The 144,179-nt window shown below is 35.3% G+C and overlaps 2 protein-coding genes, 1 long non-coding RNA gene, 3 other non-coding genes and 1 pseudogene across 6 annotated transcripts; 6 read left to right on the top strand and 1 right to left on the bottom strand.

Moving 5' to 3' along the window:
• The first annotated feature begins 2,277 nt into the window (after positions 1-2,277).
• LOC127120519 (uncharacterized) lies at positions 2,278-3,743 on the top strand. Its single transcript, XR_007803220.1, has 2 exons — positions 2,278-2,778; positions 3,249-3,743. It is a non-coding gene; the product is annotated as an uncharacterized LOC127120519 (long non-coding RNA).
• Positions 3,744-54,318: 50,575 nt separating this feature from the next.
• Positions 54,319-126,507, bottom strand: LOC127123810 (uncharacterized; the record flags this gene model as incomplete). The annotated part of the gene is made up of 5 exons (XM_051053990.1): positions 126,475-126,507; positions 125,862-126,267; positions 124,974-125,726; positions 118,430-119,137; positions 54,319-55,196 (listed from the first exon to the last, which is right to left on the bottom strand). Coding segments are annotated over exons 1-5 (2,778 nt in total), but the record flags the coding sequence as incomplete, so codon positions are not given.
• On the top strand, positions 57,545-57,651 carry LOC127124991 (small nucleolar RNA R71). Its single transcript, XR_007804460.1, has one exon. It is a non-coding gene; the product is annotated as a small nucleolar RNA R71 (small nucleolar RNA).
• LOC127124836 (small nucleolar RNA R71) lies at positions 73,124-73,233 on the top strand. Its single transcript, XR_007804313.1, has one exon. It is a non-coding gene; the product is annotated as a small nucleolar RNA R71 (small nucleolar RNA).
• LOC127124387 (uncharacterized) lies at positions 121,474-121,573 on the top strand (annotated as a pseudogene).
• A 2,977-nt stretch (positions 126,508-129,484) lies between the features above and the next one.
• Positions 129,485-129,591, top strand: LOC127125039 (small nucleolar RNA R71). The gene has a single exon (XR_007804505.1). It is a non-coding gene; the product is annotated as a small nucleolar RNA R71 (small nucleolar RNA).
• A 7,054-nt stretch (positions 129,592-136,645) lies between these two features.
• Positions 136,646-138,826, top strand: LOC127121551 (transcription factor bHLH25). Its single transcript, XM_051052022.1, has 5 exons — positions 136,646-136,723; positions 136,830-136,929; positions 137,045-137,557; positions 137,767-138,141; positions 138,221-138,826. Exons 2-5 carry the CDS (start codon positions 136,891-136,893, stop codon positions 138,296-138,298), a joined length of 1,005 nt encoding a protein of 334 aa, XP_050907979.1. The 5' UTR covers positions 136,646-136,723; positions 136,830-136,890; the 3' UTR covers positions 138,299-138,826.
• The last annotated feature ends 5,353 nt before the right edge of the window (positions 138,827-144,179 follow it).

Raw genomic sequence — 144,179 nt, 5'->3', positions numbered from 1 at the left:
AATAGATAGATAGATTGAGAGAGGGAGGAAGAGAGTGGGAGAGTAAGGGGGGGAGAGAAAGTTATGAAAATGAAATGTTGAATATTATCTCTTCTTTCAATGAATTGGTCTAACGCATAAGGAGTCAGGTTGAGGAAGAACCACAAATCAATATGTGTTCTTCTCTGTATCTCTTTCTTTGCTCGTATTTCAAGATAATTGTCGTCACTGCTTACAAATCTTTTGCTTTGGATTTTTTTTAATCGTTTGTGTATTTTTTTATGCATGAAAGTATGATTTTAATTTTATACTCTATATTGATTAATTATTAAATTAATTCTAACAACTTTTATCTTCTTCCAATGCTATTAAATTAATTCTAACAACTTTGATTTTCTATGCCAATGTTATTATTTGGCATTGAAAAGAGCAATGATTTTGAGTGCAAGTAATTCATTAGACGAGTAAAAAGCAAGGAAGAAGAGAGCCGAGGCATTAAAATGGAGGGAAAATAAGGCAATTGAATTCGTTAGGCCAGGTAGGAGTGAGAAAAGAGAGATCAAATGATTTTATAAGAGTTGATTCATAGAGGGAACTAAGGCGGCTTTATTGACATATAAGGATGAAAGTAACCTCAATTGTCTAGGCGAGATACACATTTGCCTAGCAAATTTTTACCTTCTGCAAACATATAAGTAAAAACTCAAAATACATTTGATATCATCTTGACATATTTTCACAAAGGAAAACATCGAGGAACGAATATTAGAGCAACAGAAAGAAATTCGATTAACATAAAGACTTGAAATCAAGATTTTGATGGAATCTCTCTTTCTCTCTTTCACAAAGGAAAACATGGAGGAACGAATATCAGAACTCTGAAAAGTAATTGGAACAACATGAAGGCTTGAAATTAAGATTTTGACGGAATCTCTATTTATCTCTTTCACAAAGGAAAATATGGAGGAACGAATATCAGAGCACTGGAAAAAATATTGGATCAACATGAAGGCTTGAAATCAATATTTTGATTGAAATCAACATGATGTTAAACTCTGATACTAAAATTCTGATTTAGGAAGTGTCACGAATATTTGAAGACACGGTAATTTATATACTTTTATAAAGACTTTATCAAATGATGATGTTGTCGGGACCTGTGTCAATATTTTAACATCACAATGACTTATGTTATTCTAAGTTATTTGTATTTATTTTTAGTTTTTGAACATATTTTCTTCATATTCACATTTCTACTTATGAGATATAAGACTCCAAGTGATCAAAATTCTGGTAAATTATGAATTTGAAAGAACAACCAACTGAAACAATCACAAACTAAATATGAAAAATTAACTTGGTAGAATTTAACTAGAAAGCAATAAAGCTAAACTATTACATGACTAAGGGGAGGGGGAAGATTTGACCCACAATGGGGGGATGGATCCGCACGATATAATGGAGAGGGAATGAAAGGAAAATACAAGTTATAAACTACTAAACTATGTACCATGCCTAAGGCATACAAGTGACATGGTACTCCAAACAATACAAAGTCATTGAATGAAAATGAAATGGTTAGAAGCATGGGTAGCTAGGAGTGAACTTACATCTCAAAGTCAACATGTGGACACAAAACAACAAACGAGTTAGCATGAATGAGAATGATGCAACAATATGTAAGACTGCTCAATGGTTAAAATCAATTCAAGAGGTAATGGATCAATCAATGAAAAGTAATCAAAGATCTATCCTAGGATCATGGCAAATGGAATTATACATGCAAAGTATTCATCACCTAAATTGAAATGAGATTTTCAATTTAATCAAAGTGATCATAAACCAACGAAATCGATTAAATGGACAATTAAAGTGAATATTAATTCTACGAATTAAAATCTACCTAAACATGGGTTATGATCACAATTAATCAATATCCAACTATCTTAATTCATACAAAATCCATAAAATATGAAATCACCAAAATCTAACGACTAAAACCTAATCAAAACATGGTTAGTCAAATGAAAATTAATTTTGGAAAATTAAGAAAAACTAAATCTATTCTAGAATTTGTTTAAACCTAACTTCTAATTAACTATCTACTTGAATCTAATTAACTAATTGATCAAAACATGGATTAATTCCTAATATCTAAAGTCTAGAATTTAAACTAAATCTAACATGGATTAGCAATTTTAATCAGCATCACGATGAACGACATAATTTAAACGAAATTAAACTCTAATCATGGTTTAACAAATGAATTAAGAAATAGATGATGGCCCTGGGGTGTTGACAAGAATTGGATAGGGGTCTGTATAGAAACAAAATACTTGGGCCAAAGGCCCAAGCTTCCCAGAAATCTCAGATCGGGTTCAACGTTCCCATTTGAGTAAGAATCCCTTCGGAAGTTATGAACTGCACGTTTTTTCTTGTTTTGTTATCGTCTTCAGTGATTCTGTTATAGTTTTAAGAGGTCTTTGGTCGAAGATATTTGATGGTTGAAAGTGAGGAAGTTGTTGAGTTGGGGGTGAAGTTTGGAGGTTGAAGAAGGTTGAAAAACAGGATGTTGAAAGGTTCTCTTTGGGATTTTCTGTTATGAGTTTTTGATCCTGCATAGTTGAGGAAGAGGTTAGAGATGATGGTAGTATGAAGATGATGTCGTGAGGGTTGTGAAGAAGTGGTGAGGGTGAAGATGGTTTTCAATTGTGATGGAGGATTGTTGGAGAGTGAGGGTGAAGAAGTGCAGTGCGGTTTTTTGAAGAATGAGGAGAGGAGACATCCTGAATCAGAATGGTGAGCTATATATAGACTTCTCTCCTTCCAAATTATGTTAGGAAAATCGGTTAGGAACTGTTATGAGTTGGTTATTCGGTTATGAAATTGGTTTGTGTTGTTTTGTTGAAATTATGTTCAGTTGGTTGAGCACCTTTTGGAAGAAAGTTTTTTTCAGGTTATGTTATGGTTCAGTTGTGGCTAGTTCCGGTTTCTGTTTTCTGTTTGGAATTTAGTTAGAGATTGGTTGCCCTCTAGTTTGTTGTATCCTGTTATCGGTTAGCGAGTTAGTTGGAGTTTTGTTATGGACTTATTGTGTTGTGAACTGAATGTGATTGGGAAGTCGTGAATTGGTCCTTTTCGGTTTTGCCGGTTCTTCGAGTTTTTTATCCAGCTTCTTTTTTGTGAGACAACCTTGGTGGATTTCTGCTGAATGTTTAAGGGTTAATGTGTTACCTGAATTTCTTTTGTTTCCTCTTATGGTTTTGCAGGAAATCCGTATTCGTCCATGCGTGTTGCAGTCGCTATCGTCGTATTTGGCGTGTATTTGTGAGTTGTGTCGCCGTTTAGCTTACTCCTGCGGTTTGGAATGTCGTCATTTCGTGCGTATCAGATGCTTATCCATTGTCGCCGCTTGGTTTTGCAGCTGTTGCAGCTTCCGTTACCGTCTCACAGCTGCTATTTACTCTGCATAATTCGTTTGCTCTTGTAGTTTGTGGCGGTTTGTGGCTTCTGCATACTCATTCTCTTTTATTTTTGTATTCAAATGGATGGATTAATTGGTTTATGGGCTTAAATGAAGTTGGAAAGTTGAATGACTAATGGGCTTAAATGATATTGATTTTTCTTATGTGGTTTGTAAATTGGGTTTGAATGTAAACATGTGGTTTATGATTGTAATTGACATGTTATGTATTAGAATGAAATTTGTATGAAAGTGTGAAAATTAATGGTTGAATTATAAGGTGATTTAGAAATTGGATGAATTGGAATTTGTATGACACGATTACGAAATGGCCTAAATATGAGTATATGGTTGAATATGATTTTGAATGAAAGTTTGGTTGAACTTGATTTACACGAAATATGTATGTATTGGTTGAAATTGAATATGTGAAATTGAAATACAAAATGGTCGATATTTGGAAGTTTGATGATTTATGTATGAGAAAGGTCATGGTGCACATCGTAATGGATTGAAATGAAAATGGTTCATAATGGATATGGTTTAGATATGGTTTAAAATGAACATGATTTAAAAGGCGGAGGATGACTTTGGTTTAAGAATATGAAAATGAATCAAGTTTTAAAATGGACTTTGGTTAGATGGTTGACTTTGGTCAACTGGTTGACCAAAAAGTTAACTTAGGTAGAAATGTGTATTTTGGGTGAAATGATAGGTAATGACTTGTATGAAATGAACTTGAATAATGACTCGATAGAATGAATGAAAATGGACTTGATTGAACAACACATCGCCTTTAAATCAAATGAGGTATGCCATGATACTAGACTTGAAATCCAAACAAACACAACCAAGCCAATGAATACTCAACCAAGCAACAAATTGTAACACCTTAAATGACCACCCCTTGATCACAGTATGAAGATCATGAACAAGTAGACCTCTAATGAATTGTTTGAACAAACTAATGAAGCTCCATGAATGACCATATGGATCTCAACCTTGTAAGCCTCATATTCAATGCCACGTGTGATAAAACCCTCGAACCCATGATTTTATGTCTTTTCAAATGCAAGTGGAATGTGTTATGATACAATGAGTATGTGGATGAGATGAATGCAAATCAGGATATGCAAATATTTAGGGTTAGTGACCTAGATGAACTTGTGAAGGGTAGGGTGAATTTTAGGGTATGACACTCACTACCAAATTTGAGAATCTAAAGATGAAAGATGGTGAGAATATTCATGATTTTCACTTGAATATTCTTGAAATAGAAAATTCATCTAGTGCCTTGGGAGAAAAGACGTCAGAAGAAAAACTAGTTAGAAAAATTCTCAGGTCCCTACCTAAGAAATTTGACATGAAGGTCACAACCATTGAAGAAGCTCAAGACATCAACAACATGAGAGTAGATGAACTTGTTGGGTCACTCCAAACTTTTGAATTAGGTATTCGTGACAGATCTAAAAAGAAGAACAACAGTATAACTTTTGTATCAAACACTGAAGATGAAGAGGACCAATGTAACTTGGATACTGATGAAGGAATGACTAATGTTATTGTACTACTTGGAAGACAATTCAACAAAGTGATAAAGAGAATGGACAGGAAGTCAAGACCAAATGTCAAGAACATCCCTTCTGACATCAACAATAACAATGACTTTTAGAAAAGAGCAAGAACATAAGAGAGATCCAATCAAGGTAAAGGAATTCAATATCATGGGTCTGAAGGATTTGAACACATTAGAGAAGATTGCCTTACATATCTCAATAAACAAAGAAATGGATTGTCTGTTTCTTGGTATGATGATGATAACTCTGAAAGTGAATCTGATGAAGCTGCAAAACATGTAACTGCTTTAACTGGAAGATATGAATCTGATGAAGATTCATGTGATGAAGAAGTTTCCTATGAAGAAACGGCTTCCTCTTACAGAGAAATATGCATCAGAAGTGAAGAAGTTTGTCAGCTGAGAGAAAAACAGAAGAAAGTTATATCTCAACTATAGGAGGAAAAAGAAAAATAAAATATATATCATCTCTGATCTTCAAGATGAGGGGATGCTATTGACTTCCAAACTTGATAACATGACAAAGTTTGTAAGAATGTTGAACAAGGGCTCTGATGTGTTAGATGAAGTTCTGCAAGTTAGGAAAGTGGCTGGAGATCTAGGGGGATAGGTTTAAGTTTGGACAAACAAGGAGAAAGCCCTATGACAAAATTTGTTCTACCTAAAAGGGAGCCTGAGCCTGTAATGTCTAATCATATAACTCAACATCGTGCCATACATCAGAGTACTCAAATTGGAGGCAAGTTATTACGCTGGAGATGTCATTACTGTGGAAAATTTGTTCATATAAAGCCTTTCTACTTCAAACTATGTGGCTATTCGAGGTATCTAACACAACCCAAGGTTAATCAAGTGGTCACTAACCCTAGAATGGAGTGGATACCCAAGCCTGCCAACACTAGTCTCATAGCTCACACCTCTCTTAGAGCTTCAAATATAGAAGACTGGTATTTTGATAGTGGATGTTCTGGACACATGACTGGTGTCAATTTTTTTTTGGAGAGCATAAAGTCCTACTCGACCGGTTATGTCACCTTTGGAGATAGGGCTAAAGGTGAAATTAAATGAGTTGGAAGATTAGCCGGCACAGGACTCCCGAGTCTTGATGATGTTCTATTGGTAAAATGTCTCACTGTTAATATGATTATCATCGTTCAGTTATGTGATGAAGGTCTTAAAATTAATTTCACCAAATCTGAGTGTTTGGTCACTAATGAGAAAAATGAAGTTCTGATGAGGGGAGTCAGGTCTAAGGACAATTGTTACTTGTGGACATCTCAAGAAATTAACTGCTCTTCCACATGTTTGGTATCCAAAGAAGATCAAGTCAACCTGTGGCACCAAAAACTTGGATATTTTCATCTGAAAAGCATGAAAAAGATTGTGTTTAAAGAATCCATCAGAGTATTCCAAAGCTCAAGATTGAAGAAGGTAAAATCTACGGGGAGTCTCAAATTGGGAAGCAAACCAAGATGTCACATCCAAAGTTGGAACATCAGACCACTTCAAAGGTTCTGGGACTTATTCATATGGACTTAATGGGCCCCATGAAGGTTGAGAGTCTTGGCGGGAAAAGGCATGCATATGTTATTGTTGATGATTTTTCAAGATTCACGTGGGTGAACTTCATCAAGGAAAAATTAGATGTTTTTGAGGTCTTCAAAGATTTATGTCAAAGGCTTCAAAGAGAGAAGGAAAATAGAATTGCCAGGATTAGAAGTGACCATAACAAGGAATTTGAAAATAGCAAATTTGCTGAATTTTTCTCCTTTAAAGGTATTGGCTATGAGTTCTCTTCTCCCATCACCCCTCAGCAAAATGGAGTTGTTGAACGCAAGAATAGGACTCTACAAGAATCAGCTAGAGTCATGCTTCATGCTAAACATCTACCCTACCATTTTTGGGCTGAAGTAATGAATATCGTTTGATATATTCATAATAGGGTCACTCTAAGAACTGGTACTTTAGCTACTCTCTATGAACTATGGAAAGGAAGGAAGCCCATTGTCAAATGATTTCATGTGTTTGGAAGCAAATGTTACATTTTGGCTGATCCTGAACAAAGAAGAAAGATGGATCCCAAGAGTGATGAAGGAATATTTATGGGCTACTCTACAAACAGCAGAGCCTATAGAGTTTTTAATTTTAGTACCAAAGTCATGATGGAATCCATCAATGTTGTAGTAGATAATAATATCATAGAGAAAGGAACCGATGTTGAAGAAGATGTTGACACATCATTTCAGCAGACTGGTACTTCTGAAAATGAGGGAGTTATTGAGTCAAATAGTGAACCAGTAGTCACCGAACCATACAACCATCAAGTCAACAAAGGTCCCTCTACTAGAATTCAGAAAGATCATAAACAGAACTTATTATTGGAAATATTAATGAAAGGATCACCACTAGATCTAGAGATGTGATATCAAATGCTTGCTTTGTCTCAAAGTTTGAACCTAAAAATGTGAAGGAAGCCTTGATTGATGAATTATGGATCAATGTTATGCAAGAAGAACTAGGGAAGTTTATAAGAAATGAAATATGTGATATAGTTCCTAGGCCTAAAAGAAAGAATATTATTGGGACAAAATAAATCTACAAGAACAAATCTAACGAAAAAGGAATTGTGACCAGAAACAAGGCTAGACTTGTTGCTCAAGGATACACTCAAATTAAGGGGTTGATTTTGATTAGACTTTTGCTCCTATTGTCCGTCTTGAGTCCATAAGACTGCTTTTAGGAGTGGCTTGTTTGCTTAAATTTAAGCTATTCCAGATGGATGTGAAAAGTTCCTTCTTAAATGGGTACTTGAATGAAGAAGTGTATGTTAAACAACCTAAGGGGTTCATAAATCCTAACTTGTCAAATCATGTTTACAAACTAAGGAAATCTCTCCATGGATTAAAGCAAGCACCTAGGGCTTGGTACGAAAGACTCACTGAGTTCTTTGTCAATAATGGTTAAAGGAAATGAGGGACAAAGAAGACTGTGTTCGTTAAAGAAGAGCATGGTAAAATCATGATAGCTCAAATATATGTTGATGACATTGTGTTTGGAGTAATGTCGAACTAGATGGTCCAAAATTTTGTCAGGCAGATGCAATCTGAATTTGAAATGAGTCTTGTTGGTGAATTGACCTACTTTCTTGGTCTCCAAGTCAAACAAATGGGTGATACTATCTTTATCTCTCAGAGTAAGTATGCTAAGAGTATAGTAAAGAAGTTTGGCATGAAAAATACTAGTCATAAAAGGACACATGCACCAACCCACTTGAAGTCGACTAAAGATGAAAAAGGTGTAAACATGGATCAGAGTTTGTACATGAGTATGATTGGTAGTTTGTTGTATCTTACAGTTAGCAAACCTGACATTACATTTGTTGTATGAGTGTGAGTAATATATCAGTCTGAACCCAAAGTGAGTCATATTACTCAGGTGAAAAGGATCCTGAAATACATCAATGGAACTAGTGTCTATGGAATGTTGTATTCTCACAACGAAAATTCCTTGCTTATAGGATACTGTGGTGCAGATTGGACAGGCAGTGCTGACAATAGGAAGAGCACTTTTAGAGGATGTTTCTTCTTGGGAAATAATCTAATATATTGGTTCAGCAAGAAGAAAAATTATATGTCATTATCTACGGTTGAGGCTAAATATATTGCAATAGGAAGCAGCTGTTTTCAATTAATTTGGATGAAACAAATGTTAGAGGAATACAATGTCCAACAAGATGTCATGACATTATATTATGACAAACTAAATACTATTAACATATCTAAGAATCCTATTCAGCACAACAGAACTAAGCATATTGATATTCATCATCATTTCATCAGGGATCTTGTTGAGGAAAATATTATTACTCTGGAGCATGTAGCCACTGAGAAGCAACTGGCAGATATTTTCACTAAAGCTTTGGATGCAAATCAGTTTGAAAAGTTAAAGGGTGAATTGGGCATTTCCATGCTTGAAGAACTATAGAAATTACTGATATAGAGACAGGGAAATCAAACTTTCTCTTCCCTGCATTCAATGGTGCATAAAACTCAAGGAAAATCATTAAAAACCTTCTTTATTTTCCCAACATGCCATCCTACTAACTCCATCAATATCATTCACGTTACCCTCATTATTTTCTTTACTCTCTCTCTGAACTTTACTCTTGGTCACCCTCATCTCTCTATCTTTTCTTTGAAGTTCATACCTCAAAATTAAAACTCCAAAATGTCTCAACCTTCTGTCTCAACTTCTGGAAAGCTCACCAAAGAGCAATCGAACCCTAAGAATGTCGGTACTGATATAGATCTCTTTGAAGTTACTACTGATGTCAATCCTCTCTCTATGGTTCATGGCCATGCAACCCCTATAAAGAGGCTTAGAACATCTTCCTTGAGAAAGGGAAAACCCTTTAAAGTAAGTACCTCTTCTTCTCCATGTATGAATGCTAGTAATGAAAAAATTCTTGAACCCTTTACAACTGTAAAAAAACCTCATTCGATGACTAGCCTGGACCTGGAACCTATTAATGTCGAACCTAATGTTGATGCTTCTGCAAAATGTCCTACTGTCCAAAATGTTATGGAAAATTTTGAAACCTCTGAAAACACTAGTAAACCTAGATCTATTACTACCTTGAGTAAATCTAACATGATTGTTGCTAATAGAGATGATGTAGATAAGAATATCCGTGTGATGATCTCTCAAGTTTTGGGTATTGAACCTAATACTGATGTTGTGTCGGATGTATCCACATCCTTGGCCCAACCTGATAACACTACTAAAAAATCAGAAGACAAAGAGGATTCTGATGGCATGTCTGGAGATTTAGCTGACAAAGAAGAAAACTCTATAGAGAAGAAGGATCAATCTACAAACATAGTAAATATAGATGATATGGACTCTGATGATGAGCCCATTGGTAAAAGACTGGATCCAGGAATAGCTAAAAGGTTAAAGAACATAAAAGGTAAAGTTGTTGAATCCTCCAACACGCCCTCAAAATTTCTCAGGAGAAGAACTAGTGTTGGCCCTACAAAAGGTTGGAGCAAGGTAGTTACTCTTGTTTCCAAGAAGAAATCTCTTAAGAGGAAGGAAGTCTCGTCTGAGTCTAGTGAATTTGATAATGATGTCGAACACAATGTTCAAGACATCGTCTCTTCTACAAGAAATCAAGCTTCTAGGAAGAAGATTCCAATAAATATTCCTGAAGTGCCAATCGACAACATCTCCTTCCACTCTGTGGAGAATGTAGAAAAATGGAATTTTGTTTACCAAAGAAGACTGGCGCTGGAAAGAGAACTTGGAAAAGATGCTTTTGAATGCAAAGAAGTGATGGGTCTGATTCAAGAAGTTGGATTAATGAAAATTGTGATTGGCTTTGGAAAATGTTATGAAATGCTTATTAAAGAATTCAATATGAATATCTCTAAGGATTGTGATAACAAAAGGAGCAAGGAGTTTAGAAAAATGTATGTAAGAAGAAGGTGTGTGGATTTCTCTCCTGAAATGATAAATAAGTTTTTGAACAGAAATGAAGAATAACAAGCTGAAGTGGAAATTTTGACAATGTCATTTGCATAGAGATTACTGCTAAACAAGTGAAAGAATGACTAAGGAAATGGAAGATGTCAATAGTTACTTGAGTGTGAAGTATGCAATACTTCACAGAATTAGAGCTGCTAATTTGGTGCCAACTAACCACACTTTCAACATTGTTATTTGATTGGGTAAGTTTATTTATATTGTAGGGGCTAAGACATAATTTGACATTGGATCTTATGTCTTTGATCAAACAATGAAGCATGTTGTCTTCTTTGTTGTCAAGATGCTAATAGCCTTTCCCTCATTAATTTGTGGTGTTATACCGAGTTAACACCCAAGTATTTTTCTCAGTTATGATAATGTCTGCAAAAGAAATCCCCATTTGCCATTAGATTATAGGCTTTTTACTGGGAAACATGTTCCAGATATTGTCATGACATCTGGGCAGAAACCTTCCAGGTCTACTACTAGAGCAGGTATCTTTGCTGACCTAAAATATACCTCCAAGACCTTGGATGAAACAATCAAAATATGTACTGAGAGGAAGAGAAGCCTTGAGGTCCCGATGAAGGCCTTGTCTGAAGAAGAAGGAAATTTGAAAGGTGATGAAGCAGGCGAAGAAGATGTTAATGAAGAAGAGACCGATGCAAGTGTGATGAAGAGACAACCAATAGTGATGAGGACTTAAGTTTTCTAGTTCATCTGTGTTTTATTTGTGCTTCTAATTTTTTGTGTGGGCTATGCTCTTAATATTTCTGCACTTTAAAGTGTTCATGGTCTGTAACTTAACTTTTGATTACTCTGCTACATCTAAAGCTTGTTTGTGTTTGTAAACTTTTTGGCTAAAAAGGGGGAGTAATTATGTGATAGATAGCTTGTTAGCCCCGCCATGACTCTTACCCCTTGAAAGGGAGTACCTATGGAGGGGAGTAGTTGTTGCCCTTGTTCTGCTACTCAGAGGAAGCATTTTCTTTTCAAGACTATGGTGATAGGCTTGTTTCATGTGTGTTGCCTATTTTTTTTTTCATGTCAGATCAAATTTCTTGACATCCTGACTAAGAATTTACTTTTATCTGAAGTAGGTTCTTCGTGTGAGAGTCTACTTATCTCGGATGTGAGGTTATGTTCTTTTCTGCTGCGCCTGCCTCTGTTGTTTTTGGTTTGTAAAAGATCATTTTTTGTATGTTGGTTTTATTGCTATGTTCTTTACCCTCTTTCTAGTTGGTCTGTGCAAATGTTGTTTTAGCCAAAAATTGGCAAAGGCGAAGATTGTTAATTGTGGTGTAGAGTTATTGGCTGCATTTTGGAAAAACAAATATTCAAGCAAGATGTTGGACAACATGTCCTGACATGTTAGTTCAACATTAGAGTGAGCCCTGTTTCAGTTTCTAGAAAGATGTGTGCTTATTTGTGAGATATCTGAAGATCCTCTGAAGATTTATTTCACAAGATATTCGAAGTAAAGATGTAAAAAAATTTTAGGAAACATTTGATATGATTGAAATCAAATATGTAGGAGATTGAACAGAGTCCATGGATCTACTATCAATCAAGCCTGAAGCCCATATCTTTCTATTGTTATTTATAGATTATTTCTAAATCTAAGAAGGCATTGAAGCAACGTTGAATATTTTCTGTGTTAGGGTTTAGTTATCTTTATTTTTTTAGCCATCCGAGTATCTCTTCGGTACTAGGATTGAACTTCTTTTATTGAGTTGTAATTGTCAATCCCCCATGAACTTTTAAGCAAGAAAGGATTGTGTTTTTCTGATATTAGTTATTGTCACGGTTGCGTAATCGAAGGGAAGTGAGAATGGTCTCATATCTAGGAGAGTCTTAGATAAAAAATTCCACGGGTAGAGATTAAGTGAGAAGTTTGTAAAACCTGAGGTTGTTTAGAACTTCAAACTAATTTTATGATAGTGGATTTCCTTCATGGCTTGGTAGCCCCAAGATGTAGGTGACATTGCACTGAACTGGGTTAACAACTATTTGTGTTATCTATTTAAGTGTTTCTTACTTAAATCCTGATATTGTTTGTGGTATGACAATATGTTGACCATGGTGTCGTGACATCGTGTATGATATCTGGGATCTGCCTACCAGAATTTCATAAAATAAATGTAACAATAACTTAAGCTAAGGAAACACACAAAAATAGTAGAAATAATAAAATACACTCTACAAATGTTGCAACATAATAGAGAAAGAATGTGCATGAAAATGCACTGATCAAATTCTCTCACACTTGAACTTTTTCATTCCGAGCAAAACTCTAAAGGGTGTAAGTAAAAATTCAAAACAAAGCATGCAAATTCAAAGACCTTAAAAATCACAAGGGTGTAAGTAAAATCTCCATTCTAAGCTTAAAGAAATATAGTGTTAGTGAGCAACTTTTTGTTAAAGTCAAAGCATATAAGAGGACAGTTCACCAAAGAGTACATCAAAAGCAATAAGATCCTCACATGATAAAATTCACTAAACTCTCAAGTGTTTAGGTTATTGTATACACTCAAAGCACGTCATAAAAATTAGTACAACCATAAACTTGACAAGACTCTAACATTCACAATTGAAATACATGCACATAAAGATCAAAATGACTTTTATTAGGGTTGTAACTTGGCCAAGGTAAGGGTCAGATAAATCCTAAGGGGTAATAGGGTAAAATTCAAAGGGTCAAAAGAAAATTGAAAGAAACTGCGGGAGTTTAACTATAAAAAACTTCATTTATTTTCAAACAACAACCTTGCAACTATTTATCTTTTCTTTTCTCATTTTATTCTTTTTTTTTCAAAAGGAATATGTATTGTCATCCTTCTTTTCTTTTTTTATATATTTTTATTTTTTCTATTCTTTTCTTTTTCTTTTTTCTGCCAACATCACAACTATAATAATTCAATCCCACACAACTCTAAACAAGACTCCTTCAATCATTTGAATATGGTGATAACATTGTTTTTCACTTTTCGACTTGTAATGAGTTTTAAACAAAGAATGAGATGATATGCTTAATGGGTTTTCAAATAAGGGATGATATATTCAAGCTTGACTTTTTAGCTAACTAGCTAAAAAATAAATAAAACAAAAACAAGTTGCATTTATCATATAAGTGTGCACAAGTAAACAAAAAGCTTCAACAAGAGTCAATTCAAGTTCTAGAGACTAACAAATATGAGTGAAACTCACAATAAATAAAAAGATGAATTTTTAAATGTTATCCATTATTAGGCTCAAAATCTCACAAGATAAATGATCTACCATAAATGATGCATAATTCAGAGTTTAGTCCTACCTATCATACTAAAAATACACAGCAAATCAATCATATCACACCACAAGTCTTTAATAAAAAGAATAGAGAAATTACTCATATAACACTTGCAACCCAAAAGCTAATAAAAAGGCATGCAACTTTTGTAATTTAAGAAAACAAACAAAAACAATGAAAACTGAATGAAAGAAAACAAAGTAAGTGATTTCCTCCCCCACACTTAAGACACACATTGTCCTAAATGAAAGAAACAAACATAAAATAAGAGAGATGAGATAGACGAAAGAACATACCCAAATAGTCAAGACAAATAAATGACTGCATAAGTAGCGTTTCCAATGAGTTCTTCTACAGTTTCATCTTCAAATGTGGGACTCTCATGGAATAACTTAAGGTGGTGTTCATTGACTTAATTTTTTTTATCAGTATCTTCACTTTTTATTCCTGGTCAAAGAACATTCTTTTATAGGTAAAAGTGTCAAATGGGCAAGTGAAGGCGATCTTCTCTTTATCATCTAGTGCAATATAAATATAATTTTTCATAACATATAAAATCAAGGGGTCAAGCCATCTTTGGGGATGCCTCACTGATTTTGCTCCATCTTCAAGTAAAATTCTATGCATACCCATGGACTGACTAATACTAGGAATGTCAGCCAAGGTCCAACAAATTGCCTTTTTATGTTTCTTTAATACATGCAACACTTTTTAATCATGTTCATATTCAAGTTTAGATAAAAATATTACAGGAAAATTTTCTCAATTTCTAAAAATGCATATTTTAAGTTTGAAGGGAGTGACTTAAGCTCTAAAATAGATGGTTGCTCAATGGATGACCAAATTTTGGTAGCAAGAACTACATTTACATTTGCAACATAAATTTTGTTAGTAGAAATATCCTAAGAAATATCAGAAGAAATACCAACCTGTAAGGCAACTTCAATTTCAACACAAACTGAACATAAGTGAGTATCAGTACAAACATGACAAATATAAGTGTCATCAAAATCAGACAAATAAGGGAAATCAACAAAAAGTGAATCAGGTGCATCAAGTTCTCTTTAGATTCTATTTTGACCAGCCATGATTTGATTATTAAATTCAAAATCAGAATCAAATCAATATGGAATCACATAAAATGACTATAAATATGATTCATAAAATCACTAATAAAATCGAAATCAGATTCAAATCAACACATAATTAAATCACTATCAAATGAGACTAATAAAATCACTAATAAAACCTAATGAAAAAATGATTGAAATAAAGTATAAAAATTATGAAAATATGACTAAAAATCAAATAAATAATCTACAAAAAAAAATGGATTTTTTTAGAATACGAAAATAGAAAATAAATCAAATAAAAAGGAAAATAAGGAATTTACGATTTTGAGGGTCAAAATCAATTAAAAGTCTCTTTTAAGAGAGTACTGTTTGCTAAATTAGTTCTGAATTTATGGAATTTTTTTGGAGTATGAAACAATAGCTTGCAGACTCACCTAATAGGCCGAGATACTTACCATTATACTGCAATCCTGAAAATAATAAAACAACAACCAAAATAAAAATTGCTAACAAAATTATAAACTAGGATTCTAAAATTAGTTAAAATTATTAAAGAGTCCCCGACAACGGCGCCAATTTGATCAGCTGTCGCATGCGAGTTAAAAACGAGTTTAAAAGTGTAGTAAAACGGAAACGACACTCAAATATCGTATCATAAGGACCCTTGTATGTTGTAACCAAACGAATGAAAAGAAAAGGGTTTTTAAGATTCAGAACTTAAATCGAAGATGATTAAAGGTAAGAGCATAATTGATAAATAAGTTAATCTACTGTATCAATTTCCTACTTATCATTGATTCTTATAATTCCAGTTCCCTAAGAGGATTCAATCCTATTCGATTACAATACCCATTGATAAGCTCAACTAGTATTATATGATGTATGTTCCTAATTTCCAGATTAAACAAACAGATTTAAGTTGTTGCAAATTAAGCAAACGCGACTTGATCAAACACAATAATGAAAAAACTACGCTAACGTAATTATAATTAAGGCTCATACAACAATCGAATTTAATCCTATAAGAAGAAATCAAATTAAGAAAACAAGAGAAATCTAATTAAGCAAATGATTTTATAGGAAGAATTGAAAAGAAATCGAAATTAAACTGAAATTTATAAAAACCTCAAAGTGGAATCTGAAACAGCAGGCCGGTCCTTTGGGAATTAGCTCTCCATAAGATTCATATGCCCTATTTTCTATTTTTTGAATTATTAATAATTAATCCTAAAACTACTAATTTGTTTAAATAGAGCAAGGGAATTCGGGTCTAATAGCAAACGACCCGAAAAAAAAATACAAAACCGGCCCAAAAACTAAGGATTTTCGTAAGTCTGAATTGAAAACGATTTATTTAGGTCTTCTACACTCTGAATCGGCTTCTCACTTCAACATGAAACTTTTATCTTATCCTCTTAGATTTCCAAATCTTATTAGAACACGTCAATTCGATTCTCGTAGCCCAAGTTATGACCTGTGAACCAAAAATGTGTAAATAGCTGTTTATTCAAAAAATAGCATACAAAATTAAAATAAATGTAACAATAAATTAAGCTAAGGAAACACACTAAAATAGTATAAATAATAAAAGACACTCTAGAATTGTTGCAATATAATAGTGAAAGAATGTGCATGAAAATGCACTGATCAGAAGACTAAGTTCAAATTCATCAATAGTGTGACTAAGATGGAAGACTATAAGGCTGAAGTTTTTAGAAGCTGGAAAGATCCAATGAATGGGAGACCCATGTTTGTCTGGGTTACCCTATTTTGTTTCTCTAACCTGTCTTTGTGTTGCCATGGCATTGTTTTCCCTGGATTTCACCTTGTTTGTCTAACCTTTCTGTTGAGTTTTCGTGAGGGCTCACATACTCTTGCAGGGATACCATCCGGAGGTTTATCCTGATTAATCGTATTGACTGATTTTCTTTGATGGTCTAGCTGGAGAGATCTCAGGGTTGCTAATCCTTTAATTGTTGTAACTTCGGATCTTTATCCGTGTGGTAATTTTTTCCTTTTCTCGTACTTTATCGCTTTCTTAGCTGGAAGACCTCGATAGGAGGTAATGTTTGGGCCCCTTGGTGGCATTTTACTTTGAGATACATGTTTTGTGTTTTGTATTCATATCCTCACATGTAGCGCGGTTCCTTCGTCAAGGACTGCCTGTTTGCCCTCGAGCATCCCAAACCCTAAAACCCAAAGCAACATGTTTACTCCTTCTACTACAGGCGAGTAAGTCTCCAAAGGTCGAGCATCCGGTAGATTGCGTAGTGACGTCGTTCGTCCAAAACCCAATCCATAACCCCGTAGTTAGCCGAACTACGGCTTGCTCTGATTCTCATTCCAGATGAGATACGTAGGCATAAGACGCGATGTCTTAGCGAGCACACATCCCCCCAACCCATAGGTCAGCCGAGCTACGAAGACTCTGATTCTCATATTCAGATGAGATACGTATGCAGTGGATGCAACATCCGCGCGAGTCATTTTCATTTAACCCTTTTTTTTTTTGCAAACAGCACAAGATAAACCCACACCCTTTAGACAAGAACTACAAAAGTGGATCCCGTAGAGTACTACGGATGCGTAGGGGTGCTAATACCTTCCCTTCGCATAACCGACTCCCGAACCCAAGATTTGGTTGCGAGACCCCGTCTTGTCCTTTCCTTTATCAGGTTTACTTCGAGCGTTTCCTTTCCCTCCCTTGGGATAAATAACGCACGGTGGCGACTCTTCTGTCATTTTCTTTCGCCGGTTGTTTTTTCGCACACTGTATTTTTCAGGTTGCGACACTGTCGTCAACCAGGACACAACAAAAACAACTGTCCCAATCAAGGAGCATCATCTAGATCTTAAGCTTTGTAACATTGTATCTAGATCTTAAGCTTTTTGTAACATTGTATTTTTGTAACAATCAATCATTGTATATCATTAAGTTCTTGTTACAACGAGTTTCATAACCAACATCAGTACAAAACATCTGAAAACATAAATAGTTCTAACTGATTACAACAATCAAATTAATGTCGTCTCGACCGAACATCATTTCCCTAGCATCCTTATCAGACTTCATTCGCACCCAACCAAAGATAATGTCAAGTCTCTCAATACTTCTGATTTTTTCCCCTTCTGGTATTTTCCCGTCTAACCATCGAACCAGCTCCCTCTTCAGTTGATCTAACGTGGTGATGTTCCAAAACAGCATCAGCAATTGAGGTTTGTCTCTCGCATAAATCACCTTACCGTATCGGCGACGAACACCAAACATGATAGCCAAATGATTATATGAGTTGTGGAACAATTGGTCACACAACGCATCTATTTATAAGACAAAAAAGGCATTTTATGAGGGAGTCACCAATTGAGTTGGCGCCTCTATTCAAGTTTTAACAACAGTCGCCATATGAACAAGTTTCATGTTCATCAAAAATCCATTTGAAACTTGAAAGCTCATCATTCATTTCAAAACATTATAGGTCATTTTGACAGAAACCCTAATTTTGGGTCAAGTTCGCAGGGACCTAACTCACTCATTTTTAATTATTTTGAGGTGGGACCAAGTGCATTGCAAAATTTAAGATGTCTACTTCAAATGTTATGTTGGAAAAAATTTCATATTTCTAAAAGAAACACATGCGATAATGCAAGACATTATAGGTCAGATAACAGTTGAAAAACTCAAAAGTCCAACTTCAACTGCCCATAACTTTCTCATAAAAAATCCAAATGATGCAAAATTTATGTCCAAATTCATTGTCTTGAAAAGATCTACAACTTTCATGTTGAAGGTTTTTTCATTTGAGGCTCTTTTAATGGAGTCGTCAATTGAATTGGCGTCTCCTCCTAAAAATTACACATAGGCGCCAATTGGATTGGCTAGGGCACCTGCCCTAGCCAATCCAATTGGCGCCTCCTTTCAATTTTTAAGAGGAGTCGCCAATTCAATTGGCGCCTCCTCCTAAAAGTAGGGTAGATTGAGAATTTTGCTGAAAACTGAGGTATTTTGGGAATTTTTTCGAAAAACCGGGTTATCTCGGTAAAAAAACCTAAGATATTACTCCTATATTTTTCTATAAATTTAAATATAATTTATGTTGGTTTCAAAAAATAAATAAATGAAAAGATGCGGATAAACCCAAATGCTTCTTATAAAATACCATAATCATTCTTTATCAAAAAAAAATCCTCACCAAATTATTATAAGCACGTATGTTTATCTTACTGTTTTCTATAACTAAAATATATGTAAATAGATATTCTATACATCTTATCTGATCTGATGACTTAAAATAATTTCCTGAGATCTTGAAAGAAGAGATCCGAAAAGAATCTTCAGGTATATATATTATTTTTCAATTATCAAGTGTTATATTATAGCTTGAAATGTTAAACAGCAGCCCTAGTTGCATTTGTGCGGGTTCATATTTCTTAATATTTTGTAGTTTAGACAAGATCTGATTAAGATTAGACGTTAAGTACAAACAAAATCAAACTAATTAAATATAAAATAATTTATTTTCTCAACACCGTTTGGATGACGAAAGAAAAGCTCACCAACATAAACTTGACAAGGTCAATAATTATAAATCTAATGTTGCCACTATTTTTTATGAAAATAATCATGCATTTATGCCACTATGTGAAAACCATATCAGCAGAAGGATTACGTTTTAAATAAAATATTATTAACTAATGTCTTTTTTTAATAGTGTGCATTTTGTTGTTTTAAAAAAAAGGAGTAGAGAAGAATGGAGACATTTTAAAGATTATTTTTTTAACAATAAATTTTACTTTTTTCTCTATAATATATATTTTTGAATTGTATATTTATAATATGATATATTTTTATTTTTTTCCTTTTGGATCTAATATTATGCAAACTCATATTTACTCTTTTATTTGTGGCGAGATCTATTTTTGTCATCTGCCACATCATTTAATCTGTATTGTAAATATGCAAAATTATATTGCAAAATAAATTTTAAAGTCAAAAGTCAAAAGTCATCCAAATGATAGGAAGATTATAAAATGTTTCGCCGTAAATTTTTAAAATACATATATTTGAAAAACCTTTAGGGGATCTAAGGGGGTTGAGAAACATTTCTTACCATCTTGAATTTGTGTGATTCATATATTAAATGGAAGATATATTTGAAAATATTTGAGACAAAAGAATAAATTATTATAATTTATTGTTATAAGAATTGGAAGACTTTTGGAAGTATCTAAGAGAATTGAGGAATACTTCTTACCACCTTGAGTTTGTGTGATTCATATATTTAGTGAAAAATATATTTGAAAATACTTGGATAAAAAATATAAGATGTTATTATGAACTTGAAAACATATTTTCTTATAAGTCATCTTGTAATATTTTGTAATAACTTTTGAAGTATAATAGATAAGATAACTACTTTCTCTTTGTTGAACCAATTACTTGTTGATCAAGGAAACAAAGTTATAAACTATAAGTTTGAACTAAACATGTATTCTTGTCTTGACTTGTTATTCTAGATAGCAAATATTGTTAGAAGTTAGCTAGAGACATGAGCTACTATATATAGAACTTTTGCAACTAATTCAAGAATTAATCAGAATTTTGTTGGATCAAACTTTTTTTTTTTACATTTCATTTTGTTTTCTTTCATATCTATATCATCATGAAGAACTTCATGATGATACCAAAGTTATTTTGAGCTATGTTGTGCATCGATCATCTATGTTCATCATAGTTTGTGGTGGTGTTGCATATGTTGTTAACCCTTTGTTGGAGATCTTTCACAAATTCTTGTAAATGTCTATTATGTTCATGCATCTGACGGACCTTCTTCTTTGCAGTTAATCCAATCCTTAAACATTCGAATTATCATGTTTGGGCACAACGAATACGGCAAGCGCTTTGAGATAAGAACAAGTTTAATTTTATTGATGGATTTAACATCATTCATACTAAATTTTATCCAAATTTTAAAGCCTATAATTACTAGAACTTGTGGGTTATATGGTGATATGAACTTGTCGGTTATAACCAAACAGAACTCAAGAATGTTGGGTTCAAGAAATGAATTTTGAACTTCAAACCTTACAATAAAACAAAACCTAAGTTTTTTTATACTCCTTCACACATGAAACCTATAGGAAAAACGTTGGTTTATAAGGTGAAACACAAAGCAGATGGTACCATTGAGAGTTATAAGGCAAAATTAGTTGTAAAAGAGTATAATAAAATAGAAGAAATTGATATATATATATATATATATATATATATATATATATATATATATATATATATATATATATATATATATATATATATATATATATATATATATATGACCAAAATCACTATTGTGAGAGTTCTTCTTGCTTTAACCGCCATCAAGTCTTGGCATTTCCATCAATTAGATGAACGCAATGCCTTCTTACAATGTGATTTGCATAAGATTATTTAAATGACTATTCCACAAGGAATTACAAGTCTTAAGCCTAACCAAGACTTCAAGTGACTTAAGTCACTATATGGCTTGAAAAAAGCAAACATAAAATGGTATTAAAAATTAATTGGTGTTTTACTTGATCAAGTTATATGTAGTCCATATCAAATCATTCTCTATTTATCCTCAATAAGAGTTCATTATTCATAGTCCTTCTTCTATACGTAGATGATGTGATCGTAGCAAGGACTAGATGAATTTCACAAGATCAATAAAATTTTAGATTGTTAATTCAAGATCAAAGATATTAGAAAATTGAGTTATTTTCAAGAAATTAAGGTGGCTCATTCATAAGTTAGCATAACTTTGTGTTAACGAAAATACCTAGATTTATTACATGATTAAGGATTACTTGGATACAAACCAACCAAGACACCCCTTAATCCTTTAGTGAAATTACACCAAGACACGTCAACCCCTTTGGGAGACATTGCAAACTATAGAAAATTTGTAGGAAATTTTTTCTATTTGACTACTACAAGATTTAACATTGCTTTTTCCAAATAATAATTAACCCGATTCCTTACCTCACCCACCATTACACATTATGAAATTGTTTTTAGAGTCATTTAATACTCAAAAGGATCACCTAGAAGAGACCTATTATTCATAAGAGATACACAATTGCAATTGCTTAGATTTACTAATGTAGATTGGCAAGTAGTATTGATACTAAAAGATCATTTTATAGTTATTATTTTTTTCTTGGTTCATCCCTCATTTCATGCAGAGGTATAAAGAGCAACATAGTGTATACAAATATTCCTCCAAAGAAGAATATAAATCCCTCTCTTTTTCCTCTTGTGAAATGCAATGCTTATTTCCTTACTTGATGAATTGGAGATCAAATGCAACAAACCACCTATTTTATATTGTTATAACCAAAGTATCATTAATATTATTGCTAATCATGTGTTCCATGAAAGAGTCAAACACATTTATATTTATTAACACTTTGTTCGTGAAATAATTTAAAAAGGGTTTGTTCAAATTACTTCCAATCCAAACCAAGGCACAATTAGATATCTTTTTCATTAAACCTCTACTGCCTAAAATCTATAACTATTTCATATCCAAGCTCAACATGTTAGACATCTATAACATTTTACTTGAGGGAGGTTGTTGAAGCAGTTACTTATTGATCAAACAACTGGAGTTATGCACTCTTAGTTTGAACTAAACTTGTAACTTGTTACACAAGTTACTAACACCCTCTCAATTCGTTCCTTGACTTTCTATTCTAGGTAGAAAATATTGTTAGAAGTGTTAGAAATCCCCCAAAACCTATGGAGAATTTCAATCAATTTTGATAAACAAGATTATTATTACCCACACAATAAAAACGAAAAGAGAAGAATAATGGAGAAAGAAAGAGTGTAAAGAACGATGAAGGAGAAGAGTAATAAAATTCTGCAGAGTTTTTCTCTGCCCACAAACTGTGGAAAACTTCTTATTCACTTTGCAACTACAAAATACTGTGAATTACAAGTGTTGTGAATACTCTATTCACCCCATTACAAAAATAAGGGTTACTCCCTCTATTTATAGATTTAGGTTTACTTGGACCTCAAGCCAAAGCCCAAAACTATAAAAGCCCAAAATAACTAACACTACTAAAATAGGCATAAATGGTTCGACATTTCCTTACTCTGTCGAGCAACTTACTTCGACACAAGGAATTATAAATTAACACACCACCTAATTCATTGTGTCTAAGCTATCTACATTCATCATAGCTCTTAGTCTTCTGAACACTTTGACCCGCACTCCCTTCGTCATGATGTCTGCAATCTGATTCTCAATTCTGCAGTGTTCCACATTCATCTTCCCATCTGCTACCTACTCTCGAAGATAATGGAACCTCATTTCAATATGCTTGCTTCGACCGTGTGCTATCAGATTCTTCGCTAGATTGATAACTGACATACTGTCAATCTTCATTGTAATTGCTCCATGACTCTTCGATGTTATCTCTTCGACCAGATTCACCATCCACATTACTTGGCATGCACAAAGATAAGCAACTATGTATTCTGTTTCGCACGACGATAATGCCACTACTGGATCTTTTCTCGAACTCCAAGCAACTGGTGCACCACCTAGCATAAACACATAGCCAACTGTGGATTTTCGATCCTCAGCATCACTATACTAACTTGAGTCGGTGTATCCCACTAATTTGCATTCTTTTCCTTCATCAGTTGTAGGAAATAAAATGCCATAGTCGAGAGTTCCTTTCAGACACCTTAGTATCCTCTTCACCGTTGCTAGATGTGATACCTTTGGCTTATGTATGAACCTACTCATCATACCTACATTGTATGCTAAGTCAGGCCTTGTGTGACAAAGGTATCGAAGTGACCCAATAAGTCTTCTATATTGGGCTGGGTCGACATCATCTTCATCTGAATCTTTCGACAGTTGTAATCTGGGCTGAGCTGGAGTCGAAGTTGGGTTGCAATCTTGCATCTCAAATCTCTTGAGAATTTCGCATGCATACCTTCTTTGGTGCATCATAAAACCTCTACCACTCTTGTAGAATTCGATGCCAGGGAAATATGAAATGTCACCCAAATCTGACATTTCGAATTCCTTGTTGAGATCACCTTTGAAATCTTCGATCTCCTTCTTGCAACGACCTGTTATCAACAGGTCATCGACATAGAGACATAGTATGAGCAATTCACTCTTGCTTCTTCTTACATATACTCCATGTTCAGATTTTCACTTCACAAATTCCTTCTCCCTTAGAAATCCATCTATCTTCTTGTTCTAAGCTCTTGGAGCTTGTTTAAGTCCGCACAAGGCTTTATGCAACATGTACACCTTTCTTTCTTCACCATGTTTCACAAACCCAGTTGGTTGTGCAACATAAACTTCTTCTTCTAAGGGGCCATTAAGGAATGCACATTTCACATCCATCTGGCACATCTGTCAGTTGTTCATGTTTGTTAGACCAACAACCAACCTGATTGTTTCGATCCTAGCAACAGGTGCAAAAACTTCATCGAAGTCGATTCCTTCTTTCTGAAGAAATCCTTTCGCCACAAGTCTCGCCTTGTGACGAGTCACTTCTCCTCTGGGATTCAACTTCACCTTGTACACCCACTTCACATAGATTGTCTTCTTGTCTTGGGGCAATTCGACAAGTGGCCAAGTGTTGTTGACTTCGATTGAATTTAGCTCTTCGTCCATTGCTTTCATCTATTTCGAATCTTTCAATGCCTCAGTTGCATTGACAGATTTGACATCTGCATAAAAAGCATAATGTACCAACTCACATTCTTCATCGACCATATAATCTGATGTAATCACACATTCTTACAACCTTGCAGGCATGTGTCTTGTTCTTTGAGGTCTGCTTGTGCTTGCTTCACCTCTGACTTCTTCCTGTCGAACTTCTCTTTCGACTTCACTAGCTGGTTCATCATAAAAGATTCTCACTGAATCTTTCTTGACATTCTCAGTCCAATCCTACTCCTTAAGCTCATCTATGATCACATCCCTGCTGAGCACCACTTGCTTATTCACTGGGTCGAACAACTTGTATCCTCCAGTCAAATGATATCCTATCAAGATCATTTGACTTGACTTATCATCAAGTTTTCTTCTCAACTGATCTGGCACATGTCTATGTGCTATAGATCCAAACACCCTCAGATGACTCAATCTAGGCTTGACACCAGAACAACATTCTTCTGGCGTGATTCCTTCTAGCTGATTCGTCGGACATCTGTTCAGGATATATGTCGCAGTCGACACAACTTCTCCCCATACTTCTTTGGGTAGATGCTTACCTTTCAACATACTTCTAACCATATTCATAATGGTTCTATTCTTCCTTTCTGCGACTCCATTCTATTGTGGACTATAGGATGGCACCACCTCATGCACAATCCCTTCTTTCACACATAATGCATCAAAATCTTTTGACACATATTCTCCACCACCATCAGTTCTCAAAATCTTGATCTTTCGACCACTCTGTCTTTCAACCATAGATTTAAACTTGGCAAATACCTCGATCACTTCACTTTTCTTCTGGATCAGGTAAGACCACAATTTTCGACTGAAATCATCTATTAATGTAACAAAGTATTTGTTACCTCCAATCGAATCCACCTGGAGAGGACCACATACATCAGAGTATATGACTTCAAGAATTGCCTTCGACCTCCTTCCTGCATCTTTACTGAAGTTGTTCTTATGTTGCTTCGCTTGCACACATTCTTCACAAGCTTCGTTTGGAATGTCGATTTCTGGTAATCCTAAAACAATATTTCTTCTCTTCAAATCTCTGATGTCTTTGAAATTGAGATGGCCAAGTCTATAATGCCATATCCATTCATCTCTGCTGGATGTTGTTACAAGACACTTATGCTCCATCACATTAAGCTCAATCTTGAAGGTTCTATTCTGAGATATTAGAGCCTTCAAGATAAACCTTCCATTTGAGTCGAGAACGCTCATCATCTTGTCTTTGATCAACACCTTGTAGTTCTTTTCGACTAACTGCCCTATGCTGAGCAAATTACTCTTCATGCCTGGTATGTACAACACTTTTGAAATTACTGACCTCTTGCCATCTTTCCTCATAATCAGAACATCATCAACACCTTCAACTGCTAGAGTGTTGTCATTTGCAAATTTCACCATATTCTTCATTGAGGGCTTTATGTTGACAAACCAATCTTTTCTTCCAGACATGTGTGATGAGCATCCTGAGTCCAAGTACCATTGGTCCTTGAATCTCTCTTCTTATCTTCTTGTAACCATCACCAACATCTCTTCTTCTTCATGTTTCGCCAATTTTGCATAAGTTTCTTGATTCTTCTGCTTTTCTAGACAATCACTAGAATAATGACCATACCTTTGACAATTATAACACTGAATGTGACTCTTGTATGGATTTTGACCACCACCTCTTCCTCTACCTGCAACACCACCTTTTTGGTTGCCTTGGTTCCAGGGTTTTCCCTGATTCGACTAGTTTCCTTCTTGCTGATTTCGACCAGTCGAATTATTGTGACCTCCTCTGCCTTTGTTGACATTCCAACTACCTTTGCCTTTTCTTTCTTTTGATGATTGAGTCTGTAAAGCCATATCACTCTTCGACTTTCCTGCAGCTCTTTCAGCCATTCTTTGTTCATGAGATTCAAGCGTCCCTTGAAGCTATTTCTTTATCAGTTTTGACAAATCTTTCGACTCTTCTATGGCTACTACCACGTGGTCGAACTTTGGATCCAACGACCTCAAGATCTTTCCAACAATAGATCTTGATGTCAACACTTCTCCATATACCTTCATTTGATTCACCAGTTTCATAACCTTGGTGAAAAAATCAGTTATGCTTTCATTGTCTTCCATCTGAAGCAGTTCATACGTTCTTTTGTGAGTTTGTAACCTCACCTCTTTCACCTTCTCCATGCCTCCAAACGATTTCGCCAGAATTTCCCATGCTTATTTCGCCGACTCTGCATCACTAACCTTTTCAAAGTTATCTACATCAACATATTGATCGATTATAAAGAGAGCTTTATAATCTTTCTTCTTCAATTCTTTATGTGCGGCCTTTTCTTGATCCGTCGCGGCTTCTACAAGCGTTGCTACTCCTTCCTTCACAAGATCCCAAAAATCTTGACAACAGAACACAACCTTTATCTGCTTGCACCAATTCGTATAATTGTTGTTCTTGAGAATCAGAAGATTTGCTGGAAAATGCCCGTTCGGATGATTCGTTGCCATGGTGATTTTCTTCCCACGAATCGTTTAATCGGAGCTCTTGATACCAGATGTTGGAAATCCCCTAAAACCTATGGAGAATTTCAATCAATCTTGAAGAACAAGATTGTTATTATCCACACAATAACAACGAAAAGAGAAGAACAATGGAGAAAGAAAGAGTGTAAAGAACGATAAAAGAGAAGAGTAATAAAATTTTGCAGAGTTTCTCTCTGCCCACAAACTGTGGAAAACTTCTTATTCACTTTGCAACTGTAAAATACTGTGAATTACAAGTATTGTGAATACTCTATTCACCTCATTACAAAAATAAGACTTACTCCCTCTATTTATAGATTTAGATTTACTTGGACCTTAAGCCAAAGTCCAAAACTATAAAAGCTCAAAATAGCTAACACTACTAAAATAGGCATATGTGGTTCGTCACTTCCTTACTCTGTCGAGCAACCTGCTTCGACACAAGGAATTACAATTCAACAAGAAGTTAGTTAGAGCCATGAGGTACTATATATAAAAAAAAATTGTAACTAACTCAACAATTAATCATAATTTCGTTGAATTAAAGTTTTTTCTCCGCATTTTGCTTATATTTTCATTCATTTCTTTATTATCAGGAAGAACTTCATGACTCACCCTTAGTGATTTGATCAATCTGGGTAAATAAATTATCAATGTGTACTTGTCTTTATATTCTTCTTCTTTTTGTGATTTTACTTACACAATTTAGCATATTATATTTTTGCTTGAAACAATTTAATTGGTTGTCATTGTTCTTTGTTCCACAAATCAATATTCTTGATGTATTTGACCTTATAATTATTTCAATTTCACAAGAAGTAGCATCCACTGTGTCGTGTCGTAAAGGAAATAAGCTTACAAGTGAGTACAATAAGATTAAATAAGATATCACTAAGTTTTTTAGAGATATTGATTTTGGATTCAAGAAAGTGAAAATGCGAGCAAGTGCACGGTTTATAATGTTTCGGAGAGACTTTTTATGATTACTTATTCTTTTTATCTTTTGATTAGCTAAACAAAATGATTTATTTGATTGAATAACTTTTGGATATTTTAACTTTTACAAAACAAACGTCGGGATTAAGTTTCTTTATTGTTTATAGACAACATAAATTTCGATTATATCTTCTTTTAAAGTATATAAGTGTATCTTGAACCAATTAATCTCCTATTTTTATGGTTGATTAATTGAAAACTATCCACTAAGAATGTTTATTTAAAAAGTACAACAAATTCAAGAGTATCAAATATATTCTTATGTTTTAATTCTCTAGTCTAATCTTGTATGTCGGATATGAATCTTTTCCTTTTAGTTCATCAATTGATATATAATATTATGCCTAGTTTCATAAAAACATACATTAAAATCAACAAGAATATATGAAAATCTACACACTCATGATCATAGTAGATATACAAATTATAAAGAAATCATAAAATGAAAGAAAGTAGTATAAAAGTAAAGCAGAAAAACTAGCAAAATTATTACAAGTACTTCTCAATCTTAATTTATATGCATACAAATGTTTTTCCTGTGAATATTCTCCCTAAACTAAGGCTATGTATTTTCTATAAATTACTATTCATCACGGATGCGACTGGGCATTAAACGAAGTGAAACAGACAAATTTTTTGAAGTTAGGAGGAATATAGTCGTGGCAATAGCTACAAGTGGGTCATAGGAAGAAGTGGAAAAGTTAGCAATTGTTGCCAATTTATCTTGTCTTCCTATGGGCTCTTCCGACAACTTTATCTACCGAGTCTTCAAAACTTGAATTTAAGCAATATAGTCTTCATTCTTTTTTGTATTATTAAATCAAAGAAAAATTATAAAAATGGTAATATAATAGAAATAAAACCATACTAAAATTACTAAATTAACGTCCATAAAGTCCTATTGAATTCTCTCATGCTTGATTCATTTCTTGTCCTTAAGAAATTCCGTGAATAAGAAGTATTAGGATGAAATATTCACAGAATAGAAAGAAGAAAAAAAACATATGAAGTACATATACAAGTATTATTAGATTTAAAAAAAAATCCACTTAATTTTTTATTAAAGACTAAGTCTTACCATAAATTTGACAATAAACCTCTATTTCTTCCATTTCTTTTAAGAAGGCAATCATGAATACAAAAGACTTTTTTTTATAGAGTTATAATATCACTTGAACATTTTTCTTCTCTTTATTTCTTTTTTATTTTATTTTATGAACTAACCAAATTTTGGTAAGAATAACCATATGATGATTACCCTACTTACTTCTTTTAATTTTATTTTATTTTAAATATTAAAGATAAACCAACTTTTGACTAACCAGATAAAAATTACCTTACTTCCTTTGTTGGATTATCTTATATATATATATATATATATATATATATATATATATATATATATATATATATATATTCAAAAGACATAAACAAATCTAAAAGGGAAAAAAAGTTTTTTTAGTGTCAATTTTTTTTTTATCATTCCTTCTTACTTTAAATGTATTTTTTTTACGCATATCTGTGTAGATCATTGTTTTTTATCAAAAAAAAATTGGGTGATATCGTTGCCTTGAGTTTCATCTAAAGTTTATCAATATTTTTTTGGGTGATATTGTTGACTTGAGTTTCATCTAAAGTTCGATTGATATATTAGATGGAATAAACTCTCTTATCTTTTATTTTCTCCCAAGATATCGCACACTATAAAGTCTCTATCGTCACACATGATTTCCAAAAGAATATTATAATTTGGAGGTTTCATGATTGGAGTTGAGATTAACATTTCTTAAAACATTATAAATGACTAAAGACAAAATTCATCAAATACAAAAGATGCATCCTTAATGAGAAACCCTATTTGTGGATTAGAAACATTAGAAAAATCTTTAATGAACCAGAGGCAAAATTCTGCATGCCTTAGAAAATTTGTTATTTCCTTTATTGAGGTAAGAGGTGACAATTTTCCCATCACCTCAAATTTTGATTTGTCCACCTCGATTCCTCTTTCAGACACTACATGTCCAAGAACATTTCATTGTTTAACCATAACATGGCATTTTTTCCAATTTAATATCAAATTAACTTTCACACATCTTTCAGGAACTTTCTCAAGATTGTATAAGCAATCACCAAAACTAGACCCATACACGGAAAAATATGTAAATGCATCTTATATCAATTTTTTTTGATGAAGACAAAATCTCTCAAAGAAGAAAACCAAATTATATACTCATGTCACAAATGAATCTCTGATCAAGAATTAGGTGAAGTTTAAATCAATGGAAGCATAACTAAGGCACATGTTTCAATCCATACTATAACACATTCAATTGGTCAAAAAAATCATTTCTCACTTCATATACATCTTTCTTGCATTAATTCATATTCATGCATTGTTCCATACTTTAAAATGCAATTTTAAGTAAAATGGCATAGTGGTACTCAAATACCAATATATGGTATTCAATTATTAGTTGAAAAAATGAAGAATTTTTCACTTTTAAAAAAGTGGTATTTGATTACCACTTATTGGTATTCGAATACTAGTATTCAAAATTTGATATTTTTTAACGTTGGTGATGTGGTATTCAATTACCACATTATGGTATTTGAATGTCATACTGAAGCAATACATTTTTTTTCAAATCAAAATGTTTCCAACACATTGATATGCTTCATGGTTTATTTCAAAAACTCGTGCATCTTTTCCTAACAATGTTTCATGATCTATATAAGTTGTATTCAAGAGAAGCACAACAAACCACCGTGTTTTTTGGTTAATACTATGATTTCTGGGAAATTAATATACAAATGTTCTTAGAAGCACAATGAGTTTGAGTATGGAATGCTCTCAAGCATGGGCCTTTCATTCTTACAACTATTATAAATGGTGTAGGTCAACCAAAGGTAAAAAGTTCTCACACTAATGATACCAAAAATAATGTGTTGTATGATAAGAAGGCAAAGAATATAATTGCATATGTCATAGAAATGGATGAATTTTTCTGAGTGTCATATTGCAAAACAATCAAGGAAATCAGGATACATTAGAAGCAACACATTAAGGAGCAAAGGAAGTGAAAAAAATCAAAAATAAAGACTTTATCCCAAGAATATGAGATGTTTAGAATGCAACCCGAAGAGAATATTCTTGATTTGTAACAGAGATTTGCACACTTGACAAACCATTTGATGACACTTGGAAAAACTTTAACAAATGATGAATTAAATATATAATTTCTTATATCATTAACAAGAGCATGACAACCAAAGGTAACAACTATCTCGGAGAAGAAAAGTCTTTCTAAAATATCTTCGACGATATTATTCGGAAAAATTCAAGAACATGAGTTAGACTTTGGAGGGCTAGAAAAATATGAAGATCAAGAAAAGAATCACAAACATATTTTTTTTAAATGGATTCAAAGGAAATAATGCAATATGATGATTCAGAGGATGAGAAAAATATTACCATACTAGTAAAAAAGTTTAGAAAACTCCTCAAGAAAGAAAAGACTATAAGATTTGGACAAAGAAGAAGGTTTTCAAAGAAAAGTGAGACCTCAACATCAAACCAAAACTTCACAAGGTTTGAATACAGAAAACAAGTTCATATCAAAGCCAGTTGTTCGTCTCTTAAAAATAAAAATGGTTTCATAGGAAAGAAGGACTTCCAACCAAGGAATACCTACATTTCATGGGAGGATAACGAAGTAAATTCACCTTCCAATTCAGAAAATGAAGAAAGAGCAAAGTTCCCATTGATGGCTTCACACCATTCTGGTGATGAAGAAAAGGAGGTTAGTAGTTTTGAAACAAATAGTAAATCATCATATGATGAATTGCAAAATTTCTTTCTTGATTTGCATGAGGAATGTATGGATCTTTCTAGAACATGTTTAAAACAAAAGAAAATAATAATATCTCTAGAGAGTAAGGCTAATGATATGAAAGTGGAATTAGACATAGTAAAAAATTCCGTATGTAATAAATATGAATCGCTTGAATAAAAAATTGTTGAATTGAACCAAGTCTTAAAGAAAAATGAGAAAGGACAAACTAGTTCAGAAAGTGTGTTAATCAAACAAAGGCACTTTAATGATAAATGTGAGCTTGGATACTCTAAATCCGATAAACCAAGTATAAGAAAAACTATCTTTATTAAGGCTAACAATAGATTCAACAATGTGGAACCAAGGAAAGTGCAAGTTGAAATTCATCCTAAGAAGTCCTATGTTAACAATAATTCATATGTCTATAAAACAAGAATTTTGTTAAACCTACATATTTTTATTGCAATACAAAAGGCCATACCCCTAATGCTTGCTATATAAGAAACTTTGGTGTTCCTAATGGTGAGCATGTATGGGTCAAGTAAGGAACTAAACAACAAGGACCCAAAGCACATTGGGTACCTAACAAATTTTAACTTGTTTTATAGGTATACCTAAAGACCACAACCAAAATGTGGTATCTAGATAATGGTTGATCCAAACACATGATCAGAGACAAATCGAAGTTTTCATCCCTAACTCTAAAATCCAAAGGATTTGTCACCAATGGATACAATAACAAAGGACCGGAAGGATTCTTGGCATTGGAAAAGTAGATATTCCACCCTTTACCACCATTGAAGATGTCTTATATGTTGATGGTATAAAGCATAACATTTTGAGCATAAGTTAATTATATGGTAAAGGCCTCAAGATAAATTTTAATAAAGATACTTGTATTATACAATATGAGATATCTCAAGAAGTGGAATTCATTGGTAAGAGAATTATTAATATCTTTATGATATCTTTTGATGATTTATCTTTGAAGTTAAAATATCTTATGGTAAATAATAAGAATGATGCATGACTTTGTCAAATTAATCAAACATGATTTTGTTGTTGGTTTACCAAAGATGAAATTCATCAAAGAGAAATTGTGTGATGCTTGTCAAAAAGGTAAGAAAATTAAGATATCATTTAAACCCAAAAATATTGTTTCAACATCAAGACCCCTTAAATTAATACACATGGATCTTTTTGGTCCCTCAAGGACTAAAGGATTTTGTGGTAACTCTTATGGACTAGTAATTGTTGACGATTATTTAAGATTTACTTGGACTATATTCTTGGCTTATAAATATGAAGCTTTCAAACAATTTTAAAAAATTCTAATCTAGTCCAAAATGAGAAATCATCAAAGATAGTATCAATTGGAAGTGATCATGGAGGAGATTTTCAAAACTCATCTTTTGAAGATTTTTGCGATGAAAATGGTATCTCACACAATTTTCTGCACCAAGAACATCCCAATAAAATGATGTGGTTGAAAGAAAAAATAGATCATTGGAGGAGCTTGAAAGAATAATTCTAAGTGAATAAGGTCTACCAAAATAACTTTGGGTCGATGCGGTAAGTACATCTTGTTATGTAAGCAACCAAGTAATGATTAGATTAATCTTGAAAAAAACTCCATGTGAACTCTATAAAGGAAGAAAGTCAAATATCTCTCATCTACACATTTTTGGGTGCAGGTGCTTGGTCTCAAACAAAGGCAAGGACAATTTATGTAAGTTTGATGAAAAGAATGATAAATGTATATTTCTTGGTTATTCCTGAAATTCTGGTATCAGATATGAGATGTCAAAGGTAATATCACGACACTAATATCTGAACAATATGAACAGGATAAAAGATAAAGAACAATAGTACAAGTGACACAAGAAATTGTTAACCCAATTCGGTGCAAACTCACCCACGTCTGGGGGCTACCAAGCCAGGAAGGAAATCCACTAAATATAATTAGTTCAAAGACTCTCGGTAAACAACTTCAAGTTACATTCTTTTCACCTAATCTCTACCCGTGTGATTTATATCTAAGAACTCTTAGATAAGAGACCCTACTCACTCCCCCTCAATCACAGCAGTGATGTAAAAACAAATATTAAATGAAAGAAGACACTCTTCAAGAACACATACTTGGTCTTGCTTAAAAGCTTCAACCAAGTAAACACACACTCATGCTTTAAAGCTTAGAGTGGACAAATTACAACACAAAAGTCAATCCAATTCAATCATCAATAGGATGAATGAATGGCTCACAATATACAAGCACACACAAGACTAAAACCCTTATTCTCTCTCACTATTTCGTTCGTTTTTCTTGTGTGCTAAAACCAGGTTTTCCATGCCCTTTAAATAGAAGCTTTTGAATGGGCTTGAACATCACAAAACCCTAAATCTATTTTCCTTTCGTATCTTCTTAACGGCTGATCATATCTTATTGGAAAATAAATCAATCTGGTTTTAATTACTGCTTGAATGACGTGTTCAATCTCCACGTCAATCACACACAAATTAGCATGAAAAGCGCAATCACAAAATACATAACATTCATACTGAATGTTCTGTATACGCATGTCTTGACATCGGGTCTGACATCTGATCGCTCGACTTTATGAGTCGAATTGGGGTACAAACTGCAAGTGCACAGTTCTATCGCGTAGTTTTAAAAGATATCGATCCCACAGGGACTTATGAATCGATATACCGTTATCTAAGGTTACTTCGTAAAGCTAAGGTGGATAATGTTTGATTGTTTGGGGAAAAGCTAAAAACTAAACTAAGATCTAGATTAAATATTAATAAAGCGGATATCGGTATGCAGTTCGTCGTAATTAAGGAATCAATTCTTTGTCGGTCCCTTGGTTTTAAAACAAATCTTTTCAGTTGACTTTATTGATTAAAAGTTTTATCTCAAACTCTCGCTCTGTTGAATAAACCATGATTTTATGTTAACGTAGTTGTCACTTATAATTAAGTCAAAAACCATTTTTTGAAAGCAATAAAGTCCGTAGAAACTCTTTTTAAGAAAACACTAACCGTTTAAACACCCTTGTCTCAAACTCTCGCTTTGTTGATTTAGGTTATATAATTAAATTCGAATGCTTAACTCTCGTCCTCACATTCAATCTTTAAAAATACTTTTTGGAAAAGATTAGAATTTAATTAACTCTAAAAATTGCTCTCGCCCTGATCTAGAATTAATGTCCAATTTACACTGTCCAGTTAAAACCTCAAACTCTCGCTCTATTGATTTTAACTTCTGTATGTCTTTTACTTTCGTACAAAAACCTTGTTATTAAACCTGTAAATTGAGACCGTAAAAAGAGTGATTTTAATTTTAAACTTTAGATAAACCAACTTAATTTTGATTCCTTCATTCCGCTTACTTTACATACCGATACCTAGATAAATTAGCCAAACATGCTAAACAGACTTAAATAAATATCATGCATAAACAGACTCATCTCAAGCAAATAATATAAATAAATAATAAAACAAAGCATTAAACAATAATTAAAGAACCTGAATAATTTAAACAGTAGTCTTGAACACTCCACCACAAGCCGGTAGGATTTGTTCTTGAATTCTTCAATTAACCAACAAATTAAAACGAAGGAATAAAAAAAAACTAGATTCTAACGTAAGGTTAGATCCGGTGAAAAGGTACACAATAGTTTCCGGTGTAGAAACTATTATGTGAAAAACTAATTTAGTGCTAGAGAAGAAAATAGAATTGCCAAAAGAAAATAATAAAAGTTGCAAAAGTAGTATGTAAAAGGTATGCCTAAGCTGCTGAGAAAAAGAAAATTGGAAACTGCCGAAATCTGGAAAAAAGCGTCCCTTCTGCAGGTTTTGAAAGTAGCTATTTATATTGGTGCCTTCCGTAACGGTTTTCAAAACATCTTCCGTAAATATAGCCATTACTTTGAAAAAGAGTCAAGCGTGCAGATAGGTTCAACGCGTTCCTGGTGCCAAAAATGTAGGAATGGTGTGACGTTCGTTACAGGAGTGTGCAAGGCGTGACGCTCGTCACAGCCTCTGTGACGCTCGTCACAGGCACAACGCCTGTGTCTTCTTTGGGCTGGGCTTGGCTTTTGCTATTTGTTTCTTTTCATTCCTTTTTGCACCTCCTTTTCTTCCTTTTTTTACTTTTGCTTCAAATAGATCACCTGAGACAAATAGAAAGGAAATACCGCGTAATATCTAATAAAATGAAGTAAATTGAAATAAATAATAATATAATTTAATTGAATTAAGTCCTAAAATATGATATAATTTCACGTTATCAAACTCCCCCATACTTAGATCTTTGCTTGTCCTCAAGCAAAATACAGTATAGAACTCGTTAAAGGTTTTAGCCAGATGAAATTTCAAAACACACGTCAATTCGTATTAGGTTGCATGTAAACTTTGTTTAGAGGTAACTTAAGTTAAATCTTGACATCAACAACCACCGTCACAACCTAGATAACCCTGCCTTATGCAAATCAGTTCAAGTACACTATGATAGCTATCCTAGTTCCTTTACTCTTATTTCACCCGTTTTCATTCTAGCGAAATCACATTAAGCCCTTTATCTTTTCGCGCACATAGTGGAGTAACCGGTTAGTGATTCTGATTCCCGTTTTAGCTTGAAGCTCTGGTACATAAGTCGGATAACTTCGTTATTCAATCCATTGCAAATTGCGGGGGATCGGACCGTAGTCTGCCCTACCAAGTTCAGTACCAGATACCTGCTGAACCAACTCATAATGGATCTTTCATCTTATGCTTTTGTATGATCTGCAACCTTTAGATTAACTGATCTGGTAAGGATCACCTAACTTAATTAGTGCATTTCTTGATATATTTTTTTTATGTTACTTTAGGAATCATTCACTTATTTTCATCGGCCCTCCACGTAGTTTGCTATTAAGATGGTGCTGACTTCTTGTATAAACTACTCGGGGTTACTATAAAACTAAAAGTTCAAGGGATTGGTATAATAGGTACTTATCCTGATCTAACGTGTTGAGGTTTGTTTAGAGTGTTTGGCGGTAGTAGTTTTTGTCTTAATTCGTCTCAAGTTCGATAAAATGAGCAACCTTTATACTTATTGGGTGTTGAATTTTTGTTGTGGCTCATGAAAATTTGAGGGGATAGATAATAGAAATTGTTCACACTCGGGACTTAACTTAAAATAAATCTAAATATATATATATATATATATATATATATATATATATATATATATATATATATTTATAATTAAAAGGGAAATAACAATGAAAGGAAAGGTACATACTTGAAAAAAAATGGAAATAGAAAGAACAAGTTTTCCCCCCATACTTAAATTAAACATTGTCCCCAATGTTTTAAGGAAATGAAATACAATAGGGAAAGGGAAAAGAAACTACAACTAAGGTTGCCTTCCGCCTCTGGTTCTTGGACCTGGTGATCGTTGATGTACCTCTAAGTTGTCAAACCTGCTAAGCAAATCAGCGAACCGCTGATCAGTAATTGTATTCCTCGCTTCCTGTTGTTCTTGCATTTGGCGCATCATTTGCATCATTTCGAGATTCTGTGCTTGCATACCATCAATTGCATCCATGATGTCGTCGTTGGTTGCAGGCCTTCGTCGTCGACGACGTGAGGATGGGCCAGCTGCAGCATCGGAGTGGTTGAGCGGGACAGATTGTTGTGCAGGAGCTCACTGTAACACCCCGATAAAATATGATAATTATTTAATTTAAGTTAATAGTATATTATGATGATAATATGAATGAGAGGGTATTATTTTTCAAAATAAAAGATAAACCATTCATATATATTATTATTAGTATATTTATTAATTTAATTAAATAATTGGAATATTATTGGATTATTATTATTGGAATAAAAAGTTGGAATCAGTAAAGAGTCCCATTTGGTAAAAAGGTTTTACACGTGAAAACAGAGAAGAAACTGAGAAAGGGAGAAGAAGAGGCTAGGGCTCAAGAGGAGAATTCACGATTGTTGAAGGTCAAAGAAGGATTTGCCGGATTAACTCAGGTAAGGGGGGTTTATCGTCGTTTAATGGGTATTATAGGTTAACATGTAATGGGTAGTAATAAGCCATTGAATCTACTCTAATTAGGATGATGAATGTTGCAAATTGTGAACTTATGGATGGATGAGATATGGGTTTATAATTGAAGAAAATTCGTAGGAATGAGATGTAATAAGGTTAGAAATTGTGAAATTGAATGGGTATGATCTGTGTTAGATAATATGAACGAATGTTGTGTAAAAATTGGACTGTGGGAGGTTGGATCTGAGAAATCTCGTAGCAGAGAAAACCCATAGCAGATCTGGAATTTGGTTTCTGGTCATACGCGTATGACACTAGGCCATACGCGTATGAGATGGCCTGGAGGGGAGGAGACTAGCGCTGATACGCGCCATACGCGTGTACTTACGCGTAGCCTGTGAGTGGTACGCGTATGGGGTGAGGCCATACGCGTATGAATGAAGAAGATGATGTTCTAACGTAGTTTTGTCTCTGTTGGTACGCGTATGGGAGAAGTGGTACGCATAGCATACGCGTATGAGACAGGCCATACGCGTATGGGCTTGGCTAGGAAATGTGTCATACGCGTATGGGCATGAGGCATACGTGTATGGGCAGAAGTTTGATTTTTCTGAGCTGTTGTTGTGCAGTTTTGGTCGTTTCAGTTGAGTGATGTAATTTAGTTGATGTATGATATAGTAGGGATCATTTCCCGTTGTTTTGAGCAGTATAGGTATTAGTAGAGTGTGCTAATACTGTGATTTATTATTTGGCATGACATGATATGATTCTGTGATAAATATGCTGATGATGTATGATGGTATGCATAATGTTGTGAATATATCTATTATGTATGCAATTGTGGATGGACTGTTTATGGCTTAGAGTGTGAGCATATGTCCATTGTGGATTGTTGTTGATGTTGCATGCTAGGTGATTTAGCGTGCATAGCATGGCCTTTATGGTGGTAGCTAATTCCCATGATGAGGAATTAGTGAGTGAGTCACTAGGTCTCAAATGAGTGGGACTAGTGAGCTTGGTAGCCGTATCTGGGTTTGATCGGTGAGGTTGAACTATGTGTTCACGAATAGTCGGTACCGCATGCATGGAGTCTCATTACATAATGTATGTATGGCGTATAATATGAATGGATGTATTCCAATATTATACGTGTGTTTTGTGTTTGTGTTGAGTATGATTATGAGTTGATGTTGCCGTTGCTGAATGTGTGATATGATTAGGGTGATGAATGTGTTAATTTACTTAACATTACATGATATTTTATAATGCTTATTATATCGATTGAGGAACTCACCCTTACAACTATGTTTCAGGTAACGAGCAGTGATTGAGTAGAAGCTAGTGCTTGGAGTCTAGTGTAGTTCCTTAGTGAGTCATGCTCTGGTATATGTAACATCGGGACGGGATGTTTTACTTTGTTTTCATCTTTGGTTGTTGAACAATTTTACATGTAATGTGTTACATGGTTTGCATGTTGTTAGATTTCTATCCGCTGCGAATTGTGCAATGTTTCATTTTGATTAATAAATGAGCATGACAGGTTATTATGGTGAATGGTGTGAAGTGTCGAATGTGACACCCTGAAATTGCATATCTACTCTGATTCATATATTGTTGTTTTAATTAATTATTGGGGTATTTTAGATGGGTGTTACATTAGTGGTATCAGAGCATAGTCGGTCGAGTCGAGTCGTAATTATTCTGTTTCCCTGTATGTGATAGGTGTTGTGTAACCCTATCAGTACTTATTGTTTTAGCTTGTTGGATTAACTTAGAGATGGCTGGAAGAGGTAGAGACGATGCTGTGATTGCTGAGGCTCTGGGTATGCTAGCTGGAGTACTTGGAGGGAATCCGAATGTTGTGGGATTGGGAGCTGCTCGTCAACTGAGTGAGTTCCAGAAGAACAATCCTCCAATGTTCAAGGGAGCATACGATCCAGATGGTGCTCAGAAGTGGTTGAAGGAGATCGAGAGGATCTTCCGAGTGACTGAGTGTGCCGATAACCAGAAGGTCAGGTTCGGTACGCATATGCTGTCAGAGGAAGCAGATGATTGGTGGGTTGCTGCCCGCACTGAGTTGGAAGCTGCTGGGAGTGCTGAGATCACTTGGGCGGTGTTCAGAGAGAGATTCCTGAGGAAGTACTTTCCAGAGGATGTCATAGGAAAGAAAGAGATAGAGTTCTTAGAATTGAAGCAGGGCAACCGGTCTGTTACTGAGTATGCTGCTAAGTTCACAGAGCTGTCGAAGTATTACACTCCCTATGATGAGGCTACTGGGGAATTTTCAAAATGTGTGAAGTTTGAGAACGGGTTACGTCCCGAGATCAAGCAGGCTATTGGGTATCAGCGGATTAGAGTGTTTTCTGACTTGGTTGACTGTTGCAGGATTTTTGAACAGGATACCAAGGCCAGAGCGGAGAGCTATCAGCAGAGGGTTGATAGGAAAGGCAAGAATCAGAATGATCGTGGGAAACCATATGCAGCTGGCAAAGGTTTCCAGAGACAGAGTGGGATGAAAAGACCTAGTGGGGGAGACTCTAGTGCCCCTGCTAAGTGTTACCGATGTGGTCAGGCTGGACATCGTATCCATGAGTGTACCAGTACTGAGAAGAAGTGTTTCAAGTGTGGGAAAGGTGGTCACCTGGCTGCAGAGTGCCGGTTGAAGACTATGACTTGTTTCAACTGTGGAGAGGTGGGTCATATCAGTCCACAGTGTCCTAAGCCGAAGAAAGAGAACCAGTCGGGAGGCAAGGTCTTTGCTTTATCGGGTTCTGAGACTTCTGCCGATGATCGTTTGATCTGAGGTACGTGTTATATTAATGGCTTTCCTCTTGTAGCTATTATTGACACAGGTGCGACTCATTCCTTTATATCTTTGGATTGTGCGGTGAAACTTAAATTAGAGATATCTGAGATGCATGGGAGTATGGTGATTGATACTCCTGCGAAGGGTTCAGTGACTACTACTTCAGTTTGTTTAAATTGCCGTTTGAGTATTTTTGGTAGAGACTTTGGGATGGACCTCGTGTGTCTTCCACTAGTGCAGATTGATGTTATCCTGGGTATGAACTGGTTGGTGTTTAACCGAGTTTATATCAACTGTTTTGATAAGACTGTGATCTTTCCTGAGATTGAAGAAGGAAAGAGTTTGTTTCTATCAGCAAGGCAGGTGAATGAGGCAGTAGCAGATGGGGCAGAGTTGTTTATGCTGTTAGCGACTTTGGAGGCTAAAGATAAACTGGTGATTTGCGATCTAGCCGTGGTGTGTGATTTTCCTGATGTGTTTCCTGAAGAAGTGAATGAATTACCGCCAGAGCGTGAAGTTGAGTTCTCAATTGATTTGGTACCTGGTACTAGGCCGATATCGATGGCTCCGTACCGTATGTCTGCTGTTGAGTTAACTGAATTGAAGAGTCAGCTGGAAGATCTGTTGGATAAGAAATTTATTCGTCCGAGTGTGTCACCGTGGGGCGCACCAGTGTTATTAGTTAAGAAGAAAGAAGGTACTATGAGGTTGTGTGTGGACTACAGGCAACTGAATAAAGTGACGATCAAGAATCGGTATCCTTTGCCGAGGATTGATGATTTGATGGATCAGTTGGTTGGTGCGAGTGTGTTCAGCAAAATAGATTTGAGATCGGGGTATCATCAGATACGTGTGAAAACTGAGGATATTCAAAAGACTGCTTTCAGAATAAGGTATGGACATTATGAGTATTCTGTAATGCCTTTTGGTGTGACTAATGCGCCTGGGGTATTTATGGAGTATATGAATAGGATTTTCCATCCGTACCTAGACAAGTTTGTTGTGGTGTTTATTGACGATATTTTGGTGTATTCGAAATCTGAAGAAGAGCATGCTGAACATTTGAGAGTGGTTTTAGGAGTTCTACGAGAAAAGAAGTTATTTGCTAAACTGTCCAAGTGTGAATTTTGGTTAGAAGAGGTTAGTTTTCTTGGTCATGTGGTTTCAAGAGGTGGTGTTGCTGTTGATCCTTCTAAGATAGAAGCGGTATCTAAGTGGGAAGCTCCGAAGTCAGTTTCTGAGATAAGGAGTTTTCTTGGACTTGCTGGTTATTATAGGAAATTCATTGAGGGATTTTCTAAGTTGGCGTTACCGTTGACGATGTTGACTAGAAAGGGGCAAGCGTTTGTTTGGGACTCAACATGTGAAGAAGGTTTCCAAGAGTTAAAGAGAAGGTTAACTACTGCTCCTATTCTGATATTACCAAGTCCGTCGGAACCATTTGAGGTTTACTGTGATGCTTCATTGTTGGGTTTGGGTGGTGTTTTGATGCAGAATAAGCAGGTTGTAGCTTATGCTTCGAGACAACTGAAGGTTCATGAGAGGAACTATCCGACACACGATTTAGAGTTGACAACTGTGGTATTTGTTCTGAAGTTATGGAGGCATTACTTGTACGGGTCAAGATTTGAGGTTTTTAGTGACCATAAAAGTTTAAAGTATTTGTTTGATCAGAAAGAGCTGAATATGAGACAGAGGAGATGGTTAGAGTTTCTGAAGGATTATGACTTTGGTTTGAATTACCATTCGGGTAAAGCAAACGTAGTGGCTGATGCATTTAGTCGGAAATCATTGCATATGTCTATGTTAATGGTTAAGGAATTGGATTTAATTGAGCAGTTTAGAGACTTGAGTTTGGTGTGTGAGAGTACTCACAATAGTGTTAAATTGGGAATGTTGAAGTTAACCAGTGGTATTCTGGATGAGATTAGAGAGGGTCAGAAATCCGATGTGCTTTTGGTTGATAAGTTGACTCTAGTGAATCAAGGTCAAGGTGGTGAATTCAGAGTTGATGAGAATGGTGTTTTGAAATTTGGTAATCGGGTGTGTATTCCGGATGTTACCGAACTTAAGAAGAGTATTCTTGAGGAAGGACATCGTAGTGGCCTGAGTATTCATCCTGGGGCTACGAAGATGTATCATGATTTGAAAAAGTTATTTTGGTGGCCGGGAATGAAAAGGGAAATTGCGAGTTTTGTTTATTCTTGTTTGACTTGTCAGAAGTCAAAGATTGAGCATCAGAAGCCGTCTGGGCTAATGCAACCGTTGGCTATTCCAGAGTGGAAGTGGGATAGTATCAGTATGGATTTTGTTTCTGGTTTACCGAGGACAATTAAGAATTTTGAAGCTATTTGGGTAATTGTTGACAGATTGACAAAATCGGCTCATTTCATTCCGATCAGAATGGATTATCCGTTAGAGAGATTAGCTGAGTTGTATATTGAGAAAATTGTAAGTTTGCATGGTATTCCGTCGAGTATTGTTTCGGACAGAGATCCTAGATTTACATCGAAGTTCTGGGAAGGTTTGCAGAGGGCTCTGGGAACTAAGCTGAGATTGAGTTCTGCATATCATCCGCAGACTGATGGTCAGACTGAGAGGACGATTCAGTCACTGGAGGATCTTTTGAGGGCTTGTGTTTTGGAAAAGGGAGGTGCTTGGGATTGTTATTTACCTTTGATTGAGTTTACCTACAACAATAGTTTCCATTCGAGCATTGGTATGGCACCGTTTGAAGCTTTGTATGGTAGGAGATGTCGGACACCTTTATGTTGGTATGAGTCCGGTGAGAGTGCTGTGGTTGGACCGGAGATTGTTCAACAAACTACGGAAAAGATTAAGATGATTCAGGAGAAGATGAGGATTGCTCAGAGTCGTCAGAAGAGTTATCACGACAAGAGGAGGAAGTCACTTGAGTTTCAAGAGGGAGATCATGTGTTTCTTCGTGTTACTCCGATAACTGGGGTTGGTCGAGCTTTGAAGTCGAAGAAGTTGACACCTTGATTTATTGGTCCTTATCAGATTTTGGAGAGGATAGGGGAGGTAGCCTATCGTATCGCTTTACCGCCGTCACTTGCGAATTTGCATGAGGTTTTTCATGTGTCTCAGTTGAGGAGGTACATTCCTGATCCGTCGCATGTGGTCCAAGTAGATGATGTACAGGTGAGAGATAACCTGACTGTTGAGACATCACCTATGAGGATCGAGGATCGAGAGTTGAAGCAGTTGCGGGGTAAAGAGATTGCTTTGGTAAAGGTAGCTTGGGGAGGACCAGCGGGTGGCAATGTGACTTGGGAACTTGAGAGTCAGATGAAGGAGTCTTATCCGGAGTTATTCGCTTGAGGTATGTTTTCGAGGACGAAAACTCTTTTAGTGGGGGAGAGTTGTAACACCCCGATAAAATATGATAATTATTTAATTTAAGTTAATAGTATATTATGATGATAATATGAATGAGAGGGTATTATTTTTCAAAATAAAAGATAAACCATTCATATATATTATTATTAGTATATTTATTAATTTAATTAAATAATTGGAATATTATTGGATTATTATTATTGGAATAAAAAGTTGGAATCAGTAAAGAGTCCCATTTGGTAAAAAGGTTTTACACGTGAAAACAGAGAAGAAACTGAGAAAGGGAGAAGAAGAGGCTAGGGCTCAAGAGGAGAATTCACGATTGTTGAAGGTCAAAGAAGGATTTGCCGGATTAACTCAGGTAAGGGGGGTTTATCGTCGTTTAATGGGTATTATGGGTTAACATGTAATGGGTAGTAATAAGCCATTGAATCTACTCTAATTAGGATGATGAATGTTGCAAATTGTGAACTTATGGATGGATGAGATATGGGTTTATAATTGAAGAAAATTCGTAGGAATGAGATGTAATAAGGTTAGAAATTGTGAAATTGAATGGGTATGATCTGTGTTAGATAATATGAACGAATGTTGTGTAAAAATTGGACTGTGGGAGGTTGGATCTGAGAAATCTCGTAGCAGAGAAAACCCATAGCAGATCTGGAATTTGGTTTCTGGTCATACGCGTATGACACTAGGCCATACGCGTATGAGATGACCTGGAGGGGAGGAGACTGGCGCTGATACGCGCCATACGCGTGTACTTACGCGTAGCCTGTGAGTGGTACGCGTATGGGGTGAGGCCATACGCGTATGAATGAAGAAGATGATGTTCTAACGTAGTTTTGTCTCTGTTGGTACGCGTATGGGAGAAGTGGTACGCATAGCATACGCGTATGAGACAGGCCATACGCGTATGGGCTTGGCTAGGAAATGTGCCATACGCGTATGGGCATGAGGCATACGTGTATGGGCAGAAGTTTGATTTTTCTGAGCTGTTGTTGTGCAGTTTTGGTCGTTTCAGTTGAGTGATGTAATTTAGCTGATGTATGATATAGTAGGGATCATTTCCCGTTGTTTTGAGCAGTATAGGTATTAGTAGAGTGTGCTAATACTATGATTTATTATTTGGCATGACATGATATGATTCTGTGATAAATATGCTGATGATGTATGATGGTATGCATAATGCTGTGAATATATCTATTATGTATGCAATTGTGGATGGACTGTTTATGGCTTAGAGTGTGAGCATATGTCCATTGTGGATTGTTGTTGATGTTGCATGCTAGGTGATTTAGCGTGCATAGCATGGCCTTTATGGTGGTAGCTAATTCCCATGGTGAGGAATTAGTGAGTGAGTCACTAGGTCTCAAATGAGTGGGACTAGTGAGCTTGGTAGCCGTATCTGGGTTTGATCGGTGAGGTTGAACTATGTGTTCACGAATAGTCGGTACCGCATGCATGGAGTCTCATTACATAATGTATGTATGGCGTATAATATGAATGGATGTATTCCAATATTATACATGTGTTTTGTGTTTGTGTTGAGTATGATTATGAGTTAATGTTGCCGTTGCTGAATGTGTGATATGATTAGGGTGATGAATGTGTTAATTTACTTAACATTACATGATATTTTATAGTGCTTATTATATCGATTGAGGAACTCACCCTTACAACTATGTTTCAGGTAACGAGCAGTGATTGAGTAGAAGCTAGTGCTTAGAGTCTAGTGTAGTTCCTTAGTGAGTCATGCTCTGGTATATGTAACATCGGGACGGGATGTTTTACTTTGTTTTCATCTTTGGTTGTTGAACAATTTTACATGTAATGTGTTACATGGTTTGCATGTTGTTAGATTTCTATCCGCTGCGAATTGTGCAATGTTTCATTTTGATTAATAAATGAGCATGACAGGTTATTATGGTGAATGGTGTGAAGTGTCGAGTGTGACACCCTGAAATTGCATATCTACTCTGATTCATATATTGTTGTTTTAATTAATTATTGGGGTATTTTAGATGGGTGTTACACTCACTACGCCAAAAACTGGAATAGACAGCGCACCTTAGAGGGCGCTTTATTACAAAAGCGCTCTCTAAAGTGAAGCGAAAAATAAGGAGCAATAGACAGCGCACTTTAGAGGGCGCTTTTGTAACAAAGCGCCCTCTAAGGTGAAGCGAAAAAATAAGGAGGAGATAGAGGGACAACAATACATGGCGCTTTTTAGAAAGCGCCCTCTAAGGTTACCCTTAGAGGGCGCTTTTAATAAAGCGCTGTTATAAGTCCATGTGCATTTCCAGCTTATAAAGCGCTTCTGGAAAGCCTTAGAGAGCGCTTTCATAAGCGCCCTCTTAGGCCCCCTTTAGAGGGTGCTTTTTTTCCACAAGCGCCCTCTAAGGTGAAACGAAAAAATAAGGAGGAGATAGAGGGACAACAATACATGGCGCTTTTTAGAAAGCGCCCTCTAAGGTTACCCTTAGAGGGCGCTTTTAATAAAGCGCCCTCTAAGGTTACCCTTAGAGGGCGCCTTTAATGAAGCGCTGTTATAAGTCCATGTGCATTTTCAGCTTATAAAGCGCTTCTGGAAAGCCTTAGAGAGCGCTTTCATAAGCGCCCTCTTAGGCCCCCTTTAGAGGGCGCTTTTTTCCCACAAGCGCCCTCTAATGTCCCCTTTAGTAAACATTAAAATTATAACATACTGCGCGTTTTGTTATTTTCGTTCTTTTTCACGTTAGGGTTCTAAGGCGTTTTCCTTCCACCTCTGTTAGATCTACATTATTACTGCGCGTTTCCTCCTTCTACCAATCAAAGGTACACGCTTTTCCCAATTTCTGTTTTATGTTATTGCTTTGTTTTAGCTTTGCCCAATTTCTGTTTTACATTATTACTGCGTGTTTCCTCCTTCCACGTTTGTTTCGACCATGATAGCGCATGCAATAGGAAATTGACGGTTGGTTTTTAGTGACCATGATAGCGCATGCAATGGGATTACATTACCCAGTAGTTAGGGTTATACGACCTATGAACATATGATTTTGTGTCAATACCAGTATCATTAGAAACCTAGGTCCGAATGTGTTTGAACTCTTCTGAAATTGTTTTTTGTTTATTCTAATTAGTAATGGATAATACATGGATGTCTTCCAATCGATTGTCGAGAGAGTACGAGAATGGGGTATCAGAATTCGTTAAGTTTGCCGTTGCGCACGCCGAAGACCCCAGTAGAATGATATGTCCTTGCTTGGGTTGTTGTTATGGGAAACGGGTTGACGCAGTTCAGTTGACATCTCATCTAATGAGGCATGGAATTGATCGAAGTTATACATGTTGGAATTTGCATGGTGAGAAAAGTAACGAGAATGTTGAACCGGGGGATAGTACGACCTATGCCTCAAACTATAGTGGCGCAGATAGATACGATTGTGATCGAGTTGAAGAGATTGCAGAAGCACTTGAAGGAGATCTTAAGGATTGTCCCGAAATGTTTGAGAGGTTGGTAAGTGATGCAGAGAAACCTTTGTATGATGGTTGCACTAAATTCACAAGATTGTCTGCGGTATTAAAGTTGTACAACTTAAAGGCGGGCAATGGGTGGTCGGATAAAAGTTTCACAGAGTTATTAGCCCTTTTGAAAGATGTGCTTCCTGAGGATAATGTTCTTCCCAATCGAACATATGAGACCAAAAAGATGTTGTGCTCTATTGGCATGAGCTATGATAAGATACATGCATGTCCAAACGATTGCGTTTTGTTTCGAAATGAGTATGCATCGTTAAATGAGTGTCCTAAATGCGGTGTCTCGCGATATAAGAACAAGTTGTCTCCAGCAAAAGTCTTGTGGTATTTTCCTGTTATTCCGAGATTTAGACGCATGTTTCGTAGTGAAACCGATTCAAGACACTTGACCTGGCATGCAGATGAAAGAATTATAGATGGAAAGTATCGACATCCGGCAGATTCACCACAGTGGTTGAAAATTGATAATGATTATCCTGAATTTGGAGAAGAATCAAGAAACCTTCGCTTGGCATTATCTACTGATGGAATGAACCCACACGGTATCCAGAGTATCTCACACAGTATATGGCCTGTGATTATTATGATTTATAACCTACCTCCATGGCTATGTATGAAGCGTAAGTACATGATGTTGTCTATGTTGATTTCTGGACCTAAACAACCAGGGAATGACATAGACGTGTACTTGAAGCCCTTAATCGAAGATTTAAAGATTTTGTGGGAGACCGGTGTGGAGGTTTATGATGGATATAGGAAAGAAAGTTTCAACTTGAGGGCGATGTTGTTTGGCACAATTAATGATTTTCCAGCATACGGAAATCTATCAGGGTATAGCATAAAAGGTCAATGTTGCTCAATCGCCTTTTGACAGTTCTGTGTTATTTGCATTTGGACGTGTTCTTTTTGCAGGGGACTAGTCGACCAACGCATTATCATGTGCTGTATGATGAAAATAAATTCACTGCAGACCAGCTACAGAGTTTGACCAATAACTTGTGCTACACGTAATGATATGATTTGCTTTTTTAATCTTAATTAATGTTTTCTAAACTTGTACTGTTTTCATTTAATTTTAGAAGCCTTCTGATACTATTTTTTTCCATTCAGTTATGCGAGGTGTACTCGATCTGTCTCAATAGGTTTGTTACTCGATTCCCTTTGCTTGTTTTTGTTTTAGGCTATACAAAACTTTAGTTTAACAAAAATGTTATCTTGTATGCAGTTCCTCCTGCCTATTATGCACACTTGCTATTATTCACCATGGGTGGATGGCGTTATTTTGTTTAGTATTGGTTAGAACTACTAGACAGCTTTTGGATACAGTGGTCACTGGGTGTTGGTTGCTATGGATCTTTCGAGACTAATAGTGTATTATCTCGATTCGTTATCGGGTGATTGGAGTAAATATCCGAGTATGAAGAAGACGGTTTGACGCGTAAGTGAAATTCCCCTAAATATTCGTGTGTATTTGTATATTTAATTATGTCTGTCAGATATTTCATCTAATTTGTTACTAAATCATGAATATGTTTTATTCTCTTAATTGTAGTACTTTGAGGAATACAAATCTTACTCAAGAGCTCATTTGGATGAAATGAAGGATGAATTGTGTCAATTCATTGTTGATCAAAGAATCATATAGCTAGGTTGTATATTGTTGTACATATATGTATGGAATGTTGTTGTTGTATGCTGTTGTTGTATATATGTTGTATATTGTTGTTGTACTTTTACTAAATCATGAATATGTTGTTGTATATTGTTGATCAAAGAATCATATATTAATGTTGTATATATGGAGGATTAATGTTGTATATAAATGGAGTCATGTTGTATATATCAATGGATTAATGGTGTATAACATTGGATTAAAGGATGAAATCAATATGAATTTTACACTTTTGCAGCATTCGAACAGGTTACCAAATAAATATCCACTGTTTTTCAAACAAATTTTTTTAAAATAACTAACACTTTAGAGGGCGCTTTGTCCAGAAAGCGTCCTCTAAACACTTTACATTGACAACTTTAGAGGACGCTTTTTCCTGAAAGCGCCCTCTAAACACTTTACATTGACAACTTTAGAGGGCGCTTTTTCCTGAAAGCACCCTCTAAACACTTTACATTGACAACTTTAGAGGGCGTTTTTTCCTGAAAGCGCCCTCTAAACACTTTACATTGACAATTTTAGAGGGCGCTTTTTCCAGAAAGCGCCCTCTAAGGTGTCCCTTTATGGACCACTCCAGAGGGTGCTTTTTTCTGAAAGCGCACTATAATGTGGCCACTTTAGACAGCACTTTCTCCAGGAAAACAAAGCGCTGTCTTTACCTATGCCAGCGCCACTTTAGAGGGCGCTTAAAAGCGCTGTTATAGGCCAAAATAAGCGCCCTCTTTTCCCTTATTTGGCGTAGTGGAGCATGATCACCTTGCTCCATGTCTTCAAACTCGTCTGCGGGCGGGTTTGCTTGTGAAGGCTCGGTGGCTTCGGGAGCATTTAGATCATAGAGGTGGCGGTTGGGGTTTGTGACATCGGTCAGGGCGATGTTGGGTAGGATAACGCTTGGGATTGCCTGGTTGTTCACCATAAGATAATATCCTCCGCCTACTCTGTTCTTAATCAGGCGGCTGGATCGACAGTAGCTGATATCCATAAAGAGGGGAGGTAGAGATTCTAAGGTTTGGAGTCGGCTTGACGGAGCATCCATTCGATACCTTGGAGTAATCCTAATTGTTGTAAACAAGTAAAATCAGGATACCTGGTGGAGACGACGCCTCTCTGTTGGAAACACTCGTATTGCTCCCTTTGATAATTTTCATCTTCGGTTCGGAAGATGATATTTCCGAAATTCTAGTTACCCGCCATACTGATGAATAAACTGAAAGAGGTAAATTGGAAAGAAAAGAAATGTATTTGATAGAAGAAAATGGTTTGTGGTGAATGAAGGAAGATTTGGTGGGTATTTATAGGAAAACATTTTGGAAGTTGGAAAAATAGGTGGTTGAAAAGTGAATAATTGTGGGTAAATGTGAATAAATGGGGAAGGTAAAAAGTTGAAAGGGTGTAACGTTCGTCTCCAACGGCTCCTTAACGTTCACCTAGTCTGAAGGGCGTTACGCCCGTTACAGCTGCATGACGGGTGTCACAGGTACTTAGCGTGACGTCCGTGACAGAGTGTGTGACGCTCGTCATACTGTCTGTTTGGCATGGTTCCAGCTAGCGTCCTTCAGAGTGACTGGTAAGTTATTATTTTTGTTTTGCTATGGGTTGATTTATTCTGCTATTTAATTTCTCCTGCATCCTATTCTACTTTGTATAGTAGTGCATATATAATTCAATAGGTCACAGGTAGCAACAGTAGAGAACATAATAGCTATTGCATAATAAAATTAAATAAATAGCTTCAATAAAATGATCATAATGTAATATTGGAAAGAAAAACAAAAATGCGAAAGGGAAACAAATGCGAACATGAATTTAAATAACATTAATGAATAATCTAACTTAAAACTAAATAACTAAGAAAAATAATTTCTATCCATCTGCACGATCTCTGGCCGGAGGAGCAAAAGAGTTAACATGGTTTAGCAACTCGTGAAACTGATTTGTCATACTGCTCATGTATCCTAGAACTTCGTGTCTCATGTCAGTAAACTCTTCTCTGAGGCCGTCTTGTTCTGACATCAAAGCTTCAATGGCGGTGTTATAATCAGTTCCGGGCATATGATGTCGGCAGTCGGATATTGCTGATTCTTCGGTCTGAACAGGCTGAGGAGGAGGGTCAATATCATAATAGCCAGATGGTGTCTGAGGGTCAGATTCAGCATAAGGGATCTGGTCATCACAAATCTCATAGTCCTGGATGGATTCAGTGGATCTAGCAGGAGTGGGGGTTTCGTTCAGATTGTAGAGCCAGTTACTGCGGTTGTGAACATTAGTCCTAGGATCGGGTAAGGTAAATAGGCAAAGAACCTGGTTATTAATTATAAGCTCGAACTCGTCAGATCCTAGGTTTGCTATAAACAAGGTGTTGAAGAGGAAGGGTATACTCATAATGGTAATGCCACAAAAAGGGCTTAAGTCAAGCATAGGCTGACGTAATCCAATAGCATTACCTATCATAGTTATCAAACCGCCTACTCTAATTGGTGCTCGCTCATCTTGGATAAGGTGGTCTAAATTTGCTAGCATAAAGGTGGCACCGTTTACTGGACGGTTCTGGGAAGCACAGAATATGATGAAAAGTTCATCACGTGAAACTGAAGTGCTGTTTGGCTTCTCTCCAAATAAGGTGTGGGTCAGGATCCCATGGAAGTAATGGAAAGTCGGGTTATGAATGTTTCCAGAGAGAAACTCATGTTCCTCGGGCTCATCATTTCCAGTCAAACTACCCCAAAAGTGTTCAAGTTCTCTATATTCAAAAAGTTCTTCCTGGCTTACTGTGAATGTATCAAGGGAGGTAGGGAAACCCAAAAGGTTGGTAAAGTCTCTAATATTAAATTGGTACTCCATGTTGAACATTCTGAACTGGATAAAACCTCTGCTAATTCCTTTCCCATGGCTGGGTAGATAGATTAGTGAGCTAAGGAATTCTAGTGTTAGTCTCCGGTAGGTGGCGAAATGTCTTAGGATAGGGGATGTTTCCCATCCTATCTGATTCAGCAAATACAAGACACTTTCTCTTAGTCCAAGGGTAGTCATAGCCCAGTCATCAGCATATAAACTAGGTAGCATCTCTCTAGTGGCTAGTTCCTCAAATTTTAGTTTGTGAGCCATTCCTCTGAATTTGATACCCATACGATCAATATGTCCCATCTGGTTAGTGTTAGCTAGAGAAAAGAAAACATGAGTTTTAGTCAGGATTTGGCCAAATGCCGAAAGAAGAGAAAAGTTTTTAATAAATTAAAATAAATTAAGAATGAATACTAAACAGAAAAGGATAATTAAGGAGAAAATAGAAAAATAATAATAATAGAATAAGGAAATAATAAAATAATTGTGGGTTGTCTCCCACTAAGCGCTTTGTTTAATGTCGCAAGCTCGACATAAAAACAATCAATTACAATCTATAATTTCTGGAGGCATTTCATCTAAGTGTAGGATTTGCGAATCTTCGTTGGTTTCCGCATAGTGATAGTGTTTTAGACGTTGCCCGTTTACGGTGAACGGTTCTGTGGATTTTCCTTTAATTTCTACCGCTCCACTGGGAAAGATGTTAGTGATATGAAAAGGACCTGACCATCTGGATCGTAGTTTTCCCGGAAATAACTTTAGCCTAGAGTTAAATAAAAGGACTGTATCGCCTTGCTTGAAGATTTTCCTTGATATGCGCTTGTCATGCCATTGTTTTGTTCTTTCTTTGTAGATTTTGGCATTTTCATAGGCGTCTCTTCTGAGTTCCTCTAATTCGTTTATGTCAAGGATTCTCTTTTCGCCGGCGGCCTTATAGGTTAGATTCAGATTTCTAATAGCCCAATAGGCTTTATGTTCTAATTCTACCGGGAGGTGGCAGGATTTTCCATAAATGAGCTTAAATGGGGTCGTCCCTATGGGGGTTTTATAAGCAGTTCGATAAGCCCATAAAGCTTTTGGTAATTTTAATGACCAATCTTTCCTTGAAGTGGCGACTGTTTTTTCTAATATTTGTTTAATCTCTCTGTTGGACACTTCCACTTGCCCACTGGTCTGAGGGTGGTAAGGTGTCGCTACTCTATGCCTTACGCCATACTTAAACAGTAGTTTTTCGAGTACCTTGGATATGAAATGTGATCCACCATCACTGACTACTATTCTTGGGACACCAAACCTCGGAAATATTATATTCTTAAAGAGTCTAGTTACTACTCGGGTGTCATTTGTTGGGGAAGCTATAGCTTCGATCCATTTTGAAACGTAGTCTACCGCCACGAGTATGTATTTGTTACCGAAAGAGGATGGAAAAGGTCCCATGAAGTCTATTCCCCACATGTCGAAAATCTCTACTTCCAAAATACCTTTTTGTGGCATCTCGTCACGTCTAGATATGTTTCCTGTGCGTTGACATTTGTCACATTCCTTAATAGCCGCATGTACGTCCTTCCATATATTTGGCCAATAAAAGCCGGATTGTAGGATTTTAGTGCAGGTCTTGGATGTACTTGCGTGTCCACCATAAGGAGCGGAGTGGCAGTGTTGGATTATATTTTCTACCTCTTCTTCGGGTATACATCGACGGAAAATACCATCGGGGCCTCTTTTAAAAAGTAAGGGATCGTCCCAGTAATAGTGTTTTATGTCGTAGAAGAATCGTTTCTTCTGCTGGTAGGATAAAGTAGGTGGAATTATTCCGGCAGCTAAATAGTTGACGAGATCAGCGTACCATGGTGTAACAGATATAGCTAAGGTGGTTTCTACTTGCTTGTCAGAGTTATTCTCTTCCAAAGTAGCTATAAGTTTATCGTACGAGAAATCATCATTAATTGATGTTCTTTCCGGTTCAAGGTTCTCAAGTCTAGAGAGGTGGTCTGCTACTACGTTTTCAGTCCCTTTCTTGTCTTTGATTTCCAAATCGAACTCTTGTAGTAACAGGATCCATCTTAGGAGTCTAGGTTTATCATCCTTTTTTGTTAAGAGGTATTTGATAGCAGCGTGGTCAGTGTAAACTATTATTTTGGCTCCGACCAAGTATGAACGAAATTTATCTAGCGCAAACACAACTGCTAGGAGTTCTTTCTCGGTTGTGGCGTAATTCATCTGCGCTTCATCTAGGGTTCTACTTGCGTAATATATAACTTGAAGCTTTTTATCCTTTCGTTGTCCTAAAACAGCACCTACAGCGTAATCGCTGGCATCACACATTATTTCGAATGGTTCATTCCAATCTGGTGTCTGCATTATGGGTGCGGAGATCAGTGCTTGTTTAAGCGTATGAAATGCTTCTAAACATTTATTGTCGAATATGAATTCAGCATCTTTCATCAATAATCCAGTCAACGGTTTAGTTATTTTAGAGAAGTCTATAATGAATCGTCGGTAAAAACCGGCATGTCCTAAGAAGCTTCGTACTTCTCTCACAGTTCTTGGGGGTTGAAGGTTTTCGATTACCTCTATTTTGGCTTTGTCTACTTCAATTCCTCTATTTGATATAATGTGTCCTAAAACAATTCCTTCTTGTACCATAAAGTGGCATTTCTCCCAGTTAAGTACTAAGTTTACTTTTACACATCGCTCAAGAACTCTTTCTAGGTTCTCAAGGCATTCTTCAAAACTTTGTCCGCATACGGAAAAGTCATCCATAAATACTTCCATGATGTTTTCGAGAAAATCGGCGAAAATTGCCATCATGCATCTTTGAAAGGTTGCAGGAGCATTACACAAGCCAAACGGCATTCGTCTATAAGCGAAGGTACCAAAAGGGCATGTGAACGTCGTCTTTTCTTGGTCATCAGGATGAATTGGTATTTGAAAGAAGCCTGAATAACCGTCCAGATAGCAGAAATGTGAATGTTTTGCTAATCGTTCTAACATCTGGTCAATGAATGGTAAAGGGAAATGATCTTTTCGGGTTGCTTTGTTTAGTTTCCTATAGTCAATGCACATTCTCCATCCCGATTCGATTCGTTTGGTTATAGTTTCCCCTTTTCCGTTTTCAATAACGGTTATGCCTCCTTTCTTTGGTACTACGTGTACAGGACTAACCCATTTGCTATCAGATATAGGATATATGATACCTGCCTCTAATAACTTGGTTATTTCCTTCTTTACCACCTCACTCAGGATCGGGTTTAGTCTCCTCTGGTGTTCCCTAGAGGTTTTACAGTCTTCTTCTAGTATGATGCGGTGCATACAAATAGAAGGACTTATTCCTTTAAGATCGGTGATGTTGTAACCTAGTGCGGTCGGATACTTTCTTAAGATATGTAGGAGTTTTTCTGTTTCGAGTCTTCCTAGGTCTGCATTAACTATCACTGGTCGTTCAAGTTCTAAGTCTAGGAATTCATATCTCAGATTCTTGGGAAGTGTTTTCAGGTATAAGGTTGGTTTCTTAAGGCATTGTGTAGGGTCCGGTGTTATTGCCAAACATTGGTTGAGTTTGTCTTCTACAGGACAGTCGGATGATTTGTCTTCTCCTAACTCTGTTTCTTTTATGCATTCATCGATGATATCCATGAAGTAACATGTATCTTCTATTGCAGGTGCTTTCAAAAATTGGGAAAGAATGAACTCAATTTTCTCTTCTCCTACTTCGAAGGTGAGTCGTCCTCGTTTTACGTCTATGATTGCACCGGCAGTTGCTAAAAATGGTCTTCCCAGTATAATGGGTGTAACTTCATCTTCTCTAATATCCATAATTATAAAATCAGTTGGAATGTAGAATTGACCTATGCGTACGGGAACGTTTTCAAGAATTCCTACAGGATATTTGACAGAACGATCTGCTAGTTGCACAGACATTTTAGTTGGTCTTAATTCTCCCATTTCAAGTCTCTTGCATATGGATAAAGGCATAACACTAATTCCGGCTCCTAAATCGCATAAGGCTTTGTCGATGACAAATTTTCCTATATGACAGGGTATAGAGAAACTACCCGGATCTTTGAGTTTAGGAGGCATGTTCTGGATTATAGCGCTACATTCGGCAGGGAGTGTAACGGTTTCGCTATCTTCAAGTTTTCTTTTATTAGAAATAATTTCTTTTAAAAACTTGGCATATGAGGGCATTTGCGTAATAGCTTCTGTAAACGGAATTGTGACGTTTAATTGTTTCAGGAGGTCAACAAATTTTTTAAATTGGCCCGCATCTTTGGTTTTAATAAGCCTTTGAGGGTAAGGGATAAGTGGTTTATAAGGTGGTGGAGGTACATAAGGTTCCTTCTTTTCTACGGTTTCCTTATTACTCTCTGCCTTTTCCTTAGGTTCACTTTCCTCAGTTGACTTTTGAGAGTTTTGGTTTTCCATCCTTGGATCAGACGGTCCTTCCACTTCCGTTCCACTTCTTAATATGATTGCATGAGCGTGGCTTCTCGGGTTAGGTTGGGGCTGTCCAGGAAATGTACCAGTTGGGGCAGCAGTAGGCGCTTGTTGTTGAGCTACTTGTGATATTTGTGTTTCCAGCATTTTGTTATGGGTAGCCAGGGCATCTACTTTACTTGCTAGTTGTTTAATTTGTTCACCAGTGTGTACATTCTGGTTTAAGAAATCTTTATTGGTTTGTTGTTGGGAAGCTATAAAGTTTTCCATCATGATTTCCAAGTTGGATTTCCTAGGGGCGTTATTGTTGTGTGTAGATGGGTTCGGTTTCTGATATCCCGGAGGTATAGCTGGGGCTTGATTTGGAGACTGTCCAGGTGCGTACAAAGCATTATTACTCTTATATGAAAAGTTTGGATGGTTCTTCCAATTTGAGTTATAGGTATTCGAGTAGGGGCTTCCTTGAGCATAGTTCACTTGCTCTGCTTGGATTCCTGTCAAGAGTTGACAATCCGTAGGAGTGTGACCTTGGATTCCACAGACTTCGCAATTCTGAGTTATAGCAACCACGGCGGTTGGAGGTGATACATTTAAACTTTCAATTTTCTGGACCAGAGCATCCACTTTTGCATTAACATGATCAAGGTTACTTATCTCGTACATGCCGGTTTTCGTTTGAGGTTTTTCCACCATTGTTCGTTCGGTTCCCCACTGGTAGTGGTTTTGAGCCATGCTCTCGATAAGCTGGTAAGCGTCAGCATAAGGTTTGTTCATTAGCGCACCACCTGCAGCGGCGTCTATTGTTAACCTTGTGTTGTACAAGAGACCATTATAGAATGTGTGAATTACTAACCAGTCTTCTAAACCATGGTGTGGGCAAAGTCTCATCATGTCTTTGTATCTTTCCCATGCTTCGAAAAGAGACTCGTTATCTTTCTGTTTAAATCCATTTATCTGGGCTCTTAACATAGCTGTTTTGCTTGGCGGAAAATATCGGGCAAGAAAAACTTTCTTCAACTCGTTCCATGTGGTGACAGAGTTGGAAGGGAGAGATTGAAGCCATCTTCTAGCGCTATCTCTTAATGAGAAAGGAAAAAGACGAAGTCGAATTGCCTCTGAAGTGACACCATTAGCTTTAACAGTATCAGCGTATTGGACAAATACGGATAAATGAAGGTTAGGATCCTCGGTAGGATTCCCAGAGAATTGGTTCTGTTGTACTGCCTGCAACAACGAAGGTTTGAGTTCAAAGTTATTTGCTTCGATTGCGGGTGGAGCAATACTTGAATGCGGTTCATCTTGCGATGGAGCGGCGTAATCTCTAAGAGCACGAGCTGGTTCTGCCATCTCGGGTATCGAAGGGAAAATGTTTTTGAAATCAGGAAGTTCTACAGGAGGGAGATTGTTTGCAGCACGATATTCCCGAATTCTTCGTAAGACTCGGAGATATAGTTCGATATCGTTGATTCGTAAGTAGAACGGCTCGCCTTGTGAGCGAGTATGTGGCATACAAATCGACGATAGAAAGAAAAAAAAAGAAAAGAAACCTTAGTCTCTACAGCGTAACGGAAGAGTTACGATATCGACTAAATAAAAGTCCCCGGCAACGGCGCCAAAAACTTGGCCGCTTGACTTTATGAGTCGAATTGGGGTACAAACTGCAAGTGCACAGTTCTATCGCGTAGTTTTAAAAGATATCGATCCCACAGGGACTTATGAATCGATATACCGTTATCTAAGGTTACTTCGTAAAGCTAAGGTGGATAATGTTTGATTGTTTGGGGAAAAGCTAAAAACTAAACTAAGATCTAGATTAAATATTAATAAAGCGGATATCGGTATGCAGTTCGTCGTAATTAAGGAATCAATTCTTTGTCGGTCCCTTGGTTTTAAAACAAATCTTTTCAGTTGACTTTATTGATTAAAAGTTTTATCTCAAACTCTCGCTCTGTTGAATAAACCATGATTTTATGTTAACGTAGCTGTCACTTATAATTAAGTCAAAAACCATTTTTTGAAAGCAATAAAGTCCGTAGAAACTCTTTTTAAGAAAACACTAACCGTTTAAACACCCTTGTCTCAAACTCTCGCTCTGTTGATTTAGGTTATATAATTAAATTCGAATGCTTAACTCTCGTCCTCACATTCAATCTTTAAAAATACTTTTTGGAAAAGATTAGAATTTAATTAACTCTAAAAATTGCTCTCGCCCTGATCTAGAATTAATGTCCAATTTACACTGTCCAGTTAAAACCTCAAACTCTCGCTCTATTGATTTTAACTTCTATATGTCTTTTACTTTCGTACAAAAACCTTGTTATTAAACCTGTAAATTGAGACCGTAAAAAGAGTGATTTTAATTTTTAACTTTAGATAAACCAACTTAATTTTGATTCCTTCATTCCGCTTACTTTACATACCGATACCTAGATAAATTAGCCAGACATGCTAAACAGACTTAAATAAATATCATGCATAAACAGACTCATCTCAAGCAAATAATATAAATAAATAATAAAACAAAGCATTAAACAATAATTAAAGAACCTGAATAATTTAAACAGTAGTCTTGAACACTCCACCACAAGCCGGTAGGATTTGTTCTTGAATTCTTCAATTAACCAACAAATTAAAACGAAGGAATAAAAAAAACTAGATTCTAACGTAAGGTTAGATCCGGTGAAAAGGTACACAATAGTTTCCGGTGTAGAAACTATTATCTGAAAAACTAATTTAGTGCTAGAGAAGAAAATAGAATTGCCAAAAGAAAATAATAAAAGTTGCAAAAGTAGTATGTAAATGGTATGCCTAAGCTGCTGAGAAAAAGAAAATTGGAAACTGCCGAAATCTGGAAAAAAGCGTCCCTTCTGCAGGTTTTGAAAGTAGCTATTTATATTGGTGCCTTCCGTAACGGTTTTCAAAACGTCTTCCGTAAATATAGCCATTACTTTGAAAAAGAGTCAAGCGTGCAGATAGGTTCAACGCGTTCCTGGTGCCAAAAATGTAGGAATGGTGTGACGTTCGTCACACCATGTGTGACGTTCGTTACAGGAGTGTGCAAGGCGTGACGCTCGTCACAGCCTCTATGACGCTCGTCACAGGCACAACGCCTGTGTCTTCTTTGGGCTGGGCTTGGCTTTTGCTATTTGTTTCTTTTCATTCCTTTTTGCACCTCCTTTTCTTCCTTTTTTTACTTTTGCTTCAAATAGATCACCTGAGACAAATAGAAAGGAAATACCGCGTAATATCTAATAAAATGACGTAAATTGAAATAAATAATAATATAATTTAATTGAATTAAGTCCTAAAATATGATATAATTTCACGTTATCAACATCTCAGCTAAATCCTGCACAACCATATTTAAACACCCTGTAGGAAACTGATATCTCATGTCAAGACAACACTTGTGACAACTTGTGAAAACTCTAGGTTTTACCAAAATTGATGCCAACACATAGAACCAACAAACTCCCCTTTGGAAAATTTTGGCTAAAACATACATCAGATCATTTGTTTCACAAGAGAAAATCACAGTATCAGTTCAGCAGCAGAAGTAATAAAACACACATTACTAGCTAAAATAGCAACTAGTAAACACATTTTAAACACACATGCGCTTGTGCTCCACCTCCCCTCCAGCTAGCACTAGTCTGCTCAACACAGACAAAACATTTCTCCCTCTAGCAACACCTTCAACATCACCTGTAATAAACAGATTATCTCCAACATACATTTGTAATATCATCTGTATCATACAGATTATCTCCAACATCATCTGTAACATCATCTTCAATATCATCTGCATATAGTATAGCATAGCTACTTTAGCTACTTCTCCCCCTTTTTAGCCAAAAGAGACCAAAGAGACAAAATAAATGTCTATTTAGACATATAACCAGAATGTCAAAGCAGAGTGTTAAGTGTTACAAATCCAAGAACATACACAGCTTTACACAAGCTGAGATAAAATCCATCAAACCAGAAAAATACATATTAAAGCAGCAGAACATAACTGCAAAAAAAAAACAGAACAACCATCACATCACACCATCGGAAGAGTGGGGGACAACTTCAACAAAAAGCTAGTCAGAGGAGCTTAAGCTTGCATCTTCATCAGCATCAGAACCAGAGCTGCCACTTGTTTCATCTTTAGTTTCAGACCTCTCACTAGAGTTTTGGGCTTTTGCTTCCTTAGCCTGTCCAATATTCTCTCTTTCAGCTTGCTCCAAGCTTGCAATCAGAGCCTCCAAAGCTTCTTTCCTGGCTGTTGCTACCCTTATCCTTGTATCCAGTTCTTTACAAGTTTCTTTCAGCTCAACAATAAGACCGCCTTTTGAGGTTGGCTTTTTCACAGCAGATGTCATGATAATGTCTTCGACATGACTGCCTTCAAACAATTTGTAGTGAACTGATAGAGGAGGTTTTCTTCTACTAGGAAGATCATTTGTACTCAGAATTCCAGGGTGTTGGCTCAGGATAATCCCACAAATCATTGAGGGAAAAGCTATGGGCAGTTTTACTGCATTTGTAGAAGCATGTTTGACAATTTGTTCAAACCTAAATCTACCATAATCAAATTTCAGCTTGGTTCCAACAACAAAGGTGAACCTTCCAAGGGCATTTGAAATTGTGGAAATGGGGTTGGTAGGTACCCAATTTGCAGACCCTATCTTATGCAAGCTGGCATACTTCACAGTCAACTTCCCAGCAGGGAGATGCTTCTTACTAGGCCACTCCTTCACCTGTCTTGCAGTAATTTCCCTATAGACCTCATTGTCTGTGGCTTCCAGTTCACATGCACCTTTTGTACCTCTTCCTAGAAACTTGTTAATCACAGTGGGGGAAAATGTGATACACTTCCCTCTTACAAACACTTTACAAAACTCCTTGCTTTTTTTATCAGCAATATCTTCAGGAATGTTGACAACAAATTCCTTCACCAATCCTTCATAGCACTGAGATAACCCAACCACAGTCTTCATTAATCCAACATTTTTAATTAGGTCCATGACCTCTTTGACCTCCACAACATCCTCTCCTAACTCTCTCTCTCTACAGCCACCCTTCTTTGGATCACAAACTTCCATTTTGCTGCTCCATCTTCAAGATGGAAAGAAATATTGTCCAAGTGTACAACAACAACTTTTACAGGGGACTTCCTAACAGTTGTCCTCTTGACAGGGGAGATGTCAGGGACATCTTCTTCAACATCTTCATCTGACTCAGAAATTTCTCTCACTTTCTTCTTCTTCACATCAACTTTGCTCCAAGATTTTGAGGGGCCTACACCAGTAGTCTTCTTAGCAGTTTTGGCTGACATCATTTCAGCCACAGACCTACCTTTTCTAGTCTTCATCCTCTTAGCCACACTAGGCTTCAAGTGATGAAGCAAGCTATCATCTTGATCATCCGAACTATCATCTTCTAGGTTAATCACCTTGTTTGCAGAATCATGCTTCTTAGACTGTGAAGCATTGGCAGTAGGTGATGCCACAAATTTCTTACCAGACACAGTTTTCCCTAAAGAGCACAAACCTTCAGCAGCCATATCCTTTTCAAACCTAGAGGAATCATCATTCTTCTCATTATGAGGTCCAACCTCAGGAGAGGGGTCCCTTCTTGATAGAGGAGTAGAAACTCCCTTTACAAAATGTCCTTCATTGAGGATCCTAGTGACTAGGTTTCTTATGACACGATCAGTGTGATACATGTCATCCTTAGAACTAGTGGCACGAGTAGAGCTAGAAGAGATACTAGAACTGTTACCTTGAGTAAAGCATGCAGTGGCAGATGCATCCATGGGATGGTTTGAGTTAGGAGCTTCACCTGGAATGACAGACAGGGGAATCACGTCTAAAATATCTTCATCAAGAAAGTCCATTGAAGGCGTTCTATCCTTGTGAGTAGGCTTAGGAATTTGTGAACTAGATGGTGCTTGATGTTGTGACATCTTGTTGTTTTTGTGGAAAGGTTTCAGTTTCCCTAGCAGAGAAGTTTGAGGAAGTCGTAGTGGGTTGGAAATGTTTGAGAAGAGGTTGCGTGTGAAAAGGTAATAGATGGAATTTCCAATACTAGGTGATGATTTACCATAAATGGGGCACTTTATTTTAAGTAAGAAGACAATAATTTTATTACCTTTTCCACTCCAATTTAATTGCTACAAATTCTCATAAATAAAAATCCCTAATTTCCCTCTTAGAAATTCAAATTGATTTGCATCCAAGGCCTTTGTAAAAATATTAGCTAACTGTATTTCAGTAGCAACGTGCTCTAGGGCTATAATTTTATCTTCCACTAGTTCTCTAATAAAATGATGACAGATATCAATATGTTTTATCCTGCTGTGTTGAATAGGATTCTTAGAAATATTTATAGCACTCATGTTATCACAGTACAATGTCATGACATCTTACGTGACATTATATTCAGTTAGCATCTATTTCATCCATACCAGTTGAGAACAACTACTTTCACCTGGTATGTATTCAGCTTCAGCAGTGGACAGAGACACATAATTTTGTTTCTTACTAAACCATGATATTAAGTTGTTCCCCAAGAAGAAGCATCCTCCTGATGTGCTTTTCCTATCATCAGCACTTCCAACCTAATCAGCATCACAGTATCCAGTCAGCACAGATCCAGATCCATGAGTGTACAGCATCCCATAGTCACTAGTGCCCTTGACATATTTCAGGATCCTTTTCACTTGGTTTATGTGACTGACTTTTGGTTCAACTTGATATCTAGCACAAACACCTACATCAAAAGCAATGTCAGGTCTGCTTGCTGTGAGGTATAGCAGACTCCCTATCATGCTTCTGTAGAGACTTTGATCTATACTAACACCGTTTTCATCTTTAGAGACTTTCAGATGAGTAGGAGCAGGTGTCCTTTTGTGACTTGCATTCTCCATGCCAAACTTCTTAACAATATTTTTGGCATATTTGCTTTGAGATAGAAAGATATAATTTCCATCTGCTTGACTTGTAGCCCAAGAAAATAGGTCAGCTTTCCAACAAGGCTCATTTCAAATTCAGACTGCATTTGTTTAACAAAATGTTCGACCATCTTATTTGACATCCCACCAAACACAATATCATCCACATATATCTGAGCCACCATGAGTTTTCCTCCTTCATTTTTGACAAATAAGGTCTTATCAATGCCTCTCTTTCTATATCCATTGTCAATGAGAAACACTAAGAGTCTATCATACCAAGCCCCAGGGGCTTGTTTCAGCCCATAGAGGGCTTTCCTCAACTTATACACATGCTTTGGAAGATTTGGGTCTGTAAACCCTTTAGGTTGTTCAACATACACTTCCTCATTTAAGTAACCATTCAATAAGGCACTTTTTACATCCATTTGGAACAGTTTAAACTTCAGAATACATGCTACTCCAAGCAATAGTCTAATGGACTCCAGGCGAGCTACATGGGCAAATGTTTCATCAAAGTCAACTCCTCAACTTGAGTGTATCCTTGTGCTACCAATCTTGCTTTATTTTTAGTAACCACCCCTTGTTCATCAAATTTATTCTTGTAAACCCACTTTGTTCCAATAACATTTATTCCTTCAGGTCTTGGAACCAGTTCCCATACTTCATTTCTCTTGAATTGGCCTAACTCTTCCTGCATGGCATTGATCTAGAATTCATCAGTTAAGGCTTCTTTGGCATTCCCGGGCTCAATCTTGGACACAAAACAACCATGTGAGATCACTTCCCTTGATCTAGTTGTGACTAGGGGTGGTAAACGGGCATGTCCGCCCCGTTTAGGCCCGCCCCACAAAAGCCCGCAAAAAAACGGGGTGGGGCGGTCATAGTTGAGGATGCGGGCCTAAAACTTAGACCCACCCCGCAAAAAAGTAAGGGCGGGGCGGGGAAAGCCCGCAGGCACTGCACTCTTTAAGCCTAGAAATGAAAAAATTTATGTAAATACACGTGCCCGCAAAAGCCCACGAAAAAAATGGGGCGGGGAAAGGCAAACACATTTGAGGGTGATGGCCTAAATCCTTGGCCCGCCCCGCACAAAAGTGCGGGCAAAACGGGCATGCCCAACGGGCCAAGCCCGTTTTGCCACCCCTAGTTGTGACCCTTTTATTTGGGTCTCCTATAATGAGATCTTTAGGATGATCCTACTGAATTCTGATAGAGGGTCCTTTATTAATTTTGTCAGCTTCATGTTCAGCTTGAATGGGTTCACTCTCATTACTTTTGTCTGGGAAATCAGCTGGGGCATCATTTAGAGATGTCTCAACATCGTCCGTGACATCAGTCTGTTGATCATCAACAATAACATTGATAGATTCCATCATTAATTTTGTTCTGGAATTAAAGACCCTAAATGCTCTGCTGTTTGTTGAGTAATCCAGAAATATTCCTTCATCACTCTTGGGATCCATCTTCCTTCTTTGTTCCCGATCAGTCAGGATATAACATTTACTACCAAACACATGGAAGTATTTGACAGTAGGTATTCTTCCTTTCCAGACTTCATATAAAGTAATTGGAGTCCCTTTCTTCAGGGTCACTCTGTTGTGAACATAGCAGGCTGTGTTCATAGCTTCAGCCCATAAGTGGTAGGGTAATTTCTTAACATGAGTCATAGCTCTGGCAGATTCTTGGAGAGTTTTATTTTTCCTTTCTACCACACCACTTTGCTGAGGGGTAATGGGAGATGAGAACTCATGACTAATTCCTTCAAATGAACAAAATCCAACAATTTTACTATTCTCAAATTCTTTCCCATGATCACTTCTGATTCTGATAACCTGACTTTCTTTTTCTCTTTGAAGTCTTAGGCAAAGATCTTTGAATACCTCAAATACATCAGATTTTTCCCTTATAAAATTTACCCAGGTGTATCTAGAGAAGTCATCCACCACCACATAAGCATACTTTTTCCCACCAAGACTTTCCACATGCATAGGTCCCATCAAGTCCATGTGGAGAAGTTCCAGCACTCTGGATGTGGTGTCATGTTTGATCTTCTGATGTGACATCTTTGTCTGCTTTCCAATCTGACACTCCCCACAAACTCTTCCTTCATCAGTCTTTAAGTTTGGGATTCCTCTGATAGCTTCAACAGATATAATCCTCTTCATTCCTTTAAGATGCATATGGCCCAGTTTTTGATGCCATATCTTCACTTCTTCTTCTTTGGCTAGAATACACATTGATGAATAACCAGTTTCTTGAGAACTCCACATATAGCAGTTGTCCTTAGACCTGACTCCTTTCATGATCACTTCATTTTCTTTACTAGTAATTAAACATTTAGTTTTTGTGAAGTTTACATTTAGACCTTGGTCACACAGTTGGCTGATGCTAAGTAGGTTTGCAGTCAGTCCTTTAACAAGTAGCACATTGTCAAGGTTAGGGACTCCAGGGCAGTTTAGCTTTCCAATCCCTTCGATTTCACCCTTTGCTCCACCACCAAAGGTTACATAGCTGGTGGCATGAGGATGAGGGTCAATTAGCAGGTTTTTGCTTCCAGTTATGTGTCTGGAGCATCCACTGTCAAAATACCAGTCTTCTTTGGCTGAAACTCTGAAGGAAGTGTGAGCTATCAGGTTAGTAGCACCAGTCCTAGGAACCCACTGTTTTCTATTGATAGGGATGTGGTGTTTGGGTCTAGGTTGATGATGAGAAGGACTAGGATAGCCATACAACTTAAAGCAGAATGGTTTTATGTGGCCAAATTTTCCACAGTAATGACATCTCCATCTTTGGTGTTTTCCTTTATGTTGTCTTTCCTTATGATGTTGTGACACATGATGTGACATCTTTGGTTTGCTACAAGTGTAACTACACTCGGGAGTGGATTCATTGAACTCAAGGCCAGACTTGTCTCCTGCCATTTTTCCAGTCTGGAGGATTTTGTCTAAGGTGTCAGATCCACTATTTAGCATTCTGACATACTTTGTCATCTCATCCAGTTTGGAGTTCAAGAACACTGCTTCAATCTTCAAGTTAGAGATGGTTTCCAAGTGTTTTGTCTTCTCATCCTCTAGTTGTGTTATCAATTTCTTCTGATTTTCCATTTGTTAACACACTTCTTCACTTCTGTAACACAACTTTCTGTAGGTAGTGGCTAACTCATCAAAGGTTACTTCATCATCACTTGAGTCTTCATCAGAACCCCATCTTCCAGTCAAGGCAGTCATAAGATTGGCAGACTTTTCTTTTGTTTCACTTTCATCAGACCAAGTAGCAGCAAGACTCTTCTTCTGTTTCTTGAGGTAGGTCCCACATTAAGCTCTAATGTGTCCATACCCATCACATTCATGGCACTGAACTCCTTTTCCTTGCTTGGACTATTCATCAGATTTTGTTCTTCTTCCAGCATCATTGGACCTACTAATGTCAAATGAGTTATTCTTGACATTATACTTTGACCTTACATCCATCTTTTTCAGGAGTTTGTTGAATTGTCTCCCCAGTAATGCTACATCATTTGCCAGATCTTCATCAGTATCTTAACCACTTTCTTCCTCTTTCTCTTCAGTGTTTGACATGAAGGCTATGCTTTTGACTTTCTTTTCAGATCCATCACTAATTCCCAACTCAAATGTTTGGAGGGATCCAATTAGCTCATTGTTAGATGCCCAAAAGTGCTTATTTGAGCTATCAAATGTGGGCATCTTTCACTCCATTTCCTTGCTAAAATGTTGAAACCACCTTTGTTTCAGATGAAATGCAATACAATGATAATCTATCTTGGTACCTTTGATTTGTGTGTTATTATGCAGGAAGTAGGCATGAAATAATAGAAAATGAAGACACAAGAAATGTGGCAAAGGAATCAAATAAAACAAGCATTCATCAGCTTCCTCGCTAGGCGAGGGCTGTGGCGAAGGCCTCGCTAGGCGAGCGTCCAGCGAAAAGCTCCAGTATTTAACAGAGGCAAACATGACCACACTCGCTAGGCGAGCTTCCAGCGAGGTGTGTGGCGAACACGTCCAGACTTGGTGAAAAGCGCAGCCAGCACTCACTCGCTAGGCGAGCCATTAGCGAGCTCCCAGCGAGCATTCCAGTAGCAAAACCTCTCAACCTCGCTGGAGCGAAGGTTGAAGCGTGACCTTCGCTAGGAGAAGGTTTTGTTCGCTCAGCGAACATGATAGTCTGGGAAAGGTTGTTTCTCTGGGCGCAGGTGCCTCGGGTGCCTCAATTAGGGGCTCGCTAGGCAAGCCATTCTGCTCGCCTAGCGAGCATGACAGCCCAGTAGCAGCTCTATAAGTAGCAAGTGCCACTTTTTGGAGCCATACCTTATTTTTCCATACTTTTGTACTTTTTCTAGATATTTTACAGCATTGTTCTAAGGATCTTTTGTGACCTAAAAACCATTTCTCTTCATCTCTTAACCATCTTTCACAAAAAGAAGGTGGATTCCCATCCAATCTCGATTATTCGACTCGGAAGTTGATCAACCTTCTTCTGAAACTTGTTGACCAAGCTACCATGAAAATGAGTAGCTAAGTCCTCATTTTGTCAAGGTTAGATGTAGATGATCATTAGCTTTGTGTGTAAATGTAAGGATCTTCATTTGTTAACTCTTTAATGGTGAATATATGGTGAAAACTTTGTTCTTATTGAAAACTCTTTGTGTTGGTTTATGATCGAGAGATGTTTACCAACTCTAAACCTAGGTTTTCATCCAATCTTGTTTGTTAGCTAGAGATAGTAATGAATGATTTTGTTCACCATAAGGTTGAACCAAAAAGTTGTCATTTTGATAGATTGTGTTAGAGATAAACAATGGATCAAAATGGGAAAACTCACAATGTGTGTTAGAGATAAACACATTGGGAGGACTTTGTGAAATAGTTTATCATCTAAAGGAGTTTATAAGTTTTGTTGATCGAACATATACATGCAAAGTGATCGTCGAACCCTAACTTTGGCAATATTTCTCAAATATTCAAACCAAAACTTTTACCGCTTTTTATTACACTTTTATGCAAGATACCGTGATAAATACCAAAACCCCATTGTTACCTTAAGCTAAGAATTAATACAACTGTCGAAAGGCGGTGATATCTCACAATCTCTGTGGATACGATAACAAAAACCTGACACTTAAAATTACATTCAACACTCATCCACTCTCATATTGCAGATGTCTTGAGATTCTTCTATGGTTGTCACTTTCATGGCAAATCTCTTGGGAAGTGACCTGAGAATTTTCCTCACTAGTTTTTCATCTGACATCTTCTCACCCAGGGCTCCTGAGGCATTAACAATTTCAAGGATATTCATATGAAAGTCATGAATATTTTCATCTTCTTTCATCCTCAAATTTTCAAACTTGGTAGTAAGCAACTGCAGTCTAGACATCTTTACTCTAGAGGTACCTTCATGAGTGATTTTGAGAATATTCCAAGCATCTTTAGCCACCTCACAGTTGTTCACCAGTTTGAAGATGTTCTTATCAACCCCATTGAATATAGCATTCTATGCTTTAGAGTTTCCAAGGGCTAGTTCATCCTCCTCCTTGGTCTGTTGTTCCTCGGCCTTCTTATCAGTTGTAACTTCTCCTTCCTTAGTAATAACGGGATGTTCCCAGCCTGTTAGAACAACCTTCTAAGCCTTATTATCCAAAGATTTCAGGAAGGCTACCATTTGAGGTTTCCAGTAGTCATAGTTAGATCCATCCATAATTGGTGGTCTGTGAACAAATCATCCGTCTCTATCCATAGTACCAGAAAGTAACATCCCAAGATCTCACCCAGAACCAGAGCAGGATGCCTGCTCTGATACCAATTGAAATTCTGGTATCAGATATGAGATGTCGAAGGTAATGTCACGACACTAATATCTGAATAATATAAACAGGATAAAAGATAAAGAACAATAGTACAAGTGACACAAGCAATTGTTAACCCAATTTGGTGCAAACTCAACTACGTCTGGGGGCTACCAAGCCAGGAAGGAAATCCACTAAACATAATTAGTTCAAAGACTCTCAATAAACAACTTCAAGTTACAGTCTTTTCACCTAATCTTTACCCGTGTGACTTCTATCTAAGAACTCTTAGATAAGAGACCCTAATGACTCTCTCTCAATCATAGCAGTGATGTAAACACAAATATTACAATGAAAGAAGACACTCTTCAAGAACACATGCTTGATCTTGCTTAAAAGCTTCAACTAAGTAAACACACACCATGCTTCAAATCTTACAGTGGACAAATTACAACACAAAAGTCAGTCCAATTCAATCATCAAGAGGATGAATGAATGACTCACAATACACAAGCATACACAAGACTAAAACCCTTATTCTCTCTCACTATTTCGTTCGTTTTTCTTGTGTGTCAAAACCAGGTTTTCCATGCCCTTTAAATAGAAGCTTTTGAATGGGCTTGGATATCATAAAACCCTAAATCTATTTTCCTTTCGTATCTTCTTAACAGCTGATCATATCTTATTGAAAAATAATTCAATCTGGTTTTAATTACTGCTTGAATGGCTTGTTTCATAACAATGTTTCATGATGTATATAAGTTGTATTCAACAAAAACTTGGATTTATGTCTTTTAAACTATTTTAATGTTCATATCAATTCAAACAAATCATTAAAGTGTTCTTCCATTTTCATAAATTGAAACTTTTTGCATCATTTTCATATTATCCAAAGTTTTTCATTATCATTTTAAGCACTTGATTTACTACAATTTGTAAAAAATTGAAAGAGAAGATCAAAGGATAAAGTTTGGATTTAATCCAATACAAAATTTACTCAATATTTCTCTAAGTGTTTGTTCTAACTTAATCATCAAGTGTGTGGTGTTAAGTTTATAAAAGAAAGTGGTGTGTTTTCTTAAGGTGTGAAAATTAAAAGTGTTGTGCTTCTTTATTTATGATAAGAAGGTTGTACATGATCTTGGAAAGATGCACCCTTGGTTATAAGGGGAACTAGGATAATTACTTGTGTCATTTAAATTTTTCTGCACTTTATATTTTTTGCACTCATCATTTTAAGAACTATAAAAAAACATAAATTTCTTTGTTTACAATAAAAATTTAGAATCCATCAATTAAGTAAGAAGAATCCAATAATTCTAATTCGCCCCCTCTTAAATTGAAATCTATAATTTCAAAATCCTCCATGAATACTTACATTATAACCCCCAATAAAATCATAGAGGGTATACATCATGCAACGTTGAACAGTTGCAAGCATATTACATATACCAAATGTATCTTTCTATACGCATAAGTGCCACAAGGACGAGTAAAATTAGTTTTTTCTTGGTCGATAGGGTGGATGGGAATATGGAAAAATTTAGAATAACCATACAAGTAGGAAACGTTTGAATGCTTTATCATTCTTTCTTACATTTGGTCAATAAAGAGGAAGGGAACGTGATACTTACGAGTTTCTTTGTTTAGTTTTCCGTAAACGATACACATTCTCCACCTCATGGATGTTTTAGTTGCAATTGATCATCTTATCGTTTTTAACAATTTTCATTCCACCCTTATTAGTTACTATTTAAACATGACTAACTTATTTATTATCAAAGATATGATAAATTACCTTTTCATCTATGAGTTTAAGTACCTTCTTTTTCACCATTTATTCCATGTTAAAAATCTCCTTTGATGCTCTCTAAAGGGTTTATAGTCCTCTTCAAGCAATATTATATACAAGCAAATGGATAGATTTATTCTTTTTAAATCCTCAATAGTATACCTGATTACCTTATGGTACCTATTGAGGACATCCAACAATTTTTCAGTTTCCTTTCCATTTAATTCTATATTTACAATGATAGGTGATATAATCTTTTTACTGAGAATTTTGTACTTGAGATTTAATGGTAAGGGTTTTATTTTTACCTTTGGAATTTATTTTTAGAGGGGTGCTAAATTTTATCAACATTGCTTTAAAACTTTGGCTTTGAATGGTAGGATTTTCATCCATCAATTTTTCATTTGCTTCAACTTTTCCATTGTTACTTTCTTGATTTGTACTCCCAATCAAATATTATTAAAATTCATCTAGATGAGATGATACAAAGGAACATTCATTAACACAATGATCTATTATATTAAGCTTGCAATTGTTGTTCCTGAAAGGAAGGACTATTCATAAGGTTAGATAATATAAATTCAATCTTTTCATCCTCCACGTTAATAGTAAGTCTACCATGTTTAACATCTATAATCACTCATGCAATAGCAAGGAAATCTCTCCCTAAGAGAATTGGAACTTAAAAGTCCTTTTCTGTTTCCATTACAACCAAAATTGATCAGTGGGTATACCAAATTGTCATATCCTTATAAGAACATCCTCTAAAATTCCTATCAGATACTTGATAAATCATTTACCTAATTATAAAGAGATGTGTGTAGATTTTAACTCACTATTATCAAGCTTTTTACATAATGATAGAGGCATTAGGATAACACTAGTCCCAAATCACACAAAGCATGCTCGAAGCTCATATTTCCAATGATACATGGAATAAAAAAACCTATAAAATCTTTGAGTTTAGGAGGCAATTTATTTTGGGTTATACCGCTCCATTAGCCAGTTAGAGTTATTGTATCATTATTATCTATCTTTCTTTTGTTTGATAAAATTTCACTTAAAAATTTAATATACTACGAAATTTGGGACAAAGCTTATGTGAAAGAAATATTTATGTACAATATTTTCAACAGTTCCACAAAATTTTTAAATTCCTCCTCAATCTTAGTTTGTCATACCTTTGTGGGTGTGGGATGGATAGTTTATATGGTGGTGGAGGAACATAAGGTTTTTCTTTTTATCTCTTCTACAACCTCATTTGTTGGTTGGACGTTTTCACTATCCTCTTTATCATTCTCTTTTTCTCCTTAGGATCATTAAGTTGCTTTCCATTTCTTAAGGTGACGAAATTTATATGCCTTTTTGTATTTTGTCTAGGTTGCTATGAAAATTTCCTAAGATGTTTAGGGGATGAATCAACTTTCTCTGCTACTTTAGAGATTTGAGACACTGATATTTTTTGATAGGTGGCCATAGAATATACGTTAGATACTGGCTACCTAAGGATTTCATTTGTGTGCGGTTTCTGGTTTTTAAACTCATCATTTTGATTTGTTTGAGTGATCATAAAATTTTCAATTAGATTTTCAGTATTTGACTTTTTAGGAGCAAAAGCACCCTTTTATCCTTGAAAATTCGGGGGTCATGTCGCCTGTTGAGGAGAGTCCATCCTGGGATATACGTATTAGAATATGGATTTCCTCTATAACAAATGTCAAATTAGTCAAGGTTCATTCGATGGATTCCCTGTATTGTAGCGGTTTTGCACCATATATTCGATGAGAGCATATACATTATTTATGATTTTGTTCATTAGATTTCCTCCTGGGACAATATCCAATATCATCACTGTGGTGTATAAAAGCATGTTGTAAAAGATATCAATTTATTATTTTCAAGCCCATGATGAGGGCACAACCTTAACGCCCCTTAAAATGCTCTCATGCTTCATAAAGTGATTCTCCGTCCTTTTGGGCAAAACTAGTGAGTTGATTTCTTAATTAGGTTATTTTACTAGGAGGATAATATTTGACAAGAAAAACAATTTTTAATTGATTACATATTGCGTTGGAACTGAAGGGTGGATAATGTTGCAAAACTCTTTCTCCTCCCCTTAATTAAAAAGGGAAAAGTTTAAGTTTAATGGCATCACTAGTGAATCCATTTAATTTCAAAGTGCCATAGTTTTCAAGAAAAATGAAAATATGAAGATTTGGATCATCCGTATGTCACCCAGAAAATTAATTTTGTTGTACCATAGAAAACAAAGACGGTTTTAGTTTGAAATTAATAGGAGAGGCATAATCCTTTAACGTTCTATTTTCAACCATTTCTTGTTCTCGTTGTCTTGTATGAAATAACCTTTCTTTCTCAGGTGTCTATTCAACAAGATTACTAAGAATTCAGGTTCTTCCCATTCAAACAAGAAAGATAATTTTTTGTAACTGATAAGCAAATAAAAGAATTTTTTTAGTCTAATCGATATAAAAAAGGAAAATCAATATAAGAACAAAGTCCATGACAACAACTCTAATAACTTGATATGCCAAGTGCATGGTTTATATCGAGTAGTGAATATATTGTTCCATAGGGACTTGTTACAATTACTTATTCTTTTTATCTTTTGATTAGCTAAAATAAATAATTTAGTTGATAGAATAATTTTTGGATTTTAACTTTGCAAAAAATAAGCCTTGGAATTATGATTCTTTACCGTTTATATATAATATAAATTCCATTCCCTTTTCTGTTATGAAAATAAAACTTTTACATAAATAATAGACACGATAACTTATATCTTCTTTAAAAATATATAACAATATTATGATCCAATGAATCACATGTTTTCATGGTTGATTCAATGACAAGATCCACTAAGAATGTCTATTTAAAAATAACAACAATCTCAAGAGAATCAAAACTATTTTCATGTTTCTATTGCCTCGTCTAATCTTGTATATCAGATATCAACCTTCTCCTTTTAGTTCATATACTAATATCTAATATTATGCCTATTTTAAAAGAAGCATACATGTAAATCAACAAGATTAGAGGAAAAGTCTAAAACTTATATCATATGAGAAATTTATCATTGGATATTCCTGATAAGGCCAAGACTGTAAAAATATACTCACTCATGATCATAGTAGATATAACATTTATAATAAAAGGCAACATAAAAATAAAGAGAGTAGTAGAAAAATAAATCAGAAAAATTGACTTTGAATAAAAGCTAGCAAAAGATATTACGAGGAGATCTCAATCGTAATTATTCATTGCTGAAACCAGAAATGTGTTTGATTGATGATGATGGACTCCAGATACAATGATGCTTATCTTTGATACAGTGGTATAGGGATGGACCTGCAATGTAGCACCCCAACACCCAAGTTATTTATAGAGTCCAATATGAGTGAAGTGAAATTATGAGATCAGAAAAGTGTGTCTTGAGTCTCACGTGTAATGATTATATATTTTGGATAGTTTGTATTGAGCTTTGCATGGTTGGTATGGATGTATGGATTTTTACCGTATTGGGCCTTTGGCTGGCCCATAACAGTTCCCCTAAGGCTTTACAAGTGTTTTATTAGCCAGGAAGTCTTTCAGAGGTTGATGTCGGCATCTCACCATTGAACTAGTTGTAAGAGGAAGTGGGAAGGCCACAAGGCAACTACAAAGTTAGTGGGTAACATGTGCATTAAATGCATTTCCCATCATTGAGACGTTTCCTCAATTTTTTAGGCATGTGGCTTCAGGCTCGCAAGTTAGGGCGCGACAGTCTTCTCTAGGGCATTCGAGTGCAATTAAGTTCACTTGTATTCATAAGGAAAATTTTGGCAATTTATTTTTAACTTTATGTTTTCTCTTTGATCTAACATGCTGCTTGATTTCCCTATATAAGGGTTTTGTTGGCTCTTTCGGTGGATTTTTTTCCACTCCTAACAATCAGCTTCCTCTTCTTGTGAGAGCAATTTTATTTCCTTCTTCTGAATTATTTGTCTTGCCTTTTTTGGAACATGACTTTCCGTTCTACATTTAGTCTCTACCCCCTTCGCATGCTTCCATTCTCTTTAGGAAACATTCTTACCCTGACCTTATTTTCTTCATACCTGGTTTTTATTTTTTAGTTATGGATCAAATGAACAATGATCCTCTAACCCTATCTAGTGATTCTAGGAATGGCAGTTCTTCATCTTCCCGTAGAACAGAAACTTCAGCTGATTCGAATTCTAGTCTTCTAAGCACTAGTAGTTTTTCTCAAACTGTTCTAAATGTATCTGATATTTCCGAATCTAAGAGAGTTTCTAATAGTTGCACTAATGCAGAAACTTCCTTTGATGAATCTTCCTTCGATGCTCTCCTATGTGACGATGATGCTAGAAGTGATCGTGTAGTCAATTATGCATATGGTTCCTCCAGAGCTATTAGGGATTCTTATTTCCCTTCTTTGACTTTGTCAAATGCAGAAGTCGATCCCTTGAATAAGGAAGAAGCTCAAAATTTCATCAGAACTTACCATTCTATCTTTGGTTCGGATCCAACTGATGCAAAGATTAAAGATCATCTTGTCCATGGGACCCAAGCTTGAGATGTCGATTGGACCAGACCATCAAATATCTTTTGGCCTGATGAAGTACCTCTAAGGAGTATCGACCTCGTTGAGACAGATGATGTGACTAAGTATAGTTGGGTGGATTATGAGATACATGGATCCCCTTTTGCTTTAAATAGCCATGTAGTCATGAAAGGGGTTAATGTTGAGGTAGTATGTCTCTCTAATTTGTTGGTTCTCCATTTGGAATCAGTAAAAAAGATATGCAACAACTTCTAGGATTGATTTAATACTTTCTATGAGTGTCTATTTACTTGGATAAATTTGCAGTAGCCTTTCTTCGAGTTCGAAGTGGAGGTTTTTGAAGGTTTCCCTCTCGTAGCATCACCCCGACGCTTAAGCTTTTATAAAAGTGTTCCAACTCTGGGTTGATTATCGATTTTAGAAGCCTCATACCATATACTCTTCTATCTTTTTTCCATGGTGCATACTTCATGGAATAAGATTCGAGATTAATAACTCATTCATTGCAGCTCCCCAATTCAATAGTTGGGCCAAGAACTGGGGTGAGTTTTGGGATCGTTTTGTGTTGGTAAAATTATACATTGTGGGAGCTCACTCCATTTTATTCCAGGTTCCCACTAGGATTTCCCTCCCTACCTATTTTTAATGTTTACCTCTTAGTACTTTTACATATAGGTTCTTAAACTATTAGGCTCGAGTTCACTTTAAACGTGAGCCTCACGAGTATTCCTTCTCCTTGGATTATCTTAATCACGAAGAGATTGAGATTAATAAATACCCTGAAAATCTCTATGATGGTCTTGGTTATGAATAAGGGTTTGAACCTTTCAGGGTGAATCCCCCCATGCAGAGAAAAATATCAATCGAAACCAATGTTATTGTGGGAACGACTATTGGTTTGAAAAAAATGATATTTTTTGTGAGGATATAGAATCATCCCCTCATTAACCCTTTTTTAATGTGGTATTTTTTGTATTTCTAGCTAAACTTAATTCCTTGAAGAGTGTTTTTGATATTGCTAAGGAACGAGAGGTTAAAGCTTTCACTACCACTTTTTGGCTCGGGTTCCCACTCCTCCTCCAGTTGATCCAGCCATATTCGCTGCATTTGAAATCCTCTAAGTAACTTCTGGTCTGAACCATCCTTCTACATAGGATTCTATTGTAGGTGTTAAATACCAGGCTTTGTCCCCTCCTTCCATAACAAGAGGGATCAAGATCAGGATCAGTCCTCCTTCAAAGGGATATTTGGTCAAACGGGCATGACTATCATAGGATGCTTCTTTTGGGTCCTCTACACCTATTCTCAAGTTTTCAATTATTCTTCACTCTCAAATTACTCGCACTTCTCAAGATTCCAAAGCTTTAATCTCTGAGAAAGACCTTGTATATCTCCATAATCTTTCTGAGGAAGAGAAGATGAAGCTTTTTTCTGAGTCGACTTTCTACACCTATCAAACGACTTCTCTATTTTCCCTGGTTCAATTTTGTTCTCCTTCTGGAAAGATGTCAAATACAATGTGTCAGACAATATGTGTGACAAGATTAATGCAGTAACACTTAAAAAGAAAATAAATTAAAAAGAACACACAGAGTTGGTAACCCAGTTCAGTGCAATGTCACCTACGTCTAGAGGGTGTTAACCCAAGAAAGGAAATCCACTATTAATAGTGAAAGTACAAATTAATCTTAGATGAAATATTCTATTTCACTTCATTTTTTCTTAATATTACCTGTAAGTTTCTATTTGGGGTTCCCCCTAAATATGAGACCCTTTTCACTTTCTCTCAATCATTATCTCTAGTGTTTGAACAATTATAAAATAGTTTTAACGATGAAACTATTATAACTCAAAACAAACTCTATTCCTTTGTGTATGAATGATTAGAATGAGTAAAGTTTCACAAAGTAAAACACCAGAAAACACAAAAGACTCAAACTTATAAAACACGCCTTGCAAGATATCTCAAGGTCTGGATCTTCTGTATGGAGAGTTTCTCCTTAAATAGAAAAGAACCCAATTGCATGGCCCATTAAGGTTTTGAACAAACTTGCAGCTGAAGTAAAATCAAATAGTTCAACTCAATAAACTATTTTAATTTGATTTGAAATATTTCATAAATTAAAACTCCATTATTCTGATTTTGTCTTGATTCTTGATCTTTTGGGAAATATTTCTTAATTCCAAAAAGCGCATAAATACTCAAATGAGTATGGAAACAAATTAGGCGCAAGATTTACTTCTACGCAACTGGCATTTGAGGCAGGATGTTCCTCAATGTATAGTACATATTAAGCCACATGTTTTCCTCATGTTTTAAGCTCGTAAAGACAAATGTCTCAAAATAATGTTATGGTGTCTTGCATTACATGTTATCAATAAAATTATGCTAATCACTTGTAACAACACCTGACTATTGTTGGATGGGGTGGTGTTCTAGTTATGGGCAACCCCTCCAAATAAAGGGATATTTGAGAGGGAAAATGAGAGGTGATCGAGTCTGAGAGATCCCAACTTTAGAATAAACTGTTGGTTCTTCGGGAAAAGATAGACAAGTTAAAGTTTCTTCAGGAGGAAAACAAAGGTGCCCGGGTCCCCTGCTTATCATGCTCCCAAGGTTGAAGAGCTTGAATAATCTCTAGAGGCCGATAATAATATTTTTGAGGAGGCTACCATAGCTATCCCAATAATGACCTCTTGAACATATAAGGTTGTTAAATATCTTCATTGGGAGAAAAAACATGAGGTTTACGAGGGATAGTTGGTTGACTTGAGAAAAGAGGTTAATGGAACACTTGATCAACCCCCTTAAAAGGGTATACCATGCCTTTAACCAAGAAACTGATCACATGGAGACACTTCTTCCGGGTGTTCATGTTCTTCGTTCGTAGCTTGACCTGTATAAGGTGGCCCGAGATAGAGCATTAGTGGATGACAGAGGTGATGAGCCTCAAAGCGGTGATGTATGATTTTATTTATTATTTGTATTGGGATTTATGTCCCAATATTTATCTGTAACATGTATCAATAAAAATATCTATTTATTTACCTTTTTTAGTTTGATACTTTCTTTGTGCCCACCGTAGTTTGTTTTATATCCCTTGTGGTCACCCTGCTATACTAGTTAGGTCATTCTTTACTTTATTTCTTAGCTTTGATCAAGCTAGTGACTTATGGCCTTATTATATTTGGATTTAATTATCTATTTATATAATAACTTTTTCCATTGGTAGTATTTTTTTTTGGGTCTTTTTGGGATGGCCCGACGTGACCTTTGGAACTCATTGTTAGCTAGCCCTTTTGGTGGGATTTATTGTGATCGTTAAGATTTTCTAGTACTTATCTCAATCAAGGAGAGTTCGCATAACTACTAAGCTTATTTTTTATGTGTCCTTATCAAAGGAATTCATTTTAACTTCTAAGTTTATCGATAACCGTCTTGGTCGAAAGGAGTCGATGTAAGTCTTCACCGTCACTAGAAACTACTCTCGGCCAAGGATGGAGTTCATGTCCCTGCCTCCCGGGTTTTATTCTGATTTGGGGTGGACGAGTCTTTGGCTTCACCGTCTACACTCTTGGAGTGGCTAGTTCCCAAGAGGGGGTGCGCATATTATGCTTTAGGGCGTTCCGCATGATAAGATCTTGTTTCACAAAGATAATTTATGCCAAATTGAAAAGTATTTTAGTAGTATTTGTGCATATAGTATTTCTTTAGGAAAAATATTAATTTTATTTAATTTTTTAGGAGCCTTGAAAAATACCTATCTTACACGTTAGGAGGATTTACACTCGTACCTCCAACAATCGGCGATAGGGAGATGCATTTGGTTATGTAGTAGCTACTTTTGATGTGATGTGTTCGTAGACTTTACTCCTTGTCAAGTCTATTATTTATATTGAGTTATGAGGTTTGAATCCTTCATGTTTTTGTATCCGTATTTTTGTTTGGAAGCACAGTTCAAAAAATTTCAGACTCTTACCTCCTCTAAGTATCGAGGCGGATCTCGTACTAAGTATAATTCGACCTTGCTACTGAAGCATTGCATGTTTCAATGATTTAATTTAATTGGAAGATATTGTTAGTAATTTAGTTGCTACTTTTCAAGTGTCATTTCCTCATCCATACCACGGTTGGTGAGATGGAAATATACCTTTATTATCGCTTTGCATTATGTTTGGTTCAATCAATATCCTAATGTAATTTGAGTATTCTAGTGTGGCATGTCGTTTCAAGATGATATAGGTAAAATTCAAATTTTCTTTGAAGGCTCGTGCACTATATCATGATAGCATCGGTTCATGGATCCTTTCGTTATCGTTATTGTTGCAGTATTTCCTTCTTGATTTCCTTAATTACGGTCATCAAAGTTTGTCACTAGATCAGGAGGTTTGGAGGAAGAGTTCTCTGACGCAAGGTAGGAGATAAAAATTTTTCTTCCTATTGCAACTTCATTGCAATCTAGATTTGGATCAAACAAGATTTGATTGTGGAATTTGTAAGGAATCAGAAATCAATTACCACAAACGACGTCACTATTCCGAGGTGAAACCAAAATTCTGTTTGATTAATAACGATTGACTTCAAATAGGGTGACCCTTATCTTTGATACGGTGGTGTGTGTGGACCTACAAGATTAACACTCCGACATCTAAGTCAGCTATAAGGTTCAGTATGAGTGAAGTGAAATAATGAGATCATAAAAGTGTACTTTGAGTCTCACATGTAATAATTATATACATTTGATCATTTTGATTTAGCTTTGCATAGTAGAGCTTGATGTATGGATTTCTCCCATATTTAGCCTTTGGCCATCCTAGAACATTAATCTCTATGTATTACAATGTTTTTCATTAATAAACTCCACCTACATTTATTCCAATCATCTCCTATATGTAAGCCAAAAACCAACCATAAATGTTTATTCATTATAGATGTGGCTAGGCATTAAACAAAGGGAAAGAGGAGAATTTTAAAAAATTGGGACGACTATAGTTGTCGAAATAGCTACAGGTGGGTCGTAGTCCTTGTTGCATAGGGTGTAGCTATAAATGGTAGAATGAGTTATGATTGTAGCTATATATATGATTGTCGAAATAGCTACAGGTGGGCTGTAGTCCTTGTTGCATAAGGAGAATTTTATAACAGGTTTCACCAACTAGTCTTGTCTTCTTGAACTTTTGCAGTTCATATGGACTTTTCTGATAGCTTTTTGCACTGAGTCTTAAACACTTGAATTTGAGAAATTTATAGTCTTCATTCTCCTTTGCATATTGAAACAAAGAAATACAATATAAACAATAGTAAAACAGAAATAAAACCACACGAAAAATACTAAATTAACAATAGAATTAAGTCATATATATATATATATATATATATATATATATATATATATATATATATATATATATATATATATATATATATATATATATACACGCTATAGAATCTATTATAAGGTTCTTACTACACTTAATCCCAAAGCAAAACAATTAGCGTTCCCTGGAACTACTACTTTGATTCAAACCAATTTGTTAACTTCCAATATTGCAACCAATAGATTGATAAAATGGGATGAAATAAACTTCCTAGAGACATGGTCTCTTCCCCAAGAAATAGATCCTGAACCTATCCTTAATAGGGATATAGATCAAATAATTCAAACCACTAAAGGAGATCTAGAAATAAACTTCACTCCTAAAAGAATAATTAGGATACCCAGATCTCTATCTAATATATATATATATATATATATATATATATATATATATATATATATATATATATATATATATATATATATATATATATATATATATATATATATATATATATATATATATACTAGGTTTATGAGAGGAATCTTAATTCAATAAAAGTGTGTAGAAATATTGAAAGGTAAGGAATGCTTGCAAGTATAACACATGGAAAAAAAACCGATGTGGTGGATTAGATCAGGAAGGAGTGTTAATATATTGTGTTTCAATGATAAATTCTAAAGTAAGTTTCTAGGGAGAAGACAAGGTGGGGATATGTGTCAAACTCAAATTATTATATATGACAAATTCCTTGACTCACAAATTGTGTGTTAAATAACAAATCTATTAATTTTTTTAATGGTGGAGAACAAATTAATTTTGTAGAAATTAACAAATTTCAACGAGATCAATAATGACTTGCAAAATATATAAGTGAAGCTTAATGATGAGGACACTACTCTACTCTAATTGACCTCATTACCTATATGCTTTGAGGAGTTCAAGGATATCTTCTTTATGGTAAGGAAGGAATTAGCACCTTGGAGGAGGTCCAATCAACTATAAGAGCCAAGTAGTTAACCATGATGATGGAGTTGAAGGTTCACGATAATGATGAAGGCTTGAGTGTTTCAAGATGAATACATGAGAGTAAAAGAAAATAAAAGGCGGAGTTAGAGGGTGTTGATAGTTCGAAGTTTAAATTCTTAAGTTTTCACAAAACCAGACACTTTAAGAAGGATTATTGTATGAGAGGGGGAAAGTGATTGTGTTCGATTTGTGGTAACCTCCAATTATAATAGTTGTGAGAGTGTTGGAGCGCTAGTGGTGACAAGTTTCGAGGAAGAGAAGAGTTGGGTCATAGACTTAGGATACTCTTTGGAGATGAAAGAAGGTGGAGTCGTTCAACTCGGTAACAACAAGGCTTGCAAAGTTTATGGTATTAGTACAATTAGACTTAAAATGTTCGGTAGCCGTAAGTTCCTTCTACACGTTGTAAGGCATGTTCCCGAGCTTAAGCAAAATTTGTTATCTATAATCATATTTGATGATTTAGGATATTGCACTAAAATTGAATACACGATATTGAAAATTATACAATATGGTCTAAATTGTGTGGGTTATATATTTTACATGGTTCCACTTTTATTGGTCATGCATGCTTAGCTATTCAAAATTTTCATGAAAAAACTAAGTATGACATTTGAGATTAGAGCATGTTAGTGAAAGAAGGATTTAAAAAGGCATTAAGTTTTTTTTGAGAAGTTCAACGATTTTTGTAGAAACAGAGTATAAAGAGTCATATAATTATTTCTTAGGTAGTCTCTAAAGGTCCAAAGTATGATTCTTCATTATGAATGCATCTCATCCTCACCGCCTTCAACATCTAGAAAGTTGGAAGAAAAAAAACCTCTATAAAATGTGAGTTTGAATTCATAATTTATTTATTTTTGTTATTTAGTTTAAAAAATTATACTCTAGTGTCATTTTAATATACATCGGGATAATTATTTATACTCACCTCTTCTAAAATATATTAAAATGATACCGATAATTTATCTAATTTTAAAATATACATTAACATCTCTTAAGATCTATTGAAATGATAATAACACTTTATTTTATTTTTATTGAAAATAAAAAATCGTAAATCTAGATGACATTTATCATTAATTTTTATCTGTTATTTTGAATTTTTGTTAGTATATATAAATTTATTAGTGTATATTTTCAAACTAGAAGAAGTAAAAACGTATTTTAAGAGACGTGAGTGTAATTTTTCCTAAAAGGTAAATGAAAAAAAAGTATATGGTATCGTATTTTGTATAAAAATATGTGTTCTATATGAAAATATATGTTAAATTTAATATCGCTATATCATCTCTTTATAAAAAGTACTACTACATTAAGTAATTAAAAGTAAAGATTATTTTAATATAAAAAATCACGAGACATAAGTCATCTTAATTAGAATGAAGGACTAGTAGCATTATTAACTGGTCAAAAGAAAAAGTATTATTAAAAGAATACTACTAGGACATGATTATCTAAGCCGGATGTCATAGTGTCGTCATTTTAATCCTTTTGTTAAACGAACTAGGTAAGTTTAACTCATTTTTCATCGGATGTTAAAAGACTTATTGTAAAATTAAAATAAAATGACAAAAATGAATAATAACAATTTGTCTTTCAATCATATATTGTAAATTAGAATCGGCCAATCCGCCCGACTCAAAATTTTATTGATGGATAGTCCATTAAGTCCGTATAATTATAAATTTAAAAATATACATATATTTATATTTATATTATTTTATTTTAAAATAATTTATTGATTTTTCTTATCTAATTAATTTTTTTTAATTCTATTTTAAATATTATATATTAATATAATCAATACTCTTTCCTCGTATTCTATTAGTTTCTCTTATGTTAAATTTTCGATTATTATTTTATACAATTAACATATGGATTTTTTTTTAAAATAACCATGTTTGGGGGAGGCGCCAGATGCATTGGGCCTCATGAAGAGGCGCCAATACAGCTGGCACCTATGTGTTTCCTTTGAAAAGAAAATTTAATTTTGCAGCCAACAAGAATTAAACACACAACCTTTGAATCAATAATGAAACACGTTACCATTGCACCACAGACCCTTCATAATAATTTGTTTCATCATATATTTAATATACCGTATATAATTACAATAGATTAATAAATTAATTAAACTTAGTTGGACCACGTGCCTGAAATTCTGAAACAACACAAACAACAAGTAATTATTTTTATTAACTTCCAATATTCCAATACTATCTCATACAAATTGATATTTCCATTTTAATTTGCTATTTCCATTTTAAATTATATGTTACTCCTATTTTGTAAAATATTTTGTTTTATATTTTAAGTTGTTTTGCAATATAAATTAAATATTAATAAGTTTTTCTTATCATACTATCTACAATTTATATTATTTTTTTATTTCATCATCTTTTCATATCATTAATAAATGATATATAATTTATTTATTTATAAAATTAATTATAATCTAAATTTGTGTAAAATATCATAAAGAAATTATTATTTAGGACGAAGAAAGTATCTCATTTAAGTTATGCACGATTTTTAAAAAATAATTGATAGTATTTATTTTATTATTAAAATAAATCTGATTTATTATAATGTTTTATTTTTAAAAAATATATTGTTCTTTTTTCATTTTATTAAATTTTATCTCTATTCTTTAATTTTTAAAAATATTATATATTAATATATTCAAATTAATATTCAATTATTTTATGTTTTATTTTATAATGTATTTATATTTTATTAAATTTTTATATATTAAATATTTAAGTATTATTTTATATAACTTAGACATGTATTAATATATTATATTATTTATAAAAAGTAATATAATATTTAAAATAATATAATTTTTCAATTGTATTTATAATAAATATTATGAAGTTTTATTTGAATTTTTATGTAAAAATTAATATAAAAAATAATATGTTTAAGGTTGAATAATTCAAAAAATTTAAAGAGGGGTAATAATTTTTAAACGCATAATACAATGTAAACAACCCTATAAAATCCAAGATAGTTTGAATTGGTGTGTTTAATATCGAATAATTTATTTTTGATGTATTTAATATCGAATAATTCATTTTTGGTGTATTTAATATTGAATAACCCGTTTTATCAGCTATACATACTCGGTCGAAAGGTGTTGGATAATTTTATATTGATTATAAATAAATTATATAAATATTGAAGAATATAATTCATATATTTAAGATATTAAAATTTAAAATAAAAATTTAGTGTCTTTCTCTTATGATCTAAGAATAATGGCTCATTAAATATATGATGAAACAAATTAACATGAAGGGTCTGTGGTGCAATGGTAACGTGTTTCACTATTGATCCAAAGGTTGTGCGCCAATGCATCTGGCGCCTCCTCTTATTTTTTGGGGGGTGCCCCAACTCCCCCGGCGCATCCTCCCCAAACATGGTTATTTTGGAAAAAAAATTGAAAAGTTGGTTATTTTCGTATTTTTTTTGAAAAACATGGTTATTTTAAAAAAAAATCTAAGATATGCGTTGTATTTAAAAATATATTATAATATTTATAAAAAAAATATAGTATTTAAAATATATTATATTTAAAATAATATGGTTTTTAATTTCATTTATAATACATATTAAGAAATTCATTTTAATTTTTTATTTAAAAAAATCCGTAGTCCGAAATCCTTTTAGGACCAGACTCGAGTAATAATTTTCGAGCTCATATTACAACAGAGCTTTTTGGATCCGACTCTAAAATGTTCAAAGGTAATCTGAACCGACTCATTTAGAATCGAATAGCCTATTTTAAGCGCTCTAAAATAAACATTTTAAAAAAATAAGATTATATTTATCAAGAGTTTAAACAACAGTCTTATGTTACTGTAAAAGGAAAATAAGACTTAATGCATCATATAATATTTTAAAGTCCGTTTGAATCAATGGTAAAATTGAAATATATATAATAATAGGTTAACGACAAGATAAATATTTATTATGTTATATATTTTGTGTTATCATTTTATGCACACCTCATAGAAAGTTTCTAATAGAAACTATGCTATTTTATATATCATATATATATATCATATGAGTACACCTCATAATGATTTATATTATATAATTATATTTAAATAATAAAATATTTTTCAAAAACAATTAATATATTTGTTTAAAGTTAATTTAATGTTTTAAATTTTATCAATTAACATAAAATACTAAAAACTGATTAAGTAATAATAAATTACTTACTAAAAACACAATACATGTCCATCCTTAGTGATTAGGAGTTATTAGAGGATTTATGATATGTTTTAAGGTTTAGAGCTAATTTACATATCTAGATGAGAGAATATATATATATATATATATATATATATATATATATATATATATATATATGTAATATTTGTGTAAATATGTCTTTGTCCTCTCAACGTCAAAGTTGAAGTATTTATATCTATGCTGATTGGATCATAACACTAATACAAAATATATATTTCGCAACAGTTGAAACACACATTTAACCACGGTTGATGGTACGTGGTAACTTAGGGTTTGGTAGTAAGTGAGATATATATCATCAAAGTTGGAATAAACGAATGTAATGATAAATAAAAAAGTCATTGGTTCAATACCCAACAACGTCATTTTTAACGTTTATTAAACTAGATAGCACTCTACATATAACAACGGTTACCAATAGTGTGAAATATTTTATTTTTTAAAATATATATTTTTTATTTGACATAATTCTCTTTTTTTAAGATATATTTTTGTGAATTAGAAACAGATTAGAAAAAGCAATACAATAGATTTGTGAATCAAAAACAAATTGAACAACTATTAACACTACGCCAAATAAGGGAAAAGAGGGCGCTTATTTTGGCCTATAACAGCGCTTTTAAGCGCCCTCTAAAGTGGCGCTGGCATAGGTAAAGACAGCGCTTTGTTTTCCTGGAGAAAGCGCTCTCTAAAGTGGCCCTTTAAGGGCCACATTATAGTGCGCTTTCAGAAAAAAGCGCCCTTTGGAGTGGTCCATAAAGGGCCACCTTAGAGGGCGCTTTCTGGACAAAACGCCCTCTAAAGTTGTCAATGTAAAGTGTTTAGAGGGCGCTTCCTACAGAAAGCGCCCTCTAAAGTTGTCAATGTAAAGTTTTTAGAGGGCGCTTCCTACAGAAAGCGCCCTCTAAAGTGTTAGTTATTTTTAAAAAATTTGTTTGAAAAACAGTGGGTATTTAATTGGGAACCTGTTCGCATGCTGCAAAAGTGTAAAATTCATATTGATTTCATCCTTTAATCCAATGTTATACACCATTAATCCATTGATATATACAACATGAATCCATTTATATACAACATTAATCCTCCATATATACAACATTAATATATTGATATTCATGCATGTACAACAACATTCCATACATATATGTACAACAACTACAACCTATATGATTCTATGATCAATAATGAATTGACACAATTCATCCTTCATTTCATCCAAATGAGCTCTTGAGTAAGATTTGTATTCGTCAAAGTACTACAATTAAGAAAATAAAACATATTCATGATTTAGTAACAAATTAGATGAAATATCCGATAATATTAAAATAAACCCTAAGTTATTATTCCATACCATTTTTGGGATGTCTATACGATTCAACGCAATGATATCTCTCATAAATCTCAATACAAAAAATCCGCAATCGATCGAATTGTTTTGTTGAGGACACTACACAGAAAAACAAACAATATATATATATATATATATATATATATATATATATATATATATATATATATAATATATATATATATATATATATATATATATATATATATATATATATATATATATATATATATATATATAGTTAATTTCTTACAAACACTATTATAAGCAAAAAACACACACTATTATACGCAAAAATAAGAAACTTAATATATACCTGAACTCTGACCCAGGTAATGTCCTTCCTATTACGATAATTCTTTTTCGATCTAAATTTTAGTATTGCCCTAACAAAATAAAAACGTATATTGAGATCAATCTGACAGACATAATTAAATATACAAATACGCACGAATATTTAGGGAAATTTCACTTACTTGTCAACCGTCTTCTTCATACTCGGATATTTACTCCAATCACCCGGTATCGAATCGAGATAATACACCATTAGTCTCGAAAGATCCATAGCAACCAACACCCAGTGACCACTGTAAAATAAAACAAAAATTTAGATGCATGAAAATTTTCTACGTAAAAGATATACATAGATTAGAATGAAATTATTAGAAAGAAAATCTAACCCGTTGCCAGAATTAAATGGTAAAAAATACAAAATGGGTGTAGTATTATCGCCGGCCACCATGAATCTATCGACTAGTTCATTCATTACGGATGTTGGATTTTTCGTTATAAACGTTGTGTTGATACGGGAAGCAGCAATAAAATTGAATTGGTTACACAATTCAGTTCCCCGCATCAATGTGTCATACATATACCTTAAATAGAAACATAATAAACATTAGACTACTCATTGAAATGTGTAAATAAATTGTTCAACTAAGTAAATAATAGATTGATCGGAGTACCATATGTATGTATGAATGACAGCGATGTCCAATTCTTCGTGTTCAAAAAGTTGTTGCATGTCCTCCTTTGCAATTAATTCAGAATGAGCAATTCCGAAAACACTTTCATCCATATCTACACTACGGATGGCGCCGTGCATAATATCTGACTCTTCCACCATTTTCTCAAGACGCATCATAATTTGAGATTTTGTCCCGGACATCGTTGGAATTTCCTTACTAGCTTTGTCCAACATTTGACCGGGAACCTAAAAATGTAAATTAAATCATGACTTTTTGTGATGCAACAGAATCGTTGTGTATATAATTCAATGGGTATATATATTTGTACCTCTTTTTGAGATTTAGGATTTGTTTATGTGTGGGTCTTGTAGGAGTCTAACATTACCATGTAATAAGGATTGATTAAATATCATAATTGTAGCTGAATTGAAATGTGAATACTAAATATTCATAATCATTTAGAACATATATACCTCGGCATCTGGGAAAGTTAGATCTGACGGCCATCCAACAAAGAATCCGACTGCATATCGCATCAACGTTGTCTCTGAAACAACGTCAGGTAATGGTAGAAGCGCGTCCGTATCTAATACAAGGTCAACCGAAACTTTCATATTTCCCACCGGGAGGGGATTATGGTGAAGTAATTCACCCGAAGTGTTGTGCATTTTTCCCTTGCCAACTATGCGATAAGTTGGTGACGATAGATACAACTGACAAGGTGTAATGCCCTAAACCAATAATAAATATGTTATTGTTAACGTGTATATGTGTCAAGTAAAAAAGTGCTATTTTAATTTCATAATAACATATATAATTACCTCGGGAAATTTCGGTTGACAATTGATACTAGCTCGGTCACTAGTATCTTTTGCCTCGGAACCGCGCATTTCCTCTCTATACCTTGCATTCTCCTTTTGCAGTTCGAGTACTTGTGCCCTTAACTCCGCCAAGGTCTCCATCACCTCTTTGTTGGTAGGATTTTTTGTTTTTGGTTTTTTATAAAATGACGACGGAGTCACACCAAAACCCTTACCCCTCACACGACCGGAATACTCAGGAACATTTAGTACTCGACTAAGTAGGCTCCTGCAATCCTGGACCTCGGTTGAAGGTAAGGTTTGGGATAAAGTCTCCTGAAATATTATTAGAGGAGATTAAAAATGAATTATATGTCTAACAAAATTTTCGATATAATTAAAGAAATAATGTTATATATACTTACACATTCGTCATAAACATTTTGAACCGCTTCAACGACAGCCTCATCCTTTCCAACCCGAGCAGCCTTCCACAATACGTGCTCCGGAAGAGATGTTGCGTCACTTTTCTCCTCGGCTAGCTACACATTGAATCAGATTATAAGATCATCAATTATAACATATTGTGATAATTTATAAGCTCATAGCATTTGAATATACTCACAATTCTTTGTTGTAACCGTGCATATCCCGTACGCCCTTTTTTGTACGGATACGCGGGTTTTGATGCCCTTTTCCGATTTTTGTCGCTTACTTCCTGGATAAAAAAGTTTAAGGCATATCAGAACCAAGTAACTTAACAATTGTATAATACCATAATTAATAGACATTACATGGAATTTTTCGTTTCTTCGTTTGGCGACAAAGTTATCCCATTCTTCGGCTGAAATAATCTCCGCATACTTCATTGACCGTTCTGCTTCAACAAATTTTCCTTCCTCATCCTTGAGAAATTTGTTGGACAAAAAGGATCGAAATCCTCGGAGTCTTTTTCCGGCCAATTGAATACAATATTTTTGCCGCCTTTCATCGATGTGAAAGGATCTCTAAAAAACATACACATGGAGTGTGTTATTATAAGTAATATTATAACAATATATGGTCAACAAATAGTCAACAAAAAAAACATATAACAATATATGGTAAGTACCTGTATCTCGGACCATATTTTTTCTTTGCCAACCTTCAATTCCGGACTTCTCCAATTATCACATGTAATCGGAATATGTTGTCGAACAAGGAAACCAATGTAACTTGCCAACATTGAACCGTTAGGCTCAATTAGTTGGTCTTCAGCACTCCAATGTACTCCGAATCTCTTGCACGAATGATTGACTTCATAACAGTCAATCCTCGTTTGATTTCATTTTCAACATTGTTACGTGATCCACTCGCGTCATGGGTATCGTCTTGGTTACTAGCCATTTTATCTGTAATATAGAAATGATTCAATAAGACCCAAGTAAGACAATGACCATATTCGTGAAGCTACACAAAAAACACATTCATATACCTTCCATTTCTCTCATGTTACAACAATCTAAACTCTCTCTTTTTTTCATCATTATTGAATACAAACTCACACACACCTACTGCATACAAAAGACCAATGCAAACTTATGGTGTTTGGAACATGAACAAACTTGCACCCATAATCATCAAACTTCCAAGCACAAGCTCAAACACACTCCAAATGACATCAGTTTTCAATCAGAAATAAAAAACCTTACATAACCATACAACATACAACATTCAGTGATCAAAACCATACACAAAAAAATAACAAAAAATGATTTTCAACAAGGTGCTCATGAACACCATATAGTGCTCGTTTGCCCTAAACAACATTAATCAACATAATGCACAAAATGTAAAACTCAGTTTAGAAAATGCCCTAATCAAACACCTGAAAATACAAACTATTGAGAGAAATACCTTCAAGGTGACAGTAACGATGGAGAAGAAAGTGAACAGCGACGGTGGACGCAGATAACTCAGTGAACGTGAACGCAGCAGTAGAAAAAGGCGACGGCGACGACGACGGTGAGGGAGGGAGAACGAACGGAGGACGAGAGTAATCGCAGTAGAGAGTAATCACAGTAGAGAGAAAACCCAGTTTCGTAAACGAAATAACATATAGCGAGGGAAAATAAAGAGACATGCAGTATATGTTATAATTTTAATGTTTACTAAAGGGGACCTTAGAGGGCGCTTGTGTAAAAAAAGTGCCCTCTAAAGGGGGCCTAAGAGGGGGCTTCTAAAAGCGCTCTCTAAGGCTTTCCAAAAGCGCCTTATAAACTGGAAATGTACATGGACTTAGAGAGCGCTTTTTTAAAAGCGCCCTCTAAGGGTACCCCTAGAGGGCGCTTTCATAAACGCGCCCTCTATTGGTGTCCCTCCATTTCCTCATTATTTTTTCGCTTCACTTTAGAGGGCGCTTGTGTAAAAAAAGTGCCCTCTAAAGGGGGCCTAAGAGGGCGCTTCTAAAAGCGCTCTCTAAGGCTTTCCAAAAGCGCTTTATAAACTGGAAATGTACATGGACTTAGAGAGCGCTTTTTTAAAAGCGCCCTCTAAGGGTACCCTTAGAGGGCGCTTTCATAAATGCGCCCTCTATTGGTGTCCCTCCATTTCCTCATTATTTTTTCGCTTCACTTTAGAGGGCGCTTTGTTACAAAAGCGCCCTCTAAAGTGCGCTGTTTATTCCAGTTGTTCGCTCCTTATTTTTTCTCTTCACTTTAGAGTGCGCTTTTGTAATAAAGCGCCCTCTAAGGTGCGCTGTCTATTCCAGTTTTGGGCGTAGTGTAAGTATTAAAAATTGTATTACATCAAAATCAAAATGGCACCAAAGTAATATATACAATTTATTCATCATTACATAAGATAAGAAATCAATCAACATACAAAAATATTGTGCAATACATTCATTATTTTGAAAGAATTAAGATCCACAACGTGGTCAGGGACGTCTTTTGGTGTCTTGTCTCTAAACACCTATAATTTCAAATAATAACACTTGTTAATATATAACATTTAGAAATTATAACATAGAATAAATTATGAATAAATAATAATAAAATATTTACTTGTTAATTTTCTCATATGCCTTATTCACGATCATAATAAATAACATGCACATCATTTGTATCAACTTCTTCATATGGTGTAGATACATGTGTTGCGTAAGAAGGAGTCACAATAATATTAAAATTTAAATCATAATTTTTATCACTACGAGGAATGTGTTTTCTTTGGAGAACAATTGACCATCTTTTATTAGAAGGGTCGGTGACATAAAACACTTGTTTTGCTTGGGATATCATGATGAATGGTTTGGTCATATAAGTTGTCTTACCAAGGTGAACCTGTTGGAATCCTAACTCATCATTTTGTAGACCAGTGTTATTGCCAACCGACTTTCATTTAAATAAAGGCACTTTGAATAAAACATAATCAATCTCCCAAATATCCTCAATGAACCAAAAGTTAGTTCTAGATGTCTAGTATGGTCGAATGATAGCTTCTTGGTTCGATAATCCGACAGGATCATTAACATGTCGTTGAAGTCTGTTCATATGCTGTAGTCGAAGTATGCTAGGATCATTAGCATGTCGAATTGGGCATGTTTGCTATGCCCAAATGTATAAGTTAGCTTGTTCTCTAAGTTAGATTGTGTAATGAGCCTGTGTGTAAAAGCCCATTAGTTTAGTGTGTTAGTTTTTTTATAAATAACATACCAGTCTCTCATCATTGCATAATGAAAACCCTAATTAGGATGAGAGAGGTTATTTGCTATTTTGTAACACTTGTAATCTTGTTTCAAAGAGAAATTAAAGAATAATAGTTTACAACTAACATGTTGTGTTCTTTTTGCTTCCCTTTTTTCTACCCTTGTGGGTTTCTTGCCGATCAAGAAACCGATTATACTTTGTTATTCCCATATCACTTTCACAAAAAATTGGTGCGGTGAGCATGGAGAAGATGTCGTCCACAAAGTATGAGATTGAAAAGTTCACCAGAGTGAATGAGTTCTGTCTGTGGCTCTTGAAGATGAAAGCCTCATCGATTCAGCAGGATTATTTAGAAGCATTGAAGGGAGCCGAAGCCATGGACATTGTGTTAACGGACAAAGAAAAAACGACTATGGTAGAGAAAGCCCACAACACCATCTTATTGAGCCTTGGTGATAAGGTTCTTCAACAGGTTTCGAAGCAACCGACGACGTCAGGGTTATGGGTGAAACTCGAAGTTTGTACATGACCAAATCGTTGGTTAATCGCCTCTACCTGAAGTAAGCTCTGTATTTATTCAAGATGAATGAAGACACAGTTCTAGATGAGCAGTTAAATATGTTCAACAAGATGATTCTTTATCTTGAAAATATCAATGTCAAGATCGAGGATGAAGATCAAGCATAATTGTTGTTCTATGCTTTGCTCAGATCATATGCTCACTTCAAAGAGACTATCTTATATGGAAGAGAGTCTCTAACCTTTAAATAAGTTCAATCAGCCTTGTATTCTAAGGATTTGAACGAACGAAAGGAGCACAAGCCATCTTCGACTGGTGAAGGCTTGTTGGTTAAGGAAAAATTCACAAATAGAGATGGCAAGTTTGACAAGAAGAAGGGTAAAATTCAGCATAAGTCTTATAGTGGTGATGTATCTGGTATTCGATGTTATAAATGTAAGAAGGAGGGACATACAAGAAAAGTGTTCCTTGAACATCTGAAAGATCATGAAGGTAAGGATAAGAATAATGCATTCATTGTTCAAGATGATTTCGACTCATCTGATGTTCTTGTGGTTTCAAGCGATGACTCAAGTAAAGAGTGGATTATGGACTCAGGTTGCACTTGGCACATGACTCCAAACAAAGACTTGTTCGAGGAACTATGTGATCAAGATGGTGGATCAGTATTGCTTGGAAACAATAAGCTTGCAAGATTGCAGGTCTTGGATCGTAGATTCAAGCTCCATGATGAGTCAATAAGGTTGTTGACTGAAGTCGGGTATGTACCTGATTTGAAGATAAATTTGATTTCTCTTGGTGAGTTCGACAAGAAAGGATATGTTTTTCAAGGAGAGAAACGTATTCTAAGAGTCATGAAGGGGCCGAAGGAAGTCTTAAGAGGCGTGAAGAAACAAGGCTTGTATATCCTTGAGGATGCAGTTGTCAGTGACTCTACAGATGTTGCATCCATGAAACCTTTGTCAAAGACATAAATTTGGCACATGAGATTGGACCATGTTAGTGAAATGGGTCTGGTCGAATTGGGGAAACAAAATCTACTTGGTTGAGACAAAGTCGAAAAGCTATAGTTTTGTGAACCCTGTGTACTTGGAAAATCTTGCAGAGTGAAGTTCAATAAAGGCAAACAAAGAACACATGGATCCCTTGATTGCATCCATGCTGATCTTTGTGGGCCTACAAGGTGTCCATCACATTCATGAGCAAGGTATTTTCTATCCATAAGTGATGATTATTCCATAAAGTTATGGGTATTCATCCAGAAGACTAAGGATGAAACTTTTGAGAACTTCCAAAGTTGGAAGACTTTGGTCGAAAACCAGACTAGCAGAAAGGTCAAGAGGTTGAGAATCGACAATGGCCTTGAATTTTGTAATCAGGTGTTCAACAGTTTTTGTGTAGTCTCTGGTATTGCAAGGCACATAACTACTGCAAGTACTCCCCAACAAAATGGTTTGTCTGAAAAGTTTAATCGGACCATTTTGGAAAGAGTTAGGTACATGTTTACTAGTGTTGGGTTAAAGAATGTGTTTTGGGCAGAGGCTATTTCGACAACAACATATCTGATAAACAGATGTCCTTCAACTACGTTATATATGAAAACACCTGAAGAAGTTTGGTTGGGACGTCCACCAGATCTCGACAAACTTAGAGTATTTGGCTGCATAACCTATGCTCACATTAGGCAAGACAAGGTCGAACCTAGAGCTCTGAGATGCATGTTCATAGGATATCCTGAAGGAGTCAAAGCTTATAGGCTATGGTGCCTAGAGCTAGGTCACATGAGGTGTATCACCAATCGAGATGTGGTTTTCAATGAAGTTAAGATGACTTTCAAGAAAATTGATGACGATAGTCGAAATGCACAGATAATCTGAAGAAGAGCTGGAACATGAAGAGATTCCTGTTGAGATGGAGCATGTCGATGTTGAATTGCATATTCAAGATCAAGTCGAAGAAGAAGCACAAGATGCTAAAGATACCGAGGAAGTTGAGGAAGGTGTCGATGACTACCTGTTGGCAAGAGATAGGCCGAGAAGAGTCATCAAGCCACCTCAAAGAATTGGGTATGCAGATCTCATAGCTTATGCCTTAATCCCTGCAAGTGAGGTTCTAGATGAAGAACCTAGAGACTATAAGAAAGTTATGAGGAGTCGCTATAAGAATAACATATCGAATTGGGCATATTTGTTATGCTCAGTTGTTTAAGTTAGCTTGTTCTCTAAGTTAGTTGTGTAATGGGCTTGTGTGTAAAAGCCCATTAGTTTAGTGTGTTAGTTTTTTTATAAATAGCATATTATTCTCTCATCATTGCATAACACAAATCCTAATTAGGGTGAGAGAGATTGTTTGTTATTCTGTAACACTTGTAATCTTGTTTTGAAGAGAAAGTAAATAACAGTTTATAACCAACTTGTTGTGTTCTTCTTTATTCCCCTTTCTCTACCCTTGTGAGTTTCTTGCCGATCAAGAAACCGATTATACTTTGTTATTTCAATATCGTTTTCACAACAATAAGATTCTTATCTTTTGAACTAGAGAAGTACATGGATTCGGCCTTAACCATAACCCCACTATTTTGCATTGTACTACTATCATCCTTTGATTTTATATAAAAGAAAAACTTACTAACTTCGTATGCAGTCCAAGTAACTATATTAAATTTAGACATGTATGACATCCATTTAATTGTCTCGGATGCACTACCTTCATTAATGATCATTTCATTAAACCAACTTATGAAAATTTTGTTATGCTCTTTCGACAACCACTTGTCACTCATTAGGGGAGATGTTTTCTTGGTAAGTCTTTTCCGAGTAGGTAAGTAAGGTTGAACTTCGTCAATATTATTTAATATATATAAATGTGCTTGAAGAACTATATCTCAAACCATTGAGTTATCATTTAAACCTGAGTACATTTACCTTCATATATGTTATAATGACGAGACTTTGAAATTCCTATAGTTTCAACTTCTGACAAATAGTTTGAACATAACTCAACAACTTCTTCTGTGATGTACCTTTCGACGATCAAAGCTTCCGGACGGTGATGATTATTTTTATATCCTTTAAAGATATTCATGTATTTCTTAATTGAATACATCTACCATAAATAAATTTGATCCAAAAATCTAATTTTCTGACTAGATGAATAATTAAGTGAAGCATAATGTCAAAAAATGATGGAGAAAAATACATCTTTAATTGACACAAAATTATTACACTCTCATTTTTCAATTCATCTAATTTTTTAAAATAAAATATTTTTCCTATAAAACTTTAGAAACTAAATTGCCACCAAAAATACACAAATATCATTTAAAACATAGCCTTTACATTGTCACACATTTGCAATTTTTAGGTTATTATTGTCATTTAATTTTTTACAATTTTTAATTAAGATATACTGTCATCATCGTTTAATTATCGGCAACTTTTATTTTTTGTGTTAAGAAAAAAAAAGTCCACCTAATATTAATTGCCGTTTATATATTTAATTGTTATTTTATTATTTTCACATTATTTTATAAAAATGAGACATTACCGAATACAATTTATATAAGACAATTTTTTCACTAATCAAATTTTATTTTAATATACGTATTAAATTAAAAATAAAATAATAAATATATTAATTCAAATTTATCATAAAAAGCATTCACGTAACTAATATATATTAGCAAAAATTATCTAAAAATTAATATAATTTTAAATATCTTCAATTTAAGAGTTATATTATAGCGTTAAATTATAGGCAAAATAATTGTTTATTATTTCTTTTTTTTTTGTTATAAAAAATTAGGATTAATCACTATACTCTGTCAATGTAAAAGGATTTACACCGTCGATTCATCACTATCACCCATTTGTATTAATTGACGGTGTAAAATCCTTTTACACACTGTCAAATGTATTTCAATTAAATCCTAAAAAATTTAGGTGTTAAATTTCGGAAAGAATTGAGAATGAATTTATGAAAATACTTATATATCATCAATAAAAAAAATCCTTACTTCGGCAATATGAACTCACAATTTCTCAATGTGAGTCAATTTCTTACTATTTGAACCAATCTATCTCAATATATTATTTAACTATTTTTGTAAATTTATAATAAAAACTATACACTGGACAAATATTTGTGAAAAAAGAATTTAAGTTAATTAAATATTTTTGCCACATATATATATTTTGTATATAAAAAAAACTCATACACAATGATATTTGTCAAGTATGTGTAATATTTAGGGTTCATAAATGGAACAACACTTTGTTACTAATTAGTTAAATCTTTTATATTTAAAATAAAATTGAGAATAATTATAATATATTAATTATAGTTTATTATAAAAATATTACATGAGAAAAATGTATGTCACTAAAATATTATTAAAAATGTTTTTAAATATCTTTGATATAAAATAGCAAACCATTTATAATACATCAATTAGTAAAAAATTAAATTTAATTTTTCCTGTTATATTTCTAAAATTTAATTATGAAAGAGATAAGTTGAGGAGTATAATTCATTTATGAAACAACTGTTAGTTCATTAGAATTAATATATTTTTTTTAATACTTCAGACATAAAACTGATTTTTTTTAATATATTAACTATATCTTTATTTCATTTTTTAAAAGTTATATATTTTTTAAATATGAGTCAATAAATAAGTCATATGTGCATATAAGGTTCATACACAAAACAAAAATTGTTTTTTTTTAATACTAATACATTATTTAAATTTATTTTTTAAACATTCAAAATAAAATTAAAATAATAAATTATTTACTAATTTGAGTTTATTATAAATATTATACATGACACAAATTTGTGTTCAAAATAATACTCTACCTCTCCTTATTTGTCAATTTAATTTTTAGTAAATTATATTTTTGTTTTACATTATTATTTACAAATACCAAAATTAACATTATCCATAATTTTGACACATCTCATTTTTTTACATCAACTATTTTAATTTTTTTTCCATATTAAACTTTGCCCATAACTTTTATATTTTTTTTATATAAATTGTTTTGTTATTTTTTATATTACTTGTAGTTTAATTTTTATTTTAAAATAAGCATTTATTATCAGTTAACCATTTTGTTAAATTTATTATTATTTTTATATATTTTAAATACAAATAAGAATAATAAAATTATATTTTATTATATAAATTATACACAGAATAAATTCTTATCACTAAAGAATTATTTAACATTATCATTCTTTTAATAACGCTAACATACATATAATAGTAATTATAGCAAATTAACTATAATTTTTACACAATATTGTTTAAAAATAAGTTGTTAAAAAATGTTGGAGCATACTAAAGTGGACATAAAACAAATTATTGTTACTAAATAATTAGTTAAAAATTATATACCAATTATAGTTTTTTTAAATGAAAACTAACTAAATTTTTTACATTTAATTATTCTTAAAATAGATAATTAAAGAAACTATTTGATTGAACAAAAATATACATAAAATAAATGTTTGTCTCTAAAAATTTAATTATTATTTTTTATATCATTAAAATAAAAGTGAAAACAATCACAATTAATATTTCATATTTCAGTTTTATTACGTTGTTATTTAAAAAAGAGAGTCACTAAAAAACTATTGGCATGTACGGTTTTTATATGGGACAAATATTTTCCACTAATTATTTATCTAAATTTAGTATAATTTTTTTAATTTATTTAACATAAAAGTGATAATATCAATATTAGTTTGAATGACTATCTTATTTCAAGTTTGATGTTAGATCTAATTGTGTTTTAGTTTTAGATGTTTATTCTCATTTTGCCTAAAATTCAAAATGAAATACTTATAGTATACTAATTATAATTTATGATAGAGACAACCGTCAAATGTTTAATTTTTTAAATATTAACAACCTAAAAACGAGAACAGTTATATTAGAATTTAATTGAAATACACTGACGGTGTAAAATGATTTTACACTGTCAGTTAATCATAGCCGTTGGATGTTGAAACAAGTTTGATTTTTATTTTAAAAATTTATAAAGTAATGCAAACGGGTGATGGTGATAAATCGATTGTGTAAAACATTTTACACTGACAGTGCATAGAATTAATCTCATTATATTATGCTTAACTATTGAATCAACAACAATTTCTCAATTAGATATAATATTATTTATGATATTTAATATTAACTAAACATAAATTATTGATTTTAATCAATTAATTATATATATTTTTTAAATATTAAATTAACTAATCAAATAAGTAATAGCAATTCCATGCGAAAACACGGGTATTTGCTAGTTATTACATATAACGTTAAATAATAACTACAATTTGATTATAGTTATCTTTATATATTTTGGTAAAATGTCACAGATAGTCACTAGTAGACAATCATGCGAATTTAAGCGAATTAATTTAAGATCTTTTATTGATATAAATTTTTTGATGATTGATGAGTATCCTTGGAAAACTTTGATACCGTGCAAACATTCGTGAAAACTTTTCTTAATTTTTCCTAATTTAAATAGAGTTTGACATGTCGGAGAAAAATAAATTCTTTTTCCTAATTTTTCTGGAGTCAACTGTTGTCATATACCCATCGCCGTCATATCTAGACGAGAATTATTATTATCTTTAGTTTCACCTTTTATATTTAGAAGTGTTCCAATCAAACTATCACACATATTTTTCTCTACATGATCACATCAAGACAATGTCTTACATCGGGGCTAAACTAAATAGAAGATCAAAGAACATCGACCTCTTTTTCCAAATATTTTTTTCAATAGATCTTTTTATTCTTTCCAAAGACAACATTAATGTGTTCATGTCATTTATAAACTTCATCCATTGATAAAGGCTTATGAGCGATATCAAACTTATGCTCTTTGTTAAAAGCCTTCCGCAATATACGATATGGATGATTGAGTTTTAGAAGTTTTCAATGTCCAAGGTAAACTGTCATTTTTACAAACTGAAGTTGGTGGAAACACATATTAGATTCACATATAGGTCATACTTTATGTCCCTTCACACTGTATCCAGCCAAATTACCATATGCAAGAAAGTCGTTGATATTTCCAAAATAACATGACACATATCTTAAACTTTCGCTTGAATATGCATCATCAACGCCAACGCCTTCATCCCTCAAAACTTTTAAATCTTCAATTGACGGATTTGGATAAACATTTATGTCATTTCTAGACTGTTTTGGCCCCAAAGTCATCATAAATAATAACATATACTGCGACTCTTGCGTAATTAAGGAGATAAATTGTAAATTGTGAGAAGAAATGACCACGAAGTATAGTTAGTACTCAGATTACCAAAAAGGTTCATTCCATCCCTACCAAGTGCACACCTAAGGTTTCTTGACTCATGTCCAAAATCTGGAACCAACGAATCAATTTTCTTCCATTGCAAAGAATCAGCTACATGGCGAATTTTCCCATCATATTTTCTTTCATCTGCATGCCGTCTAATATTATTTGTGTCATTCACATTAGCAAACATTATGTTGAACCTTGGAGTTATTGACAAATACCATAACACTTTGGTAGGAAGACCCTTCTTGTTATCATTGTCGTCATCATCATCACCATTGTTATCCTTCACTTTGTAACGCGACTCACCATATTTCGAGCATTGATTTAATTTTTTATACTCTTTCCTGTATAATATGCAATTATTACGGCATGCATGTATTTTGATATACTCCAAACCCATTGAACATAATATCTTCTTAGTCTCATAACTACGGTCCGACAAATTGTTATCTTCTAGTAGCATTTGTTTCAGTAACTCAAACAATTATGTAAAACTTTTATCCTTCCATCCATTTTTTGTCTTCAGATTAAACAATTTTAACACCACAGATAATCGTGTAAAACTTGTGCATCCCTTATATAATGGCGCATCCTTGTCACTACATAAAGTATCATAAATATGAGATTTACTAAAAGAATATTCTCCAATATCACAGATTAAATCTTCTAGTCGATCATCCATATCTACATCAATTTCATGTCTTTGTGATGCCACAATTTTTTCATCTATTTCACCATGCCACGTCCATATTGTATAAATTTTAAAAAAATTTATAACAACATAGGTGATGGAATATTTCTTTCTTTGAATTTTTTTAATATTCCCACATATAACACAAGGATAATAAAATATTCCATTATTGCTAGGAAAATTTTATTTCGCGTATTCAAGGAATTCAATAACTCATTTCTCATACACCTGATCTAATCTATCAGCTTTCATCCAGCTATGATCCATAATACATTCTGAAATTTATATAAAAAACTTGTAAGATCATTAACAATACAAGAATAAATAAAGGAAGAACTTGATTTCCCTAGATACTCTATATGGAAATGATTTCTCCTACATGTTTGATGGATATATGGATATTATTGAGTTTAGCAAGGGTGCATTTACTGTAATGAGAACAAGAAGGTCTGCAGGTGACACCTACAAACTATTGAGAAAAAGTGTAGTAGATGATGCTGCGTAGATTGATTATGATAATGATGCAACCAAACTCTGGCATATGCGTATGGGTCATCTCAGTGAGTGTGGGATGATGAAACTTCATAAGAGAAATTTGTTGAAGGATGTTCATAGTTAAATATGTATTTATGCAAGTATTGTGTATTGGGAAAACAATGGTGTGTTTAGTTCAAGACCGGAAAACACAAAATAATGGGAATTTTAAACTACGCGCATTCAAATGTGTGGGACTGATCGCGACTTTATGAGTCGATTGGGGTACTAACTGCAAGTGCACAGTTCTATCGCGTAGTTTTAAAAGATATCGATCCCACAGGGACTTATGAATCGATATACCGTTTTCTAAGGTTACTTCGTAAAGCTAAGGCGGACGATACTTTGATTGTTTGGGGGGAAAAGTAAAACTAAAATAAGATCTAGGTTAAATATCAAATAAGCGGATATCGGTATATAGTTCTTCGTAATTAGGGAATCAAATCTTCGCTGGTTTCTTGGTTTTATAATAAATCTTTTCAGTAGACACTATTGATTAAAAGTCTTATCTCAAACTCTCGCTCTGTTGAATAGACCATGACTTTATATTAACGTAGTTGTCACTTATTAGTTAAGTCCAAAATCACTTTTTGAAAACAACAGAATCTATAGAAACTCTTTTTAAGAAAATACTAACCTTTTAAACACCCTCGTCTCAAACTCTCGCTCTGTTGACTTAGATTATATAATTAAACTTAAATGCTTAACTCTCATCCTCACAACTAACCTTTAAACATATTTTTTTGAAAAATATTAGAATTTAATCAACTCTAAAAATTGCTTTCGCCCTGATTTAGAATTAATGTCCAATTTACACTGTCCAGTTAAAAACTCAAACTTTCGTTCTATTGATTTTAACTTCTTTATGTCTTTTACTCTCGTACAAAAACTTTGGGATTAATGCTGTAAATTGAGGCCATAAAAAGAGTGACTTTATTTTTAAATGAAATTAAACCAACTTAGTTTTGATTCCTTCATTCCGCTTACTTTACATACCGATATCTAATCTAATTAGCCGGACATGCTAAACAGGTCTAAATAATCATCATGCTTAAATAAAACCATCTCAGGCAAACAATATAAATAAACAGCAATGCAGAGCATATATAAATTAAAACAATAAATTAAAGAACCTGAATAATTAATAGCAATCTTGAACACTCCACCACAGACCGGTTGGAATTGTTCTTGAACTCTTCAATCGGACAGGAAAATAAAAGCGAAGGAATAAAATTCTATGATCTAACGTAAGGTTAGATCCAGTGAAAGATACACAATAGTTTCCGGTGTAGAAACTATTATGTGAAAAATTAATTAAGTGCTTGAAAGATTGATTGGAAATAAAAATTGCAGGGCGTGACGCTCGTAACACAAGGTAGCAGGGCGTGACGCTCGTCACACCTTGTGTGGCGGTCGTCACAGCTTCAGCGCTCCTGGCTTGTAATTGTGGGCTGGGCTTTAGTGGAATTTGCTTCTCATCATCTTTTTTTTGCACCCCCTTTTCTTCCTTTTCCACTTATGCTTCTAATAAGTTACCTGAGATAAAAGGAAGGAAAAATACCGAGTAATATCGAATAAAATGAAATAAATCGAAACAAATAATAATATAATTTAATTAAATCGAGTCCAAAAATGTGATATTATTTCATGTTATCAAACTCCCCCATACTTAGACCTTTGCTTGTCCTCAAGCAAGAAGCAGTATAGAAATCGTTTTAAAAATTTAGCCAGATGAAATTTCAAAACACACATCAATTCGTACTAGGTTGCAAGTAAACCTTGTTTAGAAGTAACCTGAGTTTAATCTTGACATCAACAACTACCGTTACAACCTCAGATAACCCCACCTTATGCAAACCAGTTTGAGTCACGCTAGTATAGCTATCCTAGTTCCTTTACTCTTATTTCACCCGTTTTCATTATAGCGAAATCACATTAAGCCCTTTATCGTTTCGCGCACATAGTGGAGTGACCGGTTGGTGATTCTGATCCCCTTTTTAGCTTGAAGCTCTGGTACATAAGTTGGATAACTTCGTTATTTAGTCCATTGCAAATTGCGGGGGATCGGACCGTAGTCCGCCCTACCAAGTTCAGCACCAGATACCTGCTGAACCAACTCATAATGGATCTTTCGTATCATGCTTTTGTATGATCTGTAACCTTTAGATTAAATGATCTGGTAAGGATCACCTAACTTAATTAGTGCATTTCCTGATATATATATATATATATATATATATATATATATATATATATATATATATATATATATATATATATATATATATATATATATATATATATATATATATATATATATATATATATATATATATATATATTATTTGGGGAATCATTCACTTATATTCATCGGCTCTCCACGTAGTTTGCTATTAAGATGGTGCTGACTTCTTGTATAAACTACTCGGGGTTAATATAAAACTAAAAGTTCAAGGGATTGGTATAATAGGTACTTTTATGATCTAACATGTTGAGGTTTGTTTAGAGCGTTGGGGCGGTAATAATTTTTGTCTTAATTTCACTCGAGTTTGGTCAAATAAGCAACCTTTATACTTACTGAGTGTGTTAAATTTTTGTTATGGCTCAAGAAAATTAAGGGGAATAGATAATAAGAATTTTTCACACTAGGGACTTAACTTAAAATAAATATATATTATAAAATTTATATATATACATATATATATATATATATATATATATATATATATATATATATATATATATATTTTTATAAGAAAAGGAAATGACAATGAGAGGGAAAATAACATACTTGAAAAGGGAAGATTGAAAGAACAAGGTTTTCCCCCCACACTTAAATGAAACATTGTCCCCAATGTTTCAAAGAAAACAATAGAAAAAGAAAAAGAAACTAAAGTCAATGCTGCCTGCCGCCTCTTATTCTTGGACCTGGTGATCGTTGACGTACTTCTAAGTCGTCAAACCTGCTGAGCAACTCAGTGAACCGTTGGTTGGTTATTGCATTCCTCGCTTCATGTTGTTGTTGCATCTGGCGCATCATTTGCATCACTTCGAGATTCTGCGCTTGCATACCATCAATAGCATCCATGATGTCGTCGTTGGTTGCTGGCCTTCTTCGTCGACGACGTCGTGAGGATGGATCAGCTGCATTATCGGAAGGGTTGAGCGGGACTGATTGTTGCTCAGGACCTTGATCGCCTTGCTCCATTTCTTCAAACTCGTCTAGAGGCGGGTTTGCGTGTGCAGGCTCGGTAGCTTCGGGAGCATTCAGATCGTAGATGAAGCGGTTGGGGTTGGTGACATCTGTGAGGGCAATGTTGGGCAAAACAACGCTTGGGACTTCTTGGTTGTTTACCATAAGATAGTATCTTCCGCCTACCCTGTTTTTGATTAGGCGGCTGGACCGACAATAACGTATATCCATAAATAGGGGTGGTAAAGATTCTAAATTTTGGAGTCGGTCCCCTAGATTTAAGCCAAGTGCTATTGTGGTTATTAAACCTCCAATCACAAAAGGTTGGCGGCCTCTAGCACATAGGGTGCGGATATGATGAAATAAGAAAGAGGCGGCGTTTACCTTTGTATCCGTTGCAAAGACGCAGTGGAGGAAGAATAATTCCTTCGCGTTGACTTTGTTGTTGTTCGGTCTTCCAAAGACTGTGTTTTGCAGGATGCGGATAAAATACCGGATGGTTGGGTTATGTATATGCGAAGCAAGTAATACATCCCAGTTGTTGGTTTCCACACCGGATATTTTTCTAAAGAGATCGAAGGCGTTTATGTGCCACTGGGAGTTCTGAGGTATTCTAGGGTGGACTTGGCCTTCTACAGGGAATTGTAGCATGGTACTCAATTGGTTCTGGGATAGTGAGTACTCGGTGTTGAACATGCGGAAGGTTGCGGTGTCGGTTAAGTACTCGTCTTCACCGGTAGGAGTGGTGTATGAGTAGGAACTTAGAAATTCTAAGGTGAGTGATGGATAGGTAGGCTGATTGTATGTGCAAAGAAAGGTTAAATCAGCAAGGCGTAGCATCCATTGTATACCTTGAAGTAATCCTAATTCTTGTAAACAATTTGAATCAGGATACCTGGTAGATACGACACCTCGCTGTTGGAAACGCTCGAACTGCTCCCTTTGATAATTATCATCTTCGGATCGGAATATGATATTTCCGAATTCTTGGTTTCCCGCCATACTGATAAGTGGGTTGAAAGAAGTAAAAGGAGAGAAAATGAAATAGAATGGTTTTGTGGGAATGATGTAGAAGGAAAGGTATGGTGGGTATTTATAGGAAAGGTTTGGGAAGTTGGAAAGGGAGTGGGTGAAAAATAAATAAATGTGGTTTAATGTGAGTAAATGGGTAAATGAATGGGGAAGGTAAAAAGTGGGGTGGTGTAACGGTCGTGTCTCCAACGGTACCTAACGTTCACTTGGTCTGAAGGTGTCACGCTCGTGACAGGGGTGTTACGGGCGTCACAAGCACTTGTTGTGACGACCGTGATGGCTTGTGTGACGCTCGTCACACAGTCAGCTTGCAACGGTCACATGCGTGGGTTCTTCATAATTTGTTTTATTATTATATTTTATTTTTTTGTTTTGTTTTGCTACTGTTTATTTTATTTTGCTATTGTGATACCTTTAAATTTCCTTACATGCTATTCTACTACCATAATATATGTATTTATTTAACAGGCATAGTAATTATTAGCATATAGTGGATATCATTATTTGTAATTATAGAAATTGCATAGATCAAAATAAAATAAAACAATGATGCAATATCTTCATAAAATAATCATAATGTAACATTGGAAGAAAAAAAAGCAAACATGTGAAAGAAAAACAAATACTAATATTAAAAATAATGTGAAACAAAATTAATAAATAGCCTAAACTAAAACTAAGTAACTAAGAAAAACAACTTTTAGCCACTTGCAGGATCTCTGGCCGGAGGAGCAAAGGAGTTAACACGGTTTAGCAACTCGTGGAATTGGTTTGTCATACTGCTCATGTATCCCAGAAATTCTTGTCCCATGTTAGCTAACTCTTCTCTGATGGCGTCTTGTTCTGACATCAAAGCTTGAATGGTGGTGTTATAATTAGCTCCGGGCATATGATGTCTAAGATCGGGTACTGCCGACTCTTCGGTCGGGATAGGTTGAGGAGGAGGGTCAATATCATAATAACCAGATGGTGTCTGAGGGTCAGACTCAGCATAAGGGATCTGGTCGTCACAAATCTCATAGTCCTGGATGGATTCAGTAGATCTAGCAGGAGAGGGTATTCCGTTCAGGTTGTAGAGCCAATTATTTCGATTATGAACACTAGTCCTCGGACTAGGCAAGGTGAATAGGCAAAGAACTTGGTTGTTAATTATAAGCTCAAACTCTTCAGGTCCGAGGTTTGCTATAAACATAATGTTGAAGAGGAAGGGTATACTCATAGTTGCAATGCCACAAAAAGGGCTTAGGTCAAGCATAGGTTGACGTAATCCGATAGCATTACCAATCATGGTTATCAATCCGCCTATTTGAATTGGTGCTCGTTCATCTTGGATAAGGCGGTCAAAGTTCGCCAACATAAAAGTGGCACCATTCACTGGACGGTTCTGGGAAGCACAAAATATGATGAAGAGTTCATCACGTGATACTGTAGTACTGTTTGACTTCTTCCCAAAAAGGGTGTGGGTGATCGCGACTTTATGAGTCGAATTTAGGGTACAAACTGCAAGTGCACAGTTCTATCGCGTAGTTTTAAAAGATATCGATCCCACAGGGACTTATGAATCGATATACCGTTATCTAAGGTTACTTCGTAAAGCTAAGGTGAATAATGTTTGATTGTTTGGGGGAAAGCTAAAAACTAAACTAAGATCTAGATTAAATATTAATAAAGCGGATATCGGTATGTAGTTCATCGTAATTAGGGAATCAATCCTTTGTGCGGATATGATGAAATAAGAAAGAGGCGGCGTTTACCTTTGTATCCGTTGCAAAGACGCAGTGCAGGAAGAATAATTCCTTCGCGTTGACTTTGTTGTTGTTCGGTCTTCCAAAGACTGTGTTTTGCAGGATGCGGATAAAATACCGGATGGTTGGGTTATGTATATGCGAAGCAAGTAATACATCCCAGTTGTTGGTTTCCACACCGGATATTTTTCTAAAGAGATCGAAGGCGTTTATGTGCCACTGGGAGTTCTGAGGTATTCTAGGGTGGACTTGGCCTTCTACAGGGAATTGTAGCATGGTACTCAATTGGTTCTGGGATAGTGAGTACTCGGTGTTGAACATGCGGAAGGTTGCGGTGTCGGTTAAGTACTCGTCTTCACCGGTAGGAGTGGTGTATGAGTAGGAACTTAGAAATTCTAAGGTGAGTGATGGATAGGTAGGCTGATTGTATGTGCAAAGAAAGGTTAAATCAGCAAGGCGTAGCATCCATTGTATACCTTGAAGTAATCCTAATTCTTGTAAACAATTTGAATCAGGATACCTGGTAGATACGACACCTCGCTGTTGGAAACGCTCGAACTGCTCCCTTTGATAATTATCATCTTCGGATCGGAATATGATATTTCCGAATTCTTGGTTTCCCGCCATACTGATAAGTGGGTTGAAAGAAGTAAAAGGAGAGAAAATGAAATAGAATGGTTTTGTGGGAATGATGTAGAAGGAAAGGTATGGTGGGTATTTATAGGAAAGGTTTGGGAAGTTGGAAAGGGAGTGGGTGAAAAATAAATAAATGTGGTTTAATGTGAGTAAATGGGTAAATGAATGGGGAAGGTAAAAAGTGGGGTGGTGTAACGGTCGTGTCTCCAACGGTACCTAACGTTCACTTGGTCTGAAGGTGTCACGCTCGTGACAGGGGTGTTACGGGCGTCACAAGCACTTGTTGTGACGACCGTGATGGCTTGTGTGACGCTCGTCACACAGTCAGCTTGCAACGGTCACATGCGTGGGTTCTTCATAATTTGTTTTATTATTATATTTTATTTTTTTGTTTTGTTTTGCTACTGTTTATTTTATTTTGCTATTGTGATACCTTTAAATTTCCTTACATGCTATTCTACTACCATAATATATGTATTTATTTAACAGGCATAGTAATTATTAGCATATAGTGGATATCATTATTTGTAATTATAGAAATTGCATAGATCAAAATAAAATAAAACAATGATGCAATATCTTCATAAAATAATCATAATGTAACATTGGAAGAAAAAAAAGCAAACATGTGAAAGAAAAACAAATACTAATATTAAAAATAATGTGAAACAAAATTAATAAATAGCCTAAACTAAAACTAAGTAACTAAGAAAAACAACTTTTAGCCACTTGCAGGATCTCTGGCCGGAGGAGCAAAGGAGTTAACACGGTTTAGCAACTCGTGGAATTGGTTTGTCATACTGCTCATGTATCCCAGAAATTCTTGTCCCATGTTAGCTAACTCTTCTCTGATGGCGTCTTGTTCTGACATCAAAGCTTGAATGGTGGTGTTATAATTAGCTCCGGGCATATGATGTCTAAGATCGGGTACTGCCGACTCTTCGGTCGGGATAGGTTGAGGAGGAGGGTCAATATCATAATAACCAGATGGTGTCTGAGGGTCAGACTCAGCATAAGGGATCTGGTCGTCACAAATCTCATAGTCCTGGATGGATTCAGTAGATCTAGCAGGAGAGGGTATTCCGTTCAGGTTGTAGAGCCAATTATTTCGATTATGAACACTAGTCCTCGGACTAGGCAAGGTGAATAGGCAAAGAACTTGGTTGTTAATTATAAGCTCAAACTCTTCAGGTCCGAGGTTTGCTATAAACATAATGTTGAAGAGGAAGGGTATACTCATAGTTGCAATGCCACAAAAAGGGCTTAGGTCAAGCATAGGTTGACGTAATCCGATAGCATTACCAATCATGGTTATCAATCCGCCTATTTGAATTGGTGCTCGTTCATCTTGGATAAGGCGGTCAAAGTTCGCCAACATAAAAGTGGCACCATTCACTGGACGGTTCTGGGAAGCACAAAATATGATGAAGAGTTCATCACGTGATACTGTAGTACTGTTTGACTTCTTCCCAAAAAGGGTGTGGGTGATCGCGACTTTATGAGTCGAATTTAGGGTACAAACTGCAAGTGCACAGTTCTATCGCGTAGTTTTAAAAGATATCGATCCCACAGGGACTTATGAATCGATATACCGTTATCTAAGGTTACTTCGTAAAGCTAAGGTGAATAATGTTTGATTGTTTGGGGGAAAGCTAAAAACTAAACTAAGATCTAGATTAAATATTAATAAAGCGGATATCGGTATGTAGTTCGTCGTAATTAGGGAATCAATCCTTTGTCGGTCTCTTGGTTTTAAAATAAATCTTTTCAGTTGACTTTATTGATTAAAAGTTTTATCTCAAACTCTCGCTCTGTTGAATAAACCATGATTTTATGTTAATGTAGCTGTCACTTATAATTAAGTCAAAAAACCATTTTTTGAAAGCAATACAGTCCATAGAAACTCTTTTCAAGAAAACACTGACCGTTTAAACACCCTTATCTCAAACTCTCGCTCTGTTGACTTAGGTTATATAATTAAATTCGAATGCTTAACTCTCGTCCTCACATTCAATCTTTAAAAATACTTTTTGGAAAAGATCGGAATTTAATTAACTCTAAAACTTGCTCTCGCCCTGATCTAGAATTAATGTCTAATTTACACTGTCCAGTTAAAACCTCAAACTCTCGCTCTATTGATTTTAACTTCTTTATGTCTTTTACTTTCGTAAAAACCTTTGTTATTAAACCTGTAAATTGAGACCGTAAAAAGAGTGATTTTAATTTTAAACTTAATTTAACCGACTTAGTCTTGATTCCTTATTCCGCTTACTTTACATACCGATATCTAAGCGAATTAGCCAGACATGCTAAACAAACTAAAATACTTATCATGCATAAACAGACTCATCCCAGGCAGATAATATAAATAAATAATAAAACAAAACATTAAATAATAATTAAAGAACCTGAATGAGTTAAACAATAGTCTTGAACACTCCACCACAAGCCGGTAGGATTTGTTCTTGGATTCTTCAATTAAACAACAAATTAAAACGAAGGAAATAAAGCTAGATTCTAACGTAAGGTTAGATCCGGTAAAAAGGTGCACAATAGTTTCCGGTGTAGAAACTATCGTGCGAAAAGAATTAACTAAATGCTAAAAAGGAAAAAGGAAAATAGAAATTGCAAGGGAGATAGTGTAGAACTCGTAAAAATAATAAAGAAACAATACTACTTAAGTTGCTGGAAAAGAAAATGTGCAAAAGCGAAAACGGCAAAGGAAAAAATGTGGAAAAGCTTCGGAACCCTTTTTGGTTTTGCAAGTGGCTATTTATATATGCTTGAGTAACCGCTTTCGCTGCCAAAAAGGTCTTCAACGTGCATAAAAGCATGGCGTGGATATAGGGCTCAACACTCCCTCAACGCTCAATGTCTCTGAGGCGTTCCTTGCGCCAAAAATGTAGGGGAATGGTGTGACGGTGTGACGTCCGTCACAGGAGGGTGCAAGGCGTGACGCTCGTCACGCCCTCTGTGACGTCCGTCACATGCACGGCACCTGCGTTTTGTGCTTTGGGTTGGGCTTTGACATTTGGTTCATTTTCTCTCCTTTTTGCACCTCCTTTTCTTCCATTTTTACTTGTGCTTCAAAATAAGCCACCTGAGACAAATAGGGAGAAAATACCGCGTAATATCTAATAAAATGAAGTGAACTGAAATAAATAATAATAAAATTTAATTGAATTAAGTCCCAAAATATGATATAATTTCGTGTTATCAAACTCCCCCATACTTAGATCTTTGCTTGTCCTCAAGCAAAATTCAGTATAGAACTCGTTAAAGGTTTTAGCCAGGTAAAATTTCAAAACACACATCAATTCGTAATAGGTTGCAAGTGGATTTAGTTTAGAAGCAACTTGAGTTTAATCTTGCATCAACAACCACCGTCACAACCTAGATAACCCTGCCTTATACAAATCAGTTCAAGTACACTATGATAGCTATCCTGGTTCCTTTACTCTTGTTTCACCCGTTTTCATTCTAGCGAAATCACATTAAGCCCTTTATCTTTTCGCGCACATAGTGGAGTAACCGGTTAGTGATTATGATCCCCTTTTAGCTAGAAGTTATGGTACATAAGTCGGATAACTTCGTTATTCATCCCATTGCAAATTGCGGGGGATCGAACCGTAGTTCGCCCTACCAAGTTCAGTACCAGAAACCTGCTGAACCAACTTGTAATGGATCTTTCATATTATGTTTTTTTGTATGATCTGCAACCTTTAGATTAAATGATCTGGTAAGGATCACCTAACTTAATTAGTGCATTTCCTGATATATATATATTTTTTTTTTATGTTACTTTGGGAATCATTCACTTATATTCATCGGCTCTCCACGTAGTTTGCTATTAAGATGGTGCTGACTTCTCGTATAAACTACTCGGGGTTACTATAAAACTAAAAGTTCAAGGGATTGGTATAATAGGTACTTACCCTGATCCAACATGTTGAGGTTCGTTTAGAGTGTTTGGCGGTAGTAGTCTTTGTCTTGATTCGTCTCAAGATCGATAAGATGAGCAACCTTTATACTTATTGGGTGTTGAATTTTTTTGTTGTGGCTCATGAAAATTTGAGGGAATAGATAATAGAAATTTGTTCACACTCGGGACTTAACTTAGAATAATAGATTTTTTTTTTTTTTTTATAATAATAATTAAAATAGCAATGAAAAGAAAGGTACATACTTGAAGAAATGGAAATAGAAAGAACATGGTTTCCCCCCATACTTAAATTAAACATTGTCCCCAATGTTTTAAGGAAATGAAATACAATATGGAAAGGAAAAAAGAAACTACAACTAAGGCTGCCTTCCGCCTCTGGTTCTTGGGCCAGGTGATCTCTGACGTAAGTCTAAGTTGTCGAACCTGCTGAACAACTCAGTAAACCGCTGGTCGGTTATGGCATTCCTAGCATCCTGTTGTTGTTGCATTTGACGCATCATTTGCATCATCTCGACATTCTGTGCCTGCATACCATCAATAGCATCCATGATGTCGTCGTTGGTTGCAGGCCTTCTTCGTCGACGACGTTGGGAGGATGGGCCAGTTGCATTACCGGAAGGATTGAGCGGGACTGAATGTTGTGTAGGAGGATGATCACCTTGCTCCATATCGTCAAACTCGTCTGTGGGCGGGTTTGTTTGTGAAGGCTCGGTGGCTTCGGGAGCGTTTAAATCATAGAGGTGGCGTTCGGGGTTTGTGACATCAGTTAGGGCGATATTTGGTAGAACAACGCTTGGGACTGCCTGGTTGTTCACCATAAGATAATATCCTCCGCCTACTCTGTTCTTAATCAGGCGGCTGGATCGACAGTAGCTGATATCCATAGATAGGGGAGGTAGAGATTCTAAAGTTTGGAGTTTATCCCCTAGGTTTAGGCCAAGTGCTATGGTGGTGATTAATCCACCAATTATAAAAGGTTGCCGGCCTCTAGCACATAAGGTGCGGATATGATGAAATAGAAAGGAGGCGGCGTTTACCTTAGTATCCGGTTCGAAGACGCATTGGAGGAAGAATAGCTCCTTTGAGTTGACCTTGCTGTTGTTTGGTCTTCCAAAAACTGTGTTTTGTAGGATGCGAATAAAGTACCGGATAGTTGGGTTATGTATATGGGAAAGAAGGAGCTCTTCCCAGTTGTAGGCATCTATACCGGAAATTTTCTTGAAAAGGTCGAAAACGTCAACTGTGTTCCAGTTTGAGTTTGGAGGGATTCTGGGGTGTACCTGACCTTCTATGGGAAATTGTAGCATGGTACTCAATTGGTTTTGGGTTAAGGAGTACTCGGTGTTAAACATACGGAACGTTGCGGTACCGGTTAAAAATTCGTCTTCACCGGCGGGAGTGGTGTAGTCGTATGAACTTAAGAATTCTAAGGTTAGGGATGGGTAGGTGGGTTGATTATGAGTGCAAAGGAAGGTTAAGTCGGCTAGGCGGAGCATCCATTCGATACCTTGGAGTAATCCTAATTGTTGTAAACAAGTTAAATCGGGATACCTGGTGGAAACGACGCCTCGCTGTTGGAAACGCTCGAATTGCTCCCTTTGATAATTTTCATCTTCGGATCGGAAGATGATATTTCCGAAATTCTGATTTCCTGCCATTGTGATGAATGAATTTTGAAGGAGTGATTTGGAAAGAAAAGAAATGTATTTGATAGGAGAGAATGGTTTGTGGTGAATGAAGGAAGGTTTGGTGGGTATTTATAGGAAAAGAATTTGGAAGTTGGAAAGGAGGTGGTTGAAAAGTGAATGAATGTGGGTAAATGTGAATAAATGGGGAAGGTAAAAAGTTGAAGGGGTGTAACGTTCGTCTCCAACGGCTCTTTAACGTTCACCTAGTCTGAAGGGCGTTACGCTCGTTACAGGGGTGTGACGGTCGTAACAGGCTCTTAGCATGACGCCCGTGACAGAATGTGTGACGCTCGTCACACTGTCTGTTTGGCTAATGTTCAGCTAGCGTCCTTCAGGTAAGTTATTATATATTATTATATTTTTTTTTGGTTGTTTTCTACTGATTGATTTATTCTGCAATTTAATTTCTCCTGCATGCTTATTCTACTTTGTATAATAATAAATCATAGGTAGCAACAGTAGAGAACATAATAGCTATTGCATAATAAAATTAAATAAATAGCTTCAATAAAATGATCATAATGTAATATTGGAAAGAAGAACAAAAGAAATGCGAAAAGGAAACAAATGCGAACATGAATTCAAATAACATTAATGAATAATCTAGCTTAAAACTAAATAACTAAGAAAAACAAATAAATACTATCCATCTGCACGATCTCTGGCCGGAGGAGCAAAAGAGTTAACACGATGTAGCAACTCGTGAAACTGATCTGTCATACTGCTCATGTACCCTAGAACTTCGTGTCTCATGTCAGTAAATTCTTCTCTGAGGGCGTCTTGTTCTGACATCAAAGCTTCAATGGCGGTGTTATAATCAGTTCCGGGCATATGATGCCGGAGGTCGGATACTGCTGATTCTTCGGTCTGAACAGGCTGAGGAGGAGGGTCAATATCATAATAGCCAGATGGTGTCTGAGGGTCAGATTCAGCATAAGGGATCTGGTCATCATAAGTCTCATAGTCATCACAAATCTCATAGTCCTGGATGGATTCAGTGGATCTAGCAGGAGAGGGGGTTTCGTTCAGGTTATAGAGCCAGTTATTGCGGTTATGAACACTAGTCCTAGGATCGGGCATGGTGAATAGGCAAAGAACTTGGTTATCAATAATAAGCTCAAACTCGTCAGACCCTAGGTTTGCTATAAACATAGTGTTGAAAAGGAAGGGTATACTCATAGTAGTAATGCCACAAAAAGGGCTTAGGTTAAGCATAGGCTGACGTAATCCAATAGCATTACCTATCATAGTTATCAAACCGCCTATTCGGATTGGTGCTCGCTCATCTTGGATAAGGTGGTCCAAATTAGCTAACATAAAAGTGGCACCGTTTACTGGACGGTTCTGGGAAGCACAAAATATGATGAAGAGTTCATCACGTGAAACTAAAGTACTGTTTGGCTTCTTCCCAAATAAAGTGTGGGTCAGGATCTTATGGAAATAGCGAAAGGCCGGGTTGTGTATGTTTCCAGAGAGAAACTCATGTTCCTCGGGCTCGTCATTTCCAGTCAACTTACCCCAAAAGTGTTCAAGTTCTCTATATTCAAAAAGTTCTTCCTGGCTTACTGTGAATGTGTCAAAGGAGGTAGGAAAACCCAAAAGGTTGGTAAAGTCTCTAATATTAAATTGGTACTCCATGTTGAACATTCTGAACTGGATAAAACCTCTGCTAATTCCTTTTCCATGGCTGGGTAGATAGATTAATGAGCTAAGGAATTCTAGTGTGAGTCTCCGGTAGGTGGTGAAATGTCTTAGGATAGGGGATGTCTCCCATCCTATCTGATTCAGCAAATACAGGACACTTTGTCTTAGTCCGAGAGCAGTCATAGCCCAATCATCAGCATATAAACTAGGTAGCATCTCTCTAGTGGCTAGTTCTTCAAACTTTTGTTTCTGAGCCATCCCTCTGAATTTGATACCCATACGATCAATATGTCCCATCTGGTTAGTGTTAGCTAGAGAAAAGAAAACATGAGTTTTAGTCATGATTTGGCCAAATGCCGAAAGAAGAAAAAAGTTATTATTAAATTAAAATGAATTAGGAATGAATACTAAACAGAAATTAAAAGAATAATTAAGGAAGAAGTAGGAAGATAATAATAATAATATAAGGAAATAATAAAATAATTGTGGGTTGTCTCCCACTAAGCGCTTTGTTTAGATGTCGCAAGCTCGACAAAGAAACTGTTAAATATAATCTATTAATCCTGGAGGCATTTCGTCTAAGTGTAGGATTTGCGAATCTCCATTGGTTTCCGCATAGTGATAGTGTTTTAGACGTTGCCCGTTTACGGTGAACGGTTCTGTGGATTTGCCTTTAATTTCTATCGCTCCACTGGGAAAGATGTTAGTGATATGAAAAGGACCTGACCATCTGGATCGTAGTTTTCCCGGGAATAACTTTAGTCTAGAGTTAAATAAAAGGACTGCGTCGCCTTGCTTGAAGATTTTCCTTGATATACGCTTGTCATGCCATTGTTTTGTTCTTTCTTTATAGATTCTGGCATTTTCATAGGCGTCTCTTCTGAGTTCCTCTAATTCGTTTATGTCAAGGATTCTCTTTTCACCGGCGGCTTTATAGTTTAGATTCAGATTTCTAATAGCCCAATAGGCTTTATGTTCTAATTCTACCGGGAGGTGGCAGGATTTTCCATATATGAGCTTAAATGGGGTCGTCCCTATGGGGGTTTATAAGCAGTTCGGTATGCCCACAAAACTTCTGGTAATTTCAATGACCAATCTTTCCTTGAAGTGGCGACTGTTTTTTCTAGTATTTGCTTGATTTCTCTGTTAGATACTTCCACTTGTCCACTGGTCTGAGGGTGGTAAGGTGTCGCTATCCTATGTCTCACGCCATATTTAAACAATAATTTTTCGAGTACCTTGGATATAAAGTGCGATCCACCATCACTGACTACTATTCTTGGGATGCCAAATCTCGGAAATATTATATTCTTAAAGAGTCTAGTTACTACTCGGGTGTCATTTGTTGGAGAAGCTATAGCTTCGATCCATTTTGATACGTAGTCAACTGCCACGAGTATGTATTTGTTACCGAAAGAGGGTGGAAAAGGTCCCATGAAGTCTATTCCCCACACGTCGAAGATCTCTACTTCCAAAATACCTTTTTGTGGCATCTCGTCACGTCTAGATATGTTTCCTGTGCGTTGACATCTGTCACATTCCTTAATAGTCGCATGTACGTCCTTCCATATAGTTGGCCAATAAAAGTCAGCTTGTAGGATTTTAGAGCAAGTCTTGGATGTACTTGTGTGTCCACCATAAGGAGCGGAGTGGTAGTGTTGGATTATATTTTCCACCTCTTCTTCGGGTATACATCGACGGAAAATACCATCGGGGCCCCTTTTGAAAAGTAAGGGATCATCCCAGTAATAGTGTTTTATATCGTAGAAGAATCGTTTCTTCTGCTGGTAGGATAAGGTAGGTGGAACTATTCCGGCAGCTAAATAATTGACGAGATCAGCGTACCATGGTGTGACAGATATAGCTAAGGTGGTTTCTACTTGTTTGTCGGAGTTGTTCTCTTCCAAAGTAGCTATAAGTTTATCGTACGAGAAATCATCGTTAATTGAGGTTCTTTCCGGTTCAAGGTTCTCAAGTCTAGAGAGGTGGTCTGCTACTACGTTTTCAGTTCCTTTCTTGTCTTTGATTTCTAAATCGAACTCTTGTAGCAACAAGATCCATCTTAGGAGTCTAGGTTTAGCATCCTTTTTTGTTAAAAGGTACTTGATAGCAGCGTGATCAGTGTAAACTATTATTTTGGCTCCGACCAAGTAGGAACGAAATTTATCTAGCGCAAATACAACTGCTAGGAGTTCTTTCTCGGTAGTGGCGTAATTCATTTGCGCTTCATCTAGGGTTCTACTTGCGTAATATATAACGTGAAGCTTTTTATCCTTTCGTTGTCCTAGAACAGCACCTACAGCATAATCGCTGGCATCACACATTATTTCGAATGGTTCATTCCAGTCGGGTGTCTGCATTATGGGTGCGGAGATCAATGCTTGCTTAAGCGCTTGAAATGCTTTTAAACAGTTATCGTCGAATATGAAATCAGCATCTTTCATCAATAGTCCGGTTAAAGGTTTAGTTATCTTAGAGAAGTCTTTGATGAATCGTCGGTAAAAACCGGCGTGTCCTAAGAAGCTTCGTACTTCTCTCACGGTTCTTGGGGGTTGAAGGTTTTCGATTACCTCTATTTTGGCTTTGTCTACTTCAATTCCTCTGTTCGAGATGATGTGTCCTAAAACAATTCCTTCTTGTACCATAAAATGGCACTTCTCCCAGTTAAGTACTAAGTTTACTTTTACACATCGCTCAAGAACTCTTTCTAGGTTTTCAAGGCATTCTTCAAAACTTTGTCCGTATACGGAAAAGTCATCCATAAATACTTCCATGATGTTTTCGAGAAAGTCGGCGAAAATTGCTATCATGCATCTTTGAAAGGTTGCGGGAGCATTACACAGGCCAAACGGCATTCGTCTATAAGCGAAGGTACCAAAAGGGCACGTAAACGTTGTCTTTTCTTGGTCATCAGGGTGAATTGGTATTTGAAAGAAGCCTGAATAACCGTCTAGATAACAGAAATGTGAATGTTTTGCTAATCGTTCTAACATCTGGTCAATGAATGGTAAAGGGAAATGATCTTTTCGGGTTGCTTTGTTTAGTTTCCTATAGTCAATGCACATTCTCCATCCCGATTCGATTCGTTTAGTTATAGTTTCCCCTTTTTCGTTTTCAATAACGGTTATGCCTCCTTTCTTTGGTACTACGTGTATAGGACTAACCCATTTGCTATCAGATATAGGATATATAATACCTGCTTCTAATAACTTGGTTATTTCCTTCTTTACTACCTCACTCAGGATCGGATTTAGTCTCCTCTGGTGTTCCCTAGAGGTTTTACCGTCTTCTTCTAGCATGATGCGGTGCATACAAATAGAAGGACTTATTCCTTTAAGATCGGTGATGTGGTAACCTAGTGCGGTTGGATACTTTCTTAAGATATGTAGGAGTTTTTCTATTTCGAGTCTTCCTAGGTCTGCATTAACTATCACAGGTCGTTCAAGTTCTAAGTCTAGGAATTCATATCTCAGATTTTTGGGAAGTGTTTTCAGGTCAAGGGTTTGTTTGCTAAGACATTGCGTCGGGTCCGGTGTTATCGCTAAACATTGGTTAGATTTGTCTTTTAAAAGATAGTCTGATGATTTGTCTTCTCCTAGCTCTGCTTCTTTTATGCATTCATCGATGATATCCATGAAGTAACATGTATCTTCTATTGCAGGTGCTTTCAAGAATTGAGAAAGAATGAACTCAATTTTCTCTTCACCTACTTCGAAGGTGAGTCGTCCTCGTTTTACGTCTATGATTGCACCGGCAGTTGCTAAAAACGGTCTTCCCAGTATAATGGGAGTAATATCATCTTCTCTAATGTCCATAATTGTAAAATCAGTTGGAATGTAGAATTGACCTATGCGTACGGGAACGTTTTCAAGAATTCCTACAGGATATTTGATGGAACGATCTGCTAGTTGCACAGACATTTTGGTTGGTCTTAATTCTCCCATTTCCAGTTTCTTACATATGGATAACGGCATAACGCTAATTCCGGCTCCTAAATCGCATAAGGCTTTGTCGATGACAAATTTTCCTATGTGACAGGGTATAGAGAAACTACCCAGATCCTTGAGTTTAGGAGGCATGTTTTGGATTATAGCGCTACATTCGGCAGGGAGTGTAACGGTTTCGCTATCTTCAAGTTTCCTCTTATTAGAAAGAATTTCTTTTAAGAATTTAGCATAGGAGGGCATCTGCGTAATAGCTTCGGTGAACGGAATTGTAACGTTTAATTGTTTAAGGAGATCAACAAATTTTCTAAATTGGCCCGCATCTTTAGTTTTAACAAGCCTTTGAAGGTAAGGGATAGGTGGTGGAGGTACATAAGGTTCCTTCTTTTCTAGGGTTTCCTTATTACTCTCTTCCTTTTCCTTAGGTTCACTTTCCTCAGTTGATTTCTTAGGGTTTTGGTTTTCTATCCTTGGATCAGACGGTCCTTCCACTTCCGTTCCACTTCTTAATATAATTGCATGAGCGTGGCTTCTTGGATTAGGTTGGGGTTGTCCAGGGAATGTACCAGTTGGGGCAGCAGTAGGTGCTTGTTGTTGAGCTACTTGTGATATTTGTGTTTCCAGCATTTTGTTATGGGTAGCCAGGGCATCTACTTTGCTTGCAAGTTGTTTAAGTTGTTCGCCAGTGTGTACATTCTGGTTTAAGAAATCTTTATTGGTTTGTTGTTGGGAAGCTATAAAGTTTTCCATCATGATTTCCAAGTTGGATTTCCTAGGGGCGTTATTGTTAGGCATGGATGGGTTCGATTTCTGATATCCCGGAGGTATAGCTGGGGCTTGATTTGGAGATTGTCCAGGTGCGTACAAAGCATTATTACTCTTATATGAAAAGTTTGGATGGTTCTTCCAATTTGAGTTATAGGTATTCGAGTAGGGGCTTCCTTGAGCATAGTTTACTTGCTCTGCTTGGATTCCTGTCAAGAGTTGACAATCCGTAGGAGTGTGACCTTGGATTCCACAGACCTCACAATTCTGAGTTATAGCAACCACGGCGGTAGGAGGTGATACATTTAAACTTTCAATTTTCTGGACCAAAGCATCCACTTTTGCATTAACGTGATCAAGGTTACTTATCTCGTACATGCCAGTTTTCGTTTGAGGTTTTTCCACCATTGTTCGTTCGGTTCCCCACTGATAGTGGTTTTGGGCCATGCTTTCGATAAGCTGGTAAGCATCAGCATAAGGTTTGTTCATTAGTGCACCACCTGCAGCGGCGTCTATTGTTAACCTTGTGTTGTACAAGAGACCATTATAAAATGTGTGAATTACTAACCAGTCTTCCAAACCATGGTGTGGGCAAAGTCTCATCATGTCTTTGTATCTTTCCCATGCTTCGAAAAGAGACTCGTTGTCTTTCTGTTTAAATCCGTTTATCTGGGCTCTTAACATAGCTGTTTTGCTTGGCGGAAAGTATCGGGCAAGAAAAACTTTCTTCAACTCGTTCCATGTGGTGACAGAGTTTGAAGGGAGAGACTGAAGCCATCTTCTAGCGCTATCTCTTAATGAGAAAGGAAAAAGACGAAGTCGAATTGCCTCCGAAGTGACACCATTAGCTTTAACAGTATCAGCGTATTGGACAAATACGGATAAATGAAGGTTTGGATCCTCGGTAGGATTTCCAGAGAATTGGTTCTGTTGCACAGCCTGCAACAGCGAAGGTTTAAGTTCGAAGTTGTTTGCTTCGATTGCGGGCGGAGCAATACTTGAATGCGGCTCATCTTGCGATGGAGCGGCGTAATCTCTAAGAGCACGAGCTGGTTCTGCCATCTCGGTTATCGAAGGAAAAAGGTTTTTGAAATCAGGAAGTTCTACAGGAGGGAGATTGTTTGCAGCACGATATTCCCGAATTCGTCGTAGGACTCGGAGATATAGTTCGATATCGTTGATTCGTAAATAGAGCGGTTCGCCTTGTGAGCGAGTGCGTGGCATACAAATCAACGAAAGAAAGAATAGAAGAAAAAGAAACCTTAGTCTCTACAGCGTAACGGAAGAGTTACGATATCGATTAAATAAAAGTCCCCGGCAACGGCGCCAAAAACTTGATCGCGACTTTATGAGTCGAATTTAGGGTACAAACTGCAAGTGCACAGTTCTATCGCGTAGTTTTAAAAGATATCGATCCCACAGGGACTTATGAATCGATATACCGTTATCTAAGGTTACTTCGTAAAGCTAAGGTGAATAATGTTTGATTGTTTGGGGGAAAGCTAAAAACTAAACTAAGATCTAGATTAAATATTAATAAAGCGGATATCGGTATGTAGTTCGTCGTAATTAGGGAATCAATCCTTTGTCGGTCTCTTGGTTTTAAAATAAATCTTTTCAGTTGACTTTATTGATTAAAAGTTTTATCTCAAACTCTCGCTCTGTTGAATAAACCATGATTTTATGTTAATGTAGCTGTCACTTATAATTAAGTCAAAAAACCATTTTTTGAAAGCAATACAGTCCATAGAAACTCTTTTCAAGAAAACACTGACCGTTTAAACACCCTTATCTCAAACTCTCGCTCTGTTGACTTAGGTTATATAATTAAATTCGAATGCTTAACTCTCGTCCTCACATTCAATCTTTAAAAATACTTTTTGGAAAAGATCGGAATTTAATTAACTCTAAAACTTGCTCTCGCCCTGATCTAGAATTAATGTCTAATTTACACTGTCCAGTTAAAACCTCAAACTCTCGCTCTATTGATTTTAACTTCTTTATGTCTTTTACTTTCGTAAAAACCTTTGTTATTAAACCTGTAAATTGAGACCGTAAAAAGAGTGATTTTAATTTTAAACTTAATTTAACCGACTTAGTCTTGATTCCTTATTCCGCTTACTTTACATACCGATATCTAAGCGAATTAGCCAGACATGCTAAACAAACTAAAATACTTATCATGCATAAACAGACTCATCCCAGGCAGATAATATAAATAAATAATAAAACAAAACATTAAATAATAATTAAAGAACCTGAATGAGTTAAACAATAGTCTTGAACACTCCACCACAAGCCGGTAGGATTTGTTCTTGGATTCTTCAATTAAACAACAAATTAAAACGAAGGAAATAAAGCTAGATTCTAACGTAAGGTTAGATCCGGTAAAAAGGTGCACAATAGTTTCCGGTGTAGAAACTATCGTGCGAAAAGAATTAACTAAATGCTAAAAAGGAAAAAGGAAAATAGAAATTGCAAGGGAGATAGTGTAGAACTCGTAAAAATAATAAAGAAACAATACTACTTAAGTTGCTGGAAAAGAAAATGTGCAAAAGCGAAAACGGCAAAGGAAAAAATGTGGAAAAGCTTCGGAACCCTTTTTGGTTTTGCAAGTGGCTATTTATATATGCTTGAGTAACCGCTTCCGCTGCCAAAAAGGTCTTCAACGTGCATAAAAGCATGGCGTGGATATAGGGCTCAACACTCCCTCAACGCTCAACGTCTCTGAGGCGTTCCTTGCGCCAAAAATGTAGGGGAATGGTGTGACGTTCGTCACACCATGTGTGACGTCCGTCACAGGAGGGTGCAAGGCGTGACGCTCGTCACGCCCTCTGTGACGTCCGTCACATGCACGGCACCTGCGTTTTGTGCTTTGGGCTGGGCTTTGACATTTGGTTCATTTTCTCTCCTTTTTGCACCTCCTTTTCTTCCATTTTTACTTGTGCTTCAAAATAAGCCACCTGAGACAAATAGGGAGAAAATACCGCGTAATATCTAATAAAATGAAGTGAACTGAAATAAATAATAATAAAATTTAATTGAATTAAGTCCCAAAATATGATATAATTTCGTGTTATCAGTGGGCCAGAATCTTATGGAAATAACGAAAGGCCGGGTTATGTATGTTTCCAGAAAGAAACTCATGTTCCTCGGGGTCGTCATTTCCAGTCAAGCTTCCCCAAAAATGTTCAAATTCTCTATATTCAAAAAGGTCTTCTTGGCTCATTGTGAATGTATCAAAAGAGGTAGGGAAACCTAAAAGGTTGGTAAAGTCTTGGATGTTAAATTGATACTCCATGTTGAACATTCTGAACTGAATGAATCCTCTGCTTATTCCTTTTCCATGGCTGGGTAGATAGATCAGGGAGCTAAGGAATTCTAGCGTTAGTCTCCGGTAAGTGACGAATTGTCTTCGGATAGGAGTGGTTTCCCACCCTATTTGACTCAGCAAATACAGGACACTCTCTCTTAGTCCAAGGGCAGTCATTGCCCAATCATCAACATACAAACTAGGTAGCATCTCTCTCTCTGCTAGTTCCTCAAACTTTTGTTTCTGAGCTTTCCCTCTGAATTTGATACCCATACGATCAATTTGTCCCATCAGGTTAATGTTAGCTAGAGAAAAGAAAAACAAGAGTCTTAGTCAGGATTTGGCCAAATGCCGAAAGAAGAAAAGAAGAATTTTTTTTATAAATTAAAATAAATTAAGAATGAATACTAAATAAAATTTAAAGGGATAATTTAAGAAGAAATAAAAATAAAAATATTTGTGGGTTGTCTCCCACTAAGCGCTTTGTTTAATGTCGCAAGCTCGACATAAAAACTATCAAATGTAATCTATAAATTCTGGAGGCATTACGTCTAAGTGCAGGACTTGCGAATCTTCATTGTTCTCTGCATAGTCATAATGTTTTAGACGCTGCCCGTTTACGATAAATGCTTCCATAGATTTGACTTTAATTTCCACAGCTCCACTAGGGAAAACATTAGTAACTTGGAAAGGGCCTGACCATCTAGATCGTAGTTTTCCCGGGAATAACTTAAGCCTAGAGTTGAACAAAAGGACTATATCGCCTTGTTTGAAGATTTTTATGGATATACGTTTGTCATGCCATTTTTTCGTTCTTTCTTTGTAGATTCTGGCATTTTCGTAGGCGACTTGTCGAAGTTCCTCTAATTCGTTTATGTCAAGAATTCGCTTTTCACCAGCCGCCTTATAGTTTAAATTTAGATTTTTAATAGCCCAGTAGGCCTTATGTTCTAATTCTACCGGGAGGTGGCAAGATTTTCCATAAATAAGCTTAAATGGGGTTGTCCCTATGGGAGTTTTGTAAGCGGGTCGATATGCCCATAAATCTTCGGGTAGTTTCGATGACCAGTCTTTCCTTGAGGTGGCGACTGTTTTTTCTAATATTTGTTTGATTTCTCTGTTAGACACTTCCACTTGTCCACTGGTTTGAGGATGGTAAGGTGTCGCTACTCGATGTCTTACGCCATACTTAAACAGTAGTTTTTCGAGTATCTTAGATATGAAATGCGATCCACCAACACTGACTACTATTCTTGGGACACCAAATCTTGGGAAAATTATATTCTTAAAGAGTTTAGTTACTACTCGTGTGTCGTTTGTTGGAGAAGCTATAGCTTCAATCCATTTTGATACGTAGTCAACCGCTACGAGTATGTACTTGTTACCGAAAGAAGGTGGAAAAGGTCCCATGAAATCTATTCCCCACACGTCGAAAATCTCTACTTCCAAAATGCCCTTTTGTGGCATCTCGTCACGTCTAGATATGTTTCCTGTTCGTTGACATCTATCACATTTCTTGATAGCCGCATGCACATCCCTCCATATGTTTGGCCAATAAAGACCGGCTTGTAGGATTTTGGAGCAGGTCTTGGATGTACTTGCATGTCCACCATAAGGAGCGGAGTGACAGTGTTGGATTATATTTTCTATCTCTTCTTCAGGTATACATCGACGGAAAATACCATCTGGGCCTCTTTTGAAAAGTAAAGGGTCATCCCAGTAATAATGTTTTATGTCATGGAAGAATCGTTTCTTTTGTTGGTAAGATAAATTAGGCATAACTATTCCGGCAGCTAAATAATTGACGAAGTCAGCGTACCATGGTGTAACACATATAGCTAAGGTGGTCTCTACCTGATTATCAACTTTATTTTCTTCCAAGGTAGCTATAAGTTTATCGTACGAGAAATCATCGTTGATCGATGTTCTTTCCGGTTCTAGGTTTTCGAGTCTAGAGAGGTGATCTGCTACTACATTTTCAGTTCCTTTCTTATCTTTGATTTCTAAATCGAATTCTTGTAGCAACAAGACCCACCTTAGGAGTCTAGGTTTAGCGTCCTTTTTTGTTAAGAGGTACTTAATGGCGGCGTGGTCAGTGTAAACGATTATTTTAGCTCCGACCAAGTAAGAACGAAATTTATCTAGTGCAAACACTACTGCTAGAAGTTCTTTCTCGGTTGTGGCGTAATTCATTTGTGCTTCATCTAGAGTTCTACTTGCGTAATATATGACGTGAAGATTTTTATCCTTTCGTTGTCCTAAAACAGCGCCCACGGTGTAATCGCTTGCGTCACACATTATTTCGAAAGGTTCATTCCAATCTGGAGCCTGCATTATGGGCGCGGAGATCAATGCTTGTTTAAGCATTTGAAATGCTTCTAAACATTTATTGTCGAAGATGAATTCAGCATCTTTCATCAATAATCCGGTTAAAGGTTTAGTTATTTTAGAGAAGTCTTTGATGAATCGTCGGTAAAAACCGGCATGTCCTAAGAAGCTTCGTACTTCTCTCACAGTTTTCGGAGGTTGAAGGTTTTCGATTACCTCTATTTTGGCTTTGTCTACTTCAATTCCTCTATTTGATATGATGTGTCCTAAAACAATTCCTTCTTGTACCATAAAGTGACATTTTTCCCAATTAAGTACTAGGTTTACTTTTACACATCGTTCTAGAACTCTTTCTAGGTTTTCAAGACATTCTTCAAAGCTTTGTCCGCATACGGAAAAATCATCCATAAATACTTCCATGATGTTTTCGAGAAAATTGGCGAATATTGCCATCATGCACCTTTGGAAGGTTGTGGGAGCATTGCACAAGCCAAACGACATTCGTCGATAAGCGAAGGTACCAAAAGGACACGTGAATGTTGTCTTTTCTTGGTCATCAGGATGAATTGGTATTTGAAAGAAGCCTGAGTAACCGTCTAGATAGCAGAAATGAGAATGTTTTGCTAATCGTTCTAACATCTGGTCAATGAATGGTAAAGGGAAATGATCTTTTCGGGTTGCTTTGTTTAGTTTCCTATAGTCAATGCACATTCTCCATCCCGATTCGATTCGTTTGGTTATAGTTTCTCCTTTTTCATTTTCAATAACTGTTATACCTCCTTTCTTTGGTACTACGTGTACAGGACTAACCCATTTGCTATCAGATATAGGATATATGATACCTGCCTCTAATAACTTAGTTACTTCCTTCTTCACTACCTCACTCAGGATCGGGTTTAGTCTCCTCTGATGTTCCCTAGAAGTTTTACAGTCTTCTTCTAGCATGATGCGGTGCATACAAATAGAAGGACTTATTCCTTTAAGATCGGTGATGTTGTATCCTAGTGCGGTTGGATATTTTCTTAAGATATGTAGGAGTTTTTCGGTTTCGAGTTTTCCTAGGTCTGCATTAACTATCACTGGTCGTTCAAGTCCTAAGTCTAGGAATTCATATCTCAGATTTTTGGGAAGTGTTTTCAGGTCAAGGTTTGGTTTCTTAAGGCATTGCGTAGGATCTAGTGTTATTGCTAAACATTGGTTAAGTCCGTCTTCTACACGATAGTCAGACAATTTGTCATTTTCTAACTCTGTTTCTTTTATGCATTCATCGATGATATCCATGAAGTAACATCTGTCATCTATTGCAGGTGCTTTCAAAAATTTGGAAAGAATGAACTCAATTTTCTCTTCTCCTACTTCGAAAGTGAGTCGTCCTCGTTTTACGTCTATGATCGCACCGACGGTTGCTAAGAATGGTCTTCCCAATAAAATGGGTGTAACTTCATCTTCTCTAATGTCCATAATTATAAAATCGGTTGGAATGTAGAATTGACCTATGCGCACGGGAACGTTTTCAAGAATTCCTACAGGATATCTAACGGAACGATCTGCTAGTTGCACATACATTTTAGTTGGTCTTAATTCTCCCATTTCCAGTTTCTTGCATATGGATAAGGGAATAACACTGATACCGGCTCCTAAATCGCATAATGCTTTATCTATGACAAATTTTCCTATGTGACAGGGTATAGAGAAACTACCAGGATCCTTAAGTTTTAGAGGCATATTCTAGATTATGGCGCTACATTCAGTAGTGAGTGTAACGATTTCGCTATCCTCAAGTTTCCTTTTATTAGAAAGAATTTCTTTTAAGAACTTAGCATATGAGGGCATCTGCGTAATAGCTTTTGTAAATGGAATTGTGACGTTTAATTGTTTCAGTAGGTCAACAAATTTTTTAAATTGGCCCGCATCTTTGGTTTTAATAAGCCTTTGAGGGTAAGGGATAGGTGGTTTATAAGGCGGTGGAGGTACATAAGGTTCTTTCTTTTCTATGGTTTCCTTATTACTCTCTTCCTTTTCCTTAGGTTTACTTTCTTCCTCAGTTGACTTTTTAGAGTTTTGGTTTTCAATCCTTGGATCTACTGGTCCTTCCACTTCCGTTCCACTTCTTAATATGATTGCATGAGCGTGGCTTTTCGGGTTAGGTTGGGGCTGTCCAGGAAATGTACCAGTTGGGGCAACAGTAGGCGCTTGTTGTTGAGCTACTTGTGAGATTTGTGTTTCCAGTATTTTGTTATGGGTAGCCAGGGCATCTACTTTACTTGCTAGTTGTTTAATTTGTTCGCTAGTGTGTATATTCTGGTTTAAGAAATCCTTATTGGTTTGCTGTTGAGAAGCTATGAAGTTCTCCATCATGATTTCCAAGTTGGATTTCCTAGGAACGTTATTGTTAGGTGTAGATGGGGTCGGCTTTTGATATCCAGGAGGTATAGCTGGGGCTTGATTTGGAGCTTGTCCTGGTGCGTATAAAGCATTATTACTCTTATATGAAAAATTAGGATGGTTTTTCCAGTTTGAGTTATAGGTATGCAAGTAGGGATTTCCTTGAGCATAATTCACTTGTTCTGCTTGGATTCCTGTTAGGAGTTGACAATCTGCAGGAGTGTGACCTTGGATTCCACAGACTTCGCAATTTTGAGCTGCGGCAACCACGGTGGCTGGAGGTGATACATTTAAACTTTCAATTTTCTGGGCCAGAGCATCCACTTTTGCATTAACATGATCAAGGCTACTTATCTCGTACATGCCACTTTTCGTTTGAGGTTTCTCTACCATTGTTCGGTCGCTTCCCCACTGATAATGGTTTTGGACCATGCTTTCGATAAGTTGATAAGCATCGGTATAAGGTTTATCCATAAGCGCACCACCTGCGGCGGCGTCTATTGTTAACCTTGTGTTGTATAAGAGACCATTATAGAAAGTATGAATTACTAACCAGTCCTCTAAACCATGGTGTGGACAAAGTCTCATCATGTCTTTGTATCTTTCCCATGCTTCGAAAAGAGACTCGTTATCTTTCTGTTTAAATCCATTTATCTGGGCTCTCAACATAGCTGTTTTGCTTGGAGGAAAATATCGGGCAAGAAAGACTTCCTTCAACTCGTTCCATGTGGTAACTGAGTTGGAAGGAAGAGACTGAAGCCATCTTCTAGCTTTATCTCTTAACGAGAAAGGAAAAAGACGAAGTCGAATTGCCTCTGAAGTGACACCATTAGCTTTAACAGTATCAGTGTATTGGACAAATACGGATAAATGAAGGTTTGGATCCTCGGTAGGATTTCCAGAGAATTGATTCTGTTGCACTGCTTGTAACAGCGAAGGTTTAAGTTCGAAGTTGTTTGCTTCGATTGCGGGTGGAGCAATACTCGAATGCGGCTCATCTTGCGATGGAGCGGCGTAATCTCGAAGAGCACGAGCTGGTTCTGCCATCTCGGGTATCGGCAAAGGAAGAAGATTTTTGAGGTCGGGCACTTCGATAGGAGGAAGATTGTTTGCAGCACGATATTCCCGAATTCGTCGTAAGACTCGGAGATATAGTTCAACGTCGTTGATTCGTAAGTAAAACGGCTCGCCTTGTGAGCGAGTGTGTGGCATACAAATCAACGAAAGAAAGAAAGAAATAAAAATTTCCTTAGTCTCTACAGCGTAACAGAAGAGTTACAATATCGACTAAATAAAAGTCCCCGGCAACGGCGCCAAAAACTTGATCGCGACTTTATGAGTCGATTGGGGTATTAACTACAAGTGCACAGTTCTATCGCGTAGTTTTAAAAGATATCGATCCCACAGGGACTTATGAATCGATATACCGTTTTCTAAGGTTACTTCGTAAAGCTAAGGCGAACGATACTTTGATTGTTTGGGGGAAAAGTAAAACTAAAATAAGATCTAGGTTAAATATCAAATAAGCGGATATCGGTATGTAGTTCGTCGTAATTAGGGAATCAAATCTTCGCTGGTTTCTTGGTTTTAAAATAAATCTTTTCAGTAGACACTATTGATTAAAAGTCTTATCTCAAACTCTCGCTCTGTTGAATAGACCATGACTTTATATTAACGTAGCTGTCACTTATTAGTTAAGTCCAAAATCACTTTTTGAAAACAACAGAATCTATAGAAACTCTTTTTAAGAAAATACTAACCTTTTAAACACCCTCGTCTCAAACTCTCGCTCTGTTGACTTAGATTATATAATTAAACTTAAATGCTTAACTCTCGTCCTCACAACTAACCTTTAAAAATATTTTTTTGAAAAAGATTAGAATTTAATCAACTCTAAAAATTGATTTCGCCCTGATTTAGAATTAATGTCCAATTTACACTGTCCAGTTAAAAACTCAAACTTTCGTTCTATTGATTTTAACTTCTTTATGTCTTTTACTCTCGTACAAAAACTTTGGGATTAATGCTGTAAATTGAGGCCATAAAAAGAGTGACTTTATTTTTAAATGAAATTAAACCAACTTAGTTTTGATTCCTTCATTCCGCTTACTTTACATACCGATATCTAATCTAATTAGCCGGACATGCTAAACAGGTCTAAACAATCATCATGCTTAAATAAAACCATCTCAGGCAAACAATATAAATAAACAGCAATGCAGAGCATATATAAATTAAAACAATAAATTAAAGAACCTGAATAATTAATAGCAATCTTGAACACTCCACCACAGACCGGTTGGAATTGTTCTTGAACTCTTCAATCGGACAGGAAAATAAAAGCGAAGGAATAAAATTCTATGATCTAACGTAAGGTTAGATCCAGTGAAAGATACACAATAGTTTCCGGTGTAGAAACTATTGTGTGAAAAATTAATTAAGTGCTTGAAAGATTGACTGGAAATAAAAATTGCTAATAAAAAATAGAAAGCTGTAGAAAATTAATGCAGTAAATGCTTGCACGGAGGAAAGAAGAAGGAGAGCTCCAGGGTTGGATCGAAGCAACTATTTATATTAATCCACTTTGTAACCGTTTCCAAAAGTGCCTTCGGTAAGTAGTCTTCACGTTTCAAGAGTCAAGCGGAAGAATAGGCTTCAACGTCCTCTGTTGCGCGTTAAAAGCCAAAAATATAGGAGAGGGGTGTGACGTTCGTCACACCATGTGTTACGCTCGTAACACAAGGTAGCAGGGCGTGACGCTCGTCACACCTTGTGTGGCGGTCGTCACAGCTTCAGCGCTCCTGGCTTGTAATTGTGGGCTGGGCTTTAGTGGAATTTGCTTCTCATCATCTTTTTTTTGCACCCCCTTTTCTTCCTTTTCCACTTATGCTTCTAATAAGTTACTTGAGATAAAAGGAAGGAAAAATACCGAGTAATATCGAATAAAATGAAATAAATCGAAACAAATAATAATATAATTTAATTAAATCGAGTCCAAAAATGTGATATTATTTCATGTTATCAGGGACCTACGAAAGAGGTTTCCATTGATGGTTTCAGGTATTTTATGACTGTAAAAGATAATTTTTATTGCAAGGTTTAGGTGACTTTCCTAGATAATTTTTCCAAATTCAAGTTGTGGAAGCCAAAGATAAAGAATAAAATAGGCAGAAAATACCCAGTATTTGCATTCAGATAATGGGATAGAGTACACAAATTCATATATCAAGAGGCTTTATGAAGAACAAAGTATTCAAAAACATTTCTAAGTTCGTAAGACACCACAAAAAAGTGGTATGTCAGAGAGAATGAACAAGTCTCTAACTAAAAAGACAAGATGTTTTCTATTAAATGTTGGACTATCAAAAGGTTTATGGGAAGTAGTTAACATGGTGTGTTGTATTATGAACAGGTCACCTAAGGCTTCTTTAGAGAGGAAGGTTTCAAACGAGGTATGGAAAAGTAATCTTATTGATCTTGGCAACTTTGGGATTGACTATGATGAGATTTTCTCTCCGATCATCATACATACTTCTATCAAGGTCATGTTAGTCTTGGTAGCCAGTCGAGACATGCATTTAGAGTAAATGGATGTGAAGACAATATTTCTTCATGGTAATATAGATAGAAAATTTACATCGAGCTGCCATAGGGGTTCATTGACACAATACATGACATACTAGTTTGTAAATTGATGATGTCTTTATATGGTTTTAAGAAGTCTCCAAGGAAATGGTAAAAGCGTTTTGATTCATACATGCTATAGATTGGCTACAGAAGGTGTGAGTATGACTATTATATTTTTATTATGAGCTTTAATGATGGCTATTTTATTTTATTGTTACGATATGTTGATTGCTGCAAATCATTTACATGATGTATGTAAATGAACTGAATATTATGTTGGGAAATGAGCTTGATATGAAAGACTTAGGTATTACTAAGAAGATTCTTGGTATTGAAATTCACATGGATAGAAGTGATAGAAAATTATGGCTCTCTCAAAAAAATATTTGTTGAAAAGGTGTTAGACAAGTTTGAAACAAGTAATTCAAAGTTTGTGAATACTCTGTTGGTGAATCACTTTAACTTTCATTTGATGAATGTCCAAAGATAGATGCAGAAGCTGAGTATATGTCAAAGGTTCCATATGCTAGTTTTTGTTGTTGTTTAATGTATGTTATGATCTGCACTAGACCGACTTTGACACACACTGTAAGTCAAGTTTGTAAGTTTACGTCCAAATCAGACAAGCGTCATTGAGAAGAAGTCAAGTGGATTTTTTAGGTATTGGAAGGATACAACATGTTATGCTATCATGTTTAGCAGTGAACAAGGTGATCCTTTGGTTGTAGGATATGTTAATTCAGAATATAATGGTGATGTGGATGATATTAGGTAAAAAATATATCTTTACTTCAGTAAGAAGACATATTTGTTATAAATCATCTGTTTAGGTGTTGAGCAAGGTGGAGTTCAGTTGCCTTGTGGTAGTCAGAATGTCATTTATTTTTCAAAAAATCAGATCTCTTATGCCAGGACCAAGCATATTGATGTGAGGTTTCACAAGATCAGATAATTACTTGCATATGGACATATATTACTTCAAAGGTTCATATTTAAAGAATGCAACTGATATATTGACCAAGTCAATCATCAGTTACAAGTTCATACATTGCTTGGACTTGTTACATATTTCTCAGTGTTAGTAGGGGGTGTACATTCCCAGTTTTCAAAATGTGAATATCCTGCAGGAAATCTTCATAGGAGTTTGATAATCGCCAATGTGGAGATTGTTGAGTATGAATCATATCATGTGAAATTTCAAATGGGCCGTAGGCTCAACTATTTGTTGTGGATAGTTAACCGAGGGTTGCATGGGCTTCAGAGGTATTATTGTATATTGAACCTTAGTATTATATAATTGGCTTAAATATATTCTTCTTTCATGTAAGTTAGCGAGTTTTTGATTTTCGTCTTTGTATCTTTTTTTATAAATAAAACAGTCTTTGAATGTTAAAATCACTTTGGTATCCGTGTCTAACGTCAAGTTTTTGTTACAAAAAGGTTACGAGGCAAACATTTTTGGTCCCACACACCAGTGACGTGGCTTAGGAGGACGAAATAAAAAAAACAAATAATTTTACAAATTCATCTTCTTCTTCCTCAATCTATCTCCAACCTCCAACCTTCATTTTTTTTCCTTATGTCCAACCCTTAACCTCCATTTTTCCTCATCTTCAACCTCCAATCTCTATTTTTTCCTCATCTACAACCTCTAACTTCCATTGTTTTCCACCTCCAACCTCCATTTTTCCTCATCTCCAGCCTGAATTTTCCATCATCTCTAACCTCCAAGATCCATCCCCAAACTCCATTTTTTCATCTCCAACCTCCATTTTTTTCTCATCTCCATCCTCCAACTTATTTGGATACTTAAGCTTAATTACATTATATTTTAATTGCATTCTATTTGAAATGATTTATCTTTAATATTGTCTATCATAGAAAAGTTACAGAATCATATCCAACACAAACCAATGATTTATAATGTTAAAATTAGGAAGAAAACTAATCAATTATGCTAAAGCACTGAATGAAAGTACCATTCCAAGTATATACAGCAACAACAATCACAAACTACAACAGAAGGAGAAAAACAAACTTATATGTAATTGCCACCTTCATTGCAAATATATTAGTTCTTTTCTTGATCATAGAGTTATAATGTTTAGCAAAAGTATACTAGTTCATAATCAAATTCTCTTCTGATTCCACCTTGCTACTGCACCTTCAATTTTTGTTTTTGTTATCATTGTTGCTCTCAGAGAAGGAAACACGATGGACATTGTTGAATAAATGCTTCAATGTGCATAGATGGAGGTTGGAGATAAAAAAAATGAAGATTGAAGATGGAGGTTGGACATGAAAAATGGAAGTTAGAGGTTGGAAATGAGAAAAAAAGGAGGTGAGTGGTTGAATATGAAAAAAAAAAAGGTTGGAGGTTGAAGATAAGAAAAATGGAGGTTGGAGGTTGGATATGAGAAAAAATGGAGTGAAGGTTGGAGATGAAAAAATGGAGGTTGGAGATGGAAAAATGAAAGTTGGAGATGGAGACGAGGAAGAAATTGAGGTTGGAGGTTGGAGATGGATTGAGGAAGAAGAAGATAGATTTGTAAGTTTTTTTAATTCAAATTCCGTCCTCCTAAGCCACCTCGCTGATGAGTGGGACCAAAAATAGCTTGTCACATAATCTTTTTGTAACAGAAACTTGACGTCAGAGATAAATACCTAATAATTTTAACATTTAAGGACTATTTAAAAAAAAAAGATACATGGAAGAAGAATAAAAATTCGTAAACTTACATGGACAAATGTCATATTTAAACCTATATATTTTATTTGTACCACTGTAACTCTAATTCATAAGACAAAAACCATGGGAAATATAGTTGCTCTATAATCACAGGGATATGAATCATTGATCGAAGTGTGTTAACAAAGATCAATCATATTTATTGTCTTTTATTTTCTTTTATCTTTAATCTTCTAAATTGGTTGTTGTTCTAGCATTCTCATTTATAGTCCCTAACTCCTTTAACCTTTAGTTTATCTATTTCAGACCAATTTAACCATCTCTTTCAGCATTTGATTGACTTTAGGTGACAATTTAGTTGTGTTGAGAAAAATAAATAAAGCATAGAGAATAAAAGGAGGAACACAATCATAACATAAGAACATAACGTGAAAACTCTAAAATGGGAGAAAATATCACGGTTGTTGTCAATAGACAACCAACGAGTAATAATATGTGAAAATTATTACAACATATAATATATCTTCAACTAACAAATTACGCCCAATACACTCATATCCTCCTAAACAAATATTTAATGAGTTTAATTGAAATACACTGACAGTGTAAAAGGATTTTACACCGTCAGTTAATCATAGACGTCGGATATTAAAAGAAGTTTGACTTTTATTTTAAAAATCTATAAAGTAATACAAATGGATGATGGTGATGAATCGACGGTGTAAAACTTTTTACACTGACAGTATATAGTAATTAATCTCAATAATTACATCTCACACACTCTAATACAAGAGTATACGAGACCAAAGAAAGTCAAATACAAACTTAAAGTGTTTTTGACTAGTGCATCTTGGAATGAAGAACTTAAATCTTGTATATAGGATTGCACTCACTCTTCCTTCACAAAACCAAACGATATGGGACTTCAAATAATTTGTATTATATATATATATATATATATATATATATATATATATATATATATATATATAACCGATCTTAATAAATTGAGATGTAAATGTTGCAACATAAAACCTTTACACTTTTGTTTTAAGTTATTTAAAAAAAATAGTTGGACGGTGTGTATAAAAAACTTTAAACCTTGGGAAGATAAGAAACCAATAATACAAAAACTTGTACCATTATAGCTTGAATAAAGAGAATATAACATTGAGACAACCCGATATATCTTAGATTTCAGAATCATTTCGTGGTCCAACAAACTTTAAACCTTAGAATTTCTCAAAAGGAGAATAAGATGACCATAGAACCCATAGCTTGACTAAATTTAAAAACGAGTAAAAGGGTATCAGCCGTAATGGAAACTATATGGATCCATTTTCACACGTGTATATGAAGCGTGTATGCTGCCTCTATATATAAAACACTAACAACTATGCACCTCTCACCTCACAATTACAATTTCAGAAAATTGATTATCTCTTCTTCATCCACTTGTCTCTTCTAATTTTCTTCAACACCAAGGTACCCTATTTTCTCAATCTTCTTTTCTTCCATACCATGACTTTATTTTTCTTCAATTATAAGATTTCAACTGTTAAATTTTCTTCTGCTTTTCACTCTATTTCAGTGCATGTCCTATACCATACACTATATCAAAATAAATAATTTTTTTTGGAAGGAAACTGAAGATGATGGAAATTGTGTCCCCCATCTACGTGCCTGAACTTGTAAGCATACATGTTATCTATCTATCAAATTAGTCTATCTTTAAATTCATATATTTTTTTCATATAGATAGATATATGAAGAAAACTTACTCTTATATTGGTTACTTTTGAATAGGAATATGAGGATCTCAGTTTCTTTCATCAATACCCTATGGATTCTCTTGCATCTCCATTTGACAACTTTGGCTTTAACTTTGACAACAACTACGAAACTACGCCAAATTGTTTACCAGTTGAAACTCATCATGATGATCCCTACGTTGCTCAAACAAGACCAACCAAGAAGATCAAAACTTTAAGTGACACTAAACAAACCAATGATCACTTGATACCCTCAAACCCTAAACCTTCTTCTTATTCATCACCTCAACTCATTTCTTTTGAGAACTTCAATGCAACACCAGTTTCTTCTCAGCAATTTTACAACCATCATTATTCTGATGTAAAGCCTAAACTCGAGAAAGGTTGTAATGGAAACAAAGATTTTGCCTCAAACTATGATAACCGAGTGAATCAGACGAGGAGCGCGACTCAAGCGAAAGAACATGTAATGGCTGAAAGAAAACGAAGAGAAAAGCTCACGAGAAGTTTCATTGCTCTTTCTGCCATCCTTCCTGGCCTCAATAAGGTATGATCTTAAGTAATCTCTGAGATACAAATTGAGTTTGTTTTTATTTTTATTGAGAAAGAGATTAAATTTGGATATCCTAGTTTAACCTAGTTAGTGAATAAACACAAATAATATTTAACCTAATTAAGTTAAACCAAACAAGCAATATACATATAAGCATTCAATTATATTTTATTCAAATATTTATGAAAGTATAACATGTGTAGATGGATAAGGCTTCTGTGTTGGGAGATGCAATAAAGTATATGAAACAACTACAAACACGTCTGCATACACTTGAGGCACAAGCTGAAGACAACAAAAAAACTGGATCTGCAATTCAAGTGAAGAGATCTGTTATCTTCTCCACTGACAATAATCATGATGATGATGACAGCAACTCCAACAACCAGACACTTCCTGAAATCGAAGTAAGAGTTTCAAGAAAAGATGTACTCATCAAGATTCAATGCGACAAACACAATGGACGTGCCTCAACCTCCACGGTACTCGGAAAATTAGAAACCCTAAATCTCACAGTCCAAAGTAGTAACCTATTGCCCTTCGGAAACAACATTGTTGATCTAACTATTGTTGCTAAGGTACATAAATATTTAATATATCAGATTAATGGCTAAACCAAGATGATGATAACATAATAGTTAATTAATTATGTTGCAGATGAACGAGGAAAACTGTGTGACAGCAAAGGATCTCCTAGGAAGCATACGACAGGCATTAATCGTCCATAATAATTAACAAGTTGAAGGATTAATATTACTTAATCTAAATCAATAAGTTTATTCAACAACTATTTTTTATCACAGTGCTTTCAATCTTTTTTTTCCTTGCTGAGGATTCTGGAGTATAACATACATGAAGGAAAGTCCTGCGGTTGAAGAATCTGATATCTATTTTCAAATTTTCACATGTATGATTCATTTGTTTCCCAAGGGTTGTTTTGTTGTGTTCGAGGTCGGTGTGTGGAATTTCAACAGATGGTGCCAAAGTGTTTTTCTTCTGTTGTGTTATTTTTTGCATAGTTGACTTGACTGATTAACTATGTTAATTCCACACATGTGTAATTCTTCACTTTTTTAATCATTCTTGGGATGGTTTTTTTAGAAGGTTTGACAAATTGGATAGACCTCTTTCTTCCATCTTTCATGTTGTGAAAAGGTTCTGGTTTGATAGAAACTGTGCCAACTACTTCTTTTTTAATTATGTTTTCTTTTGTCGTTTGTGATTACATATTTTGTATAAAATTCTTATGAATACAGTCTTGATATCGAGTTGCTAGTGTTTCTAAATTATTTTGTATTATTTGATCTCCCTCCAACTCACTCAATCTCTTTCTAGATCTTTATGTATATTATATTATAAGTAACAGATTACATTCTTTCAGAAGTTGTCGTTTCACAGAAACATTGTTTAACTTTATTTTATTTTAAAAAGCTCTATTCAAGTTATATAAGGTCTGTCTAAAATTTAGTTAAAACAGAAAACTTTTTTGCTTTTTTCTTATATACATAGAGTTGGCAAACACATTCTAAAAATCCACACACAAAATAAATTAAAATTGAATCTAGTTGACCATATAGAATTTTTAATCATTGTCAATTGAATTAGGTTTTACATAGAATAAAAGAAAAAAAGACTTGCACTTAATTTTCATAATTTTCATAGATTAAGAGAAGATTATAATAGAGTGTTTAAAGAAATTTTTATAGAAAATCTTAAAAAAGAAAGTGTTAAAATTTTTGATATTCAAACTATAGAAGACATGTATGGATGGGATATGACTAGTGTGTAGAGAAGGGACGGAGAGACGGTCAATTTTCTCATTACTTTAAGATTGCACCAATGATCAACCTTAAGCTCTTATCTTTTTGTTTTAATTTTGGATGTACTCGCATAACACATCTAATAACTAAAACCGAGATGTATACTTTTTGGCATATGACATAATCCTATTTGAAGAGTCGAATGAGGATTTAAATAAGAGGTTGAAGCATTTTTAACCTAGAAGGAAAAGTTGGAGACCATTCACGAGTCACACAGTTTAAATATCTTCCGTCCAATACAAAATGATGGAGAAATAGAAGGAGGTGAAAACCATTGAATTTAAGTTAGATGGATGAAATGGGGGATGGTCTTAGGGATTTTATGTGACACAAAAGTACTGATCAAGTTGAAGATTTTTTTTTATCGAACGAGTAAGATTTGTGATGTTGTATGTGACATAATGTTGGGCAGGTAAGAACAAACACGAGAATAAAGTAAATATATTAGATATGGGGATGTTGTGTTGGATGTGTGGTAAGACTCAACGAGATAAGATTATAAACGACAATGTTAGAGAGAGTGTTGGGCTAGCCATGAGTTGTACTATTAGAAAACAACTCCCTATCTCGCTTGGGATAGGGATTTTACCTCGAAAGGGATGCCGATGTAACGCAAGATGTTATGGAAATTGCGCCACATTTCCCCTCGGTTCATTAGACGAGGCAAACAACTAGAAAGTGTGCCACTTTTCTTCACGAGTGAGAGGTTAACTATGGGGGAAATCCCTCACATTTTACATCGGTTATGACTTTGAACTAAGGTGAAATCCCTTACTTTTCCCCTCAGTTGAGACTGTTAACCAAGGAGATATGGATTAGAGGACCACTTTTCACATCGATTAGGACTATTAACCGATGTGAAATCTCTTGTAATTTTAAAAAATATATATTTGTTTAAATTTTACATATATTTTTTTATTATAACTTGTATTTTTATAAAACAAAACCTAAATGACACATTTTGTACCGTATATTTATTGTCTACCAAGCCAAATAAAAACTAAAAATATTTATATCAAAATCAAATTTACACACATTATATGTCATAACAAAAACTATACATATTTACAAAAATGATACATATTTACATCCATCAGGCTAATCAAATATATCTAGAGTGACTCAGAAACTATACATTCATTTTTACAATAAACATCAAACATATCAAATAGTCCAACGAACAAGGTACAACCAATAGACCAAATCAGCGTGACTCATAAATCACAAGGAAACAAGTTGTCAAACATGAACAGACGCCATATATCTCTTCTTCTGTGAAAGGAATCCAAAAGGTAAACACTTGTATTTTAAACGAAATGTAGAAACACTTAGAATAATCACAAACTATTATTCGGTAAAAAAATCATGTACAAACTATAATTAGTAATGTACAAAATGGAACGCTAAATAAGAGAATTTTTTTTCATGAATACCTACACATGGATAAATGGTGCTAGTTAATAAACTTTATTCGACTAATTTAGCCAATTTTGTATGTACGTTTGAATCTCGTTTGATTTATGCCCTGAAAATTGAATACTAAAGTAGATGAACAACTACCTTTTCTGCTTGCACTACCTACATTAACTTTTTTGGGAGATCACATCCATCGACGTCAATCTCTGTATCATAAAAACATCAGCAATACATAACATATAGTTTTAAGACCACAAACAACAACAACATAAAACACATAATTTTAAACAGACAAACAAAAATGAAAGTTTCTAAACCAAACTTATACATACCCTAATAAAATATTGTTATATACTTTCCCACTCCTTTACTAATCTTTCTTCCAATCTAGGTTCATATTTCTCTTCCATTCGTTTGTAGCGCAATTCTTCATTCCTTGAAGATGATCCAAATTATCGTCTCAAGCCGATTTCTCGTCGAATACCACAGACACGCCCACCATGCTCATCTGTCCAATGGCTTCTACTAATATATCATGGTGTGCTTGTGGAATAAAAGCATATTCACTAGTCTTTTCAATCAACGAGTCCTACAAAACAAATAAACGTTCATTACCAAAATGAAGTAATCTAAAACTAATATTCTTTAAAAAAGAATATATTTACAATCTTATCAATAACTACACGTGTAGCCTCTGATGTTTACTCTCCAACTGGCCTTTTTCAGGCTCTCTTCCATTTCTTATAGTGTGATGAAAAATCTCAATACTTTTATAAGTTAACATTAACACAACAACAACAACATGAAACCTTTAAACTTTCAATCTCAATAACATTGAACCTCTCACGAAGACAACAACAACAACAACGAGAACAACAACAACAATAACAACAAAACAAAAACAACAACAATAAAATCCACAAAATCATTAAACATTTAATCTCAACAACTAAAAAAACAACAAAAACTACAGCAATAACATTAAACCATTTACTTAACACAACAACAACAACTAACACTACTAAACCACATGCACGGATAAATCATTTATATATTGAAAACATGATGAAGAAGAAAAAGAAATGAGTTTCATTTAAGCTTAAATTGAGTTTCCTTAATTCGAGTTTCGTAAGCTTGCGTCGTAGCTTTCTTTGCTTCGTTTAAGTTGGAGAAGAGGTGATATAGTTGTTGGACATGAGACTCCAAACACAAGAGGGGGGTGAATTGTGTTGGTTTGAAAAACCATTTTCCAAACAAAATCGTTTGCAAAATCAAAGTTTAATACTCTTTTGCAAAATAAATAGTGTAAAAGAAGCGGAAATAAGAAAATGGAACTGCAGCGGAAATAAATGACTGGAAATTAAAGAGTTAAGGGATGAGAGAATGACACCAATATTATAGAGTTTATGTCTAATGAAGTGACTTGCTCTTCTCCCCAAAAATTGCTTCTTGAGAATTTCCATTATGATGTGAGCTTTTTACAATTTTTGTCCAAGAACTCCTTCTACAAGGATTTTATTTTTTCAATGGCTAGCTTCGCAACCAAGACGAAATTTTAAATACGGAGACCTTCACAACCAGACGAGGGATTTTTAACAACATGTTAAGCTCATGAACAAACAAAGATTTTTAACTTTGGAGATCTTCCCAACCAAACAGATGTTTTACTTGGTTTACCTCAACAACAAAAAAAGAGCCTTTTACTTTATTTAGCTCACAACCGAAAAAGAATTCCCAATGAGAAATTATAATTATGCCCTTATACTAAATTCAAATACCATAAAAATATAAATATTTTACTCTCAGAGGCACTAAGAAAAATGATATATATATATATATATATATATATATATATATATATATATATATATATATATATATATATATATATATATATATATATATATATATATATATATAGAGAGAGAGAGAGAGAGAGAGAGAGAGAGAGAGAGAGAGAGAGAGAGAGAGAGAGAGAGAGAGAGAGAGAGAGAGAGAGAGAGAGAGAGATTGTTCGTGTGTTATTTACCTAGGTAAAGTTGAGAGTTAGTCTTATACCTTTACAGACACTAATCGATATATCAAGCACCACCACTTGATCAACATATGAGACGATATCATTTGAACCAACAATTCTTGAACAACAAGACTGAGGAAGACTTCTCTTAAGAGCTTTGTAAACATCAAAACCAAATAGATTGTTGCATATGTCATACCCGTAAGCATATAAATTCATATTCTCCCCCTTTTTGATGATGACAACACATCTCTTAGGCCGGTGGATAAAACAAATAAACAATTATGATAAACTAGAGTGGTTAAACTCCCTCTGACAAATTTTGAGAGTAAACTCTAGTTCTGAGTATGGGATATTGCAGATCTCGGAAAATTCTTGAAGGTCCAGCTTTATCTGATGCTTCTTTACTTCACTTATGATGATCCCTCAAACATGTTTGAGGTTAATGTATAACATCCTCGCCAAATTTTGAAACATCTCATCTGGAACATCACTAATGAAACTCTTTAGAGATGCATCTTCAAACCACTTCAGAAAATCATAATCATAGAATTTTTTTCTCCCATGTGATAATAATTAAGAATCCTTCTTCTTGGAAAGTCTCAGTTGAATCGAACCTCTTTTTCTTGAGACGATTTTTTTAAGGAGAACCTTGCATTTTATGAACTTCTAGAGGTTCACATTTTATTCCCAACCATTGATGATAATGATGATGATAATTACAAGAGATATTTCACACACACACACACACACACAAAACAACAAGAAAAAAGGAGAAAAATGTAAGAGAATGATGAGAAAAGAGGGATGCAGTGATACTTATTTATATCAGTTGCCTTAATCGATTATATGCCTTGATAATCAATTAGGGTATTAATTATAAGATTCCCTTGTGATTTTATTACATGCGACATGCTCTAATCAGTTTAATAATCGATTATTCTCTATGTCTAATCGATTATGTGGCATAAACTTTTGAATTTTGAAGTTCAAATTGCCCTAATCGATTATGCCTTAAGTCTCATCGATTATTTAGGCATTTTCAGCTCTTTTTGCTCCTTTTGGGTCTTGGAATGTCACTGGGCCTTGGCAAACTATTTTTGGCACCGCCTTTGCTTTCAGATTACACCCCCTTAGCTTAAGAAATGCTTTAAACTCAACCGAAAGGTTAGTAAAAATAGTTTTAAATTACTAGACATTTAATAAACCCCTTTTTAAAGAGCCAATCAAAACTTTCTGATTATTCAACCTTTATAAAGTGTAGTATCTTAAAACCTTAAGAAAAATTAAGAGAACTCCCTCTCAAGAGGGAACGACGAGAAATCGTCAAAAGTACATCTCTACAGACCAATTGATACGAGAG

This window comes from Lathyrus oleraceus, chromosome 2 (genome assembly GCF_024323335.1).
Source record: "Lathyrus oleraceus cultivar Zhongwan6 chromosome 2, CAAS_Psat_ZW6_1.0, whole genome shotgun sequence".
NCBI lineage: Eukaryota > Viridiplantae > Streptophyta > Magnoliopsida > Fabales > Fabaceae > Lathyrus > Lathyrus oleraceus.
Note: the sequence above shows the minus strand (reverse complement) of the source record. Positions and strands in the feature narration are given on the sequence as shown.

Bases quoted from the DNA above. Each gene is read 5' to 3' on its own strand.
- LOC127121551 (XM_051052022.1), top strand. From the start codon at position 136,891: ATGATGGAAATTGTGTCCCCCATCTACGTGCCTGAACTT. The intron at 136,930-137,044 runs GTAAGCATACAT...ACTTTTGAATAG, and splicing joins CCATCTACGTGCCTGAACTT to GAATATGAGGATCTCAGTTT. The intron at 137,558-137,766 runs GTATGATCTTAA...TAACATGTGTAG, and splicing joins TCCTTCCTGGCCTCAATAAG to ATGGATAAGGCTTCTGTGTT.